The sequence below is a fragment of the Lissotriton helveticus genome, chromosome 10 (assembly GCF_964261635.1).
Source record: "Lissotriton helveticus chromosome 10, aLisHel1.1, whole genome shotgun sequence".
NCBI lineage: Eukaryota > Metazoa > Chordata > Amphibia > Caudata > Salamandridae > Lissotriton > Lissotriton helveticus.
Window position 1 is genome coordinate 133122928 of NC_136071.1, and position 144179 is coordinate 133267106.

A 144179-nucleotide genomic window follows, 5' to 3' on the forward strand; every position below is an offset into this window, starting at 1 on the left:
TGATGGCAATATTTAATTTCATAGGAACCTGAAACTGAGGCTGGACACTCCAGAGGTATTCGCAGCTGATTAGGTCAAAAGCGTTTTTGGCAACAAGAAGTATAGCTTCCTAAGAACGTCAATATGTGACGGTCACGTTGACACAGGGTAATAAATGCCAAATGACGGTCTAGCAAGAATTCCTGGTAGTCTTGAATAAAGCCATTAAGTACAATTTGTAAATGGGTGCTATTCATCTGGATTGTGTCTGAGGGCCTTATTATGACTTTGGAGGTCTCAGAGTGGGTCTGCCACGCTGCCACCCCACTCCAATACTTCCAAAGCAATTAAAGACCACCCGCCACAGTATTATTTTTACTCTGGCGGGTGATTCTTTGGCAGTCCCACTGCAGTGCATTTGAAAAAGGCATCACAATGGCAGTCCATACCCTGCAGGAACTGGGGGTGCATACACACAGGGGGGCACAACATGTAACCCCCTGCATGCACCCCATGTGCAGAGGCAACAGGGGGTCCCTCAACTCCACACTTTTCATGTCGGTCCTATCTCCATGAAAAGTGTGTGGCAGTGAAGAAACTCCTAATATGCTTGGGGGACCTGCAGCAGCACCGCCAGCATATTAGGGGTCTCAGAGCGCTACGCGATGCGGCAGCATCGGTCCCATGGTGGTGCAACTGCAACAGGCCTAATTCCGCGGGTGGACCACCAATTTGTCAGTCCGTAGACCATCACCATGGGTTTGGCGTCTTTTGCAGTGATATTGGCTTGTAGGATGTTAGCAGTAATGGATCTCTACCTGGTTTACAAAATATCTCAGTTCAGCCATTCTTGTCAGGGGCCTGCAAATGGACCTAAACCAGGAACGTCCTACAATGTGAGAGGAATGGTCCTGAAATTTGTTTTTCAGAAATTTCTAAAATTAGCCAGGGAAGCTATCAAGGCCTGGATCCTCCTCATTTTTCATATCATGTTGAACTTTATAAATTCCAGTTTGGTGATTTCAGATAGTGAGTCCTTTTGTTCATCGCTTTCCAGCCGCAGGAATGGTAAAATGGCTTCAAGTCTTTCTCACACCATCACCTCCCTGAGTCAAAATAATTTGTAGTTAATTTTTTTGTTCTTGATTTGTGTCTGCCATGCAAGTAATTTATTCCATCTATGACTGAGGTATGCACAGTATCATTTTCATGCCAGAATTTATATTGCACTGGAAGGTTCTGCCCCTGTTGTCATGACAAAAGCAACACTGATTGTTTCTCAACTGGATCATTGACAGTCCAGTCACATCTAGACTTCTTTACCAGTCAATATTTTATTTGTACCTCAATATTGTGTCCCATCGATATCTCAGGAATGCTTTCAGTGTACAGACTTGTCAATGAACATGTGTCCTGCTGTGTTTAAAATAAATTGTTAATGTGGAATGGGAAGCCACTATTTGTTCTATACCTCTTCATTCTGAGTTGTCAATATTCAGAAAAGTAGTCTGCCCAGATTTCTGCTGCTACCACATGGCATTATTGGTTTTCACAGTTTCTGGGAACTAGGAAAATAATATACTCTAACCTTACAATTTTCTACTCTTTTAAAATATACTGCTTCCTTGATATCAGAGAAGTATTCTACAATTTAAAAGGCCTATTCAATAGTGCAGAATATATAAAGAGAAATATATTAAAGCCTGGCTCCATTCCAAATCTGTGTGAATCACATATCTGAGTGAATTAGGTTAATCAGCATGTCTTTGTACAGTAATTGAAGAGACATGGAAATTTACAGATACAGTTCTTTTACAGTTCCAGTGTGACTGGATGAAATTATATGCTCAGATGTTTTACACATTACATTGGTCTCTTATTTTAAAAATCACTTTGATATAACCTATATTTTGTGCCATACTAAAAAAAATCCACGTTCAAATGTTCGGAATGTGCTCAAATGAAGCAGTAGCTCTATAGGAAGAGATTTAAACTTTTCAGTGATTTATAAAGAATGGCAAACTACTTAATAAAAACAGGTAAAACACTTATGACCCCATGCTCAACATATGTCAACAAGAAAATGGCTGTACTTTAAATGACATTGATGTTTTCATTATTGCGGTGGAATTGTTGCTGTACAGATCCCTTTCATAGAAACCTCTACCTAAAAAATAAAATAACCCCATTGAAATCTTTGAACAAAACTACCATCAATTAGACATCCGCGCCAGCACAAATAAAATACCATTGAGGGAAATGATACAATGTTGTCTCCAATTGTGTGCGGATTTCTACAATTGAAAAGAGGAGTACGTCTCCCATGAATAATTAAGATGAGCTACATCCCTCCACCACCATTTGAAATAAATGCTAGGTCTAACAAGCATTGGTAAAGCCAAAAGGTCTGAGGAGTTCTAAACCAATGGTTTTTCCAATGCTTGTTCGTAAAGCAATGTACTTGCTAAACAGAGAGTGGCCATGAAATGACGTCAAGGCCCAGCAAAGAACAGCAAAGTCTGTGCTCTGTGATGTGCATACTGCAATGAACAACTGAGGCACTATTGAACCCCATGCCTTTGCCTTCACCCCCAGGAGACCTCTGGGAACCTGTGGTGTAATATCTCTTACAAGCCTGGGCTGACATGGGGACTGTTGAATCAGTAAAGAAGAGTTAGGGACACACTTTCCAAATCCCACTTTACTTTTCACATGACTCTGAATTGAAACCCTCCTCCAGCCTCTCCCCAGAGCCATAAATGCCGCCTTTGTATGCCAAGGCCTAGGATTTGTAGCAACATATGGAACACAGGAGATACATCAAAAATATACCTGTTGCTGTGCTGCAAGAGGAGTGGGGAATAATACTAAAAGTGCAGGAGTGGAGATATGTTGGGGGGAGAAGCAGACAAGCAGCACTAGGGGGGCAGAGATGGAAACAAAACACATGTACTCCCATGGAGTGCTCAAAGTAAAAGGAAAAAGTAGTTCCCTGATGTGAGCTGTGGAAGGATATAAGTCATCCAATCATAAGGATGGTAAAGAAGCTATGCTCCTTAGGTGGGACAAGAGCAGAAAGGGAAGCCATTGTATAATAAGCAAGCACAAAAGGCTACCTGGAAGCCAACCAATGGGAAGCACTGGGCTTCCCCAAAGCCCTGTGTAAGTATTGGTATTGTCACAATAGATCTTTAACAGCAGAGAGCTGAAATCAGTCTGTAGATGTGACCTAAATAGAGAGTTTATGTGTTGGATGGTACCGACCGCAAGGCACTATCACCCAGTGAAAATGGTTCTACAATCATCAGAGATGACAGCAGTCCTAATGAATTCTCCTCATTTCAGAATGGAAATGTACTGCACATTGACCTTATAAATCAGATCCTGGCTTCCAGAATGATAAGTCTCAGTTACTGATTTCTTTCTGCCCATAAATAAGATACTCAGATATTGATCCCCCAGGCCCGAGAGAGTTTGGGTAATAGTTTTATGCAACCTTGAAGTATGCTAGGTGGGAGAGGAGCTACACCAAAACATGAAGGGGGTGGTTACTATTTATGGTAACCTGACCTCTTAATGAGATAGCACTCAGAAGTTGAATCTGACTGGCACTAATATGGCATTGTCAAATGCAAAGCACAATGATATTGAATTCTCCCAGACCCTTTCCCTGGATTAGATTGGCTGGCAATTAAAACAAAGTACAGCTCGCTTCTGTGCAGTAGGGTCAGGTGTTAGATTAGACAGTGTTGGAGAAGAAATTATGAAAATAATGTCATGGAATATAGTGAGTATAGGTTAATACGTCGGGTGATTCTGACTGGTGGAAACATGTCCAAATGTGTTATATAATATTCCTTAAAGGGACTTGGTTTGACATGGCTCCATCTCTTTGGTATAGGCTGGATTCTCTCTACCCGCAGAAACAACCACTCATGGTACAACATCTGGAGTTTATTGGCTTGGAGCAAACCAGGAAGTTTTTTTTAAATTGTGTCCAAATAGATAACATAGGTATTCAAATTTTGAATATAAAAGATTATATTAGGTCAAAAGCTCATTCCTATTAATGTATGAAATATTCCAGGTCCCACTAATGAGGAATCCAAGATATTCAAATACCTGGGTGATGTGGGGCTAGCCACTGAGTATTGGATCATGCTGATGAGGTACCTTACATCAAGTCCAAATTAATCAATCACTTTGATTACATCCATAGATAATTGAGGCCGATAATCTGTGTTTTTTCCTTCTTTTATTTTAAAAAAAGAATATAAATTAAGACTTAAGGCCTGATTTAGATGTTGGCGGAAAGTGTATTCCATTGCAGTGGTGACGGAGTACCCTTCCCGTCAACCTGAAGGTCTGTCCGCCTGATTTACAATGGGAAAACATTTAGGCAGGTTTTATTTTACAACTGCCACCTACAATGTAAAAACTTGTCAATGGACCTCACACTATGGTAGAACACTTCCACAGTGGGCGGGCCATTGCCTTTTTTATTTTCAAAAACAAAATCCCACCTTGGGCGCGAACATGTTAACATAGTAGCATGCTGTGATGGCGGTTTCTGTAAATGCAACAGATGTCAACAGTAACAGTGAACATTTCTAAATGTGGCAGGCAGAGTACCTCTGCCATGGCAGGAGTAAAATACTCCTCCATAGTGATGGTGCTAATATCTTCCTCTGACCTTTAAAATCATTCCCTTAGTTATCAAGTACTGAATGCAATGATTTTTGTAGGGCTATGGCTGGCAAAAATTGTATAATTGTCTGACATTTTAGCAGCACTCATATTTAAAAGAGTTAGAACTTCTTGCTGAGGGTAGTCTATTGGCCAAGAGTGTGTCAATTCAATGTAGATGCCCACTTGAAACTGATTATGATCTTCTATTTCTATCTTTAAGTAGTATGAATTACTAGCAGCCCGTCCCGACGTTGTCCGGGTATGAATTGCTGCGGCCAGTAGTATATTGTTTTGTAGGATTTCGTTTTGATAGAATTTCTTATCTGTGACAGGCCTGAGAAACGCTCCAATTCACAGTGCACTGCTGATGCACTTAAGAGTGCGCGTACAGTAGTGTGTGAACTCGAGTTTCCCGATTTATTTTCCCTTGCAATATTATATATCGCGAACTCGACAACATGGCATGAGCACAATTTACATTACAGAAGAACACATACATTTGTGGTAGCCACAGGGAGACAAAGCGATTTGCCTGGAATCACAGGATGTTGAGCTGATGCCGAGATTCAAACGTAGCTCCCCAGCTCTAAAGTTCGCAATTTTAGAACTTGTGGCGGGAGGTGTGTCTAAAAGTGTATGTCGGTGCTGGCCATCAATGAGAGAGACCTGTGCATTTTTCAAATGGGTGGTGAAAAAATATGAGTATGTTGCTGGAGATGTGGGCCGCCGTGCCACCAATGTACTTACCGGGGAGGGTAAACACCCATTATTCCGCAACTTTCTTTCCGCATACCATCACTCCGCATACTTTCATTACGAAAGTACCATGACTCCGCAATACCATTATAACGCATGGCATTACATTTTATATGCTTTTACCACGCATACATTTACAACTAAATTCGTTGTAAATGCATGAATGGTAAAAGCATGTTTTTTTTTAATGTTTGGATAAGGTAAGTATGGGTATAGGGGTATATGTTTTGGGGTACTGAGGTATATGTTTTGGGGTGTTTGGGTATTTTAAGGGTTCAGATATAGTTTTGGGTTATGGGGTACAGGGGTAGTTTTAGGGTTTAGGGATAGGTATGGGTTTTGGAGTACAGGGGTATTTTTAGGGTTCAGGGCTAGGTTTGGGTTTTGGGGTATAGGGGTATTTTTAGGGTTCAGGGCTAGGTTTGGGTTTTGGGGTACAGGGGTATTTTAGGGTTCAGGGGTAGGTTTGTGTTTTGGGGTACAGGGTTATTTTTAGGGTTCAGGGCTAGGTTTGGGTTTTGGGGTACAAGGGTATTTTTAGGGTTCAGGGGTAGCTTTGGGTTTTGGGGTACAGGGGTATTTTAAGGGTTCAGGGCTAGGTTTGGGTTTTGGGGTACAGGTGTATTTTAGGGCTCAGGGGTGGTTTTGGGATTCAGTGGTATTTTTAGGGCTAGGTTTGGGTTTTGGGGTACAGGGGTATTTTTAGGGTTCAGGGGTAGGTTTGGGTTTTGAGGTACAGGGGTATTTATAGGATTCAGGGCTATGTTTGGGTTTTGGGGTACAGGGGTATTTTTAGGGTTTAGGGATAGGTTTGGGTTTTGGGGTACAGGGTATATTTATAGGGTTAAGATGGGTTAGTGTTTAAGGGTGTTGGGGTATTTTAAGGAGTAAGGGTGGGTTATGATTATGGGGTGCAGGGGTATTTAAGGGGAGCAGGGTGGGAGAAGCACACGATATGAGACATGGCATGAAGGGCGGAACGTACCACACGCCCCCAGCACACGCCCACAGCACAACGCAGACACGCCCACAAGGGACTACTTTGCTGGCACGGTTCTTTTACCTTTTAAATGTATATGGTGGGCGTCTGCATAGCCTATGTCCTTCTGCTGCAACTGCCCTTTCCAACGCTGTATTGGGTGTTGTGATTGGTGCTGTGGTTCCTGAGATTACCCGCCTCAAAGGTTTGGGTTCTCTCTTTATTATATTAGTATAGATAGGGCCTGATTTAAATGTTTGAGGTCCTTTAATTGGCAATAGTTCTCAAACATTACCACTAGATTATAGATTGCATTTTCCATCCTTATCTATCAAATACAATCAACAAGTATTGACTTTCCATCCACCATCAGGGAATCTGCACTGGATCTCACAAGAAAATCATGTAAAACATTTATAAAACTATTAAACAATAATAGGGGCTAGAGGCAACCATGTCTGACCACTTTGGTCCCAGGAAATTCATCTGTTCTCTTTCCAATGGAAACACAATTTATTGAGGTTTCATTGTTGACACATAGTAAGAAATATGGTATCAGTCAGTTTTGTTACGATCTGACTTTGTTTAAATACCCTTCCCAACAAAGGCCTGTAAACATTGTCAAAAACTGCCCTAGGATCAAGGAAGGACAAAAGCCTTTGTCAGGTTCTGGCAATGGAATCCAGAATGATACAAGAAATCTGAAGGCCCGTCTCAACCATTTCCAGAGAGTGTCTAATCCTAGCCTGACAGCCATTTCAGTAGATCTGGAAAAATGATGGCAGTTTCAAGAGTTTGATTACTTGGGTATATGCTGTTGTCGGATGGGGCTTTCCTTATGACAAAGAGTGCAGCAATACTATGGCCGAGTGGCAGCAATTTTGAATATGATAATAGTAGGTGGCCCACTGTCCTCCCTACTAGAAGTACATGAGGTGAAGACTGAGGAAAAGGCTACTTATAGGGCGGAGTTGTAGGGTTACCTGAATGATGAGCCTTTACCTTAATACCAAGATGCGTTTTTATGTAGCACAAGAATGCAAATACACACATATGTCAGTGTACATATGTTCTATCTCCTTATCCCTATCGCTAAAATCTTATAAGAGCAATAACAAATTAATAATTTCCAAGTTCACATAGGAAGGGTAGTGATTGGGTACATTATTCATAACAACATTCATTTTATTCTAATAAAGGCTCTTAAACCTACTTTGTTTACGGCATTTTGATGTTCAATCGTAAATGACCAGATTTACCCAGGAAAGGTATGGTACGATTGTGTACATTAATCACGAAGACAATCATGTTATTACATCTTTAAAAAAAGCCTTTAAAGTTAATTTCATTAGGGTTATTTCCATTTCAAATGATGACGTGTTAAATTATTTCCACCATTCAGAAAAAATAGGTGCTTGTTCATCTTTCCACTGTTTCACTATTAATAATTTACCATTTTCTAAAGCCAAGAAAGTTACTTTGATAGCCTGTAAAATAGTGCTTGGCTCACAATTTAGTTTAGTTGATAAGATATTACCTAATAGTAAAATCATAGAGATCCAAAATTCATTTAGTTTTGGGCAGGGTAAAAAAAAGAGCATTGTGAGCACAGTTTCGTTTTTTTAATATCATTTGGTTATTTTGGCTGGGATATATTAAAGTTGCACATTGTTTGATACATTTAAAATGTAATCTTAGTTGGAGTAATGATCTTGTAATTCTTAGACAATATGTCAGAAATTTGATTTTCTGTTATGGTTATTGAGAGCCAGTTAGACCACTTTTCTGTTCACTGTGATAGATCACAAACATAACTTTATTAACACCTTGACTGCTAAGGCAATTCCCGCTGGGTGCTGACATTTTTGAAATCCCATTGATCATGACGAGTTTACCTTGTCATGAGCACAGCTCCAGTGTGCCTCATGACAAGGTGAGCTCGTCATGAGCATGGAACAGGTTAAGCAGGCATACGAATGGAATATAGATGGTGGCGCTTCAATAAATATCAATTTAGTGAAATTATCCAGATTGAGTGGTTTAGTATTATTAATTCCCAAATCAGAAAAAAAATTCTAATTTGGATACATTTGACTAATCATTACGATGTGGATAAAATTCCTTTTGTAGGTTGAAAAACAATTTCAGTGTAGCTTCACTAAATAGGTTTCATAACTTTGTAATCCCTGCTTAGTACCAATTCCAGAATTTATGATCATTGAAAATGTAGGAAGTTTAGGGTAATACATTAAAGGTATTTGCGGTGAAAATCTGGAATTTTAACATACTGTTTAATATTGTGACAAATCTTTCTTAGAGCATACGTAATATTAAACCTGACTTTTTTTGAAGAATTTTGGATCCCCATATTTTTTGTTAAATACATATTTAATCTGGTACTCAGAAAATGATTGGTTAGATATACGATTGAAATCATTTACCCATACATACCCAATTAAATAAAATCAAATACACTTGTACCAAGAGCTCCATATACTAAGCAGCATGAGCAGCTTGGTTGATCTACGGGCTACTTTACAATGCCACATAAATCTGGAAAGGATGAAGTATACATTTGTTAAATATATGTCATGTTATGTTATGTTATGTTATGCAGATTTGCTCTTCACATTTTTGAGGAAGTGAGCATTACTTGTGATTAGTGTTTAGTTGATATTCTTTGGCACTCCTCTCCAGTTGTAAATTCTTTTTCTCAGTTTCTTTATTCACTTTCATGAAGGTGGTTAGTTAATCCTGTACAGTGTTCCAGATGAGTGAATTGCTGGTTCTACTTGACTTTTTTTGATTGAGTGAATTTCTTTAAGAATCATCCTAAACATTGATTTAGTGAATGAGACTGATGATTGACCTGACATCCTTGGAGCGGTACTCCTCCAAACCTTTCCCTTAACCCCCTTATTTTGCTGTACTCATTTTTGTTGGTATTAGGAGTCTGTGCTCTTATCCATGCTAAACAGTTGTAAAGTGCTTGTGCTCTTTCCCTTAAATATGGTAAAACGGACAAACAATTGGAACATTAAATTTACTTAGAAGTCCTGCTAAATGGTACTAAATTTACCCAGGGCCTGTAAATTAAGTGCTAATATTGGGCAGCACTCATTGTGCCACCCAGTAAAGTAGTCCTTTAAAACATATCTCAGGCCTACAACTGATATTTGTAGTGCTGTTTCAACTACCATTTCAAGCTGGCAAAACAAGCTTTTTGCCTTATAAGTCACCCCTAGGGTAGGCCCTAACAACAGGGTGCACGGAATTTAAAAAAAATAGGGCACTGGTTTTCACGGTTTACATCTCCTGACTGAAAAGCTCCTAAAGATGTTTTTCAGTATTGTAAGGCTATCTCTCCCTTAGACTAACCCTGGTTATTTTATTACACTTAATACCTAATACCTACAGTTTGGAAACAGATAGAGAAATGCTTATTCCCCTCATATGAATTGTAATGTAAAAACCCTCTTTAATGGTAAAGTTGAATTTTGAGTTACTATGCTGAAAATGCCCCTTTTAAAAAGTTGCCATTTTTGTGCCTAAACCAAATGTTCCCTTCGGCTAGTGTCCAGGACCAGGGTCACATGCCTGTGAATGGCTCTCCTGTGATGCTTGTGTATTACTTCCAAACATGCAGACAAAAGCTCCTTGGATATGAGACAGGGTGCCACTCTCCTGAGCAGGATGTCCTCATGTGCCCTTCCTGAGTTTTAAGGGGTGGATTCAGGGTTTGTCCATCCCCTTCCTGACTCCTGAGTGCTACCTACCTATCCTGCCTCTGACAAATGCAGCTCAGACCTAGGCCTGCCTGCACTTTGTTGCCCTAGACAGTTTGGAGCCAAGACCAGGAGAGGGAGAAGGTTTGACAAAAGGGGTTTCCCATCCAAAGGCTGGCACTGGGGATAACAGTGGCACCTTCAGAACCTCTCATGGGAATACTCCTGGACTTGTGGAAGATTCAGATGAAGAACTGACTTGCTAGTTAAATAAGGAAGACTGGGCCTGCTTGCCTGGAACCCAGGCTCCCCAGATGTGACTTAAAGTGCCAGTTGGCTAGACTCCTGTTTGAGCTACAGGTCACAATAAACTTCCAGCGGCCTTCCTGCAGCTGCCCAGCTAACCAGCTCCAACTGGACATGCCTGGACCTGCCTGATCCCTACCGCCGGACTCTGAAGGAGTGAATCCTGATCCCCAAGAGGTGACTCTCCAGATACTTGACCTTTGGCTTGCATCAGAGTCTACCCCCATGCCTCTAAACCACAAGTCTTGACATCCAGGTGAAGATCTAGACATTTTTGGGCTCTTTGTGAATGCGAACGGCTCCTCACTTCACTATAAGACAATCCGCAATGCCTGCTGATGCTAATCTCCACTGACGATCTGCTCTTTGTGTCCACTCTGAGAACCAGCACCAATGGTGACAGTCCACGTCAATTGCCTATGCAAAGCTCCATGGAGGATGACTCTTTGCACCAAATGACAACTGTCCGTGATGCCCTACTTACTCCTAGCTTCAACAATGGTTTCCTTGCATTGACACAAATGCAAAGATCCACTCCATCTCCCAGCATGAACTTAGAATCAGAGGTGAAATCTTCAGCAGGACACACCTGGTCCCTGTATCCGACCCGTGCTTCATTGTGCTGAATTTTGGATCTCTATATTTTTAATATTAGATAATCACAATTACTTTGTGCTTCCTTCATGCTATTTTCACTATACATTTTAAAAATTCAGAACTCAATTCTACTTATTGTTTTCGTGTTGTTTCAGTGCCATTTTCTTAACTAAAATTAACTTCACAATTCTGAACTGGCTTGGGGTATTATTTGTGTTGTGTTTCCACTTTATTACAGTGTGAGTGTTGCATAAACACTTCACACATTGCTTCTAGCTACGAGAAGGTTACGTTCAGATTTATTTAGTGACTTTTGAGGTTCACTCTGGCAAGGATTGTATTTATTACTTAACTGTATCTTCCACCCCTCTCAACCTGTTATGTGCAATGTAGATACTATCTCATTAGGTCTGGACAGAGTAGTGAAAAGCTCTTCAGTTTCACCTGCTAGGACTTTATTGCGTAGTTGGATGGAACTTTTTTAATTCTTTGATGCTCCTACCAGACAGCTTATAGTACAAGCTACGATTCTGTCTAGGTTGGATTACGCGACCTCTCTTTTGCTTGGAGCTAACCAGGCTGAACTTTCTAGACTTCAGCGCGTTCAGAACGCTGCCGCCAGGGCTCTGGTAGGCTTACCAAGATTCTGTTCGGCCAAAAAAACTATTCATAAGCTCCATTGGCTTCCTGTTGCTCAGAGAATTAAGTTTAAGTCTCTTTGCCTCTCGTTTAAAATCCTGAAACACTCTTCCCCTCAGATTCTGGAGCATCGCATCTCTCCATATGCGCCCACACGGTCTCTGAGGTCCTCAGGATTACATCTGGCTACAGTTCCGCGCTTCAAGAGGTCTAGGACCGGCGGCCGCTCCTTTAGAGTGCTTGCTGCTAGGCTATGGAATTCTCTTCCCGTCCATATCCGTGCGATTGACGGACTCTTGGCCTTCAGGAAGGCTGCTAAAACTTTCCTCTTTCCTTTGGATTTCTAGTGTTGTTGTGTTTATGTCCCTGGTATTGCTTCTGTCCAGTTTTCTGTCCTATTAGCGCCAGGACGCCCCTTTGCTGGGGCATCTGTGCGCTCTACAAATCCGGATAACATAACATAACATAACATAACTTAAACGTTGAACTCCATTATAGTTATGACCCGTAGAATCAAAATAAACTTTGTGTACTATACAGGATGCATCTCTGGTTTGTATGTGGGCAAAGGTATAGCCAAACAAGGAGGCAAAGCTGTGCCAAGATACAATGGCTTACCTCCTGAACTCTGAGGGAGCTTTTTGAATTCCCTGAGTGGGAGCAGTAATGACTACTGTTGGATTGAAATGAAATGAAATGAAAGAAAATTTATAACGCGCAGACTAAGCCCCAAAGGGCATCAAGGCGCCTAGCTCAATATTGATTGATTATCCATCCCAAGAGCTGATTACTGGTAGGCTTTCTTAAAACACCATGTTTTCAGGGCCTTTTTGAAGAGGGGAAGTGAAGATAGAGACTTAAGTTCCAGAGGGAGTGCATTCCAGAGACGGGGGCGACTGTAGAAAAAGCTCTACCTCCCCATCTGGTCTTCTTGGTCCTAGGGATAACCAGAAGATTTTGTTGCCGTGAGCGCAGACATCTGCTGGGGACATAGCTGGATAGAAGTGCACCCAGCCCAACTGATGTTTCAGTTTTAAGAGCACTATGTACCAGACAGATGATTTTGAAGGAGATACGATGCTCTATAGGAAGCCAGTGTAAATTCTTTCTGGCTAGTGTTGCCGAGGAGGATAGGGGAATGTCCAGGACGAATCTTGCAGCCGCATTTTGTACAGTTTGCAGTCGCTGTATTAGTCCCTTGTTAATCCCTGCATACAGTGAGTTGCAGTAGTCCAATCTTGAACCAACAAGTGCAACCACTGTCTGTTTCCTAGCTTGCGGGGAGAGATAATGTACTATTCGGCGGAGAATTTTAAGAATTCCCCAGCAAGTAGCCACTGTTCTATTAACCTGAAGGGTCATTGCCAGCGAGGTGTCAAACATAACCCCTAGGTTCCTAGCTGAGTGGGAGGGGACCGGGCAGGTTCCCAGGGATTGCGGCCACCAATCACTTGACCACACATCCTGGTCCTTTCCAAAGATCAGCACCTCGGTTTTATCGCCGTTCAGCTTCAGGGAGTTGACTATCATCCAGTCAGAGACTGTTTGCATGCAACTCCTGAAGCTGGAGGCGGAGGTACTGACCTGTTGGGCTAGTGACACCATGATCTGAGTGTCATCTGCGTATGACGTTACTTCCATTCCCTGGGCTTTTACCAATCTCGCTAGGGGGGCCACATAAATGTTAAATAGGGTCGGGCTTAAAGCCGACCCTTGTGGTACCCCACATTGCAGAGATGTAGCAGGGGAGAGGTATTCTCCTAATTTAGTCCTCTGTTCTCTAAGATCTAAAAAAGAGGACAGAAGGTCCAGGGCTGACCCCTCCACTCCCATCTCCCTCAGACGAGATGTTAAAATTGAGGGAGATAGGGTGTCAAATGCTGCGGTCAGGTCGAGTAAGACCAGCAGTGTTGTCTGACCCTGATCTACCTTCATTCTGATGTTATCAGTAACCATAGTGAGTGCGGATTCTGTACTATGGAGTTTCCTGAACCCATGCTGGGTATGATCTAAAAACCCAGTGGAGTCCAGGAACGCAGACAGATGCAGATTCAGGTGAGACTCAAGCAATTTGGCGGGGCAGGAAGTAAAGATATGGGCCTGAAGTTTTTCAGGATTGTGGGGTCAAGTGAAGATTTTTTGAGTAATGGCCTAACAATGGCTTTCTTCCAGACTGACGGGAAGATCCCATGTGACAGGGCACTATTCATTACTTCCAGCAGAGGAGGAAGTAGTGTGTTCCTACACTCCTTCAACACATTAAGAGGACATGGATCCAAAGGAGAGCAGGATTTAGTCCTATTCAGCAATGAATTGAGATTATCGAGTGTGAGTAATGGGAAATTGGAGAGGGTCTTGGAAGGGTCTTTATGCCAGGCCTCTAGAATTGTTAATGCCTGGATAGTATTGGTCTCAAGGGATTTTTTCTGCGCTTCTAAGTTAATAGCTATCTCATCGATTTTGTTGTAGAAAAAAGTTGAGATCTTATCACAGAGCTTCTGGGAGCCCTTCACAGGGTCTGGAACTTGTAGTGTACAAAGGGAGTCCACTATCTTGAATAACTCCTTCGATGAGGTAAGAGATGTAGTGAGTTCAGAGAAGTATTCTTGCTTGGTTTTAATGACTGCGGCTTTATATTCACCCAACAATTGCTTATGGGCCTCTCTATCAGTAAGGTCCCATGATTTCCTCCATTTTCTCTCCTGTCTCCTGCAACCTTGTCTCAGTAACCTAAGAGGTTCCGTGAACCAGGGAGCCGAAGGCCTACATCTCGCTGAGTAGCGTCGTATGCCAGGGGCTAGTGAATCTAATGCAGCAGAGATAGAATTGGCGAGATTTTGTGCTGCCTTCTCAGGGTCTGGTGGCAAATAGACAGAGCCAATGATGGGGGCCAGAGAATCATTTGTGATATTTTTATAATTCCTTTTACCCTTTCCCTGAATTAGTTCCTTACTAGGGGGGGCTGAGTGGGGGAAGGTCAGGACTAACGGTACTGCCAAATGGTCTGTCCAGACCAGAGGTTCCGGGGTCCCAGTATTAACTCTAGGATCATTGGAGAAGACTCCATCAAGAGTGTGTCCTGCTCGATGTGTTGGTCCTTTAACCAATTGAAGAAAGCCACACTCCTTAAGGGGATCAACCAAGGAATATGTGTCTTTAGAGAAGTGATCATCTAAATGAAAGTTTAAGTCTCCTAGGATAGTAAAATGGGGCTTGCCAACATATGGCTCCAGAATTTTAAACAGGTCACTGCAAAAATTGGATCTAGGTCCTGGGGGCCTGTAAACAAGAAGGCCCACAAAGGATGTTGAAGGAGATGAGGAAATAACAAAATGCAGGACCTGGAGAGGCTCAGATGGTGACGTCAGGGCATTAATACGGCAAGACAGATGCGACAGATAAATAATTGCTAATCCTCCACTTGATCGAGGTTTGGACAAACCCTGCTTCATGAATTAAATCTACCATTTCACAAATGTAAAAAATATCTTGGGAGAGAGTGAGGTGTGACACAATTTACTGTATATATGGTATCTCGATCAGCCTGGTTTGTCAGCAAAATAAAATATTTCCTGCTTGGACTTCTTTTGGATTAGGTTTGTCAACAGGCAGGACTACAATGTATATACATTTCCATTTGGGGTCTCTATCTTTGAGGAGTTTTATGGTGGGATGAGGCATGCCCTAACAGGATTTGCCATTATTCCCCAGTGTTGGAGTATTGGGGCTTGTGATATTCACTTTTATTCTTTAGTTCCTATGGTTAATCACAGAAGAAACGCATTAAGCCTCTGTTAGTGGTGTTAGGATATTGCAACAGATGGGTCATTGTAAGGTCATGTCAAATCACTGAGATCTTGAAGGTGCAATACTGTATGGCAATGTACATTTCAAATGCTTAGGATGTATGGAAGTGTAGCAGTAAAACTTTATTTCAGCCACAAGGCCATAAAAGTACAAACAGAAAATAACACACAACACAGCTTGACAGCAGTAGCACATCATTCAATATCTCGTTGCCGGGGTTCCCAACTTACAGATATAAAGATACATTAAAAAACAAGGCAAATCACCCACAAAGAAGTACATTTGGCAAAACGCCATATGGCAGTAAAGTGCTTAATGACATGTAGTCATCTTACAATAAAATACACCAAGGGTTGATGGGAGGCATATTATGTCCCAAAAATAAGCAATAATGCAAATAAGGTAAAATGAATGAAGATGCTGTCTCAGTTTTGCATACTTAGGACCAAAACATCAGAATCGATTGATGATCATGTTCAAGCGGAGCTCAGGAATAGCATAAGTGGGCAAAAGCCTCTTTACAAGGTCTGCTATGTGCTTATACCAGTATTTTGATTGATCTAAATGTCTGAGCTACACTTGAAAAAGCTGTGTGGGCAAATAGATATGAGGTATTATGCAGATGATATCTAAGATATGCCAACTTTACGAGTGACATGGTATATTGCTGCGACAAATACCTTAAAGTTTCTGGGCAGACATTACAATTAAAAGATGCAGTATAAGGATTATATTTCAGTCATACACTGCAAGCATTAAAATTCCACATGGAGATCACCAATATTGTGTCTGTTGGCTAGTCCAAGAGCAATTCCCACCTTTCCCTAGATTTGTTATATATATTTAATAGATGGTGGACGATTTTAATCGCTATACTCTTGTATAGTTTCACTGGTAGGCCATTGGGGCCATCCGCCTTTCCTGACTGTAGGTCGGTGAGAGCGCTCACTATCTCTTTCACTGTGAAGTCTTGTCTAGTACCTTTCCATCTTCTGCTGATAGTGTGAGGAGATTGATTTATTGTAGTAGTTTGGCACAATCCACTGTGGAGCGCTTCAAGGAAGGGGTGTAGAGTGTTTCATAGTATTGAGCGAAAGGTACTTCCCCCCAAATGATTTATTTCCAGAACCCAGCATCTGTCCCTGTCCCTTCGCTCCAACTAGGCAATCATTTTGTTGGCCTTATCGCCTACATCATGTAGTTTTCTCTGGATTGCTAGTGCTTGTGCTCTCGCCTTTCGCTCCTCCAAGTCTATAAGTTCCTGCCTCTTAAGCCGAAGCCAGAGCATTATAGACTTGTCTGAGTCCCTTCTTTCCCAAGTCTCTCTTTCCAGTTGGCTTATCTCTCTTTCAAGCTCTAATGGCTCTCTGGTCTGTTCTTTCTTTTGAATACCTATTTGTGGCTACACGTACCCTCTAATCACTGTCTTATATACCTCCCATAGGTTGGAGACCGACTCCACCGATCCCTCATTATCTTGAAAGTATTGTTTGGTACATGCCTGTACCTTTTGCACAAATTGTTTGTTCTCAAAGTGCCATGGATCTAGTCTTGTGGGGAAAAATTACGCTTCTTGCTAGTCCCTGTAACTGTACCTCGACATGGGAGTGGTCCGAAATAATTTGTGCCTTGTGGGAGGTGCCCGGAATTGACCCGCCGGCATCTTAAATGTAAAAGAGTAGTCTAACCAGGAATGAGTATTGTGTGTATCTGAGGTATGTGTATATTGCAACCATTCGGGTTGTGGGCGTACCACAAGTCAATCGTACCCAAGCCCTCCAGTGGCTCTTTCTGTTTGCCCCTATGGCCCCTGACAGTCAATCTTTTTGTGGGTCCATGACTGCTTTCATGTCGCCCCCTAGGATGAGCATGCCTAGGGGCATTTCAAGTAGGGTATTTCCCACTGCCGATGTCACTATGCAGCTTTGGAGGAGCTTACATGGAGCATGCGCCAGTCAGCGCTACATACCTTTCAAAATTATCATACGGCACCTGCCCATGATAAATGGAATGGATAACTTAATTAGTCTCCCCACTCCCCTAGAACCCGATGTATATCCTGCAGGTGCTTAGAGTTTGTATCTATACCTATAGAGATCTTTACAGTGATTACCCCTCAAATGGGTCTCTTGGTGCAGTGCCACATCTGGGGCGTATCGACGTAGGTATTGTAGTACCAATGTGTGTTTCACCTTACTGTCCAATCCATTGACGTTTCATGTTAAGATTTTCAGTGTCATAGTTGAGTAATATTCATGGTGTGGTGGCGAGGATAAGTCATTTGTGTGGTCAGCGCCCCCTTGTGTCCACCTGTCTACGGCTTACTCTGCTAATTAGGAGGAACCTTTCCTCTTCCTGTTGGTTCCTGTCACTGTGCACTCATCTAGGTCTGTGTCGAAAGTATCTGAGCATATAAGTAACAACAACAATGTAAACCCACCCCACATGGCTAGTTCTGTTCTCTGAACATGTACCCCCACCTTGCTTCCCTGCTTGGCAGATCTAAAACCACTAGCCACCCACATTTGCAGAAAGCTTGGCGCCCCATATAAACCTGCTTCACGCTAGGGTAGGCTGGAGTCCCCTGTTGGCCTCCAATCTCGATAGTGCAGCCAGCCCCTCCTTATTCATTAGTATAATTCCCTTGCACGGAGTCTGTGGTCATGGGTATTACCTCCCCTACTACCTCCCCCACCCTGGATCTTCTTCAATCTCCCCCGGGTCCCTCTTACCAGTTCAACAGAGACAGAGTCAATACATCGGGGTCTGTCCACATCTGGACCCGGTTCACCTCCTTGGAGGGATTATCATCTCCACCTGTGAAATCCGGTTCCTCATGTCGTTCTTTTTCCCCCGAAGCCTGAGCTCCCATTTTCTCTTGGATTATCGCATTTTTAAGACCCCCAATCTGTATTTTCAAAACTTTATTCGTGTGATGGGGTGTTCCTTTTTGAGTGGTGGAATTTCCTGCAGAATTATCGTCCCATCATCATCAGCTGGGACCTCCCTAGCTGGTGGGGTTCCTGTTAGATCAGATAATGACATAAAGTGATTACTGCATGCAGATCTGGAGCCTGGTAGTGCTTGCTAGAGACACCGGGATTCTCTAAATTGCTAATAATGGTGTCAGATGCATGTGCGTGTTTAGTCTTGGGGTTAGGCCTAGGAGGTACCTTCCTGGCAGCTTGTTATTTGTAAAGGTCAGGGAGTGTTTGGGTGAGTTTTTTCACTTTTCCAACATGGGCCCACTTATGCGTGTGTGGGCTATTTGAGCCTATGATCGATTCGACCTCCTCAATCAATTGCTCAATCTCCCTTAAGGTGCAATTATTGGACTTCTTTTGTGCCTTCCTGGGCTTGGGGACTCCCTGTACTAGTTCCATCACCTTGCACTTGCTCACACTTTAATAAGAACTGCAATAGGTGGGAAATTAGGGAGGCTTACCCCAGTAAGAATGGTGAAGTCAGTGCGTCAATCAGTCACAGTTGTAGCAGGCCAAAAAGGAGTTGCTGCGATGGAGCTTCCACTGAGTAAGCAGGTAGTCAACCTCACAACCAAGGAGGGTGGCCCTGCCAAGCTCCTCCTGGTGCTAGTGGGTGCAGGACGGCCCTCACTCAGCCTGGGGGGGGCCTGTGCGCACCCCGCATCGCAGGCATCCACAATGCGCTATATAGCGCTGGTGGCAGGAATCAGGTGGGGGCTATGGGGGGTCTCCTTCTTGGCTTTGTGAGCATCTGGGACCTGTAGTCCTCTGCCGTGATCAAGTACGTCCCCAATCGTAGTGTATAGTTTAAGTGTTTTTAGGATAGCCCTATCCTTTCAATATCCCTGAAGAAAAGATTTAGAATGCACTTTATGAGGTTACTATTTGTGTTTTCAAAAAGGTGAATGATTATAACATTTGACAAATGTTGGATTATTGATTGTACTGATGTATTAATACCTTGTATTCTTAAGGATGTTTTGAATCCACAAATGATGATTGCAGCAAATTTGCCTTTTTCTGTATGGTCACTCAACATTTGTAATCTTTTTTGGGAGTCTATTTTTGCTGGCTTTAGAATGCTGTACAGTGTACCACTGCAAAACAGCATACAGTACCTGTGCATCCCTTCTAAATCATGAATTGTACATTGACACTCCCTATTTGATATATTAAACTTGCCTATATGTCCCTACTATGTGGTGTAGGAAATGCACCCAGGATCTGGAAATTAAATGCCTCCTGTGTATATCAGCATCTATTGTGCTATCCAAAGAGTTAACCTGTAAAAGATGGCTTCTGGCCTACCCTGCATAGCCTTACTCCAGCAGTTTCGAAACCTGGTGTCATACCTGTCAAAATATTCCTTTTCGACAGATGGGAAAACCTGCTTTTAAATTTTAATTTGTCACCACTAAGTACACCATGTTGCCCACAAGTTAGGGTGCCTAATATTTAAAAGTGGAACATTTGCAAATAAAGTTGTAATGCTCCTCCAGTGACTATCCCTAAAAGCAATTTCTAGTGGCAGGACAATAGCTGGATCTTGGAAAATGTCAAAGTACTGATTATAAAGGTAAACTGTAACTTTTGACACAAAATAGCAATAATAATCTTCCAGGGTCTATTATTTTTTAATATATATTGCAAAAACAATTCTTTTAATCCACACAAATGAAGTTAGGTTTCTAATAAATATTTAGGAAAACAAACTTTTAGAAAGTTACTTTTCGCTGCATGTTTACTTCTAGATATTAATTTGAATTAGCCTACCAGCAGTTGCCCAGCCAGTGCTTCACCTTATTAAGATCACAAGATTGGTCCCAGTACAGAACAATACCTTAGGTCTGGTAATAGGATAGGCTGACTTTGTGGCATGTGATCCATATAAGCTCACCAAGAACAGCTTGAGAAGCTTCAGGAACTTGAAAGGGACAGCAGTAAAGTTTGTCCATTCATAATTAAGTTTAAGGACAGGGAGGGGAAAACCTTTGTATACTCTACTCACATTAGCGAGACTGGTTTTGAATCTAGTGGGAGGGAAGCTAACCCCAGAATCAGTTTGGAAAGCTTGGCCAAAGGGAAGGGAACTGCTAATTTGCTTGGCCTCACCTCTGTGTGGACACAAAGGCTCTGCACAAGGGAAGAAAGGCTTCCCCAGTACGGTGCACTATGGCGTAGTTTGCAGTAGGGTAAACAGGAACTCCTGACAAACTAGAGTTCACCCAGTAACGTTTATGTTTACCCCATTGGTTCGGTAGTGATCAGAATTTAACCCGCTCACTGTCAATCACCGGTTATTTCAGACATGTCTGGATCCAAGAGACCTTGGGCTAGATGTAGGTAATCTGATTTTACCGAATCTTAAATACCGAATTTTACCGATTCGGTATTCAAAAATCGGTAAATGAGATGTAGGGAAAAAATGTTTTTACCGAATCAGTAAAATTCGGTATCGGACAATCGGAAATTACCGAATCGGTATTTACCGAATCGGTATTTACCGAATCGGTATTCCCAATGCATTCCTATGGGCCTTTTGGCCCATAGGAATGCATTGGAAATACCGATTCGGTAAATACCGAATCGGACAGCAAGCCACAGTGAAACTTAACACAACAGCCAATCAGGTGCACCCACCCTCCCCCTTCCTACCAGGAAGTGGCTACACAGGCAGCTGCAAGTAATTAGAAGGTTCTGGAGAGGCAGTTGGAGCAGAGAGACTGCGAGCAGCAGCAGACAGAGTTTGTGCTCTTTTCAAATTAAAACATGGCAAGCAGCAAGGACACAGAGCAGGCTGAAAGGAAAAGAAAGCTCAAATTCAGCAGCATGGAGCTATAGGTCCTTGTTGAGGAGGTGGTTAAGGTTCACCACAGACTTTTTGGGAAGCAGTCCCTTACTGTTCCAGAATCAGCAAAAAGGAAGATTTGGCTGGAAATCCTGGAGAAAGTAAATGCAGTGGGAGTGACCACCAGAGTCACTGAAGATTTAAAAAAGAGGTTCTATGACCTAAGGAGCCTCACAAAAAAGAAATTGGCTGACCACCACAAACAGGCCTCCCAAAGAGGTGGTGGAAAGAACACTGCACACCCCCCCTCACCGACCTGGAGGAGATGGTAGCCACAACCCTGGAGCCTGAAAGTGTCCATGGACTGGGAGAAGTGGACAGTTCGGCAAAAGCTGCATCAAAAAAAAGTAAGATGCATGCACAGCAACCCCCCTCTCACCCTCATCCATCCCTCACCCCTTGAAGCTAAGTTACCCCAGTCCCAGGGTGTCTGTGCCAAACTGTAGCAATGCATCATGGTACACGTAGTCAGTTAATGAAAGAGCATGTCACACAGCACTGTAACCACCAAGTTATTCAACTGAATGCATACATAATGAAGGGCAGGCAGCATGTACTAAGTGCAATTACATATGTTTAATTGTAGTGGCTGTGAGACATTTGCACCTAGCTGATATGTGCTCATATGTCCACAGGTCACACATCCAGAAGGCAGTCTGAGGAGGCAGAAGGCACGGCACTCGAGAGGGATGACAGTCATGAGCCAGGTCCCAGTGCATCACAGGCCACAGGTGTTCCGAGTGGGCAGGCACCTTCCCAAGAACCTCACGTCAGTGAGGAAATGCAGGCCTCCCCAATACCAACACAGTCTCCACTATTGCTTTCATCACCTGAAATGCCAGCATCCCTGGAGGTAGAAACACCTGCTGCACACCCTAGCAGGAGGCATGTTGTTTCCCCACTGCTGGAAATGGAGACAGCTGCTGGTGAAATGGTGGGTGAAGACTCACACAACTTAGCTGAAGCTGCCATCTCTGTCACACTGCAGCCCAGCAAAGAGCCTGTACCAAGTACCACTAGACGGTGCACAGTACAAGGAAAGAGTGTAGGTGCACGTGGGGAGGGGTCCAGTGTCTTCCAAGGCCTGGAGGGATCCATGGTCAGGATTCAGAGGATGCAGGGAAAGGGCATCATGGCCTGTCAAAGACAAATGCGAAACCTCAACATCAACATGCAGGAAATTGGCAAGGGCATCAGGGAGCTGGTGGAAGTGAACAAGAGCATGGCAACAGGCATACAGGAACTGTGCACAAAACTGGACTCTGAAATTACTTCAAGGCGCAGGGAGAAGCAGTGTGCAGAGAGAACTGAGAAATCTATACACCGCCTGTCAACAGCCACATCCCTGCTATGCAGACGTAGCATGAATAGTCAGGAAGTCCTGACTAACAACAGCAATCAGCTCACAAGGGGCATAGCCGGAATGACCGGTGCACTGGAGGCTCTACTCAATGCCCAGAGTGCACAAACTGCTGCCATTGACGTGCCGGACACTGAAGGTAGCACCAGTAGGAGCAGCACGGCAAGCCCCCATGTCGTAGAGACAAGGAGGAGCAGCAGGCGACAGGGTGAGGCTACAGGCCAAACGCCCAGTGAACAGGTTGAGCCACAAACACCTGCTAGTGCAAAGCTTGGCTGTAAATGAACAGTTGATAATATGGCCTACTGCCATTGGACATTCTAATCATAGTTTAAAAAGTTAAAGTTGCACATTTGTGCCATTTAAACCTGCCTAGTGACAATATACAACTATAGTGGGTGGATTCAACACCTGTGTGTGTGTGTGTTTGCTCAGTGTGAGCATTGCTGTGAAATGCTTACTGTTGCACTTTTGTTCTTTAACATACCTGGAAATATACTAAATTAAACAAAAGCTTGTGCTTTCAATATAAGTTTCAGTGTCATCACTCACTCAGAAATAGTTGCGTGTTATTTCCTCACGTCTGTATCTGCCATCACTAGGTGTTGACACTCCAGCAGGTTGTGTTTCAGGCACAGCAATGTCGTCGTCATGATCCTCATAGTCTGACAACTCCACCTCAGTCCCCCTCTTTACAAGATTGTGCAACATGGCACAGGCAGCAATGATCTTACAGCAGGTGATGGGGGTATACTGCCTTGCACCTCCGCTCTTGTGCAAGCATCTGAACCTGCTTTTCCAGATGCCAAATGTTCTCTCAACAACATTGCGTGTGCTCTTGTGTACCCGATTATATCTCCTTTGGCTGGGTGTTGAGGGGTTGAGGTAGGGGGGTGAGTATGAAGGAGCGGAGGGCATATGCACTGTCTCCTAAAAGAAAATGGGTATGATTTAATCACATGCATACTTGTACTGCTTACTGAAATAGGTGTTATAGGGGTCGCACACTGTGTCTTACCTAGGAGGTATCCTTCACCAAATTCACCTGCAGTCAGCCGTGCATAGATGCCACTGTTTTGAAATATATAGGAGTCATGGGTACTCCCAGGGAATTTTGCAACAAGGTCAGTAATGGCGAACTTTGCATTGCAGATCACCTGCACATTGATGGTGTGGGTGGACTTCCTATTCCTGTAGATGTATTCTGTGGCAGCAGGGGGACAAATGGGAATGTGCGTGCCATCAATGCAGCCAATGATATTGGGGAAACGTGCCATCTGGTAGAAGTCTGATTTTGTTTGGACCAGTTCAGCATGGGTTGCAGGAAATGATATGTAATGCTCCATCCTCTGTAACATTGCGTCAAGGAATTTGTGGAAAAACCTTGACAGGCTTCTCTGGGTCGCCCCACCTACCGCAGCAACCACACTCTGGTAGCTCCCAGAGGCAAGCAGGTGTAGGCTGCACAGCATCTGCACATGGGGAGGAATAGCGTGTGCCCTTGGGGTAGTGTGCTCCAACAGTGGGTGGAGGTCCCTGATGAGGTCAGTGATGGTGTCTGGGGCCAACCTGTACCTCTGGAGTATCTCTGCCTCTGTGAGCATGAACAGGGTTATCCTCTGTCTGTAGACCTGCTCCTCTCTCTGCCATTCCCTCTCCCCTTCCTCCTGTAGCCTTAGCCGTCTTGCAATCACATAAAATGCCGCCATTGTGCAAGAAGATTTGCATTTTGGGTCCTTTTTTATAGGTTGCACCTGTTTACCACCTGATTCCAATCCATGGTAAATACCGACTCTTAAATACCGAATTTCAAGCACATTCGGTATTTCAGAGCTTCCCTACATCTCAATATCCATTTTTACCACTTCTTATTTACCGATTCGGTATTTTACCGATTCGGTAAATATTACCGATTCGGTAAATTTACCGATTCAGTAATATTTCCGATTCGGTATTTTACTGATTCGGTAACTTTACCGAATCGGTAAATATACCGATTCGGATGATTTTCGGTCTCCTACATGCCGAAAGCTAAATACTGGTCGGTAACGGCCGAAAATACAGATTTTCGGCCGTTACCGACGGTAAAGGCCTTCCTACATCTGGCCCCTTGACTCCAAAGAAAGAGCGATCCCTTCCCATAGCCACCCTGCCGATGTTGATCGACTCCTATGAGTGGATGCCTTTGGAAAGAAACCACTTCTGGTGGAGGAAAAATTAATAGAATCAATAATCCCCATAGTAGAACTCCAGAAGGGAAGGAATCAGTTGAGGACTAGAGAAATCCTGAAAGAAATACAGGGGAAATACTAATTAGACTAGAACAGGGTAAAACTAAACAAAGAGCGTGTATAGAATCAAGAAGCAATTCAACTGCAACATTCATGTAATCCTCCTACCCTTATATACCCTAATTAGACTGTTAGAATTCAGTTTAGAGGGCCACAGTAGGCAGGGTTACAGAGCCTAGCCATGGGGCTTGAGACCTTTTATTCCTAATGTCCTTGGCCCAACCTACTATGGATCCTGAGCAACTGGGTCAAGTACCACTTTAGCACTTGACTCTCAGGAAGAGTGTGGGCCGAACAGTCCAAGGCTAGCTCAGGGGAGGTGGATACACGGGGAACACAGGCTCACATCAAAATATTCGTAGTAGCAGCAATACATTATTGTTCGGCCAAATACTCACTTTTATGAAAAAATAAGTATTTTATTTTACCTCTATCAGCACAAAGGAAAATATGGCATTCACTAACAACTACATAATCCCCCTGAGGTTAGGCCTCTAGTGTTTCTTAGGCAGTTCCCTGTGTCCTATTCTCTCCTTGCTCTAGCAATAGTGGTCATTCCCATTCACTATAGACAACATCCAGTTTAAGCCCCACTAGTAGTCTGAGTCTCGAGTCCACTTCGACTCTGTATTAAAGTCAAAAGTGCTCCAGCAAAAGTGCGGACAAGCAAGTTGCCCCGGGACCCACTGGCCTGAAATCAGTTTTACCCTCAGCTGCAGGATCAGAGCAATCGGATTTCATGAGTGCACCCCCTAGTTGGGCGCTGGAGTGGCAGTGGCTCTTTCAGGATGAGTTCAGTCCAGGTGGACTGCCCTCAACGGTCCTTGAATTTCTCAGTCATGTTCATGAAACTGGAGGTTCTTTGTGGCTCCTCCAAGCAAGTTAAGTTTGTTGGTCCATTTCACAGTGAGTGGGGGGGGGGGCAGTAGGACAAAGGTCCTGATGCTGATTCTCCGTCTTGGTGTAGGTGCGTAGAGGTCCCTATTGTGGGATCAATCCTGCGGTGATGATCATCCAGGTCACACTTCATGTTGGTCCCATTGACCTGCTCTGGCCAACGTGGTCAACATCTCTCTATGGCACATGGGCTCCAACTGATTGGCACCATAGTTTCCTTCATGGTGGGTACTCCTCGGCATACAGGTTCATCTGCTCTGCACAGCACAGGGGCTATGGCCCACTCTGTGCAGCAATCTGTCCCCAACAGTCCCTCCTTTCATATGGTATCACAGGTTAATCACGGCACATGATCTTTGACCTGATCTGCACATCAAGATCACATTTCACTTTGCTGTGCCCTTCCTGGCATTAGGGGCTATGGCCCATGCCACAAGGCAATCTTTCGACAGCTGCCCCTACTGGCATATGGAGTCACTGGTCTATCACTGCACATGGACATCGGCCGGATCAGCCCATGAATGATGACAGTTCACTTCGCTGCAGCCTTTCCTTTAATTTGGGGTCACCTGTCCCTCACTGCAGCAGTGCAATGAGCCATTCAGCACAACAACGTCTAGAACTCACTTCACAGCTGCCCTCCTCTGGCATGCGATGATCACCAACTTTTTCCTGCACATGTGAAATTCCCTGATCGGGGCAGAAGCTGTCTTCGTCCACTCAACAGGATTCCACACTGGACCTTGCTCCCTCCAGGCCTCTCTTCTTCCTCACAGGATCACTATTCTTGGCAAGCAGGCAGGGCCTGGTGGTCCAGGCACCAGGGAAGGTGGTCTTGGAAGTACCTTCACACAGATGAGAGGCTAGCAGGCCTTGCCTCCCAGTCCTGGGCACAAACATGCTCTTGCAGAGCTTCCGATTATTGCACAGCCCAACTGTTTGCTTGACAGTTGCCAATTTTTGGAGTCTCACGCTCACCTTCTTATAGCCCATTTCCAGACCCCAAATGTGATTTAGAGCCTGAGTTTTTGAAGTTTATGTTGGGGTCTGTTTCCTTTTGAAGTGCCTTCTCTTTCTCTTGAAAGCAGTATGTCACAACAGGAGCGACTCCAAATCTGATAACCCCACAACACAGGCCATGGGAGTGACTGAATGTGAACCCCAGTGATATGTGTATCAAGTCACTAGCCCGGGGTCTTTGTCCTTCTATTTATTGTCGTCTTTCAGTCCCATCTCCTTCCTTAGATGTGCCCAGGGCACTTCCTTGTGAACTCTCTCAATCAAAGAGCACCCTTTGAAATGTACAGTGGGGGCCTGGCTCTTCCTTATATAGTGTGTCCCATCCAGCTTAAAGGAATGCAGCAATAAACAAATCTGTCTGCGGGAGTTCCTTTACCTCCTCTCCTCATGTTTCACCATGCAGCCCAGGGCATCCAAAAATGGAACACAGAATCCTTCATGTATTTTACTATTTACATGCACAAATACACCCAGCACATGCATTTAACATACATCCACTGACCTGCACTGTATCCTTCATGTACTGTACTACTCACAGGCACATACCCACACAGCACAGGCATTTCACATTAACACACTGCACAGTAATGCATTATCCCTGTATAGTACGCTTCCCAGGCACACAGACACCCAGCACATGCACTTAACATGAACGCACTGCACAGCAGGACGTCCTTCATGTACTGTACCACTCAGAGGCCCACATACACCAAGCACATGGATTTAACATGCATCTCCTGTACAGTATGGCATTATCCCTCTTTTGTACTCTTCGAATGCAAACACACACCCAGCACAGGCACAACACTCATGCACTACACATCACTTTACAGCAAACTCATATAGGCCAAGGGTGTGTTAAGCACAGAGCAACAGAACTTTAAATGAGTTATGTAGGCCTCACTCCAATGACACAGCCTAATAATAATGACCTTTTCACATCACTAACAGGTATCCTGCCACCACGGCGCTTGTGCCGATTAATTTCTGGTCAAGGTAGTAGCCTTTCACCACTATACGGGTAGAGCTTTGAACATCCCTTCCGGTCCAACAAGACCGCAATCCATGAGACATGCATTTGTCATGGCCCACACGCATGATCCATGTTTGCCTATGATAACAAAAAGCAGCATTAGGGATCCAGACAACAGTACAGTTGGGGTCCTCAGGGCATGGGTGCATACCCATTACCATGCAGAGGAGTTTTCTTTCACATCATAGGCCTGAAAGGAAAAGATGGCTATACAAATGTATTAGTGCTATGATGGTTTGGTCAGATAAGGTAAGACCATATTGGCTGGCCGCCATGTTGGATTGGACATTGTTAGACCTTCCAAGTTGTCACACGCCAGCTCAGGATCCCATGGAAGTTTGCGGTAGCAAGAGGGATTTATGCGGTGTCCAACCACCTACACCCCAAATGGAATCAGCAGCCTGAAATGCCACCTAGAAGACCTGTCACCCTCCGCCCGGTAGGCACCACGCGAGCTCCACGTCCAACCCACTACAAAGAGGAGAACATGAAGTAGCAGCAAATGTGAGGTGCATGGCTCCCAACACTCACTGACTAGTGCTAACCAAACATTTGCCACCCCTAGAAACTGTCCTCAGCACACTTACTCGACTCATGGATGATCGGAAGAAGATTGATGCCTCCTTGTTTTAATCTGAGAGTAGCCCTGAAGTACTGGACTTGCTCCCTCCTATACCCAGGACAAGGAAGTGTACTACAAGGGTCAGTTGACTGACCACCTCTGGGGCTACAGGGACACAACAAGCTGCAAGATGCATTTTTCCTGAACTGACCGGTTGACCAGTACCAATTGGACATGGACTGGACCCTCCCGTCAGGGTGGACTCTGATGGGCTGAATCCTGGCCCCTCAGTGCTGTCCCTGAGGTCCTCTGAGTCAGAGGAACTGCTCTGGAACCTCTGAAAAGTTGGGACTTTGAAAACCTCTGGACAACCATGACCTCAATAGCGTCAGTGGGCCCTCACAGCAATGGTGTCTAATTTTGATGTCTCTTCAATGTAACTTCATCATATACAGCATCAGCCTTGCCCCTCTAGAGGTTTTTGAGCTCCCTAAAAAATGACTACATCAGAAGTTAAAATGTAAGTCCTTGTTTACAGCTATATAGAGATATAGAATATCAACGGCACTTAGAGATTTTTGGCACCATTTTTACTTCAAATCTAAAAAAATCATATCTCTGGTTCCCTTTATTGGAATATTGCCATTTTAGTGTCATTCTTTTTATTAAAGTATACTTTATTCATTTAATTGGGTTTGGATTTGTATTGTTTGTTGTTTTGAATATATTACTGTTTTGGCACAAGATAAATACTTTACACATTGCCCTAAATTATTCCTCTGTGCCATAGCTACTAAATGGGTTGGGCAGGGTAGTGTGAATGCTAAGAGTGAGGGAAGTGGGTGGCAGGAATCCATGTATTATTTTTTATATTTGTATGGGGGAAAGGGGAACAATTGGAGAGAGTAAATTATGGGAGGATGGCTGGACACCAGGCTTCCTTTCTTTCTTTCTAATTTAGTTGAGGGGGATATTGATGTGGGTGGTGTAGCAGGAAAGCAGGATGAAGGGTATTCTGAATGACAGCATAGAACTCTCAAGCGTCTCTGTAATTGGTTATGTGATGTCACCCACAACACCTTAATAACATTTTCTAAATAATTAATATTCTTTTGAAGAGATAAAGTGGTGCATCGGCACAGAATTATCAATGCTGAACAACTGTTGCAAATGTATGGTTTTCCGATGACTTATTACAATTTGTAAACCATGAGCAAACAGATGTGCATCAGGCAAAAAAATTTAAAAAATTAACCCGGCTAAAATATTTAGTTTTAAACGGCCAAATGTAGTTGTTATGGTGTGTTCAAGCAATATTGTAATCTTACAGATTATCACATTAAGTGGTCGAGTTTAGGTTTGTCAACCAGTTGATGATTACTAGCATGGCGGTGGAACCGTTACAGGACAAATGTAGTCACTTATGGACATCAGGATAAGGTTGTTCCATAAAAAATGGAATGGTGCATGGCAGAGATAGAAATAAAACAAGTCAAGATATCTTTGTACCACCCCAGTAGTAATTGGTTGGTTGAAAGCATCAACAGTATTATAAAGGATATATGCAATTCCCATTGGTGTACAGATTTTTGGAAGGAGACCTTGAGGGAGGACCTTGTGAGCATTTCACAGAGCACCCCTTGCTGAATAAGAGTTACCATTTTCAAATGGAGGTATGAAGAAGGCGTGAACGAAATAAGTGAAAGGGGACCCAAAGAAGACAGAACGTGCAAGAAAGAGTGAAAATAGTGCTCAAATATTACGGTGGAAGTGATGAGAGTAGAGGGAGATTATCAATGTTAAGTGACGTGGTACCGAGCTATGTGGAAGGTTTATTAAACAAGGCTCATTGACAATTTTTAAGGACAATGGTTATGGTTGTAATCTCACTTGGTTCCTTCCGTTTCCCCCTCCCCTAGCTCGCTGTTGGTATTGTCCACTCAAGAATGCATGAACATTCCACAGCTGCCTTCAGCTGACTGGAACGTGATGCTGTTAAGATGTAATAAAGAAGACTGCTATTCAACTTCAGTGTACATCGTTATTTTATTACACTGGCGACGGAAGACTGCGTGGGGGCAGTTCACCATCACCCCCAAGTGATACTCCAGCACAGCAAGTAATTAAGTGATGAATTAAAAGCTTACCTGCGGAGAGAGGGGATGTTTCCTCGTGAACCTTCTTTGCCTTGTAAGGAGAGGGCAGAGCATTGAGGCGTCCGCTCCGATATCCTCGCTACGCTGCTGCTGTCTTCGTGCTGAGGTGAAGTGTGGGGATCCTTCCGGTGCGATCATCAGCTGTGTCATCCAGCAAGTTTTCCATGGCTTGACGATTAAGTATTGTCAGGTGTGGTAACTTTGGGCAATAGTCATTTTTAGCCTCGAGTGTCGCCTGAAAGAGTTAGTGCCTCATCTCCGTGGTGTGAAGCTTGTGCAACTAAGATTTTTGTCACGGTTGCTGAGAACACCGGTTGTACGGCAGGGGCTGTTGGTGGTGTTTTGCCTGATCAGTTTGTGGAGTATTGTGGTACAAGCTCTCTCCTTGGGCGTTGTGGGGTGGTCCCCTCAAGGAACGCAGCTCCTGTCACGCAGGGGAGCTGTGGAGAGAGCACCGCATCTGCGCACTTCGATTTCCCTCACATAGCTTGAGTCGGGGAGTTGTGTGAACAGCACCGCACCTGCGTGGTCAGTTTCCCTCATAAGCACCTGAGCCGGGGAGCTGTGAAAAGTACACCGCATCTGCGCAGTGAGTGTCGGGGAGTTTGTGGAAAGAGCTCTGCACCTGCGTGGTTGTTTTTCCTCACAGTGGTGTCTCCTGTTACGTTGAGCTTAAGCGGTGCCCCCTCCCGAGCATTAATGGGAGTTTTGAGGGTGCGTTAACCCCTTCGTGCCACTCTGTCGTTGCCTGCTTTCTTCGCTGACAGGCACAGCTGATTCCAATTGCACTGTTTCTCTCAAGCTAATTTTTCTGCGTGAGTGCCGGAGTTGGGGAGAGGGTACAACGCCGGTGTTGCCTGCTCCTTCGAAGGGGTGTCGGACGACAGTGGTAGCTGTGTTCTACAGGTACTTTCTATTCACTACTTGCATCTTCGCTGACAGGCACAGCTGGACAGTTCTCTCTTCTCAGTATGTTCAAAGAGTTGCCTGTCTATCTTTCGCTGATGGGCACAGCTGTGTAGAGGTGGTTGTACTTTTCAGGCTGTTGAACAAGAACCCTCCATGCAAACGTACTGTCATCTTCTATTTTTTTTACTCTATTTGTACCTTTGAAACGTTTAGAGCATTATTGGTTGAGTGTTCCTGGCAAGGTTTAGGGGCAAGGGAGCAACCATTTCTTGGAGGTGTATCATTTGTTTAAATATTGAGTAAAGGCATTGTTTTATTTTTCCTACAGCATGGCGGGCACAAGTATGTCTCAGCCACCACCATTTTTGAACGAGGTGGGGGAGCCACAGTTACCTTGGAAACAATGGTTGGGACTCCTAGAGTCTTATCTGATAGCCATTGGGGGAGAGAAATTTTCTGCTTTAAGAAAACTGCACACCTTACTTCATAATTTAGGTGTGGAAGGGCGTAAGACTTATGATAACATTTCTGCAGAGGAAGAGGAGGACAGTGATGACGATGAAAATGTTTATTTAGCAGCAGTTAACAGGCTGGAAAAACATTTTGGGAAAACTATTAACGTAGTTTTGGAGAGGCATACATTTTTCTCTAGAGTGCAAGGTAAAGGGGAAAAGGTGAAAACTTATATTGCAGCACTCAAAGGGTTAGCAAACACATTTGAGTTTGATAATTTACAAGATTCCCTTATTAGAGATCAACTAGTTAGATGCACTAATAACAACAAAATTCAAGAGAGACTGTTGGTTGCTAATCCTGATCTCAAACAGGCTGTGGATATTGCTGTAGGAATCGAACACACGGCAGATTGCATGGCAGCCATGAAGGGAGAGGGGCAGAAGAACACAGAGGTTAATGCCATAAACAAACAAGAAACTAACAAGGAAATTAAAGGGAAAAGTCAAGGGCTGGTTCCTCCTGGAACTAAACTTAAGTGTTTCAGATGCGGGAGCCCTAATCACTTGGCCAATCATTCAAGTTGCCCGGGTAGATCAGTCACGTGTCACAAGTGTGGCAAAAGGGGACACCTAGCTAGACTGTGTAGAGATTTTCAACCTAAATCAGTCCACTCTATTGAACAGGAGACTGACCATGAGGTCAAAATGGTGTTCACAGTTGATGATGAAGATGAAGCTGAGAAGTTTCCGTCTTGTACTATTACTTTGGACCAAAGGGAGGTTACCGTTTTCGCTGATTCATGTTCACCATATACATTAGTTGAAGAGGAGACATTTTCTAAAGTGTTTCCAACAAGACAGCATGACTTACAACCTGCAGACATACACCCAGGGGGGTACAATAAGGACCCTATACCCTTGGTGGGAATGACAACGATGAGGATTGGGTTCAAAGGTAGATGCACTGTGGGTAAAATTTATATCACAAAGAAGGGCTCTTGTCTGTTGGGATGGAGACACCAACGAGAGTTAGGCATCAAACTTGACCCCAACAGTCCAGACCAAGTACTCCTGGTGGATCAGTCTGTAGGGGGCGAGAATGTGTGTGAGGAGTTTCCCCAGGTGTTTACGGATAAATTGGGATTACTAAAGGGCTACCAGCATTCTATTAAACTTAAAGGGAAGGCTAAGCCTGTGGCTCATAGGGTAAGGCCCATTCCCCATTTGATGCAGGCTCCGCTACAAGCAGAGATAGACAGACTTTTAGCTCAAGGAGTTATTGAGCCCATAGAGAGCTCACAGTGTTTGGCCCCAATTGTCCTCCCAACGAAGTCAACAGGAAAGGACATTAGGCTATGTGTGGACCTTAGAGACCTAAACAACAGCATTTGGGTAGACAGGCATCCCTTGCCATGCATACACGAGGTCCTCACTTTGATCAAAGGGGCTAGTTGTTTCAGTGTCCTTGATCTTTCATCTGCCTACCACCAGGTAGAGTTACACCCCAATTCACGGCATTTAACCTCTTTCATCACCCCATTAGGGGCCTTCCAGTACATCCGCATGCCTTTTGGGTTAGCCTCGGCTGCTGCTGCACTCCAGAGGATCATGCAACATGTGCTGGGGGGCCTTCCTAAAACGTTGTGCTTCCTAGATGACATCCTCATCTATGGTAAGGACGTTGAGGAGCATGATTCCATTTTGAGGGGGGTGTTGACTAAACTAGAGGCTGCGGGATTAACCCTAAAGAGAGAGAAGTGTCGCATTGGGGTGGGGTCAGTGGAATACCTGGGCTACACAATTTCAGAAGATGGTATTAAGCCCAAGTTAAACTTGGTTGAAGCTATTCAAGGTACTAAACCACCTACAAATGTTGATGAGTTAAAGTCATTTCTTGGGCTTTCAGAATACTATGCCAAATTCGTGAGAAATTATGCCAGTATTGTTGAACCACTAAGAATGTTGGTGAAAGCAAGAACTCCGTTTATTTGGAATGAAAATTGTCAAATGGCATTCACCACAGTGAAAGACAGCATTGCCTCAGCCCCATCTTTGGGGAGATTTGACCCGACCAAAGCCACCATTCTATTTCCCGATGCAAGTAACAAGGGAGTGGGGGATAGCCTCGTACAGATGGATAAGAACAAAGAACAAGTAGTGGCTTTCGCGTCACGTGCTCTTAAAGGAGCGGAGGTTAACTACTCCGTAGTAGAAAAAGAGGCATTAGCATGTACGTGGGCTATTAAGCGCTTCCGTTTCTTCCTATGGGGCATCCCTTTCACTGTGCGGACCGACCGCAAACCCCTCATGTATGCTTTCACTACAAAAGGATCGGAGAAAACCACACCACGTATTTCAAGGTGGATTTTAGGGTTGGAGGGATACAATTTCAGTGTAAAGTACATGCCAGGCTCACAAAATGTGGTTGCATATTTCCTGTCCCGCTCACCTAACAGTGTTGATGAGAACGAAGAGGTAACAGAGGATGAGGAACGTGTGTTGAAACTCACTTGTTTGGGCAAAGAGGAGTGGGAACAAGGTTTGAACCAAGACAGATACTTGCAAGCACTCAAAGGCTATATAGTAAATGGATGGCCGGGTGAAAAGAACAATATGGTACCTGAATTGAGTGGATTCTGGGAGGTGAGGTTGGAACTTAACATTCATGATGGTGTGGTATTCAGAGGAGAAAAGGTGGTCCCACCTGATTCCTTAAGACAGAAAATTGTTGACCTGGCACATGTGGGACACCTGGGCCGTAGCTTAACTAAAAGTAAGATCAGGATGGACTACTGGTGGCCGGGGATGGATGCCATGGCAGAACTCGTTGTAAGAGATTGCATTGAATGCTGCAAAGCTGATACAACCCATCAAACCAGGAAACCTCCCCTGTCCCCGGTGTCTATACCAGGAAGGCCTTGGTCCAAACTAGCCCTGGACATAATTGGCCCGCTAAATTCGAAAACCTTGCGGGAACGTTTCATGTTTGTTTTGGTGGACTACCACTCAAAGTGGGTGATTTACAAATGTGTCCATCAAATCGACACCAAAGCACACGTAAACTTCCTCAATGAAACTTTCTTCGATGAAGGCATCCCTGATATTCTAATTACTGATAACGGGGTGCAATTTACATCAGAGGAAATGAAAGAGTTTCTTTCAGACATGGGTATCATTCACCAAAAAACTGCTTTGTATTGTCCCCGTGCCAACGGGTTGGTGGAGCGCATGAACCGATTGGTAAAAGAGTGCATACAGCGTGCAGAAGTTTTAAACACACCAGCTGCACAGGCCCTTCAAGAAATGATTTGGGCTCACCGCACTACCCCAAACTTAATCACAGGAGTGTCTCCATTCACTTCTTTGAAGGGGAGAGTTCCTAAAACCAGACTTTCTCCCCCTATTAAAAGACAGGCCAATTGTCTGGTAAACAGAGATGCGGTTGGAGAATGCTTTAAAAGCCACCAAGAAAAGTATGAAGCAAGGTACAATGCTGATAAACATGTAAAAACTAGTCAAGTGAAAGAAGGGTATTTGGTTCGCATTGATCTTCCCAAGTCTAGACGAAGGGGTGCAACCAGATTCTCGGATCCCCTGCGGGTGACTAAAGTGGGTAAGAATGTGGTACAGTTAGCCAATGGTCAAACCTGGAGCATGGATAGAATTGTTCTTCACAAGGAATTCAATGTTCCCCAGTTGCAAGCTTTACCTCACAGTATGAGTCAAGTGACCCCTAGAAAGTCGTCTAGACCCACAGTTGCACCCCGGTGGAACAAAGATTACTGTACTACATGATTATTTCTTCCGGCACTGGTTACTGTGTTGGGGTGCTATTGCTTCTTTTCTGGTTACCTTATTAATTGGTAATTGTTTCCATGCAATGTATTTTTATTCTTTTCTTTCCTTCCCCCCATAAGGAGATGTGTTGTAATCTCACTTGGTTCCTTCCGTTTCCCCCTCCCCTAGCTCCCTGTTGGTATTGTCCACTCAGGAATGCATGAACATTCCACAGCTGCCTTCAGCTGACTGGAACCCGTGATGGTGTTAAGATGTAATAAAGAAGACTCCTATTCAACTTTAGTGTACATCGTTATTTATTACAGACTTGGGATGCGTTGGTGCAGTTAGATGATGGGAAAGAGTGGGAGACAAATAAACTTTCTTGAGATCCAGAAAGAGTGAGATAAGCGGTATACAGTTATTTGTGTGGAAGACAAGTTGATGAGACAGTGAATGCGGGAATATTTGCATTTGATGAATCAAACTGTTTCTGAATAAGGAGATAGCAGCCCAAAAACTTGAACTATTATGTTATGACCATGCCTGATTAGAAATGATTTGTGTGTAGAATGTTGTGTTTGTACAATGGGGTGGAGGTTGGTATGGAAAGGGCTGGAAGGGAGGTGGAATGTGTCTGGGAACATGTGCTGTCATTGGCTTATTTGAGTTACTTGGAATGTTGGGTTTGGGTTCTATTATGTTGTTTGACAGAGGGGATGGTCTAGAGTTTTGTTAGGAATACCGTATATCTGCAGGGGTCAAATCAAAATGGCAGGAGAGAGCGTAGAATAAGTAACTTTACGTTATTCAGTTGCTGCCACACACTAAATTTTTCTTGAATACTTCTAGACAATGGCAGCCTGCATTGTATCTCTCAATACTCTGAAAGTAATATTTATATATTTAACTGCTTTTGTATTTTCAAAATTTAAATATTTTAGCAGTGTAAATATTTCTTTTGCACTCTTGCAAAAAAAATGCACACTGTCCATTTTCCTGTCCTCACACAAACATTTCCCTCAAATGTATGCAATTTTAAAATTTTCTGGGCAAACAACTAAAAGCAGCAAATGTTGGGTAAAATCTTTGAATGAAAAGAAAATAAACACTCCCTTGATGTCAGTGCTAAACATTTCTGATGTGAGAATTTGCAAATATTAATTTCCGAAAATATTTTTTAAGATTTAAAAAGTCTTATGGTATGGTATAAGAATATTGTGTAAAATAAATGTGTCCAAAATATTTTTTGCCAAAACATTTCCCATGTGGGTTCATGGTAGAGCATCTAATGTAAATGATATTTCAGATGAGATAATTAGCACTTGGGGCCTCATTTATGAGGTTCTGACCAAAGCAGCGAAGCAAGGAGTCTTGCTGAGCTGCCTTACATCAAAACAAAAGAGCAGGAATGCGCTGTATCTATGTGATATGTCCTGTCCTTCTTTCCAGTGCCATTGTACAATGGGCCGCCATTGCTGGACTGATAGATTTTGTGCAGGTAGGTGTCCTTTCCTTTACAAAATCAATCACAAGAGGCGATTTCCTTTTTCTATGTGTGCTGCAGAATGAAGCATACATAGAAAAAGGAAAGTACAAAGAAAAATTAAAACATTTTAGTTGGACCTCCCTAACGCCACCCTTGGTGTGGCGTTAGGTTCTGATGTATTCGCAGGTTTACGATTTCTCATAAGTCTAGGAATGTGTCAGGTTCCATGGGTGTTGCATGGAAACCCCCACAGCAACACCCATGGAATGCACCTCTCACGCAGTTTTCTGCGGACAGGGGCACATATTTATAAGGCCATGAAAATCCACATAAAATAGCTTTACGTGGCCTTTTTAATATGCGGTGGCACATTGCGCCCCTGAAAGATCAAAAAAGTGACGTTCCGGTGGCTCATACTTATGTCTGTTGTTATTTTTGTAAACGACATTCTGACACACAATGCTTCTTATACTAGTGAAGTAAATGTCTTTCACGTTCCAATTAATATATGATCATGGGTTGGTTTATACACATGTAGAAAATAATGCAATCGTTTAATTTATTGAGAGGTTCTTGTAAGGGGAGCATACGTTTTGTTTGTAGTTTGCAGATGATTGAAAGTGTAAAATAGTCCTGCTGGTGTGACATGGTTTAGATGCTTAATGAAGAAACCAAATGTTTCATACAAAACCAAAGCTAAGGGGATTAATGCCGTCCTTGCATTCGGATTCAAAGTCACTTTTGCAATATAACTATGTCACTGTTTCACTCACCTGGAACATCATGAACCCTGGAAACGACTAGTGGGAAAAAGAATTGCAAATTCTACTGCGCTGAAGAAATCATGTAAATTGACTGCATAAATTGGGCCTCATTCTCAAAGCCATTTGCACATATTAGTCTGATTCACATGCACTAATAGTTTTTTTATATAAATGCAAAATTACTTTTGTAATTCACAGACGTCAGTTTCACACTCTCAAAAGAAAAGAATTTACTCAGAGACTTAGGCACACGGCGGAATTAATCCCCCAACTTGTAATCAGGGCCTCAGCCTTCCTACAGTTATGATTTCATTGAATAAACCGAAGTACAATATATCAGTTAGGTTTTAATGAAATTCTACTCACACATTTTAACTGGATGGACAACCAGTTTAACTTGGAGCCCTTGCTTTCCAAATGATTCTGTTAAAAAAGCCTTTAAAGACAATTAAGACCCAAAATACTGAGTAAATATAGGGAAATATAGATTTTGGTGTGGAAAACACAAAAATGTACATGCTGTGCCCAGTTTTTAGGGACCATCTTGTAAAAGGTGCTATTTATCATGCCTGATAAATTCCATTGCCTGTGATGCTGGGCTTCATTACCCGCAGCAACAATTCTGCAGCGGTGCGGCAGTTTAGGGGAGTGGATGAGGCCGCGTCATCCAACGGACGTGCAGAGCACTACGGAGGTAGTGCTCGCGATGGCCGTTGGCCCACAAATGCACGGAAGGGGTTATTACACCTTCCTCTGGAGCACAATAAATCAAGGGGTAGATTTACCAATATTTTACGCAATACAACACAGCAGGACAACTTGCTGCTCTTTGCTGCATTGCGTGAAAGGGAGAGAGCAGAAATGCACCATAGGTACTAAGATTTGGAGAATTTCTTCTGTCTTCTAGTACTGGCGCTCTTGTGGCTGCTGAGTGTCAACGCAGGCATCCGTGCCCCATAGTGAAAAAGTCTCTGCGTTGTGAACAGGATTGGTTTGTGCAGGCAGGGGCACATCCTTAGGGGCTTTTCCCTCTTTCTATGTGAGCATCATAATGCAGCAGGCATACAAAGAGGAAGTAACGAGAAAAAATAATTACATTTCTCCTTGTTGTGCTGAGGTCAGGGAGGCACACCATTTTGGCGCATGCCCGGGTTTGCTGACCTTTGTAAATCTGGGACTGTGTTAAAAACCATGGGTGGATGCTCCCACACTTCACCCATGGAACGCCTCCCTGTCGCAAGCTAATGCTAGGCAGAGAAATGCGCTGCCTTGCATTACTTTGGATTTACGAAACCATGCAGAACCACACAAGGTGGCTTTGCGTGGCTTAGTAAATCCCAGTTAAGGGCTTGTGTCACCTTGCATGACGCAAGGACAATGCAAGGCCTTAGTAAATCTATCCCAAAAGCTTTAGAAAACCAAATGAACATTTCTCGCTTTCCATGTGTTTTCATCAGGGTCCAATGACTATATTTTTTACTAAAATGCACAGAATTGCTGGACTTATGAATACCTTATCAAAACCTGCTAATAACGGGCCCATTACAAGAAATGTGTGAAATATATTTTAATTGATAATTTAAAAAAACCTACACATTTTTCAATTTGGAACAAATTTTATGGAAGGAGAAAATGTTTGTGAAAAACATTTTTTCTTGTCAGAACAGTACAAAAGAGAGGACCAAACCTTCTGATCCTTCAAAGGCTTCTCTATAGGCAACCAAATTGGTCACTTCAATAATTTTTTAAACGCTATGTGAATATCCAAGCCCTAATTACAACAAGCAAGTGAAATCCTAAGCTTTCAGCACTCTTGTATTTAAAGATCTTGCCCACAATAATGGAAAATGGAAGAAAATCAGAACTCCAGAGGACCTGATTGGTAATGAAGTCCCTCTGTGCATCACACAGAAACCTTATCACAACTGCCAAAGCAAAGTTTTATAACAACACCATCAATTAAGCCACCACTAGAAGCAGAACGAAGTTCAAGACAACCAAGCAATGCATCAAACCCCTGCCACGCCCATATATTCCTAACTCCACAGAAAAGTGCAATGTCTCTTCTTCAGTGAAAAATACAAATACATAACAACCAACAACACTTTGACAACACCAAGCCTGCTTCAATTATTACATTCACCCCTTCCAGTAGACTCCTGCAATGGTCAGCCTTCAAAAAACTGTACTCTGATGAATTTGACAACTACAGACCCATAACTTACCTACCATTCATCAGCAAGATCATTGAAAAATCAATCTACATTATACTCCAAGATCACATCAATGCTAACTATCTCCTGCATGATATTCAGTCTGATGACTGATCACGCTGTAGGATGTTTCCACTACCTTACACATCGAAGCCCTCTTATCCACAAGTGAAGTTGACCATTGCCTCCTGATATTGCTGGACCTCTCAGCTGCTTTTGACACAGTTGACAATCACACCATCATATGCACCCTCTAGTCTCAAATGGGATTCACCAGCAAAGTCCTTCGCTGGTTCTCCACCTACCATTCCAACTGACACCAATTGGTTCACAAGGGCACCTTCAGGTCACAAAAGATATCTATCACCTGTGCAGTCCCCCAGGGTTCCATAGTGTTTCCTGTCATCTTTAACCAATACCTGGAGTCGCTTGGTGCTCTACGCTTGTATTCAGTATGTTTACAATTCATGTTGCATCTCTTGCATCATTGCAGCACACCTTGAGTCAGGGAGGAGGGACAGTGGTTGTGGCAGAAGTAGAACTTGATGCTATGGAAATCTGTTTATTTGTGGACCAGAGGTTTGGCACGACTAACATTCACTAGTTATACTGCTCTGTGTGAGCATGAGGTATGTGTGTTGGAGCTCTCTGAGTTTAACCAAGAATTACGTTTTGTTTACTCCAATCACATAGTCAAAAGATGAGGAGACACTTGTGAGTACTTGACATGTGTAACTTCATTAGTATACTTTTAAGTAACTTTACTACTTTTGATTATTCATAAATCAGAATGTAAACGTGTTCAAAACAGTAAAGTTACCAATTTCCACCCCCTTAAAAGGAGGGTGTACCAAATTAATGAGTGTAAACTACTTTAAAAAAACACTGCTATGTCCAGCATCACACATGTCCAACTACTGGCACTACAACCCTCTCTCATAGACAATAATGGAGTCAGGGACTAAAATGTAAACCCAATAGGAAGTAATATTAATTTATATTAAATTAAATAATATATAATAAAACATAATTAAAAATATAAATCAATATAAAATAATGTACTTCAAAAATAAAAATAGTACATGTGAGAAGGTGGGTTCTGCCCATCTAATCTGCCCAATTCTTTGCTTATGAATCACCTGGGTTTTGACCTTTTCCTGTGGGGAATTGTCATAAGGCACAGCAAATTCATGGTAAATGGACTGCACATATTTACTGCCTGTGTCTGCCTTTTAAGATATGCCACTGCGATGCAGCAAGGGTAAGAGGCACATGTGGACACGTATGAGGGCTGTGTGTTGGAAACACCTGTTGTGCGCAGCCCAGAAACTGTGCACAGGTAGCCTGGCAAATAAGGGACTCTGCAGGATTGAGTAGTGACCTGGGTTAGGTCTCATAACGTTAGTGTACACTCATAGGGAAAGTCAGTGTGGTTTGCTGTGCTGTCTGCAGTGACACTTCATTATACATCTAGGGGGATGGCTGCCTTAGAGTACAGCTTCGCTTCACCTTGTCCTACAGACACCAGAAACATTAAGATTGAGGGTGTGACCTGTAATGGAAAATCAATTCTGCAAGTTGCACATGTATATCTTTACAGCTTATTGCGTCATCCAGGAATGTCATATTTCCCTGGCTCAGCTCAGGATCAGAGTCCAGGCCTTTTGTCACCCTGCTGTGCTAAGTCGATTACATTTCTGTCCAGCAGCAGGAACAAAGGCCCCCCAACACAAGGGGAACAATGAAAGGTGCTTCCCTCAGCTCCTGAGGAGGAAAGGGGTGGGGCGGAATGTTCTGCATCAATCAACCAGGTGTGACATTGTGTTAGGGATGGGCCTGCCCAAGCCCACTAAGCAAAGGAGGTAGCCCCGACCTCCAGAGCCAACCTAGGGGTAGGCTGCCTTTGAAGATTTGCTGGGAAAGGCCCTGGCACTGATATCAGCAAGGGGTGGAGAGGAGTCCCCCAGAGCAGATGTGGCAAGTGGTGATGCCATTTTGAAATGCCCAGTAGGCTGTGCAGAAAGGTTGGGACAGGGGCGGAGAGGTTATGTGGCACCCTAGGATAAATCAGAGGTGCCCCACTGTGAGAACCATCTGCCCTCACTTAAAAGGTCTTCTCAAGGGTGAGAGCTCTTTCCTGTTTGTGTTTTTCTGCTGGACACTGGGACTGGAGGCAGCCACCATGGACAACTGGAAGGAAGAACCCCGTGATGCCATCTGGACTAAGGACTCTGATTTCAGTTGGCCCCTGGACCAGTGGGGCGCTCCCCAGGACCAGGAAAGCTGGTCACCTTACACCTCCTGAGGACCATTTGGGGAAAACCCCTGGATTTTTATGCCCAAAACCCAAGTCTAGGAGAAAGGCTGGCACAGGGAGCTAAGAAAACCATTTTTTTGATGATTACACAACTTTAGAGGGAAGGAAGTCTGCAGCATCTAGAGCTTGCCACCAGGAGCAAAATGAGCCTGAGATTGTCAGAATTAGCTCAACGGGCCCCAGTTATGGAAGTTTGAAATTTGGCGACCTTTGACCCTTACTGGCTATGAAGTGCATGGAGCTCCACCACTGTTTCATGTTCCCCATGGAGGAGGAGTGAATGGGCTCCCCTCCCTAGACTCTCTCCTGGCCCAGGGACCCCATCCCCCGGGCCGTTCTTATTACAAAAGTGGACCGGGTCCCTGGCCCCGGTCCTTGAGGCTAAGGAGATCAGGGGGAGCACTGTTGCATCCACCTCTCCAGTAGCAGTGGTCCTGCCCTGCTCCCCATGTCTGGGGCACTGCTGGCTCCTGCAGGCAGCAGATGAGATGTTGCCCTTGCGGAAGGTAGCAGGAGCAGTCAGGGATGTGCTGCATGGGCTGCCTCCATCAGAGGAGGCATGGACCGAGCACCCCAAAGAAGAACCAAAATCAAGGCAGCATCTCTCTCTGAGGCAGAGGGAGAGTCGCTAATACAATATTCACTGTTCTCAGAGGAGCGCCCCATGGTGCCCTGCTGACTGCACCCGACAAACACCTTTCTACTGCATGTTGAGGTCTCTGGACGGTGGGGCCGCCACATAGAACCTAAAAATGAGCATGGGGAAGCTGCAGAGACGCTCCCGCTGCTTCCCAAGGGCCCAAGCAAGTGTCTTTAAAAGTACTGACATTAAGTGATGGGTCTAGGAAAGCATGACATCCCCAGGATTTCTTTCAAGTTTTGAACATTCCTCAGGCTGGAGCATGTGTTTTATAGCTGGGAGTGCTATGCCCCCTAGAGTCCAAGTCTATGACTGCAGTTATTGTGGCTTAAAGGTAGTGAAAGAAATGTGCATGTTGTGTAGCACACTCAGGGGCAAAGTGTATGGTTAAATGTGTTTGTAATCAAAATGTGATGCCCTATAGATGCTATTTTTACCAATGCGTTTTCAATGCTGCAAGTACTTAAAAAACACACAGGCACATGTGAAGTCCATTTGGGTAAATGCTTTATTGATTAAAATAATGATGTTGACAGCCACCCGTGATCAAAGTACATAAGCTTTATGATGCCAGTATTAAGTGCTCTCATTCATGGTTATATTTACTTTTTGCATTTACTCCTGAGGTGGTGATTTTAACCTGTGGTTTGGTGTACCCCGACTCATTTAGGGGGTCAGAGATAATTATGCAAAAAGTGTCCTAAGAAAGTATATACACTAGTCTTATGTATATTTGTAAATTATTGCATAGTAGTGTTAATGGTGATTACTAGCCCACACCACCTACCTTGAGTAGTCCTTCGACTGCTCTGCTTTGCTACCCTGAAAGAGTCAAGCACTACAGTGGGATGTTTGTACAAATGGGGACCCATTACTTGTGTAGACCACACAGGTAATTGCCAGTGTTCTTACAGTATATACTTTTAATTTAATTATAAAATGTTTGAATACACTTTTGTACATCTAAAAATAATGTAACAATAATTAATTTAATTAGGTAAAAATTAATTCATTTAAATTAATTGTAAACACCACATGTAATAATTATTGATGAGTATTGTTTTTCTTTATGTGGGAATTTATTTTTTCAAGTTAAAGTTTATCAAAACAATTTGAATGCAATTTAATATAATTTAAATAGCTTAATTTGTAAATTTAGTTAAAAGTGTGATAACATTTTTTCTTTAGTTTTGCATTTGAAATACATATATTTTATACATGTTTAAAATCAATACCAAATTGCCAGTATTTGGCAGACAATTTATTGGCATTCTTCCCAGCTTTACATGCAGTGCATATGGGAGTTGACTGTCCATGAATTAGGAAAACAGTTAGGGTGACCATAGATGCCCATGATTAAAGCCATTGTCTATATCAACCATAGTGTAATACTGACTCAGTTGATCATTTTAGTTGAACAGTGTTCTCCCTATGTATTGAAAATCAGGTGCATCAATGTTTTGTTTATATTCCGCCCTCATAGTTTAATTTACAGATGTTTTATCAACCTTATCAAAGGCCATAGGTAATTCACAAATCAGTTTTAAAAAATTGCTTTTGTGAATAAGAATTGAAAGACCAATTATATTGCCTAACATTGAACAGTTGTGCAGAGATTTGAGCAGAGATCCTATATGTGTAAGATGATTTTTTTTATCACAGACCCAATTCTTCATTCTTCACAACAATGTCCTTACAAATAGTTTACTTTCAGAATGGTAACTCATTGTTTGAAGATGGTAAAATATTCATCTGCCAATATAAATCTATAACTTGCAGATAACGATCACTCTCAGTTCAGACAATTATATAACAATATAGACATATTACAAGTACATAATCTAGGAAGTAATAGCCTGCTGAAACCGTCTAATGAGGGCATTCATCCGCAGTCCCTTTAAAGATCATACATATGCCTTTGCCTACTGCCTTACCTCTGAGATTGGCTCATCTGTTAATGGGTAAAAAGGCACATGTCCCCTTCAGAATTTGCATGTTGTGTTTGCACCTGAGTAGAACGGTATTAACATCTCCAATATAAACAGTGAAATCCTTTCCTGAACTCTCAAATACACATGCCAATTACTCCAGCATTTACCCAGCTTGTCTTAAGAGTACACTAGTTTTGATGAAAAATAGATTCATTTCAAGACCAACTTCCTAGTAGTTGTGCGATCTACTTAATATCAGCTATACTGCAATATTAGCACTGATTTCTTACTAACATATTTGAGCTCTGACATGCAAATGAATGGGTGGCATTCCAAGTGGGTGCCCAACCTGTAACATGTGCGTTGAGTCTGAACTCCATGTGTTCTTTTTCTGCCTGGGTTATCGCACAATTAGAACAAGATGGTTGGTACAGCTATGTAAAAACCTAGGAAGAACCCATTGCAAGAAAGCATTCAGAATTTCAAAATATAATACTGATTCCCATATAGTCTATGTAGTCTCACCTGTTTTAAATTCCACGTTGTGGGCCAGGAGGAACTTCCTCAATGTGCAAAACCAAGGACTGGATTATGATTGACTCTGCTACCATCTTCTTATTCGAAACGAAATTCCTAGATGAATTGTTTTATCGCTTTTTAACTTTTTTTACTGTTTTAATTTGTTTGTACATGTCTATGATTGCTCTTTTATGGTGAAAAACCCTTAAATATCTTCTCCCTTTTTGTACGAATTAAAAAGTTTACAGTCTTTGCAAATTTGTATTACAGGCCCAAAAATGTTATCGGCATCTCTGCTTTTAATGAGTTTCTGTTTTTCAAGCATTTTCAGAGTGGCTACATCATTTATAGTTTTACATAACAGCAACACTTTAGCACTGCAATTCCAATTCATGCTTTGTCTATGTTTAGTGAATCACAAATATAGAGGCCTCACTGCCTCTTTCTTGGAGTTCAAAATGGACTACTGCTTTGAACCATTTTTGGGTGAGGTGGTTGGAAACCTCCTATGCCAGGACCCCGTACTTGAAGTTTCATCTAACGATCCTCCCAATTCGAGCCTTTACCACTGCATGGAGGTCTGGGAATACGTGCCAAATCATGCCTTTTCTGACCTGGGGTGATCAAAGTGGTTGAACATGTAATTCTATCTTGCCCAGCCTATCATGCTCCAAGGAAAAAGTGGATTATGCCACTTTGCTCTAATTTGGGTCTGAGGAATTACAGCATCGCCCTTAGAATACTCAGAAGTAACACAATCCTTTGCATTATTCACATTGTCTTCGCAGTTTCAAGATAGCTGATGTTTATGTGGCGGTTAAGACAGAAAAAGGTGTCATTCTAATGCTGCGGTGCACTAAGCTTGGTTTTATATAATCTATATTTATGTATTTATCTTGCTCTTTTATGGCCTTGTAGACTGAAATAAAGATATTATTGATTGATTGATTGATGGAGGCCTATTCACAAACTGCACTTTGTAGTACATTTAGCAGCACTACAATATTACATCTAATATACTATAAAATGCTATCCACAGGTCTCTGCCTTTGCCTATGCTCTTGTCTTTGTGGAGCTCTCTGCCCCAATGCTGAGATTTCCGCACATGTGTGTATATGTTTTACTAGTAAATATGGGAAGGATGGATAGAGTATCTGGAAAATGGGGATTCTTACTAATGAAGGGGGCTAAGGAAGCAGTAAAGAGTAGAGGTGGGCGGACATCTCCGTTCCGCCCACGGAATGTGCGGAGATTTGCCCCTTCCGCTTTTCGCAATGAAGGCGGAGAGACTAGGCAAATCTCCGCACACTCTGGGGCGTAACGGAAGTTGGCCGTCCGCCTCCCGCCCGCAGTATTAAATTACATTAAAAAGCCTAAAATAACATTTAAATAAAACTTACCTTATCACAGGCGCAACCTTGTCCATCGCGCCTTCTTCTGGGAACTGCGCATGCGCAGGAGCCTGCGCATGCGCATTCTTGGTGAGAAATGCGCATGCGCGAGCTCCCGCGCATGGGCAGCTCCCAGAAGAAGGCGCAATGGACAAGGATGCGCCGGCGATAAGGTACATTTTATTTAAATGTTATTTTAGGCTTTTTAATGTAATTTAATACTGTGAGCGGCGGGAGGCGGGCGGCAGGCAGGCGGGAGGCGGGCGGCGGGCGGGAGTCACATAACAGAACTATATGGAGAGGCACGGAGATTGGTTCAATCTCCGTGAATCTCCGCGTAAGTCCCTTATGCGACTTCCGCCCACCCCTAGTAAAGAGTGGTTAAGGGAGAATCAAGTAGGATTTTAGGAAGGGACATGAAGCAACCCGCAAAAGAGTAAGTCTATTGCTAATCACAAACTGCCCTTCTAAGTTGCTACAGCCATATAAGAACCAAAACTGTTGTGAATGTACTCCAGTTCAGAGATGTAGTAAGTCCAGCACCACCCATGGTCAGTCACAGAAACTACAACGTCCCCCACCCCCCCATAGTAAACAATGAAGGTAGGGACTTAAAATTAATCCCCACAATAACTCAATTTAATATAAATGAATATATCTGAACTGTTTAAATATGTTATTAAATTGTAAAACGAAAACATTATTATGATTATTTAAATATGTTATTACCTTTTTAATATAACATTTAATGCAATATTGAATGTATTAAAACTATTAAATTACTGTAAATACATTTTATAGATCATTTTTAATAATTTTAAATACACATTAAAAATATAATATATAATTGTTTTACTTTATATTTGATGATTTAATTATGCTTCAGAAAAACTATGTATCGTACACAGAATAATTACATGTTAAGTTATTTATGCTGCACATTTTTATATTATTCTACATTTAACTTGAGTATATCAAATTAATTAACCATAATATTTAGCCCCAATTGTTTCGTAATTGTATTTTTTACTACACTAAACATTTCTCAATACTTTGCCATATGGAGATTGCCACCCTGGTGTCAGAGATCTCTGCTTACCTGTGAAAAGTTACAAGTAGTCACTTCATACTCGTAAACTAGGCTCCATCCATAAAAGTAACATTTACCTTTTGAGTAATTTTACACTTGTAAATGATAATTAGTCTAAAGTATTAAAGTTACTCAAAAGTGTAAGAGTAAATCTATATGTACAGATTTACTCACATGTAAATTTATATTTGTGGCTAGGCCTCTAAGGGCCTGATGTACTAGAATTCTATTTGCAAAGAGTGGTCACAATTAGCGTACAGATTTTTTGTGAAGGGAATATTAGTTTAAGAACTGACCTATATACGGAAACATTGTTTAAAAATAAAAATTCACCTTAGCACGTTGGGCACCTTGAATTTCTAAATCAATATCACCCTTACTTTGACTTATGATAGCTATCTGGAATGCACATGTGGTTTGATGAACAAGAGTTGATGGCATATTGGTGCAGTAAGTATGCATGTACTGGCAGATATATCTAAGTGTATATTGTTTGCATATTAAGTTACAGTGGCCATTTTCTGTTTTTTTACTTTGTCAAAGTTGCAAAGATGTGTGTTTTATAATGTCTATTGTGTGTGGTTGACATGGAAGAATTAATCTAGATTGATATGTGCTATGTGAATGTAAAACATTTAAGTCACTCGTTTATATAAATAGGTCCATATGACAGTGGTGAACTAAAAATACAAAAATCAAATTGCAGTGTGTCACAGAAAAACTTGACTAACTGATATTCATTAGGGAGTTTGTGATTTGTAACACCCTGTGACTGACTGTGATCACAGGAATGGTGGCTTGCAAGGGACAGCTTACCACCATCCCCGTGATTGCACAGTGGGTGTTTCTTTAAGAAATTGATGCTACTTTTTATTTTAGTTTTCTATTTGATAAAACTTCAAGTGCAGCAGGCAGTGGAACACTAACTACTCGCCCAAGGATGCAAACACCAATTCAAAAGGGAAAAGAGTTTGAGGGGAACATCTTCCCCTTTGCAAATCAATTATCATCGGAACTTGTGGATCAGTAACTCATCAATGATTTGTGATCGCATTTAGAGTCATAATCACTGAATTGGAGACACTCTTTTCATGTTCTTTCCTATTTACGGTTCGGAAGGGATCACAAAAGTGCAACTGTGTGACTGAAAACATTTTCTGACTCCCTAAATGGCTTTTGTAGATAAAGAAAGCCCTTTCTTAGTTGCAAATCCTGTGATTTTGAGAACTATAAAGTTTGTGATCGCAAAAAGGCTTTGTACAACTGGTCCATACCTTAAAGGGTTAAAATTGCATTTGTGACTGTTAGCAAATCTTAATCTGCCCGCATTTGTGGGTGCAAATAAGTATACATCTTTGCGCCTTCTTTGTTTACATAGATTAACTGTGAATTTTAATAAAATGGCTTTGCAAGTGCTTATATGTTTCTTTTTTGCAGTGAAGTGAAAAGTGTGCATATCACTAGTTTTGTACACCTGGATTTAATTAACACTTTCCTTTGCAAGACCTTAATAAAATTCAGGTGTTTCGGTCCCAGCCTACCTAAATAGGCACTGCTTATAAAGTAGAATGCAATTGCCATTTTCATTTTATATAAATTAATATAACTTCTTTGTGAAAGTAAAGTATGCCATGTTGGAAGTTTGCACCTTTTTAAAGCACTCTGTCTGCGATCTTTTGCTTTGCTGAGCAGATAATTACACTGCGAGCACCTATATCCTTTTAATAAACTGCTCGAAATTTTTTGCTCTGTTTTATTATTATTATTTTTATGTTAGTAGTAATAGCAGCAGTAGTAATAATAATAGTGATAATAAAAGATAATAGATATTTAATCAAAATCTCCAGAAAACAGTTACAAAATAAAAAAAGTTCTGAAATAAATGATCATTCTTGACTTCAGACTAAGGATTCACTGACCTCAATATTATTTTAGAAAAGTACATGGAATGTGAAATCATAAATAGGGCTCCCGGTTTTATGGTATTTCTTTTTGGGCAATTTCCATCTGTATTTATCTATATTTATTTTTGGGGCAATTTATCTGTATTTATCCATATTTATTTTGTGATTTGCATATAAATATAGTTGTAACACTGTACATTTCCATATCTATTTAACTGATAGATGCGCTCTCATATCTTGATGTCTGTCGTGTTTTAGCTATTTAAGCTGTCAAATATTACACAACAGTACATCCACTGGTAAATACTAGCATGATACAATAAATGTATTTTGACATATGCCATTATTTAAAGAAATTTCATCCTGTCTTTTAATTTGCCATGCTGTCTATCTGCTCAGCTACTGGCCTATAATTCATGAAAGACAGTACGGAGAGTCACTTAATAGAATCGAAATTTGCCTAGGTTAGTGACGGTAAGTTTCAATTCTATTAAGGACACGGAGGCGAGGATTATGCTTTTCTCTCTTCGCTGTTTATTAACACAAAAACACATAGCAGCCAGAAAAGCATCAAACTTGGAAACATTTCTCTTATATCCCCAACACAGGGATATTCAGCAAAAAACGAGATAACAACATCCTCTTAGAACTACAATATCCATCAGTCCAACATGCGGTAGTCCTTCTATAGTGTCCATAATCCTAGGTAGGGCGTCCATCTTGTGAACTCCTCCTCTTTCTTCGCGCGAGTCACGCCAAAGTCTTAACGGTCCTGCTTTGCACCATCGTTACCTGGCGGGAAAAATACAACAGTGTGAGCGTTGCCAGACCCGCCAAAGTCCGAAGGCAAAGCATAAACTGAACTATCAACAATCATTGAAATGCAAGCAACAGAGAACAGTTCCTCAACAGACTCAAATCCAGTAAAAAAGGTTACTTACGTCAGTACGGGGGGGATCTCCGCAGGAGGTATGGGTGGGATAATCCTCGCCTCCGTGTCCTTAATAGAATTGAAACTTACCGTCACTAACCTAGGCAAATTTCGATTCTATGTCAGGACCGGAGGCTTCGGATTATGCTTGTTCAAAGCTTATTCACCACCAAACTTGCAATATCCACCACCGGTTTGAAATAAAACCTTTTGAAGGTGGAATCTGAGGACCAATCCGCAGCTCGCATCAGGTCCTCTAAACGGGCCCCCAGGGCAAATGCTTTTGAGGCCATGGCCCCTCTAGCTGAATGAGCTCCGAATTTTTTAGTATCGATACCAGCTTCCTGTAAGACCCACCGCACCCAACGGGCTATAGTGGGGGAAGATACAGCCTTGTGCGGCTTCCTTAGCGCAATTAGGAGCTGTCGTTCGCCCGGCGGGCGAAGTTCCATCGTAACATCCTCATACATCCTTAGACACTGCACTACACACAACTTGGGGACGTCTGCAAAGGCCGGATAAGAGATAGTCCTTGTAGCGGACTTTGTGCGGCGGCCTACGGTAAAGGTAACCCCATCAGGGGAAAACACTCTCGCCGAGACATCTAAAGCGCGCACATCAGAGACCCTGCGGCACGACACCAAACAGAGGAGCATAGCCAGTTTGGCCGATAATTCTTTTAAAGAAAGGTACTTGTTATGTTGCCATGAAAGAAAAAGGTTCAGCACCACATTGACGTCCCAAACGACAGAATACCGCGGCTCCGGGGGTAGAGAAAGCCGCACTCCCCTAAGGAGTCTACAGACAAGTGGATGCTCACCGACCGCAGCTCCATCCAACTTTTCATGAGCCGCTGAGATCGCCGACCGTATCGTGTTGATTGTCCGGTAGGCTAAACCGGCCGTCGCCAATTCTGCCAGGAAATTCAGGATGGGAACGACGCCTGCGACCATGGGATCCAAGTCCCGTCGAAGACACCAACGAACCCACCTGGTCCAAGCCGATCTATACCTCTTTGCGGTACTCCCTGCCCAGGCCTTGGACAACAGGTGTTCAGCCGACTCCGAAAGGCCTGGGAGCGACCAACGTCTCCGGAAAGCCTCCATGCCATGAGGCGGAGAGAACCCTGCAGGAGGAGGTGATGAGGGTTCCCGTCCGGATTGAGGAGAAGACGAGGGAGCAGGGGGAGTAGGATTGGAGAATCCCAAGAAAGTTCCAGAAGAACTGGAAACCAAACTTGCGATCTCCACACGGGCGTCACCATCACCACTTCCGCCATCTGCCGGCGAAGTTGGGCCGCCGCCCGCACTACCATGGAAAAAGGCGGAAAGGCATACGGCCGTTCCTGACTCCAATCTTGGAGGAACGCATCCGTTGCTTCCGCCAGAGGGTCCGGCCTCCAGCTGAAAAATCTCGGTAGCTGGAAGTCCAGTCGGGACGCAAACAGGTCCACTTAAAAAGGACCCCATCTCTTTGTCAGCCATTGAAACACCTGAATATCCAGCTTCCACAGGCTGGAGTCTCGCAGGTGACGCGAGTGCCAATCCGCTACCTGGTTGGCCTGTCCCGGAAGGTACTCCGCCGTTACCGAGATCTGATGGGCCAGACAATAGTCCCAAAACTCCTTCGCCAGATCTGCTAGCGCTCGAGACCGCGGGCCTCCTAAGTGGTTCACATACCGAACCGCTGAGACGTTGTCCATTCTCAGGAGAACACAAGACTTCGCGGAATCCCTGGTCCAGCAACGGACGGCAAAGGATCCTGCCAGAAGTTCCAGGCAGTTGATGTGAAGTCTTTGTTCGTCGGACGACCAAGCGCCGCCTGTGGAGAAATCCCCACAGCGGGCGCCCCAGCCGGACCTGCTGGCGTCGGATTCTATCACCAAGTCCGGTATAGACCCGAAGATAGCTCGACCGTTCCACGCTTCCATATGGGTGAGCCACCAACCCATTTCTTCTTTCACCTCAACTGACAGAGGAACCCGGCTGTCGTAGGACAGCCCTTTGCGCAGGTGATGCGCCTTGAGACGTTGAAGGGCCCGATAATGAAGAGGGCCCGGGAAGATCGCCTGAATGGAAGACGAGAGAAGTCCCACCACTCTGGCAATCTGCCGAAGCGAGGTGTGCGACTTGGAGACCGTCTGCCGCAATTCGTGTTTGATCTTGGCCATCTTCCTGGATGGAAGACTGAGCGACGCTTGCAGAGAATCCACGACAAACCCTAAGAACACCACGCTCTGGGCGGGAGTGAAGACAGACTTGTCCTTGTTGATAATGAACCCCAGACCCTGTAACAGGGAGATTGTCTGGGAGAGTTGAAGTACTAACTTGGTCGGGTTCTGGGCCATCAGTAGAATGTCGTCCAGATACACGATCAACCGAATCCCCTGGCTCCGCAGGACTTCCACTGCTGGATGTAGCAACTTGGTGAAGCACCAAGGGGCCGAGGAAAGCCCGAATGGAAGGGCAGTGAACTCGAAAACCGTGTCTTTCCAGAGAAACTGGAGGAAACGGCGGTGAGGTGGATGGATGGGAACCACCAAATACGCATCCTTGAGGTCCAACCGGACCATCCAGTCGTTCTGGAGCAGTATGTCCCTCAGAAGATGGATGCCCTCCATCTTGAAATGATTGTAGACCAACCAGCCGTTGAAGTCTTTGAGGTTGATGACTGGTCGTTTGCCCCCGTCTACCTTCTCCACGAGAAAAATATTGCTGAGGAATCCGCGGGGATGTCGCGTTGTTCGACAAATAGCCCCTTTGCGCAGCAGCGCTGAGACTTCTTCGTCGATCAACTGCGCGTCTGGCTGAGAGAAGACTATGGGGCGAGGTGGCTGTAGCTGGCGCGGTTGATCGTAGAATTCTATATGGAACCCACGCACGGTCTGGAGCACCCACGCGTCCGCCGTAATAGCCGCCCAAGCTTCTGGAAAACATGCCAACCTTCCCCCAATGAGAACCCGATCCGCTGGAATCACACTTACCGTGGGAATTGTTGCTTCCGGCGTCATTCCTAAAGCCTCCACGTCTTTGGAAGCGCTGACCCCTGGTCGGGTAGAAGTTGGTGTAGTTTGCCGAGGTATTGTACTGACCTCTGCCGGAGCCCTGACCCTTGTTGGGGTGATTCTGACCGCCACGGCCGGTCGTGAGGCCCCTGCCACGACCAGCCCCTCGGGAAAAACGCTGGTGGAAAACCCGTTTTATAGTGGACTGGGCCCTGTCTAAAGAGGTGAAAGTAGACACAAACTTCCCCAGTTCCTTGATAAAGGGCTCCCCAAAGAGACCACCTTGCGCCACAGCGCCCGCCTCCGAAGAGGCCAAATCCCCCAACTTGGGATCTAATTTGATCAACAAGGAACGCCGTCGTTCCGTCGAAAGGGCGCAGTTTGCGTTTCCTAGAAATATGACCGCCCTCTGCGCCCAATTCGACAACACCTCCGGGGATATGGGGGTGCCCGACACCTTGGCCTCCTCTGCCATATCTAAGATCTTCGTGATCGGGCCTATGGCGTCCAACAACTTGTCCTGACATGATCGCCAGGAGCGGTCAATCCCCTTACGGGGGTCATTGACAAACTTGGCCATGAACGTAGCCATTTTCCCGTCCAATTCCGGGGTCATAGCGACCTTACCCTCCAACGTTGGACGAGGACACTCCCCTCTAAGGCAACTGCGCGCCTCCTTCTCTAAGGGTTTGCGGAGGCGGCCCGCCACAAACTGCGCAACTTTGTCCCCAGGTGCCCAAGCGGCCGACCGCGGATGAATTATTTCATCCGGGTCGAGCATGCCAGAAGTGTCCTTGGGTAACTCCGCCGCGGAGGTGGACGGGCGCCAAGAACGCACCGAATCCTCATCATCCTCATCAGTGTCCGCGGGGGAGATCCCTCCCGGGGAGCAAGGGGCAGTCCCAGCTGGTGATGAAGGACCCTGAGGCGGGAGTGACGCAGGGGCAGGCACGGTCGCCTTAGCCAAGAAAGCGTCCCGTAGGCGCTCAAAGGCGTCCTTATCTACACCCTGCGCACCCCCGAGGCCTCCATCCCTACAAACCTTCTTAGGCGCCGGTGGCTGCCCAGGATCAGACACGGGCGTCCCTACAGGCCCTGGCGCCAACTTAGCGCACTCCTCAACTATGCGGGCGGAGAGCCTGTCTTCCATAGGTCCCACTATATCTTGCACACATCTATATATAGACTGGTCCACAGCCGCATAAAACTCATCGTCCTGGAGGTATTGGTGAGATTCCTCTTCCTCCACATAATACCCCTCAGCCATAATGACAGGTATAAATGAATGTAGAAAAAGGGGGAAAGAACTGAGGGTATGGTGGCGCTCACTGGGCCAAATATGGGCTAACCGGAGGCTAGCAACGTTTAAAGCCGGTGGAACCTGGCAGTCACAGAGGCAGCACCAACCTCCTCAGCGCGCTGACCCTCTCACAGAGACCGGGTACACGCCGCCTCCCAGCGCGCTGGAAAGTAAACAAACACAGAAGCAGCCGATGCTTCAACCAGCCCGCAGGCGTCAACGCGGTGTAAACCGCTAATACAGACCCCAGCGGGGCGTCTAAAATACGGGGCAATACAACCCAGCAAGGGCGGCAGGGTTAGGCGGCAGGCAGGGCTCCGGCGCGGCTCCTTCTCCCCAGCGCGGCTCCTGTCAGCGAGACGGAACCGCGCTTGGGCGAACGAGATGCTACGGCGCCCTCTAGCGGCAGAATACACACCGCAGTACAAACGGGGACATCGCGTAAGGGGCGAAAGCGTCCCCGCGATGAGGGGCTCTGTGGAAAAAACCTACACGGTTACAAGAGCCAAAAACACGCACAGAGCCCGCTAAAAGCACAGTTTAGCTAAATACTATGTCAGTCAAAACGGAATACATCAAAACCATCCCCCAAACACAATTCAGTGAGAGAGAGGAAAAAGAGCACTTAACTGGCTGCGAAGCAGCGAAGAAAGAGGAGGAGTTCACAAGATGGACGCCCTACCTAGGATTATGGACACTATAGAAGGACTACCGCATGTTGGACTGATGGATATTGTAGTTCTAAGAGGATGTTGTTATCTCGTTTTTTGCTGAATATCCCTGTGTTGGGGATATAAGAGAAATTTTTCCAAGTTTGATGCTTTTCTGGCTGCTATGTGTTTTTGTGTTAATAAACAGTGAAGAGAGAAAAGCATAATCCGAAGCCTCCGGTCCTGACATAGAATCACAATTTTCTGTATTTATCCACTTTTAAATAAATGCAGACAGAAAACACATTGTTTTCTGTCTGCATTTATCTGTAAAAATCTGTAAAAATGGAAAACAGGGAGCCTTAATAATAAAAGGCAATACATTCACTACAGGTCTTCAGTAAAAGTATTTAGTTTGAGCATAATATTTTGTACAGCAATCCCAGTTGAAAGCTATACAAAAGGTACAGACTACCAAGCTGGACTAGTAAATCCTCTTGAGACGCCTTTTCTTTTGAGAATTTATACAAAACTAGAAAGCTCCTGAATAAAATAAACACAGACAGTCATGTATCATAGACAAGTTTGTAGGTGAGTCGCGGAGGCAGGCTTAAAAATAGCAACATGCCCAAAGTACAGACTTCCACTTGGTCTTTTATGCCTCAAAACCACAAATTGATCCAATGAGGATATAGTTAAAAGGACATTTCTTTATTATTATGAACAAATACACTGTGCGCTGTTGATCAGACAGGACAAAATTACACATTCATTAAGCATATAACCAACCAGAGAAGAGCAACGTGCTACAATATGGCGGGTGTTGTGGTTTCTGCATGCCAACCGCATGTGCGTCAGCAGACAGTATTTGCACAATACCTGTCTAGCCATATGCAGACACTTGGTTTAAGCATCAATGTGTCCATTAGTTTGGGCAGCTGCTGCTGGGCTAAAGAGAAAATGCGTGGAACATTAGGTGATCTTGAGCAAGGCTTAAAGCTATTTAGGTTAACAGGGTGCATTCTTTTATATTAGGTAATCCTACTTCTGCACATATTATTCAGGCCTTGTCATCATTGAATATCACAAAATGTGAACAAGACATGATGGATTCCACATAAAATAAAACACATTTCCACTGCAGCTTCGGGGGGAGACTCCTTTCCTCCCTGTGAATTTAGGTGATAGTTCAGGAAAACTTTCATCTCTCAAAGAAGTTTTTCCAAATTATAAAAGTTTTTTTAACCCCTTCGGTGCTCATGACGGCCCCCTGTCGGGGGCTGTGCGAACATGCCCAAGAATGGAATGTCCAGCACAGCGGCCGCATTTGCGCCGAAGCCAGGGTGTTAAGTATTCTGTTTTAATTATGTTAAGACAGACTTTGTCGTCTGCTGTACCCTTGCAGGCCACCATCCCAGTCTTTACAGACAAGTCAGAAGATGTGACCTGCATAATGAATATTTATTAGGGCAGGCGCTCTGCAACCTACCTAACGTGTTGCAATAAATATTATCTGAGTATTTCCAAGAGTCCTGTGTGGTTCCTGCTCAGTTTTTCACTTGTGAAAATCTTAACATGTTGCTTAAACCTTCAGCATGTCCAAATCATTTGTAGGGGAAAAAATGGTTTGAAGATGAAGAAGGCAGAGATTAGAACTACGGGAGACAGAAAATATATGTTTGCCTGTCAAAGAGAAGTGCGAAAACAAACTAACCCCACTCGACGAGTGAGCTGAAGGCTACCGAAAAGGTTGAATGACACTTTTCGTCTTGTTGGTTCAAGGCATTTACAGTGAAGTCACCAGTGTTGGAATGCATTGTCATGTGCATTTCACTGGTGAGTCTTTGTAACTTTGAGTTGTTCGAAGAAGGACATTGAGAAAAAATAAAAACAGGGCATATTTATGACCAGGTTTGCTTTGCTCTTGCACCACGCAACTTGGTGCAAGAGCGACGCAAACCTAAGACATATTTTTGAAGCCACACAAAGCACTTTGCGTAGCTTCAAAATATATGGCGTGACACATTGCAAATCGCTGCATTGCATTAATCTGTCCTGGGTAGGCATTCCATGGGCGATGCATGGGGGGTCCCATGCAACTTGCATGGTTTTTGAAGCATTCCCATATTTACAAGTCCTTGTAAACCTGGGAATGTGCGTACAAAAAACACCTCCTCAGGTGAGGCATAACGAGAAGAAATAGGTTTGTTTCACCTCATTTTTTCTCTGTCTATGTGTGCTGCATTCTGGCTGGGTCTAAACTGGAATGAAGTTCCATGCATAAAAAGGATGGATTTAACCCAGATCTGTGGCTGGGGGTGAGTGTTTGATTGGTTCAGCATTCCGTCCATCATCTGTTCCTTTAGCATTCTGCACTGCAAACACGTCCTACCACACCTCAAGGAACTCTACTGGTTTCAAATGGGCACATTTCAAATTCCTCACTCATACCTACAAAGCACTACAAAACACTGCCCCTGCCTACCTCAATAGGAGGTTGATATTGATTCTGGCTCCTGCATTCTGAATGGTTTGCATTTGTCTGGTGAATTGCTTGCTGAGTCTGGTGTATAGGGTGTTCCCATAGTGCAACTTGATTTTTACGGAATGTCAATTATTTTGCAGGTGTTGCTCAGGGGACATTTAAGTATTTTACTCAGCTTCCTCGGGGTATGGAGGAGGCTGTCACAGGGTTGATTTGGGTGGTCATGTCAACTTTGCTATATATGATGATTCTAGAATTCGAGGTGCAGGTGGTGGTGGAGGAGGGTCCTAGTTCAGCTAGCCAACAGGTGGAATCCCATGGTAAGCTTTTTTGCCAAATGTCATGACTTCTGTTTTCTCAGTGTGTAATTTGAGGTGGTTGGCCTTCATTCAATCTGCAATTTCATTCATGCAGGCTGTGAACTTGCTTTGTGTTTTAGGTGTTTTCTGTGACAGGGAGAGTATGAGCTAGGCGGCAATGGAGTAAGAGAAGAATTCCATGTCATGGGAGAGGATGATGCTTGCAAGTGGGATCGTGTACCTGTTAAAGAGAGCCTGGCGAGGAAAGGAACCTTACAGTACTCCACAGATGAGGTTGTGTGTGTCTTAAGAGAAGAGAGCACAGCTGGCTGACTGTATGCTAACAGTCAGGCAAGAGCAAATCCAATGTCGTGCTAGTCCTTGGGTTCCACACTCCTGCAGCCCTCGGATGAGGATTTGGTGAGATACTATGGTGAATGTTGTGCAGAGGTCCAGGGCGATGAGGGATGCCCTGACTCCTAAGTCCAGGATCATGGGGCTGTCATCTATGCTGGTGTAGACAGCTCTTTCTGTGCTGTGGTTAGCTCTGAAGTCAGAATGGGTGACATCTATGAGTTAGTGGTCAGTGAGATGGGTGGAGAACCATTTGTTGATGAGGTTCCTAGGACTTTGGCTGGGTAGGGTAGCAGGGTGATAGGTCTGTAGCTGGCGAGCATTGATAGGTTCGTGGAGGGCTTCTTGAGCAGGGGCATACAGGGCATGTTTCCGTGTGTTCAGGAAGGTGTCTGCTAAGATGGAGGTGTTCAGAATGGTTGTGAGTGGTGTGCGGCTGGGCTGAAGCCCTCTGGTGAAGATGTGGAGGAGGCTGAGGATGGACTGAATGGGGGTGGTCGTTTCGTCCACATTGATGGTGGTTCAAATTGTTATGGCCTTTCCTTGGCTGAGATGAGAAGACATGTTGCAAGGTCTGTCAGGTCCATTTGGTGGTCGAAGTTGCTGTATATGGAGGTTATCTGGCTGCAGATGAATTGTGAGAGCTTGTTACAGAAGTCCTGTGAGGGGTCATGTTATGTTATGTTAATTTTTATTTATCAAGCGCATTATCACCAACAGGTCTCTAGCGGGGTGATGATGTTGGAGGTGGACGCATGTAAGAGAAAATCTTTCACAGTGGTGAGTATCTCTGTTGCTGGTGCCAATACCTTCTGCTAGTGTGGTGTGTTTAAAGGCCCTGATATGATGGTGGTAAGGTCTCAAGGTGTATTTGAAGGTGTCTTTGTCAGAGTTGTCATGGCTCATTCTCCATCTGTGCTCTGGTGTTTTGCCATCTGAAGTTCCTCCCCATACCAATTGACTTAAGGTTTGGATTTTCCAGTTTTGCTATGCTTGGGGGGGGGGCTCAGAGTGACTGTGCAGGTGGAGATCCAGTTGTTGAACTTGTTTATGTCTTCCAGTACGTTGCTGCTGTGTTTGGGCCAGCATGCTGTCAGTGCAGTAGTCCACTTTTTCTCTGGGATGTTGTTCCAGTTTGGTGAACTGGTCTGGCCATGGTAGGGTTGTGCTGGTGTGGGTGGGGAATGCTGAACCTGATGAGGATGTGGCCCTGTCCAGATGCCAGGTCTGTGTTTGTCGACAGAGATGTTGTTGAGGATGGTGAAGATAGGGTCTAGGAGTTGTCCAGCAGACTGTGTTGGCCCTTTTACATGATGGGTGAGGCTGAGCATTTTTAGGTTTGCCACTGTTCACTTCAGGGCAGACTTCCAGGTAGAAGTTCAGGTCTCCAAGGAGGATGAAGGTGCTGGAATCGAGTATGATGAGACTGAAGAAGTCCCAAATGATGTCAGCGAAGTTGATGCAGTGGCCTGATGGTCTGTAGATGAGGCTGCCGCTCAAGGTAAAATTGGCTGTGATGTGGAGTGTAAACGACAGGCGTTCTATGTTGCTGGTGGGTGGGTCTGTGGCAGTGGTGCAACTAATGGTGTACTTGAGGGTGATGGTGATTCCACCCCAGGCTAATGCTGTCTTGTAGATCTTGTAGCTGGGAGGGATGACTGTGGCTATGCCGGGTGCTTAAGTTGAGTTTAGACAGGTTTCCGTGAGGAACAGGCAGGTCCTTTGTGTGTAAGTATGCAGGTTGTCCCATATCTCTGTGGTGTCCATGAATGTAATTTCCCGACCAGACTTCCAGTTCTAAAAGAAGGTTAATTTAACTGATGGCTGTGGCTGAAGTGTTGCCATAAACCTTAACTGACCATTTCCAAGAGTCCTGTAACATTTGGACGATGATCTGTCTTCTGAGTTACTGAAGGCTGCCAATTAATCAACGTTGCAACTAATGTATATTGATGGTAAACGTTAGGAAAAAAAATACATTTTTGATATTTTGCAATGGAAGTTGCACATGGGTTGTACAATTATTTATTTATTTCTGTTTTCACAGCCACAAAACAAGTTATTTTTAATAACATAGCAAGTCCACTGTTTCGCTTACAGCACACAACAGGTTTTCTTTCAACCAGTTATCTAAGATATCTAAGTGGGCTTTGCCGGGAATCATGGGAATCTGATGTATTTCCCTATTTGTATTGGGGATGAATGTTGAACTCCCAGTACCTTTCTGCAGGCTCGAGCAAACAAACACTACCGATTGGTCTGCCTTCCATTGTGAATCCTGACCCATTAAACATTTAAACATGATGCAAGACTTCTTCAGTGGAAAACATGAATTCTGTACACAATACATTTATGAGGAAACTAATGTGCTAAATAATAATTTAATACTCTTTAGAGATGTAAAATAGTCACTTGTTCATTGGAATGCAAGCCCGCCATTGGAGGTGGAAGGATTCACAAAACAGCCAATAGAATAAGATGAAAGGGAAATACTGGGAGAAGCCAAAGCCTAGGCTACCACATTAATGGGCACATTACGATGGAGGATTTTCCGCATCCTCCGGGCTGGCGGAAGCCACCGCCGGCCAGGCGGATGCGGAAAATCCTCTGCGGACCCACCAAAGACCCACCGCCACATTAGGATGGCTGGTGGGTCCTGGTTTCAGTCCGCTGCTTTTCCGCCATGGTTGGCTTATAACCGCGGCGGAAAAGGCCTAATATGGTGGCAGTGTCTCTCAGACACCGCCAGCCATATTAGGATGTCTGGAGTTCTATGCCTTTACACGGCGGCATTTCCGCCGTGCAAAGGCATACGGATTTTTGTTTGGGGGCCCGTTGCGGGCCCCCAGGGGTGAAGGGGGGGTGGGGGGTGCACATGGGGGTACCTATGGTACCCCCTGCATTTTCGTGCACAGAGCGGCAGGCACCACGCGGTGCCTGCCGCTTTGTGCATGCAAATGCACAGCTTTCATTTTTTTTTTTTTTTTTTTAAAACCTTTATTGAACAATGAAAGCTCACAAATACTGGCCTACAACCCCACGGGCTGGCCAGAACAGAATGGTCGAATAACCAGCATACAAAAAGAAGATCTGCACAGGATATAACATCAGGAGCACTGGTGAAGCAATAAAAACCATCGAGCGTTCAGCAAGAGCAGGATAATAAAGGTTAATTTTCTAGCACGGGGAGGGGACGAAAGGAATAACGGGCCGTCTATGAGAATACAAGGGAGGGACCGCGGCAAGCCGCCAATTTATAAACACAACGTAAGAAAATGACTCCATATAATCAAATCTAGCAAAGGACAGGAACAGAATCAGACCATCAAATAGCGACAGTGGCAACAGTCAATCGCGCTCACTCACCTCCGCCCCTACCCGAACAAAGAAGACGTGATCAAAAAGCCCCATCACAAAGACTATGCAATACGCACCCCAACGGAAAAGGGGGACCTCCATAAAGGAGGAAGGGAAAGAGGGAGAAAAAGACAACAAAAGGAACATCCGCCAGACCATGCACCCCCAGGGGGAAAAACAGGACAATAAAACCGGCATGCGATGTAACAGAAACACGATACCAGAATAGGCAGCGAACCACAATCAGCCACACACCGGAAGAAGGACAGAAAACCCCCGGGGGAGACACGAGGTGACAGAGTCCCGAAAAAGTGAATACACAAGAGCCATAGAACAAAAAAAGGGGAAAATAAGGGGGGAAAAAGACCCCCCGACACAAACAGACCCCCCCCACCCCCCCCTAAGCCCACCCTGCACCCCTGCAGAAGGCTACGGCCTACCCCCCCCGCAGCGTGCCTGTCGCCCTAAATAGAACCCGAAATATAGTGGAGCAAGAAAAGTTGGAATTAAAAGACAAAAAAAGGGGGGGGGGAAGGAAGGGAAGGAAAGAAGGGAGTAAAGACATACAAACATACACACGGGGGAGGGCCAAAGACAGGAGTAAACGCACCCATCCACCCGCCCGGGTTAAAGGTCCAAGTCCTCGGGAAGCCAAAGAGTATCAGGCCAAAGTCCAGGAACACTAACCAATTACACAGAACCATATCAGGACACAGAGATCTTCCAAACCGTTCATGAGCTACCGCATATAAGAGTCAGTTTTCATCAGCCCTGACCCTTTTTATCCAAAGCAGTAAGGGTCCGATCCAACGAGGACCCTGCCAGAAAGAACAGAAGGCAGGCAGCAGGAGAGTCCAACGGGAGTCCAAAAAAGTCACAGGAAGAAAAGCACGGAAGATCCAGGAAAAGCACAGAATGTAGCAAACGATGCAGGCACAGTTCCAAGGATATATCCATAAAAACCGACCCATCCGGGCCGGCACAGGAGACGTCATCGGGCAGTGGTGATTGAGAGGGACCAGGAGAATCATGAAAGTCCGGCAAAACAAAATCCAGCTCCCGGGCCAAGGGCAGAGGAGGCAGCACAGGAGGAGAAGGCGCCATCAGGTTGTGCACCTCCGGGGCGGCAGCCGGGGCCGAGTCCGCCAGGAGAGTACCAGCCACACCCCGCGATATCAATGCCTCATCCGGTCGTGGGGGCCCGGGAGGCCCGCAGTGAGGAACCGTCTCCAGAGCCAGGAGTGGCGCGGCCACCGAGAGCCGCCAGGATAGCAGGATGTTTAAGATCCCCTTAAGTGCAGGAAAACCTTCACAGTATCCGACACCCGGGCCTTGCGGCGAGCCCCCAGTGCTCGTCCGGGCCCGGCCCAAACAAATGGGGTTGGTCGCCATTTTGAGAGCCCGAACAGGCCGCACGGCCAACAACCTCCGCCGGGGCGGCAGTCAAGCAGATGAAGTCCCGCCGACAGGCAGAAGAACACCCCGGACAGGAAGGGGGGCCACCAGAAGAAGGGGATTCACCGGCCCCCCAATGTCGCCAGTCCCGTTTTCCGAGTCCGGCGGCAAAGAACAAAATGGCCGGACCGGAGAACAAAGGGGGAGGAAGCTGAACACACGAGGAACCCCAATAATGAAGGGCAGCGTCACCATCCAAGGCTGCCGCCACACAGGAGTCTCTCAGCCAGGAACCTCCGGCTCACACGAACAGCGGCCCTCTAATCACCTCCAGCGCGCCCCGAAGGGCAAGCCCGCAGGCTGCATCCGGCCCAGGAGCCGGGACGAAGAACCAGGCCAGACCGCTCTCGAGTCCCGGGAATGGTCGGGGGCACTGCACCGGACCCACAGCAGCCAGGACAACCGGAACAAGTGGTAAGTGCCTTTAGTGCGTCGTAGTAGTACCGCACAGCAAGGAGGGCTTCCCGGGGCAGGATAAATGCAGGATAAATGTGAAAAACACAGGCGGGCGAACGGAGCCGAGCTAAAGCGCGGCCATCTCGGTCGCGAGCTAGGCTCCTCCCCCCCCACAGCTTTCATTTTTAACATTGCGGCGGGTGCTGCTTCAAGCAGCACCCGCCGCAATGTTAAAAATAGAGGATGTGACCGCCAGGGTGGCGGTCACATCCTAATTGCACATGAGGGAATGCCGCAGCACATGCGGACGTTCCCTCCTACTCAGGGCTCGCGAACGGACGCAAGTCCGTCCGCGATCGTAATGGGCCCCATATTGTGCAGAATGTGTTACAGTCATTCACACAACTGCGCCGTCAAGCCAGCTCTTATAACGTATTTGTTATAGGGAGGCACTCACTTATCCTTTTAGGTTTGTGGCTTTGCTTTCCCTTCTCTTATCCAAAAAATTAGCAAGTTGACCAAGAATTATTCTTGAATGTCATTTGTACGGGTGCTTTAGAGACTACCTATACCACTGAAAAGAGGCATAACTAGAATGCTTTTTTAATGTCACAGTAACTGAAAGCAATGACGTATTTATGTGTACGCAGCAAGTATGGGGGAATGTTAAATGTCAGGAATTGATGTAGGGACCTTGGAAATACCACTTAATCTGCTCTTGAATGAACACAGTGTTCTGATATTCACCAAGAGGCCTTTATGTCTTTAGAAATACATTGCGCATACCAGACTTCTTGACTCCATCTCAGCACGAAAGCAACATCAAATAATTATTTTCAGAACACAGGGCTTAGAGTGCTTTGTTTTCAATAACATTTTATTTGCCATATAGAATTACGAAAATAATTGGAAGTGATAGAATTTGCAGTGGCATATTAATCAATAAATATTTTTCTTTATTATACAAATATTTAAGCAAAGAAAAGGCATAGAAATCAGGTATTTTAACACTTGCTCTAGAAATATGTCCCCTCGTTATATGACTCAATGTGTCGGTATTAAAGGGGCTCCAACATGAAAGATTATGTCATTCTCATGTCTCAAAGAAAGAAATATGGAAAAGTCCATCTACTATTATAGGAAGGACTTCATTCAGGGTTTGGTGGAGCAGGACGTGTGCCGTAAAGAGTGCTTAATTTGAGCTGGCGGTTTCCACTTCTCCGCACCAGCACTTAATTGTCAACACTGGCATTTATAACAGCCTGCCACATGGTGACAATGGTTGGCTAACTTCGAGATGAGCACCAGTTGCTTATTAGTCAATATACAGTAGAAATGGCTAATGATGACCTCCCGCCAAAGCCGCTGTAACAGCATTTGGGAGAATACAATAGTCTGAATTATCACACTTGTCGGGTGTGATGTATAGTAGTTGTGCTGGTGCTATCCTTGGCAGCGCTGGCAGGGGCAATGGGTGATGCAAGCTACAGTGGCCTCCTGATCAGTAAGCACAGAGGACGATGGCGCAGTGTCACTACGCAGAGTTCCACGGAGTTGGGAAGAAACTCTGTTATGTTATGTTATATTATGTTATGTTATATTAAGTTTATATAGCGCACGGCTACTGTAAAAGAGTGTCCCGGCGCTTTCCACAGGCAGCTCTATGTAGAATAACACAACAAAGAATAACAGATAAAAACGCAAAGAAAAAGACCCACCAGAAAAAGCCTAGAGATTAAAAAGCCAAGTCTTCAGGCTCTTCCTGAACTGAAGCAAATTGGAGGTGCTGCGAAGCGTCAGCGGAAGCGAGTTCCACAGCTGGGGGGCCTTGAAGCTGAAGGAGCGCCCCCCAGTGCGGGCCTTCCTCACACGCGGAACCACAGCATTAAAGAGAGATTCAGACCGCAGTGAGCGGGCTGGGCGATAGAAGGCCAATCTTCGCCGCAGGTATCCAGCACCTGAACCAAACAATGCTTTGTGCATCAGCGTCAGGGATTTAAACATGATCCGCTTCCGGATAGGCAACCAGTGTAGCCTGTGCAACAACCCAGAAGCTCGTGCTCGCCTGTGCAGGCCAAAAATGGCGCGGGCAGCAGAGTTTTGTGCCACCTGCAGGCGCTGGACCAAATAATCCGGAAGGCCAAGGAAAAGGGCGTTGGCATAATCCAACCTGGATCCAATGAGCGCCTGCACAGTAATCCGCCTATGCTCCACAGACAGCAGTGGTAGGAACTTGCGAAGCATCTTCAAAATACCGAAACAGGTGCCAGCCAGCCCCAGGACATGAGCTCTGAGTGAGAGCCTGTTATCCAGCTTGATACCAAGATTTTTGGCAACCTGTGATGACTGTGCAGGAGGACACATATCAGATGGCCACCATTGCCGCCAATCAGGGTCAGTGGCACAACCAAAGAATAAGACCTCCGACTTGCTGGAGTTGGCCTTTAAACTATTCCGCTGGAACCAGTCGAAGACCATTCCCAGACAGCCCCGAATACTCTCTCCATCAAATGCCTGGTCTTTACCGCAAGTGAAGAGGAGTTGCGTATCATCGGCGTAGGACACGATCTGGGCCCCACAGGCCTCCACCGCCGCCGCCAAAGGGGACATGAAGATGTTAAACAATGACGGGCTCAACACCGAGCCCTGTGGAACCCCGACTCCCAGTGGCGGCATCTCGGCGGAGCTCTGGGAGACCCAGATCGTCTGGCGGCGGCCTTCAAGAAAGGATGTAAACCATTTGAACACCGTCCCCCTAATGCCGATGTCATAGAGCCTGGCGAGAAGCGCCTCATGGGGGACGGTGTCAAAGGCCGCCGACAGGTCCAACATGACTAACATGGCCTTGCCGCCCACATCCAAAGTCTCCCTGATGATCTCCGAGACCTCCAACAACGCCGTTTCCGTGCTGAAATTAGGGCGGAATCCGGATTGGGATGGATGGAGCAGATTGTTGGCTTCTAAAAAGCTCGACAAGACGCCATGGACATGTTTCTCTGTGATCTTGGCCAGAGCCGGGAGAAGTGAAATTGGCCTATAATTGGCCAGAACCGTAGCATCAATACCAGGCTTTTTCAGGAGGGGGATTACCATCGCCCTTTTCCAGGTGCGAGGGACACTCCCCTCCCTCAGGGAGGCATTGAGGATGGGGTTAACCAGGGGGTTCACCACCGCCGCCATGCCGGCCAAAAATTTGGCAGGGCATGGGTCTAGTGGCAAAAATTTGGCAGGGCATGGGTCTAGTGGCGAGCCAGATTTAAGACTGGCCAACAGCACCCGGGACGCATCGCTGGAAACAGCTGGAAAGTCTGACAACACAGCGACTGGTATGGACGGTGGAACTCCATAGACATTTAGCTGCCAGACTGGTGAAGGTAATGACCTCCACCCCGGGTGGAGACCAGCGGACCATCTGCCAGGCTCTAAATGAACCCCCATAAGTATCTTTCAATAAAGTTGAACAAAATGCATTCTTAGGTTTCCCATTGGATCTGGTGGAGTCAGAAGAACTGCCCTGGCTCATGTTCTTCTTCTGGCTGAACCAGGTAAAGTTATCGTTCTTCTGTGTCTATTTTGATATCTCTCACTGATGCCCCACTATCTGCTCTCAATAGTACTATTTGCTATGTACAAGGCATCTCTGGCGAACATCTTCACAAGGTTCAACCTTGACTCTAATAAAAAAATACAACATGTTCAAGGATCCTCAGCAAGTCAAGGAATGCTTCACTCATCTGCAAAAAAATGGATGTAGCTAATATGAATATAGTTTCCATTTGTATTCTATGTGTTTGTTTGGAATAGTACTCAATACAAAACATTTAAATAAATGACATGAGCATTGGACATGTCATGCTTTAATGAACTAAATAAGTGGGTTGAGGCTCAAGATCAGGTCTGTCTGAGTCGTAAATGACTTTTTGAGTTCCAGGTTAAGACCTCATGGGTTTATTAAAAAATATAATCATTACATAAAGAAAAAAGGTAATTTGTTAATTATTTAGTTATCACCCTAATCAAATTTGTAAAATTATTATTTTGCAAGAGGGCTAACATAAGGTCAGCCTCTGAAGAAAGTCTGTGAAAGAATTTAGGGGCATATGTAGGTAGGCGTTTGCGATTCGCAAACGCCGGAATTCTCAGAATTTCGGCGTTTGCGAATCGCAAACGGCCTTTTGGTATGTAGGTGCCACATATCAAAATAAGGAATCGCAAAAATTGCGATTCCTTATTTTGCTCAAGCATTTAAGGAATCACAATTTTGCGATTCCTTAAATGTTATGTAGGAGTGCCTTTGACATTGTGAATATGTCTTAAGAATTCGTAAAATACCACCTACTCCAAGTAGATGGTATTTTGCGATTTCCTTTCAAAATTATTATTTTTTTTAAATTCAAAGTGCCATGTGGCGTACAGACATGCCGTTAGGGCATGTATGTGCGCCACATGTACTTACAGGCGCATTCCAGAGGTGTAACAGGTGTCCTTTGGACACCCTGGCACCCTTGGAATTGCGATTCTCAAATTGCGATTTTCTCATAGAAAATCGCAGTTTGAGAATGTATCCCCATCCATAGGAATGAATGGGACAATCATTCCTTAATTGCGATTCGCAATTTGCTAATCGCAATTAAGGAATTTTAGAGATTCACAATAAAATTGCGAATTATTATCTACATTCCATTTTGCAATTCTCAAATAGCGATTCCTTAAAAATTGCTATTTGAGAATCGCAAAATGTGATTTACCTACATATGCCCCTAAGTACAAATCAGTAAACAGAGTAGCGCAGAATATGTTGTTATAAAGTCTAAAACCTACTGACTCAGCTCTAAAATAATGTAGCTTTTACAATACTTCAGGGTACAGAAGCCACATGCGTTCCATGGTATGATATGGCATAATAGCATTGCAAACACATAAACCAACCAATATTCTGGTAACTAAGAAACTTCTAGAGACAAATACTTCCTAATACTTATCATTGGTTAGGCTATTCATAACTAATTAAGGAAATAAATTGGCATTTTTGTAACATAGCATGAAAATGGTTGATTTTGCTAATAAATGTGTGTAGGTGTCAGCAAAGGGTGTTTCGGGGTGTGACCTAAGGAGGTTGTGTTTAAAAAGCCGCTAAGCGCTTTAAACACAACCTCCTTAGGTCACACCCCGAAACACCCTTTGCTGACACCTACTTCTCTCCGGTCAATGGATCCCTGAACACTGATATCATCTTCCACACCACACGCAGAGCTCAATGGAGAAAAGTGTTCCACACCTTACTCACCGTCTCTTCCACCAAGAAATCCTCTCACAGCCTAACTCTCTCCATCACGCCATCCCAACTCTTTCCAGGCAGAGCCACCATCACTATTTACAATAACGGGATTGTACTATCTCAATCCACAGACAGGAACCTGGAACTACTAGACAATTTGTTCCCCACTTTCAGAGAGCACCTCTCCAACGCGCGGATCAACATCTCAATCAGGGACACACCTATTACCCCGGACCCCCCATCTCCCACCCGCAACTCTTCTATCCCAGCTCAGCACCTGGCAGATGCCACACGCACCTCCAACACAGACACAGATCACTCCCCCTCAGACACCACCCACCCCCCCACCCCTTCTACCAACTCACGGGCATCCACACTTTTCATCAACACTCCTCTCACACCTACAGATGGCTTTAACTCTCCGCTCACCCCCGACAGCACAGTTCCCTCCCACAACACACCTAACCTAGTTCAACACCAGAACAACACGCCTATCGATAAATCCCCCCCATTATCCCCTCCCATACTCAGCCCCCATTACCCTCTAACTAACTACGCAGATCACACCTTAGCATCCCCCTCTCTCCCACCTCCTATTATCAGCCCCCACTACCCTCCTGTCTCCCCCACTGTCTTCAGCCTTCACTCACTCTTCCACTCACCGACACCGTCTCCCACTGACGTCACTACCTATGCCTCCCACCTACCGCCCACTTCACCTACTTCACCCACACCCCACGCCCACAAAAAGGCCCCCACTTTGAATGCCATTCCACTCTTTAGCACCGCAGAACCCTCCAACAACGCTAGTATATCCACCCCCTCGATACCCTGCCCGCTTTGCAGCTCACTACTCAATGATTCACCAATGGCTCTCACCACAAACCCCATCCCCATTCCACCTCCTGACCAGACTTTATCCACCCTCCAGCAAGTCAAAGAGGATATTCTACAAATCAAAAAAGATGTCCACGCAATCAAAGGGCTTCTCTCCTCACAGCCCAGTCTACCTCCCACCATCCCTCTACCCTACAAACGACGCACCCTCCCTACATACCCTCGCCTCCAACGACACCCGCGTTGGCCGACTATCCCCGTTCGCATTAACGCCCACCGCCCCCGGCGTGTCCTCAACCCTTTGTCGGACCGTGACTTATGCTCTCTACTACGCTCTTATGGCCCAGGTCCGGTAAAACACATACCCAACCCACACATCCCCATACCCACAATTCCTACAAACCCTCTGAGGCTCCCAACACTCAACAACAGAGGTTCCGACCCTAACAACCTCAGAAAAGTTCCCCTCACATTAGAAAGCTCAACCACCCTTCACTCTCCCAAACTCAAATGCATCTTACTCAATTGCAGATCGGCCCAGAGACACTCCTCCGACATCGCTGATCTCGTCTCAGCTAGGGATCTGGACCTGGCCATTCTAACGGAAACGTGGCTTACTGAAGCCTCTACCCCGATTACGGACATACTAGTCCCCCCCAATTATCACATCATTAGGTTGGACAGGCCTCCTGGCAAGACGGGCGGGGGAATTGCATGCATTTTTAGGAGCAACCTCTCCGTTACTAAAATCACCCCCCCTCCTTCTCCTCCAGTGAACTCCTCTGCCTCGACATCACCAGCGACGGCAAACAAGCTTGTGCTTTACATCTCATCTATCACCCACCTGGTGACAATCTCATATTCACCCAACAACTCATGGACATGATCACTTCCAATGCCGGTCGGCAGACAACCCAAGTCTACCTGGGGGACTTCAATCTCCACTGGAACGATCAGAAAGACACAGTGGTGAATAGTCTCAAAACTTTCCTTAATGCGCTTGACCTCACCCAAATATGCGATAGACCAACACACGACAAAGGCTCGATACTCGATGTCATCATTGCCAAAGAGAACTCAACACAACTGGAGGCGATTCAACCCTGCGACTGGTCTGATCACCACATTATCACCTTCTTTATCAATGAAAAAGTTAAACCTATCCCAGTTCAACCAATCAAAACCAAAACATGGAAAAGGGACTTGAAGAACCTTAACCCCTCTACCCTGCCTCCCCACATTGGCAATCTCCTCCTTCCCCCTTCAGGTACCTCGGATGTTCAATCACTGATGGACCACTACCTTGACTCTATGAACACAGTAGTCAATGAAGTCGCCCCACTGCAACTGAAGAGAGTCTCCACCAAAACTTCTAACCCTTGGTATGATGATAGACTCAATGACGACAGGCGTTCTATGCGAATGGCAGAACGCACCTGGAGATCGGACCCTTCAGCACTACACCTCAAAAGGCTTAAGAACAAGAGAAACGCCTACTTCAGGAAAATAAAGCGCACAAAGGCGGACTTCTTTAGCCGCCAGCTGGACCAAGCAAAAAACAGGCCAAGAAAGCTGTTCGAACTAATCAAGACCCAAACAAAGACTCAACCACTACAATCAAACAGCACAACAAGCGACATCCCACACTGTGAAGCCTTCTCTGCTTTCTTTAAGCTAAAGACTGACAACATAAGAAATGACCTCATCATGGATGTAAGTCGATTCCCCAACGCCACCAGAATGTCTTACACTCAACCTAAAAACAAGGCATCTTGGCTGCATTTCGATACCTACTCGGAAGAAGCAATACGCAAACTGCTCTGCACCTTGAAGCTCTCTAATCACCTCACGGACCCTCTACCTGCTAATGCTGTAAAAGACTTCATCCCCTTGCTCCTCCCTCTCTGCACCAAAATCATCAACAGCTCCCTGCAACAAGGCCTCATTCCGGACTCCCTCAAGGTGGGGCAAGTCACGCCTATACTCAAGAAATCTACAGCTGATCCGTCTGACCTAAACAATTACCGGCCCATCACCAATATCCCCACCCTGGCCAAACTGCTGGAAAAATGTGTCCAACTACAACTAACTAAACACATTGACCAATTTGACCTCCTCAACCCTCATCAATCAGGCTTCCGAGCGAAACATAGCACGGAAACAGCTATGACACACATAATTGATGACGCCCTCCAAATTCTTGATCGTAATGAGTCCTGCCTCCTCATCCTTCTTGACCTCTCGTCAGCATTTGACACGGTCAAACATGAGAACTTGCTGGAGCTGCTAAGCACTAGAATGGGACTATCGGGAACTGTTCTCAAATGGTTTTCGTCCTTCCTTCACAACCGGTCACAGAAGTTCAAGATCGACAATGTGCTATCCACACCTGTGCCTGCAGATCTAGGTGTTCCACAAGGATCCTCCCTCTCCCCCACACTGTTCAACCTCGTCATGGAACCGCTCGCCACCTTGCTCCAAGCTTCCAATGTCCAATTCCATATGTACGCCGACGACACACAACTCTACCTAAAGCTACAATCCCCGGAAGATATCAAACATCTGAACTCCACGCTTATTAACACTCAATCTTGGCTGGCAGATAATCACCTCAAACTAAATGCTCTGAAAACCGAGTTCCTACTCATCTCACCTCCGACGAAAATTTCCATCACCCAAACATGGCTCAATAACCTAACAGCACTCAATGTCCAACCTACCATCGTGGACTCGGCGAAATCCCTAGGCATCACACTCGACGCCAAGCTCAACATGCAGCAGCACGTTAGCAAAGCCACAAAAGCAGCTAATTTCCAAATCAACACATTGAGGAAAATTAAACCTTTCCTCCCTGCCGAAGACTTCCAAACTGCTGTACAATCTCTAGTCATCCCGCGAATAGACTACGGAATTGTGGCCCTCAGCGGACTCCCGCTATCCACAACTGCACCCTTAAGAGCCTCCCTGAACGCTGCAGCAAGACTCATTACTGGCTCAAGAAAACATTCGCATATATCCCCAGACTTAAAGTCTCTAAAATGGCTGCCTTTTGAAGCCAGAATACAGCTAAAAATTGCAGTTATGACACACGCGGCCGTGCACCACAATGCACCCAACTACCTCGCTCAAAAGTTGTCTATCTCAGGAGGTTCGAGGTCCAATAGAAGTACAAAAAACCTACTCCTGAAACCGCGTAGATTCCGGAAAGAGAAAACATACAAGCGCTCCTTCTCTGGAATGGCACCCAGGATTTGGAACGCGCTCCCGCCTGAAACTAGGCTGATCTCCTCCACTGCACTCTTCAAGAAAGAGGTGAAAACCATCCTTCTTGCCAAGATCTCCTGAACATGAGTGGTACTGTATCAGAGACTCTGCATTGCTTTGTATCACTGTTCACCTTGTCCTCTGGCACTTTACCTCTAACTTGATGTTGTCACTACCAATATATGACACACGCTGATTCACTCTCCAGATGCCCCCACTCAGTGTTCTCGCTTCACTAAGACTTTGGTATAAGCCATCCACACACCCAAGGTGCACCTCTATAGTGGGATCAATGACTTGTACCGTCTTATATTACTTGTTTACCTGATTGTATATTGATATGTTTTATGTATGTTACTATTATCCCACCATGTTATTGACTACCATACTACTCCCATTATCTCTGTTCACTCCTACTGCCCCTACCCTGTCTTTGTGAAGCGCTCTGATATCTGTAAGGATCTTGTTCGCGCTATATAAAACTTTGAATAAATAAATAAATAAATAAATAAATAAATAAATAAATGGCATACACAGGGCTTCGAAAGACGACCTTGAAAAGTTACAAAATAAAGAACATCCTGAACTTACACAAATATTACATTTTGTACTTCTAAAGACACAGCTAAGCCTTCATTTTCAATGAGTTTCCTGAAATGGAAAAACACAGCAGCAAAGAGAGAGAAATGCCTGCTCACGTAAAATAAACATGCACTATTACTCTGCAAATATGAATACCTGTGAATACAAGCTGTCTGTGCCTAGACATTTTATCTGATGCATGTGTAGATTAAGCCTTATTTTTCCTTAATAAAAACTCACCTACAAGGTCTTGCTGTAAGGCTGGACAGTTCTTTGACCTTCAGTTCAGTGGCCCACACCAACTGCCTTTTTGTCACTCAATGCTGAAATGCCACTTTGAAACATACTACATCATGGTTACCAGAAAACATCTTCTATAATTGATATATTTTCAATGCTATCTTAACATTGTTTGTTTGCAACTGAACAGATTGCTGTTGTTTTTGCAGTGGTTCTCCTGCATCCACTACTGGATCAGTATTTACAGCTTCCCTCAAGTTAAGAAGATGGCCAAGCACTATTGAGCCCAGAGCCACATGCCCAAATCTTCCTCAGTCTTTACTGATAAAGACACCAGGTTAAGTAGGCTTGAATGCAGCTTGGGCCTCTGTCCACTTCCAGACACTACCTGCCCATTTGTCTCACTCTTGTGAGTTCCTGCTTTCCCCTTTATGATGGTTTTAGGTCTTCCCCTTCCTTACAACTAATGGGGGCAGGGATTTAGGTAGGGTTATAGTGGGGTTAAAAGTCAAGGGAAGTTAGGGAGTGACTTAGGAAGGACATGGACCCACTTGAAAAAGAGTAATCCGATTGATATTCACAAATTGACCTTCACAGTGATACAGCCAAAAAGGGCCCAAAACTATGCCAGCTCAGAGCTCGAGTAAGTCCCGCACCACCCGTGGATACTCAACAGGTACTGCCACACACTCCCATAGAAGATAATGGAAGGAGGGACTTAGAAAGAAAACCCATTGGAAATAATGTTAAAATCAATTCATGGATTTAAACTTTAAAAACAAATATATAGGAATGTATTTTAATGTAAAACATAAATAAAATGTATTGAAAAATATAATCTTTACAATTTAAAAAGAAACATAACTTTTTCTTACAAAAAAATGAATTAATTAAAAAAATCTATATATAGCAAGTATAAACATTTAGTACAAAATAAATACATTTTAACATTTTGCTTTACCTGGGTGTTATTTTTAAAAATAATCTTTCAAAAACAAATTTTAATATAATTTAATTAAATGTATTAAGCTTTACCTAATGCTTTATTGACCCAACCCCCTGATTCAGGGGGTAGGGACATGTAAGTTTACACTTGGAGTAACTTGAAACTTGTAAATAGTGAATAGCCAAAAGTATTAAAGTTACTCAAAATTGTAAGGCTAAACGTGCAGTTGCATGTTAACTCACATGTAAGAAAACATTTGTGAATAGGTTTCATTGCATGCAGAATCAGTCAAGCACCAAGAGATTTAATTGACATATTTCAAGAAGTAACTGAACCTGACATGATATAGAATGCCCTTGTTGTCATTGATCATCCTTCTTATAGCGCATGATACTAAAAGGTTAGGAGATAGAAAAGAAAGCTGGATAACTACTCAGTTGATACCCCCCAAATCTAAGTTTCTATTCTCATCTTTCACATCATCACCATATACTTAAACAAGGATTTACACAAATATCGATATTTTATTATCGACTAAAAAAATATCGTTTTAAATTATATCGACTACATAAATATCGACTAAACAATTATCGAAAATTCTTAAATTAATATTAAACACACCATAAATATCGACACCACTATTATCGACTTACATACAGCCTATTTACGAATACAAAAAATATCGACATTTTTCTTTAACATTAAATACACAATCCTCTCAACAAAATAACAATTTAATTATTATTACCTTTTAAATAAATACTTAATAAACATATATAAATATACAATATACTTGAAATATGTATAAATTATTTATTAAGACACTAATACATATAAACATACTTAATAATTCAAATATACTCAATTAATATTTTTTAAAACACATTACACATATAAACATTTTTACAATTATAAACAATAAATATAAAACACATACAAAACATCTTTAATTATATACTACTACTAAATAACAAATAAAACAGCCTCATTAAAAAATAACGGATACCAAATTCAAACTAAACTTCTCAACCAATGGATTTAAAATAAATGTCGTCAAACCAATCAAAATGCAGAAATACTTAACTAACTACTATAAAAACAATTACATAAATTTACCATTTTTAGAACAAACTCGAAGAAAAACGGTTACTTTGCTGAAGAGAAACGAATACTCACCTAGAACAACTACTACAACAGATTATACTACAACACAAGTAAGTAAACTCCCATTTTATATATATTAAAGCCTCAAGAAACTTAGCTAAACTCCCTAAACTAAATAAATGCTCTTTTTTTTATTTAAACAAAAAATTCCTACCAACAACAGCCACAATAAATAAATGTACTAAAAAATGAGCAGCCTTATCAATGCCTACATAGAAATGTAACGAATAAATAAAGATATAGCAAACTAAAGTTTAAAATGAAATTAAATTGTCTGAGCTATAAATAAGTACAAATATAATATACAACTAATACAAATACTTATTTTTTCACCTTCAACAAACTTCATCTACCAAACTACATCTACGCAAACAACAGCTTCTACAAAATTAAGTAAGTATACTCACAGTCTAAATAAATTATAACAAAAGAGAAACAACTAAGTATGAAACAATATTATTAATTACAACTGTTCTCTACCACAACTACAGGAATTACAACAGTGAAACTCCAATAAAAAGAAATAAAGACATCAGAAAAACAGAAAAAACAACATTGTAACTATAATTTTAAAATTACTAATTAAACCTAGACATTGAAATAAATGTATTTCATATTTACTAAAAACACATATATATGTCTTCACAGATCTACCCTAGAAATGGCAGAAGGAGCTACTTTTATAACATCTCAAAAAGGAAAAATAATGCTCAGCTACATGGGTTATACCTACACCCAAGAAAAAGTCAAAGATAACAAAACACATTGGAAATGTAGCAAATACTATTCAACTGCATGCCATGGTAGAGCTACGACTGTAGATAACAATATTGTAAATGTACAAGAGCATGACCACCCACCCAATGTGACCAAAGTAGAAGTAAGGGAAGCATTAGAAACACTTAGAGAAGCAAGTACAGGCTCCCAACAAACAAGCACTACAATTTTGAAAAATTTATTGACCAAAGTCCCAGAACACGTAACAGGACAGTTACCCTCAATCCCCAACCTGAAACGATTAATAGCTAAAACTAAAAGAGCATCTGATCCAACTCCACCTCAAACATTTCAAGAAGTTAAAATATATCCTGAATATACTATTACCCATAAAGAAGACAAATTCTTGATGTATGATAACCAAAGCCATGATAAAAGAATTCTACTTTTTGCAACAAATAACAACTTGCAAAAACTAAAAAATTGTGAAACATGGATGATGGACGGAACTTTTAAAGTGTGTCCAAAACCTTTTTATCAACTTTATACCATCCACGGTGAATACCAGGAAACATATATCCCCTTAATTTATACATTGCTGCCAAATAAAACAAATGCAACCTACATAGAAATCTTAACAACAATCAAAGATTTAACAGATAATTACTATCCACAAAGAATCCTAATAGACTTTGAAATAGCTATGATACAAGCTATACTAAAAATATACCCACACACTGCAATACAAGGGTGTTATTATCACTACAATCAAAGTATATGGAGACACTTACAAAAATCTACCTTAAGTATAGAATACTCTACAAACAGCAACTTTGCTTACCAGATCAAAAAATTTATAGCACTAGCATATGTCCCAACAACAGAAGTGGCAAATTACTACAATTTATTAATTGACAGTCCTTTCTACCGCAGTAATGAAAAAAAATTAACTCCCTTCTTAGACTATTTCGAAGACACCTGGGTAGGATGATTACATCGTTCAGGTCACCGCAGACAACCTAAATTCCAAATTCCCTGGTGGAATGTCTACGCTAGCACTATAACGCAAAAAGCCAAAACAAACAACGCGGTAGAAGGATGGCATAATGCCTTCCAAGCCACAATAGGAAGAGCACAACCAACACTTCACGAACTAATCCAATGCATCAAAAAAGAACAAAGCTACCAAGAGCTAAGAATTGAACAATCTCTAACAAAAATAGGACCAAAACTAAGCAAACAAACAATAAATATGTACGAATACCTCCAACAAAAAACAAGAATGTACCCAAGTATCCAAGGTCTAGAATACATAGATCTAATAGCAAAATCTATCCTTTAATAAAATACAAATAGCAAACCATAAAAACATATATAACACAGACCATTTTTTTAAATATTAGTTAAATTATGTCACGTAATGTAAAATAGAAATTAATATCACAAGACATAATATAACTAATTAAAATACAAACTCACCAATAAACATAATCCACCCCAAAAAATAAATAAATAATTACTTACGGTTCTGCAGCTGTAGAATATTTCCGAAATAGATGCTTTAAAAACCAATCCAAGCAAAAAACACTCCACATAGTGAAAACAAACCCCGAAAAATGAAAAAATACAACTGTATAAAAAGTTTCCAACGTAGCAATCCTCTCGACAACGGAACCATAAAAACCCGAAAATAATTCAAGATAAAAAAAGCACCAAAATCCAGGGAAAAAAATGAAATGTATATAAACTAGTAAAAAACACTAGTAACAAAAATTTCCTTTATTTAAAAAAACAAAAAAACAAGAGCAATTCCATCCGTTCACGAAAACCGGCACCTGTAAATAAAGTACATACAGAACCCACCCAAAACAAATAATAAACCCACAAAGCGAATAAACAACATATAAAACGTATTAAAATACATAAAGTAATACTTAAATGCAAAAAATTAACATTACATTCATATTAGATAGTAAACAAAGTACGCTTTCACTAACATGCTTAAATAACACGTACATTTTACATAAACAGTTAAATAACACACATAGCAACACATATACACTACCACTAACTAAAAAATGCCTTAAAAGTAACTTAAAAGTAATTAAAAATAAACTTACATTAACAAACACGAAGCAGCTCCCAACCATCTTCACAAATGACCCAAACAACGATGTAGATATTCTAAAAAGTGAACTAAAGAAAACAAAATGGCAGCATAATTAAAACAAAAATAGGACTTAATACCCATAAAAATTAATAAAAACAAATCAAAAATTATTTACATTTTTGTTTAAAAATTGTTATGATTTTTAAAATGTTTCAAATAAACATGAATATTGTAAAATATACATTACTTATTTTATGTTAAAATATATATCATAAAAATAATAATGTTTATTAAATATGTGTTTATAAAATTAACTCTTTATTTAGTTATAATAGACAAATGTTAACCATTTAATGTATATACTTTTGTAAATGCAAAATAATTGTAAATTAATTAACATATTACATTTTATTAAAATAAAATAAAATTTAATATGCTAATTAATAAAACATTATATTTAAAAATGTACAATGTATATATTACAAATACTGCAATGTTATACATCACTAAATACAAATGTTTTTTTTTAAATGCATAAATGTTTCCATCTACAAACAGAACTAACACAATAAAGACTGTTTATTGTAGAAGTAATTATTACTATGGTACTTTATAATTTTACATACATGTGATATAAATATTAAGATGTTAAAAAAGTGTCAATCATTTTTATACATATGTTATTAAATACAATCTTAAATACTCAAAATACATTACAGAATATTAACAAAATAAAATTAATCAAAAAAAATAATATTTATTTTTAATATTGTATAAAAAAAAATAAACCCAAAAAAATTTCAATATTATAATTCCAAATACTATTAAAGTAAATAAAACACTATATAGTAATTAAAAAAAAATACTAATCTAATTCCAAACTCTATATAAATCACTAAGAATGCTGGACAGTAAACCATAATAATTTACTATTCTAACTCCAAATATAACATAACTCAAGTAAAGTGCTGGACAGTAAACCATAATAATTTACTATTCTAACTCCAAATCTAACATAACTCAGGGAAAGTGCTGGACAGTAAACCATAATAATTTACTATTCTAACTCCAAATCTAACATAACTCAGGGAAAGTGCTGGACAGTAAACCATAATAATTTACTATTCTAACTCCAAATACAACATAACTCCGGGAAAGTGCTGGACAGTAAACCATAATAATGTACGTTTCTAACTCCAAATCCAACATAACTCAGAAAAAGTTCTGGACAGTAAACCATAATAATTTACTATTTTAACTCCAAATCTAACATAACTCAGGGAAAGTGCTGGACAGTAAACCATAATAATTTACTATTCTAACTCCAAATCTAACATAACTCAGGGAAAGTGCTGGACAGTAAACCATAATAATTTACTTTTCTAACTCCAAATCCAACATAACTCAGAACAAGTTCTGGACAGTAAACCATAATAATTTACTATTTTAACTCCAAATCTAACATAACTCAGGGAAAGTGCTGGACAGTAAACCATAATAATTTACTATTCTAACTCCAAATCTAACATAACTCAGGGAAAGTGCTGGACAGTAAACCATAATAATTTACTATTCTAACTCCAAATCCAACATAACTCAGGGAAAGTGCTGGACAGTAAACCATTATGATTTACTTTTCTAACTCCAAATGTAACATAACTCAGGGAAAGTGATGGACAGTAAACCATAATAATTTACTAATCTAACTCCAAATCTAACATAACTCAGGGAAAGTGCTGGACAGTAAACCATAATATTTTACTATTCTAACTCCAAATCTAACATAAGTCAGGGAAGGTGCTGGACAGTAAACCATAATAATTTACTATTCTAAATCCAAATCTAACATAACTCAGGGAAAGTGCTGGACAGTAAACCATAATTTACTATTCTAACTCCAAATCCAACATAACTCGGGGAAAGTGCTGGACGGTAAACCATAATAATTTACTATTCTAACTCCAAATCTAACATAACTCAGAGAAAGTGCTGGACAGTAAACCATAATAAATTACTATTCTAACTCCAATTCTAACATAACTCAGGGAAAGTGCTGAACAGTAAACCATAATAATTTACTATTCTACCTCCAAATCCAAAATAACTCAGGGAAAGTGCTGGACAGTAAAACATAAAAATGTACTATTCTAACTCCAAATATAACATAACTCAGGGAAAGTGCTGGATAGTAAACCATACAAAATTACCAATCTAACTCCAAGACCAACATAATTCAAATAAAATACTGGACAGTACAAATATTACTTTTTGAAATTTTTAAATTTAAAAATAAAATTTTGAAATTTAATAATTTATTGCCTTCAAATTTTTTTAAATGTAAAAATGTCAACGCACATTTTGGGTATTACTAACAACTCTTATCCCCTGTAATCCCAAAAATCAATACCTAAAATATTTACACATTTTATAATATATAATTATTTAAATTTGTAAAAAATACCTATGTTCACATTTTAAATTTTAAATTACAAATTTATTGCCATAAAATTTAAAATTTTTAATAAAATTTCTAACACATTTAATAAATTAATACCCACCCTTATCCCCTATAAACCCAACAACCCACTCCTACAATAATTACAAATTTTAGAAAATATGAAATTGACAAATATATTACATCATTACTAATTTCAAATTTCAAATTTCAAATTTAAATATGATTTTCCTTCAAAATTGTAAAATTTATAAAATGTTCACACACATTTTACAATGTATTAATTGACAGTCCTTTCTACTGCAGTAATGAAAAAAAATTAACTCCCTTCTTAGACTATTTCGAAGACACCTGGGTAGGAAGATTACATTGTTCAGGTCACCGCAGACAACCTAAATTCCAAATTCCCTGGTGGAATGTCTACGCTAGCACTATAACACAAAAAGCCAAAACAAACAACGCGGTAGAAGGATGGCATAATGCCTTCCAAGCCACAATAGGGAGAGCACAACCAACACTTCACAAACTAATCCAATGCATCAAAAAAGAACAAAGCTACCAAGAGCTAAGAATTGAACAATCTCTAACAAAAATAGGACCAAAACTAAGCAAACAAACAATAAATATGTACGAATACCTCCAACAAAAAACAAGAATGTACCCAAGTATCCAAGGTCTAGAATACATAGATCTAATAGCAAAATCTATCCTTTAATAAAATACAAATAGCAAACCATAAAAACATATATAACCCAGACCATTTTTTTTAATATTAGTTAAATTATGTCATGTAATGTAAAATAGAAATTAATATCACAAAACATAATACAACTAATTAAAATACAAACTCATCAATAAACATAACCCACCCCAAAAAATAAATAAATAATTACTTACGGTTCTTTAGCTGTAGAATATTTCCGAAATAGATGCTTTAAAAACCAATCCAAGCAAAAAACAATCCACATAGGGAAAACAAACCCCAAAAAATGAAAAAATACAACTGTATAAAAAGATTCTAACGTAGCAATCCTCACGATAACGGAACCATAAAAACCCGAAAATAATTCACGATAAAAAACGCACCAAAATCCCGGAAAAAAAGGAAATGTATATAAACTAGTAAAAAACACTAGTAACAACAATTTCCTTTATTTAAAAAAACCAAAAACGAGAGCAATTCCATCCGTTCACGAAAACCGGCGCCTGTAAATAAAGTACATACAGAACCCACCCAAAACAAAAAATAAACCCACAAAGCGAATAAACAACATATAAAACGTATTAAAATACATAATGTAATACTTAAATGCAAAACATTAACATTACGTTCATATTAGATAGTAAACAAAGTACACTATCACTAACGTGCTTAAATAACACGTACATTTTACATAAACAGTTAAATAACACACATAGCAACACATATACACTACTACTAACTAAAAAATGCCTTAAAAGTAACTTAAAAGTAATTAAAAATAAACTTACATTAACAAACAAGAAGCAGCTCCCAACCACGAGGTTCCGTCTTCACAAATGACGCAAACAACGATGTAGATAGTCTAAAAAGTGAACTAAAGAAAACAAAATGGCAGCATAATTAAAACAAAAATAGGACTTAATCCCCATAAAAATGAATAAAAACAAATCAAAAATTATTTACAATTTTGTTTACAAATTGTTATGATTTTTTAAATGTTTAAAATAAACATGAATATTGTAAAATATACATTACTTATTTTATGTTAAAATATATATCATAAAAATAATCATGTTTATTAAATATGTGTTTATAAAATTAACTCTTTATTTAGTTATAATAGACAAATGTTAACCATTTAATGTATATACTTTTGTAAATGCAAAATAATTGTAAATTAACATATTACATTTTATTAAAATAAAATAACATTTAATATGCTAACTAATAAAACATTATATTTAAAAATGTACAATGTATATATTACAAATACTGCAATGTTATACATCACTAAATACAAATGTCTTTTTTTTAAATGTATAAATGTTTCCATCTACAAACAGAACTAACACAATAAAGACTGTTTGTTGTAGAAGAAATTATTACTATGGTACTTTATAATTTTACATACATGTGATATAAATAATAAAATGTTAAAAAAATGTGTCAATCATTTTTATACATATGTTACTAAATATAATGTTAAATACTTCAAAATACATTACAGAATATTTTAAACAAATAATAAAAAAAATGCATTTTTAATATTGTATAAAAAAATAAACCAAACATTTTTCTATATTATAATTCCAAATACTATTAAAGGAAATAAAGCACTATAAAGTAATAAAAAAACATACTAATCTAATTCCAAACTCTATATAAATCACTAAGAATGCTGGACAGTATATAAATCACTAAGAATGCTGGACAGTAAACCATAATAATGTACTATTCTAACTCCAAATATAACATAACTCAGGGAAAGTGCTGGACAGTAAACCATAATAATGTACTATTCTAACTCCAAATCCAACATAACTCAGGGAAAGTGCTGGACAGTAAACCAAAACCATTATAATTTATTATTCTAACTCCAAATCTAACATAACTCAGGGAAAGTGCTGGACAGTAAACCATAATAATTTACTATTCTAACTCAAAATACAACATAACTCTGGGAAAGTGCTGGACAGTAAACCATAATCATTTACTTTTCTAACTCCAAATCTAACATAACTCAGAAAAAGTTCTGGACAGTAAACCATAATAATTTAAGATTCTAACTCCAAATCTAACATAACTCAGGGAAAGTGCTGGACAGTAAACCATCATAATTTACTATTCTAACTCCAAATCAAACATAACTCAGGGAAAGTGCTGGACAGTAAAACATTATAATTTACTTTTCTAACTCCAAATCCAACATAACTCAGAAAAAGTTCTGGACAGTAAACCATAATAATTTACTATTCTAACTCCAAATCTAACATAACTCAGGGAAAGTTCTGGACAGTAAACCATAATGATGTACTATTCTAACTCCAAATCTAACATAACTCCGGGAAAGTGCTGGACAGTAAACCATAATAATTTACTATTCTAACTCCAAATCTAACATAACTCGGGGAAAGTGCTGGACAGTAAACCATAATAATTTACTATTCTAACTCCAAATCTAACATAACTCAGGGAAAGTGCTGGACAGTAAACCATAATATTTTACTATTCTAACTCCAAATCTAACATAAGTCAGGGAAGGTGCTGGACAGTAAATCATAATAATTTACTATTCTAAATCCAAATCTAACATAACTCAGGGAAAGTGCTGGCCAGTAAACCATAATAATTTACTATTCTAACTCCAAATCCAACATAACTCGGGGAAAGTGCTGGACAGTAAACCATAATAATTTACTATTCTAACTCCAAATCTAACATAACTCAGGGAAAGTGCTGGACAGTAAACCATAATAATGTAAGATTCTAACTCCAAATATAACAAAACTCAGGGAAAGTGCTGGACAGTGAACCATAATTATTTACTATTCTAACTGCAAATCTAACATAACTCAGAGAAAGTGCTGGACAGTAAACCATAATAAATTACTATTCTAACTCCAATTCTAACATAACTCAGGGAAAGTGCTGGACAGTAAACCATAATAATTTACTATTCTAACTCCAAATCCAACATAAGTCAGGGAAAGTGCTGGACAGTAAAACATAAAAATTTACTATTCTAACTCCAAATATAACATAACTCAGGGAAAGTGCTGGATAGTAAACCATAAAAAATTACTAATCTAACTCCAAGACCAACATAATTCAAATAAAAATGCTGGACAGTACAAATAATAATTTTTGAAATTTTTAAAATTTAAAAATAAAATTTTGAAATGTAATAATTTATTGCCTTCAAATTTTTACAAATTTAAAAATTTCAACGCACATTTTGGGTATTACTAACAACTCTTATCCCCTGTAATCCCAAAAATCAACACCTAAAGTATTTACACATTTTATAATATATAATTATTTAAATTTGTAAAAAATACCTAAGTTCACATTTTAAATTTTAAATTACAAATGTATTGCCATACATTTTTTAATTTTTAATAAAATTTCTAACACATTTAATAAATTAATACCCACCCTTATCCCCTATAAACCCAACAACCCACTCCTAGAATATTTGAAATGAAATTTACAAATATATTACATAATTTCTAATTTAAAATTTAAAATTTCGAATGTAAATATTAATTTCCTTAAAAATTGTAACATTTATAAAATGTTCACACACATTTTACAATTACTACCCACCCTTATCCCCTATAAAACCAACAACCCGCTCCTAAAATATTTACACATTTTATAACACATAAAAAATACTAATATATTGATTTAATTCTAATTTCGAATTTCGAAATTTGAAATTTTTAAAAAACTATTTCTAAAATGTTTTCAAAATTGTAACACAAATTTTTTTATTTACTACCGACCCTTATCCCCTATATAACAAACAACCCGCTCCTAAAATATTCACACATTGTATTAAATATAAAAATTTAAATATATTAATTAATTTCGACTTGTAATTTTTTTTTCATTTAAATTGTAAATGTAAAATTTAACACGCAATTTTTAAATTACTACCCACCCTTCTCCCCTATAAAACCAAGAACCCGCTCCTAAAATATTTACTTAAAAATAACAAAAATGATTATAAATTTACATTTATTACTCACATAAAAACATTAAAATTAAAAAATAATTAACAGAACTATTAAAAAATAAACAAATTATAACACTAAAAACATAATATCGATATTATTTACATCGATATTTATATCAACTATATTTACTACAACGATATTTAACAATGTCGATATTTCTGCTAGTCTAAACAAACGATATTTACTACATCGATATTTAATTCATAGATATTTACCACAGTCGATAATCTTACCTCGATATTTCTGCTTGTCGATATTTCCACATCGATATTCCTGCTGTATACCCATGCACCACCACCTAGCAGAGTGGTGGTGGTGCGGTGATCGACGTACCACGTTTGTGGTTGTGGGTCCCAGGGCTGTCAATCTTATAGCGAGCAAAAGCGCTACCAATGACGGCCCTGGGCATAATGTTTGGCCAGCCCTCACAATGGAAAGTAACACAGCAGTGACGTGTCACACACTCAACCTCCACACGTTCTCGTGACGTGAGGAGTCGAGTCTGGGGTAGTGGCAATGGCAGTGCTGGGCGATTTGCTGCAGGCTGAAGCAGAACCAACCACCCCTACAGTAGAGACCCTGGAATACTCGAGCCTGAGGATGGTAAGAGCTACGAGGGGTGAAAAGGATCTTTGGTGAGTGGCAGGGAAGTGGGCACAAGTCAAGTCCTATAAAAAGAAGTGGGAGGACTAACCAAGTTAGGCAGTCAGCAAATGACATCATGACACGTGCCATCCATAGTTGAACGTTTCAGATTGCTATGTGTGACATGCTCATAATTTTAGTGTGGTTATGAGTGACATTTTACACTTTCTTGCAAGCAAAAATCAAGCAGTGAAGATGAAGAAACATAAATATCAGAAAATAGACCCATTTGAGCAGCGAGAAACTTTTAGAAGATCTAAAATTGCTGCAAACGCCTGCTGCAGCTGACTATAATTAAAATGACAGCTATGGACACCGCTAAGAATTAACACCAAACAGAACAAGGACCTGCGGTTAGGCTGTAGAACCACTGGAGCGAAGCTGTGAACTAAGAGCCACTGACACTACAAGACAACAGTTTAGTAGAGAACACAGATCTTTACTGGACCCCACCAATGTAGAAGGTGTATTGCTGGGTGCATATGAGTGATTCAGAGTTGTAATGGCATGAGCATCACCAGAGCCTGCCCTGATGTCCTGGCATAAATATCTTTAGTGTCACACAGCGAGTGACAAGTTACACACCAAAGTGCACCAGCTGATACTTCAGGCAAAAAATTTTTTTTTTATAATGTCTAGCTAAGGCACAGAAGCATCTTGATCTTCAGTCGGGTATTAAGTATTCAGCCTGTGAGACACACATAGCGTTCACAGTCATGCAGGCTGACAAATATGTTTAAAGTATTTTTAAACATCACACCAGCATAATTAAGCGAATGGCCGTGGGGTGCTGTGTGCAGCCCTCTACAACTGCAAGTTCAGATAGTCAACATTTACTTGCACTAGTTAACAGACCAATGTAAAACTAGCATTCCAATAATAAATGTGAGAAATATTTGTGCCCGAAATTTGACAGTGAGGTGAGATTTAAAATTCGAGTCCGAGACTTAACCTCACACACTCACAGGACTGTGGATGCCACGGGCAGCAATCTGAGGGATGGCCCAGGGCGCCACAAGCTCTAGCTACGCCTCTGATTCCTGGACAGTCCTCTACCAGGTCCTCACATTGCTTTGAGCGGTTCACCTTTATGTAAAGTGGTCTATATATAAAGGAAATGCTCATAGACAATTATTTCTCTTCTATGTCCTCAAAAGTCTTATCTTTTCAATGCATAAAGACAATGCTCATAGGCAACTCTTTCTCGGCCATGCCTTCAAATGCACACCTGCTTCTCCTGCCCATAGTCCATGATAAGTTTCTGCAGTAGTTGAGTGAGACTTTCCTGGTAAGATTTTTCTTGGCCGCTGTGCAGACATGAAGCTTAACTTGCTTCAGAATTAATGGCCCTTCCTTGAATTTTATGTTTAACAGGTAAATTGTCCTCATGATGCTCTTTTAGAATGAATGAAAAAAGACCGAAAAGCCAACACTCTTACATTGACCATCTCTTGAATGTAAATAAAATGATACCTCCTGTACTTTATCACTCTTTCTGTATCACAACATGCAGGTATTTTAGTCAGGTTCAGGTTTTAATGTCTTTATTTCGATATTAAAATCATAAAAGACAGATTTTCAACAGTCATTTAAAACAATTTCATCATCCCTACATAAAAGAGAAAATATTATAAAGTAGTTGCTTCTATATAACATCAACAATCTAAACTCTATTTAAAAACCATAATTTTTAAAAAGTTATTAAACCTTGTTGGAAATAAGCAAGACATTACATTTTGACAATTCTTAAAAATTAATTTTATCAATTCTTAAAAAATATATTTGACAATTATTGGAAGGTATTAAACAATTTGCACACTATTATTTAATCATGTGGCGGATGAATTCGATCTTGCCCTGATTACCCATGCCCATCCTAAGTATTTGGCCAAACATATCACAGTGAAATCAGATGTATTTGTTTTTAGGGCCCATATTGCATCCGAGGATTTTTTACATTTCGTACGTTTAAAAATGGGTTTTAGCCATTTTAGACGGGGTTCTCTATATTGGGGGCAGGCGAACAAGAAATGACCCTCTGTTTCTTTACACCCGGGGCAATAAATACAACAATTGTTAGTATTATTGCACCAGGATGAAGTAAAGGAATTAAGAGGTAAAGAACCCACCCGAAATTGGTGGAACAATTTTCTGTCCAATGGTCTGGAGATAAGATCCCAATATGTCTCACGTACCGGATCCAATTTGAATCTTAAGAAACGCCCCGTTAAATCATCAAAGCTTGATGCACGTGCCAACGAGTGACGAGTTGAGGCCCAAAATAAACTCTTAAATTCCTTTTTTGAGGGGAAATTGTGAGTACTTGGCGAGACCCATAGGTGACTAAGACCCATATCACAAAGGCTCTTTTTCACCGATTGAAGCCAGGGTATTCGCTCTGAGCGCCCAGTTGCCTTCACCTCAGTTAGCTCCCTCGCAAAGAGTGCCAACTCCTCCGTAGTCCACAAACGCCTCCAGGTGGACACTACTCTAAACCTTGCCATGTCCGATATCGGCAGGCAACCCATGTCATGACAAAGAGGGGTCAGTGGAGTTGATTGGGGGAGCCCCACTAAGTTGCGAAGAAACCTACACTGGGTTTTATACAAGCTCGAGAGATCCATAAAACCCCATAACTCAGCCCCATAGAGTGTTGCAGCATTAATTTTAACATCATAAATTTGTAATGCGGGGGCGACCCTTTTGGTAATAGATTTCTTTTGCTCTCGCAGGAGACAACCGGTCAGTTGGGCCAATTTTAGCTGCTGGGTCTCTATTTGTGGCTTCCAAGACAAACGGTAGTCCAGGGTGACCCCCAGATACGTCATCGTGTCAACCTGATCCAGGTTAACCCCGTTAAGTTGGACACTACTACGTATTGGTTTTTTCCTGGAGAAAACCATGAATTTAGTTTTCCCTACATTTATTTGGAGGTCATTTTCGTGGCAGAATTCCTCAAAGTGGTTTAGAGCTCTCTGCAGACCCCCCCTCGTCCTCGATAAGAGGAGGGTGTCGTCCGCGAAGATCAACATTGGGAATTTAGTCCCCGCCAGGGACGGTGCATCTGTATTGAAAGTCCCGAAGAATTTCACTACCTGATCTATGAAGAGTAAGAATAGGGTGGGTGCGAGAACGCACCCCTGGCGGACTCCTCGTGATACTCGAAATGAGTCCGTAACTTGCCCTTGTGTCCCCCATCTAACCCTAGCGAAATTGTCTTCGTGTAGTCTAGTAATAATTTCCACTAGTTCCCCCGGCATTCCTAGGTCCCTTAACACCCGCCATAGTTTTTCCCTCGGCACCAAATCAAAAGCCGATTTCAGGTCGATAAAAGCGGCAAAAAGGGTACCACCGCCAAGTGTGACAGTCTTCCAAAAAATCATACAAAACCTCAAGACCTGGTCAATGGTACTTATACCAGATCTGAAGCCCGCCTGTAATGGGGACAATATTCCTTCAAGCTCCATCCACCCCAGAACCCTCACCAGAATCATTCGAGCAAACACTTTTTGAAAACAGTCAATTAGACTGATTGGGCGGTAATTCCCAGGGTTTGATCTATCACCCTTTTTATGTATGGGGATGATCTCCACCCCTTTCCAGGTATTGGGGATGCTAGCACCTCCTGCTATGGTATTGGCTATATTAGTTAGATAGGGTACCCAAAGGCCTATGTTTACTTTGAAAAGGTCTACCGGGATTTGGTCCAACCCAGGTGCCTTTCCCCTCTTTGTTAACCCTAGCGCATACTCCACTTCAGCTTCGGTAAAAGACAGGGTCGTAGTACTTGGGATTATTACCGTCAGCATAGAAGGTCTGGGTAAGGGGTCTACGGCTACTGGGCAAAATTGGGTAGAGTAATATTTAATCCAGTCTTCCGGGGATACATGGTTAGACGGAGTGCGAAACTCACCATCCTTTCCACATTTAACTATATCCCAGAATTTAGTCTGGTCATTTGATTTACTGGCATCTAGTAGATCTGACCAGAACTCATCTTCCCAATCCTTTTTTGCCACCCATTGCACCCTTTTATACCTTTTCCTGGCCTCTTTAACTGCACCAGAATCTCTAGATTTAACTTGCTCAATGAGATGTCTATGGGCCTCTCTACATTCTCTATTGTACCATTTTGCTCTTTGGGGATTCGAGTGACCGCTGTTTAACTTACATGGCTTTGATAAAATCATTTTAAGTTTAGAAAAACATTCATCGTGTAGGCCCATCATCGTATTTAATTCACCCTTACCCCGCTCAGCTGCAACGGACCTCATATTCTTTATGGTGTTAGTAACAACATTTTCAATGTCGGCCTGTATCATTGCATCGTTAGAAATTAGTGACCACTTCACTCTCCTCCGATCATTTGCCAAGGTTACAACCCCAGGCCCCCTTTGAACAGGTTCTCCTAGGCCTATCTGACCGGACATTTTAAATTTCAAAGACAAGGGATTATGGTCACTTTCTGAACGTACTATAATTTCCATGTCATCAACTATACTCCAATATTCCATTTTTATAAAGATGTAATCAATCCGACTTTTCCTTGCACCATTGTCAAAAGTGGGTTTAGCTTCAATGTCCGATTTGGTGCGTCCATTCACTGCCCGAAGTCCCCATGTAAGACAAAAAGCTGTCCAGTTCAGGGCTGCATCCGTGGCTTTGACTGGAATTTTGTTGGAAAGTTCGGGGATCATCCATGTGGCGTCTTCCTCAAACCCCCAATTGTCCTCCGGCAGATACAGTGGCTCAATCGTACAATTGATATCCCCTGCTATAATGATTAGTGAGGCTTTGTTCCAGCCCATTAGTAGCGTATCTAGAGCACCAATCAACCTGGGGCTTCGGCCACCCGGGAGACCTCTGGAATATATATTAATAATGAGCATGTCCTGCCCCCCTGCTATGCTCACCCTAATAGCCAGAATGTCAGGATTATCTATATACAATTCAGCAGCTGAGAAACACCAGGACTGTTTTACCCATGTGGTTAATCCCCCAGATGCCCGCCCCTTTGTACCTTTTATAGCAGGTTTAGAGAAGTTTAAATAACCAGCCAGATAAAATGGAGATGTAGCCCACGTCTCCTGCAACAACACAACCTCATAATTGCCTATAAACCCCAACCAATCCTCCGATTCCAAGCGCGACTTGGCTCCAGCAACATTCCAAGACACCATATGTGAGTTTAGTGAATCTATCTCTGCATGATTGTTACTAACAGGGATAGAAGAATGGGGGCTCAGTGAATCAGTGCCAATTGGACCATTGACTTCTATATTAGAGGTGGTGATGTTAGTCCCCCCATGCTCCCTCTGCGTCCTAGGATTATGGAGCGTAAGCAGTTGCTCCTTTGCTAGTTGTTGGATATGGGTGGGAGGGGTATACACTTCTTCAACTTCCATAGATCCTGAACTCGGTAGCTGGGTCGTTGCACATAGTCAGTCCACCCATTCTAGGTCTGACAGTGCCTCAAATTGGTTGTGGAGTGGAGGATAATATTGGGGGTGGTGTGTTGCAGGCTCTCGGGGTCTTCCCCCTTTAACTTTCCATGGGTTGTGACCCATGTAATTAGTTTGGTGTGTATAGGGATAGAAGTAGCCAAGGTTTAAGGTCTGAACGTCACCCAAACGGGCGAATCTTGGTTTCCTCTGGATTCTGTCTACTACCCAGTAATCTCTAAACGAAACCAAAATACAGTCCCCTTCCAGATCTTTTTCACCCTTTCCCACCCATTCTACTCTCCTTACATAAAGGATTTCTGTAGGGGAGGAAGGGGGAAGTGGGCGATGTTTATTCAGCCAAAATGTGACCTTATTTCGCAGATCCATTTGGGATTCTTTGGAACCCTCTCTAAGGGGGGCCACACCTGTTAGTACAATAGTATATTGTGACGCTTCTGGGGGCAGATTAACTCTCAATGGGTTTCGTGTGGATCTATTATTAGTCCTCTTATTCCTGTCGGTATATGGGGTTTTATTATCCCTTCCCAATGCAGGGGTGTAAACCGGGGTGTTTTCCCCCTGATTTGATGCACCATTCCCTCGTTCTTTTTTCCCCTGAACAGTATTAACTGCCAAAGGATGTTTGGCCTTCGGTGTTTCTTTGACCGGGACTCTACTAACAGGTGGTATTTTTATCCCCGTTTGTTGTTTCTTGTTTGTATTAGTAGTTGGTGTCACCACTGGATTGATCTTTGTTATCCCCGTATTTACAGTTGTTCCCCCATTTGGGTTTGGGCCCCTCAGCTTTATACCAGTGGGTATTAAATTTTGTAAAAGGTCCATATTAATATTAATAGCTGCTTCTAAAACATCTATTTTAGCGGACATTATCCTAGTATTCTCAATAACTGGAAGCAATAAGGAATTAACCATTGCTTCCATTTTTGCCAACAGGGCATCGTCACTGCTAAAACAGGTTGGACAAGTGTTTGACGACCCAGAGTGAGCCAGTGATGGGCAGTACACTACTGGGGGTCCTTGAATAGAGTGGAAGTGGGAGGAGCTATTTGCATGATCTAGTTTGATTTGTTTCTGCTCCATGACCCCCTGTGGGCTTGAAACGTGTTTTCTTTTTCGTGAAGCCTGCTTAGGAGTTACAGGTAACGGGACAGGAGTACTGGGTAGGGTAAGGATATGTACTTGCGGGTTTCCTGGCGAAGTACACTTATCATTCTCACTAAGTACGCTATCCCCTTCTATACTAGTCGAACTATAGTCAGGGTTCAAATCCATATTTTCTTGTGGCTTATGTGTTAAAGCTTCAACCCCGTCCTCATGGACTATTATGTCAGTGTTTGATATAGAGATACAGTTAAACGCTGCATTGGTTAATGGACTTTTAGCACAGGCCAGAGCACCTAGTGAGGAGCGTTTCCCAGTGACTAAGTCCAGGGACAATCTATGCTCGACCTGTTGAATTTCTTTTTCTAATATTCCAGTAGCTCTGGTAATGAAAGCATCTAGGGGGCCTGAAACAACACCCTGTGTAGTTTGAATATGGACCAATCGTTGTTTACCTGATCTCAGGGCCATATTTATATGTAAGTGTTAGAGCCTCTGGGTACAATTAGACAAAAGTATCTAAATATAGTATAAGAAAATAAATGGACCAGGACTTTTGGCCCAACCCAACCTCGTCCGGCCCCGGACGGCCACAGACGGTCCCGCCCTTGTCCCGGGCTTCTCCCGGCGCTACCGCGCGCTACCGCGCAGCGGAAATGGCGGTGACAATTTATATGCAACTGAAGGGGAGGGGGAGGAGCAGGCAGGGAGAGCGGCCCAGGTGATCTCTATTCGGGCAAGCAAGCGCTCCTGGGAGCTGTGGTCCTGCTCCAGCGCCTGCTTTCACTCGCAGCCCCGCCTGACTCACTCCTTCGCCAGACACCGACGTGAAGATCAAGGGTCCAGAATCCACCCCAGGCGCAGCGGGACCCGCGGAGCGGGTACCGCAAGAAGTAGGTTTTTCGTGCAGGGATTAATACACCGTCCTCGCGCTAGCAGCCAAAAGCACAAAATAAGGGCGTCCCGGTGCAGGTCCAGAGCACAGGAGTTTTAAAGTCCAGAGGAGGGGGAGGAGCAGGCAGGGAGAGCGGCCCAGGTGATCTCTATTCGGGCAAGCAAGCGCTCCTGGGAGCTGTGGTCCTGCTCCAGCGCCTGCTTTCACTCGCAGCCCCGCCTGACTCACTCCTTCGCCAGACACCGACGTGAAGATCAAGGGTCCAGAATCCACCCCAGGCGCAGCGGGACCCGCGGAGCGGGTACCGCAAGAAGTAGGTTTTTCGTGCAGGGATTAATACACCGTCCTCGCGCTAGCAGCCAAAAGCACAAAATAAGGGCGTCCCGGTGCAGGTCCAGAGCACAGGAGTTTTAAAGTCCAGAGGAGGGGGAGGAGCAGGCAGGGAGAGCGGCCCAGGTGATCTCTATTCGGGCAAGCAAGCGCTCCTGGGAGCTGTGGTCCTGCTCCAGCGCCTGCTTTCACTCGCAGCCCCGCCTGACTCACTCCTTCGCCAGACACCGACGTGAAGATCAAGGGTCCAGAATCCACCCCAGGCGCAGCGGGACCCGCGGAGCGGGTACCGCAAGAAGTAGGTTTTTCGTGCAGGGATTAATACACCGTCCTCGCGCTAGCAGCCAAAAGCACAAAATAAGGGCGTATTTTAGTCACTCCACTGCTGTACTATTTGTTTAACCGAAAGTAAACCTAAGATAAGCTATGAACATTGAAAAAAATTGACTTAGGGCCTGATTACCATCTTGACGGATGGAATACTCCGTCACAAACGACACGAATATCCTGTACGCCATTTTACAATTCCATTATATCCTATGGAACTCGCAATACGGTGGATGGAATATCTGTTTCATTGCCAAACTCGTAATCAGTCCCAAATTAATTATTACCATTTGTGCTCCAAGTGTTCTTTGGCACCAACAAATAAGCTAAATTGCTTTTTGTTTTGGATACCTAATAAAACCACGAAAGTTTTCCAATTGTAAATAATGCAAAGGTTAAAAACTTTGGAATATATTGTTAGTTGTTGTTGTGTGATCCTATGTTCCACGGGGGAAGAGTAATTTTGAGGCTCATTGTCAGCAAAGGTTGTTATTTTTTATTTTATTTTTTTAAATAAACCCACTCACGAGCTCTACCACAGGCGAGTTTTTCACTTTCATAGAGATGTATTTTCTCTCTTTCAAATAGTGTATCTCGTTTGAGAATGGAAACTACAGCGTGGATGGGCGGTGCCCCTCCCAGCAGCGAACCCAATGTTGAAGCATGCGGCACATAGGGAGTGAAGGTTTGTCATCATATAATCTTGCTGCAAGGATCCAATGTAAAGTTATCTCAATAACAGAAATTCCAAGTTATGTACTAATTCAGCGGGAGCCAGTGAGGAGAGGCCCATGTCTTTGCTGTAGTCATATCAGTGAGATTCCACTGAAAAATGAGGAATGACAGGGTTTTCAGTTGGCGCCAAATTTCACTGCACCAATTTTGCACTATGTAATTGTGCCCGGGTAGTCCTCCAACTGAGCTGAACACGTATTTCAACGCTTTCTTTCTTGCTAACACAATGGAACACAGAGAAAACAAGGCTGCTTCAATTATTTTTTGAAGTAGGTCTCCTTATAAACTACGTTTTGAGAAATATGGATTCTTAGAACGATTTCTTGAAAGCCCCTGTTTTTGTTACTATGGAAATCGTTTTATTTTTCCGAATTCCGTGCTTATGTTTGGTGGAGCTGAAAGGAGCACGCGCTCTTGTGGCAGGTGCATCCTTCAGTCACTTTAGCAGTGAATAGCTGTCGCTTTTAACCACTGTGTTCTTACCTGGGTCATGTGTGGGAGGGAAGCGCTGGGCCTCGCGCGGCAATTGCTACTTCGGGCCGGTGGTGGCATTATGCTATTACCAGCAGTCCTGCTGCTGTGTGGGAAGGCAGCCCTCATGCAGGTACTTAGTAATTTTCTATCAGCTGCCGTCTCTCAAACCCTTTCAGCCGTCTGCAGGAAGATCAGGTGGATTGAAGCACTGCCTTTGATTTTTTTAGTGTTTCTGTTTTTTACCAACCACGCAGATGTTTTGCGTTTGGACAAATTCATAAAGGAGGGGGTTTATAGTTTTGAGTCTGTTAAGTCTGTTACAACCCGCAGATACCAATAGTGCAGCAAATGCAATGGCACCAGGGGCAAGGCATGTGAGGGTCCCACTGTATCCAAATGAATGCTCTGTTTTACTACAAAATAAGGACCGATGGGGCTAGGGTTACGACAGACAGACAGACAGACAGACAGACAGTCAGACAGACAGACAGACAGACAGACGTCACAGCCGGCATGACTCGTGGGTGGGGGGGACAGAGGTCGTGCGGGAGAGGGGGAGGGTCATTTTAAAATTTTAAAAACATACCTTCGGCATTCGGTTCTCGCGTCGTGTTGTGTTGTCCTGGCAGGGAGTAGCCTCAGGCAGCCTCCCTCCCCTCCCCTAAACCAATCACAATGCTACAATGCCAGCGTTGTGATTGGCTGGGACGCCGACCACACAGGCGTCTATGGGGAGGCTGTTTTCTCCATGCAGGCTGCATGCAGCCTACATGGAAAAAACGGGAGAGTGTGCATGACTGGTTTGGTGGGCCCTGAGGCCAACCAAACAGTCATTGCCCACAACATTGGGCTAGCTACTCCTACCCGACCCGCCCACTCGCCCACCCCCAACCAAACCCTTCTTCTGTTTTCTCGCAGTGCCAGAGGCAGAAACATAAAATGGTATTTATACCATTTTATATTATGCTTCTCGCACTGCAAGAAAGTAGTGGGGCGATGCTCCTCTGCCCACATGGAGGAGCCGCGATAGATAGATAGATAGATAGATAGATAGATAGATAGATAGATAGATAGATAGATAGATAGATAGATAGATAGATAGATAGATAGATAGATAGATAGATAGATAGATAGATAGATAGATGGATAGATAGATAGATAGATAGATAGATCGGTGGATGGATTGATGGATGGATGGATGAATGGTCAGAAAGGAAAAGGACACTGTGTTTCTGGGTGTTGTGTGCATGAATAGCAGGGCATAAGTAATGATGCAAGATTAAATTTAAAAAACATGAACAAGATCACCCTCTCCTTTTTAGCCTACTCCCTAGGATAAAATTGCTCACAATAAGTAGATATCGATTTAATTAGGCGTTTATTCGGGCACTTCATTCTTGGAAGTAAACTCATTCCTTCTAGATCCTTGCAGAAGCCTAACCATCTCAGCTGTACAGCAGCGCAGCGAAACCCTGCAGTTCAAATATCACCTTTACTGGTTGATAATGGCCTCCTCACTTTCAACTCCGCCAAACTAAATCTACAATAAAGTTACCCCCTAAACTGAAGTCACTCGGCAGGAAAAGTGCTCGTGTGAGTAAAAAAAATAGAGGACCAGGAATGGCTGCTATTTTGGAGACCTTGAAATATATTGCTTCCAGGAAGAGGGTCCCGAAGCCACCCATGAGGTATACCTCATACTTCATCTACTTCATCATTCGCAGAATTCCGGCGTTTGTGAATCGCAAACGGCCTTTGGTATGTAGGTGCCACATATCAAAATAAGGAATCGCAAAAATTGCGATTCCTTATTTTGCTCAAGCATTTAAGGAATCGCAATTTTGCGATTCCTTAAATGCTATGTAGGGGTGCCTTAGACATTGCGATTTTGGCCTAAGGAATCGCAAAATACCACCTACTCCAAGTAGATGGTATTTTGCGATTTCCTGTCACAATGCATTTTTTTAAAAAAATCAAAGTGCCATGTGGCGCACAGACATGCCCTTAGGGCATGTATGTGCGCCACATGTACTTACAGGCACATTCCAGGGGTGCAACAGGTGTCCTTTGGGCACCCTGGCACCCTTGGAATTGCGATTCTCCAATTGCGATTTTCTCATAGAAAATCGCAATTTGAGAATGTATCCCCATTCATTCCTATGGGCCTCTTGGCCCATAGGAATGAATGGGACACTCATTCCTTAATTGTGATTTGCAATTTGCTAATCGCAATTAAGAAATTTTAGAGATTCGCAAAAAAATTGCGATTTTTTACCTACATTCCATTTTGCAATTCTCAAATAGCGATTCCTTAAAAATCGCTCTTTTGAGAATTGCAAAATGTGAATTACCTACATATGCCCCTGATTCAGTTAAGGAATTTCTCCTCCGAGTATATGTGCACAGAGAACCAATTTTGATTGTCATGCCGATACTTTTAGTAAAAACATGTCTAAATTCCGACGATTGATTCTGATGCAGGGTTTTCCTCTTCATACACTGGAATTCATGATTTATATTAAGAAAACAATATTGTTCGGATTCAGATGCGAGTGGGCTGACTCTCTTTAGCTGTCTCAGTTTCTAGGAAATTATCCAACCATTCTGCTTAGTGGGAGTTATTTTTTATCAGTTTTTCAGCTTGATGAGCTAGTAAAATATCGTCGGACTTTACAAGCTTAATTGGACAGCTCTGTAATATTCAGATATAGCCTGATCTTGTATACTTTAATGAGAAAATTGGATTTATCATAATGTAGCATGGAGTAGAATTCGCTAGCAGAATAAGGTTGCAGGCTTTATCAGATGATGAGTTCCATGAGTCTCGATACCACATTGCTCAGAAAGCATTGAAACTGATTTGCTGCTGCTTGGAAGCTACAAGCAGGAGAAACCTGTTTCTTAAGCCTAGCGAGGTTGCACTCGCCCATATTGGCCTTGGGTGGTTGGTCCTGGTCTTCCCGAGGTCTGGATGGCCAAAAAGTCCCAACTTTCTAGAGAGTTGGGACACAATGAGAGTTGTATAGACAGAATGTACGTGTCCTCGGAACTCAGGAACAGTAATTATGGATCAAGACTCACTGCAGTAAAGGCCACAACCAGAGTACAGTCCAGGTCCACTTGCTACGGGCTAGTTAGAATCTTTAGGAAAAATGGCTCTTGCAGCTTGTCATACCCTTGTAGCCACACAGAAGGTCAGCCAACTGACCCTTGGAGACCACTTCTTTGTCCTATGTACAAGTGGGGGCAGGTCCAGCTCTTCAAGCATCCTCACAGGTAACGAATGTAAGTGTAGTCCTTCTGTTCTTCCACTGGTATTTGCTGGACAGCTGCTGGCTGGCGAACTAATGAAAAGTAGCCTCCAGGGGATTAAGGGGGGGGGAAAGTTAACGTAATGAAAGTTACTTTTACTTTTAAAAAAAAGAAAATCCAATATTACCTTGATTTGAGTTTTTAATAAATATTAAAAAGAGTGGGTGATTTTTTTTTTTTAGCTGGTCCTAAACCTAAGATCAGAATTTGTTTCTGTACTTTATATTTCTCGCAGGATGGCCAGGGCCTTCCACAGTGAAAATAGGTTTAGGGAGCTTGTCACTGCAGGAATATGGTAATACTAAATTTCCCACTTTTGAGTGCCATGCACCCTACATTGTGGGCTGAAATGCCTACATTAGGGTGACTTATTAATATTTAAAAGGGAGTTTTTCTCTGTCAAAAATTGTTATTTTGTTATGTGGGACTGCAGGTTTAAACCACAAAATTTCCCCTGCAATAGTAGACCTGAAGCCATTTTTTCCTTGTCACAATAGTAGGTGACAAAAAGTAGCTGCAACCCATAGCTGGAATGGAACTTTCTGTGCCATAGATATATACTGCACCTTATATATGCCTTATAATTAGGTCTAAAGGAAATGAGGATCACCACACAAAAAAGGACATGTAGTGCCTTCGCTCACCTATCTCACTTGCTCCTCTGTCAGTGTTCCATCTTCTTAATCTCTCTGTCCTGCTATCTCCTACCATCTCACATTTCAGATGGAATGGCAAAAATCCTGGAAGAGTGCTTTGATTTTCAATGGTGCAGTGAGACAGCCACATGTGAAAGAGTATTTGTTTGTGATTACGTATATTTGGCAAATAATGCTCTAATTTTTAGCATTCTGTGCATTTGCCTTACTTCAATATGGGTCCATCAGACATTCCCCAAGTCACCATTATGTTGTCTTCCCTACAGTGGGCGGAACAGGTTGGTTAGTTGCTGATTTGCATGTAAATCAAGAAAACAATGTAAATATAAGCACAAATAAATTGCTTTATTCAAGATTGTTTCGACTTTCTTTTGCTACTATGTATGCTAGCAGACACTGGACAGCTTGATCTTCTATGTGTTTTTGCATGCCCCCTGTATGAATGTTTATATATTTCATTTAACATCCTTTTGCATCATTAGGGCTTAAAAGCTGAAAATATATTTCAAGATGTTCTGAACAGGTGGCCCCAAAATAAGCCTTGCACGTGGTCCCAAACATACTTAAAATGGATCTGAATAAAATAAAATATTATACTGATTTGACTCAATGTAGCATTGACAATGTTTGTATAATGTGTTGTTAATATGTTACATGATATACAATGCTGCTACATGGCTTTTTCAGTCTAAACTAATTGCTAACAATTTTGTGTATGTGTGCGTACGGATGTATGCTCGAGTTTGTGTTTGTGTGTAACCTCTGTGACTTATGTAAAGGTGGGGTGCAAGATCTGGAACATGTGCTCTTTGCCTGTCCAAATCCGACTATTGTCGCTGCCAGGAACAGATACATAACTCCGATCAAAATCAAATGTAATATAAATTCTGTTCAGAATTTGATTACCCTTTGCAACGCTCCACCCAATGAATTTGTGTGTATCAAACTGTATAACTTTTTTTAATCATTTTTAAAATTGTATTAGATAGATCATTTTAAAACCAAAATTGTAATTTTATTGCTAAAAATGTGTTGTTCTCGCAAGAGAACTGAATCAAATAAACTAAACTAAACTTGAAAACTTGTGTGTGTGTGTGTGTGCTTTTTTGTCAGTTTGGGTATGTAAAATTCCTGAGTAAAATCCGACAGATACCTCACCATACCCGACTGATAGCACTTGTACCCAATTATTTACAACAGAATCGCTTTTTTAGAGGGGCGGGGGGTGTAACAACAACCCCCTCCCCACCTACCTGCCCGGAAGCTACGCCTCTGGGTACACCACTGCCCATCGACCCAATTTGTGCTATACGAATAACACATCCTTTTACACTCTCTCTAGCATCCTCCATTTCGTCCAAGATTCTGCCTCAGTGACGTGTCCTGCTCAATGCAAAACCATGTACAGTATTACTATTCGAAATGCTCATTACTACAATAAATACAAAAACAAATACAAATCCTGGGGCTGGGACTGGGAGAGGTCCTTTATTTGACAGGTTTTTGACTTGGATGTGTCAGCCGGGTTCATAGGATGTCAGCCGCAGCATCCTTTAAGAATGTGGGCCAATCAAGTGCTTCCGGTCCTTGAGAGCATGACATGAGGATGATAAAAACCGATGATGATCAGATTCCTGCAATGTTTCGTCTCCCCCCGGGGGCAGTTCTTATACTACAAGGCCAAGAAAACGGATGGCTTATCAAAGCAATGCGAAGCATACAGAAAACACACATCTTTTTGCTTGTCATTTTTGCACACAGTCACATGAGGGCCTGCAAAGGTCCGTCCCAGTTGTAGTTTTTTTTTACCAATTCCTTTGAAGCAAAAACTGTCCTTTCCTTGGTTTCAAGTCTTTTTTTATAGTATTTTGCAATCATTATTTCTTGCATCTTGTTCCCGCCAAAAGTCAGCAGCAGCCTTCATGCTCTGTTCACCGCTGCTTAGCAACCAAATTAGGCACCTGCGTAGCTAACTTAAGAAGTCAAACTGTTAACTTGTGCAGACACGCCAGTCAGTGCAGTCGAACTGGCGGGAAACTAAATGGGGCCAGCCCACTTTTGGCCCTCAAGGGGACGCTGCGTCAGCGTGAACTGGCATGCGAGCAGCGAGGCCTTCTCTCCAGCACCATTTAAATGGAGACTGGGTCAAGGGGGTCCGAAGACATTAGCACTGTGCGACCATTTAGCGAAATAGATTAAATTACTCTGACAGTCCCAGGCCAGCTTTCTTTGAAAACCACTAATAAACCCTCAAAATTGGCTCTAATGAGCAGTAATTAGCATTTTAGATGGCAAAGAAGACACGGTTTAAAAGGGCATTAAACTTTACTGCTGCCAATTTATTCCCCCCCCCCCCCCCCCCCCCGTCAGTCAATGGAGAAAACTCTGGCGCTGTTGGAGAGGGTGAAAAGCTTGAAGCGGTTGGGTGAGGGAATAGGAGTTTACTGAATTTTGCTTTTCTCACCCCAGTCTGCCCAACCAAAGTAGAGGAGTCAACTATTGAAGAAACGCCTCTTTAAAAGGCACTACATCACCACGCAAAAGTAATCCACTTCCGCTCTCGGTACCCAGCCACACCTCCAATCGCTCATTGGCTACATATTTGTCATTGGCCGTGTGCAGTGTTCTGCTGCTTTTTTGCTAGATTCAGGGCTTTAAGTGGGATGAAAATAACTGGAGGGTCTCTCAAAGGAACGTGGCCAATGTAATTAAGGGCGTAGCTTAAAAACGCATAAGTTAAAAATCTGTGCTTAGCATAGTGTGCCACCCGACTTATATTTTGCTGTTTCAGTCATTGCAGCCAGATATATGATACAACAAGTAACATCCCTACAAGTCCGGACTATTGGCTTTGTCAAGAGTTGTTAGTTGCATAAGATAAATAGCCAACTATGACTTGTATATAATATTGAAAAAGCTTCCACTTAAAGCCCTGGTGACACCACGACAATGCTGCTGCGCCTGAGTTTCAAAAAGAGAAGGGATATCCAGCGAGAAAATGACTCTCATTAAAGGATTTCCCTTCCCCTACAATGCTCACCTAGCATGGCATCATGGGGGAACTTCTCCACTAGTGAGAAGTGAGCAGTGTGAGCATGCGCACATCCATGTGCCTGCTGTCACTGCAGTCCAGGAAAAAAGAGACCGCCTGTGCGAGGGCACAAAACAGAGCCTGCTAGAGACCCGTTTCGAGGCCCCCTTAAAAAAACTGGCGGTGCTCAGCACCGGTGAGACCCGGCCCAACTTAAAACCCTGGCTAGATTCACACAGTACAGATTCCACACAGAAAGGGGTTGACATGGCTATAAAGTGCAGGCACTCATGGCCCGGAGGACCTGTGTGCTACAGAGAAGCGCCAGTACTCTCCCGAGTCAAGGCACTCAGTGACTGTGAGTACCTGCCCATTTAAAGCACTGCACATAGATATATTATATACATGCATTATTCAAAAAACAGCCCTGTCACTTGTATGCCAATGACATGGTAAAATCCCTGACTGAGGTCTGCACTTAGGAACATTTAAAGAACAGGTTTACCACCTCTACTAAATTAAAGGTCCATTAAGGCTGCTGGAATTGTGTGATTCTCTGGCTGCAGCGTATTCCATAATTATAGATTTGAAGCACTTGTCACATAAACCATCATTTCCTGAATAATATGCAAATGTTAACAATATGAAATTGTTTCCATCTCAAAAGTTAACTAAGAACGCGGCCACATGTGTTGCCACGCAGTTTCAGGCATTTTGGTGTATAGAGGCAGGTCACCTTTCAGTGGCTGATAGCTGTATTTAGGTGTTAAACTGACAGTAATGGGTGAAACATTTGCCCTTTCAATGTTTACATGTGTAAAAATGACAAGATATTCCAGCATTACTGCTTCAAAATGTGACACATTTGCTTTTTCTTCAAATTTAAAGAACCCTACCACATAATTTGGCACTCCCCTGCTGCATAATTCCCGAACTGTGATTTGTTGCATTATGGCTGCACAGAAGATGATCTTCAGTCTATATTGTGCTTTGCAATTGCCTCCTTAAAATAATATCTTGGGACATGGGCTTCTAGATTCCAAATTTCTTCCAAACAACTCCCAGTCAAGGAACGATCATTCATTTTGAGTAGAATCTTTGCGTTTTATTTCAGAAACATTATGCATCAAAATACCAGCACAATACAATTGTTTTCCTTTAAGATAACCAAAGGAAAACAATTGCCAAAAAATCAAACACTGTGTTCCAAATACACAGCACTAAGGTTCAGTCCTATACCTTCATTCAATTCATTCACTCAAGCAAAACCGTCCACATGTTCAGGAGTTGGGGATGATCCTGGGACACTGTCCAATTGAGCGTGAGTCCCAGACCTGCCTTCTCCTAAACCCAAAGCTGAGGGTTTCTAAGCCCAGAAATGAGATTGGGCACCAAAGCCCCATTCCCCACACAGCTACACGGTGTCTTTGTCCTTAGCCATGAAGACCTTGGGCCCACCTAAACATTTAGCTCCAGACCGATGGTCTTGGTAGCAGTTTGAGAGGTAAAAGGGAGAAAATATTCACAGTTAAGTCTCAATGCAGTGGAACCAATTTGGTCACACACTAATCCACTCGACAACTAAATCTAAGTTTAGTAGGATTTCATTATGAATTTAGAAACAAATCAATGTAGACCAGCCTCTATATTATTGTATAAAAGTACCGGGTGAACAAAATGAGTCCATATCTTCTGAAGAAATGTACCCTATATAATACAAAGCAGACAACTAACTCTATAATGGTGATGCACATAATCAGGAAAAAGAATTGAGTATTTAACTGCATCAAATGATTCTCCAAAGTAAGCATGAGCAAACCATCTCTCCCTACGCTGCCTTAAAAGGGGACAACTCTAGTCTAAAAAGCATTTAGTAAAGGTGAAATTAGAAAGGTGTCAGCTGTTGGAGTCTTCAGTAGAAGGCACTCCAACTAAGGGTCAAGTAGCATAAAGCCACATAAGCAAATACATAGATATGCTCCCTGTGAAGTCCTAAGATGTCTCTCCTGTCCCTCTCTTAGTTACATCATAAAATATCAATTGTATTCAAGGTAGACAATCCCACTTGACTTTCAATAGTACTTTTTAAATGGCTCCGGAAAACGGAATCATTGCACCACCTTTCCCACATCTATAAATTGCACCTTTATTCGTACTTGGCCATTCTTCTCCTCCTCCATGAGACCTGGCCTCCTTGCCCGTTACTGCGTCTCTCCTTGCCAAACTTCATCTTCTCATACCTTGCTATCTAACAAAACAAACCCTTCTATGCTAACTAATGAGGCTTTGTCCACACCTGAAGTGGAAACACAAATACAGGTAAATACATTCTATGTTAAAGGTTAAATACAAATTGCATATTAAACATTAAATATGGGCTGCAAATGAGCGGTTTCTCGAGGCCCACTCTTGTCAGGTTAGCAGTGCATAGGGTTACAGAATGCGTGCACATTTCTACACAATAATAAATACAGCTTTTTCACACATGCACACATTGTAATGGATTAAGAAGATATCATTCTAAAAGCACTTGCATGGAAATTGTTCTTGATACACGTATACATGTTCAAACATTAGTTTACACATACACATTCTATCTTGATAACCTCACAGAGGTACACATTTTATGTTAAATTCTCCTGTCACATTAAAATATAAATGTTACAAAGACCTTCATCAGTCCTGTTCAATACCCATAAATCGTCATGTGGTTTTCTTTAAATATGCAATACTCCATTTCCTTAGTAACATTGATCACACAGAATACATTTGACTGCTGACTACACCTGATTATGAAGCACTCCTATGGTATCTCAGGTGGGATCAAAATTAAACGACTCCAGCCCCTTGCCCCTGGGCAAAGATTTCTCACAGAAAGGAAAATGCTGAATGAAATCTTCAGTGCCATAATACCTTGGTTACCTGAAATACTTGCTCATAGGATTGTTTCCCACCACAAGGGCAACCAAGACTACCTAGTCACTCACCCTACACCCCCTTTTAGTTTTCCCTTACAACCCAGCAACAGCACGATCAACATAGTCATCTTCAAGACCTACTTTCTTGGCCACTGTCTCTCACCTGGCACTCATCTTTCGTATCGGATGGAGCACTCTTGGTATGGGGTGCTCCCAGAGCCTGGTTGTAGACTGGTAGCTATCATGCTGATATTGGCTTAATTAGCAAGCCTGAATAGAAGGGATGGGATTCTCCGGCCTACCTGGTCAGGCCCTCTCTCTCCATGTACGGTCTTTGGCATCGGTTCTAAGTTTATGTTTCAACACTTTAAAAAGAAGATGAAGAGGAGAAGATGCACGAACATCTCAATAACTAGTAAAATTAATACTGAATCAAATCTTTGCACAGATAGCCAGAGCAAGTAGTGTTGCGGAGAGTTGCTGGAAAGAACAAAAGTAGGGCCCTCAGTTAGCACAGTTTCAATTTTTGCTGACCAACCTTGGCGACAAGGAAGAGTGTGTGGACTTAGACTCATGCTCAGATACTGAGAATAAGTATCACGTCGCTCGGGTGTTACCCAAAAGGCAGCCTTTCCCCTGGTCAAGATAAGACCGTGGGAATAGGTATGGGGAGCAAAAGAAATGCCACAGGACAGTAGGCAATGAGGAATTAGGCTGTTAGCCATGGCTTCCATAGGAAGCCTCTTTTTTTTGCACCAGATTCTAAATCTGGAAACTCACTATATTGTTCAGCAACAGTTTTTAACAAAACTTGTTTCTAACTGTTGCCACATCCTAAAGGCTGTAAAGGCTGTCAGGGCTCTCTGAGAGATGTCAGTGCAGCAGTGCTTGCCGGTTTTGACTGAAAACATAAATAACATCTGCAAAAGGAACAGAGAAGGTTGTGAGGGTTGGTTATTGATCGCAGAGAATATATTTATTTTTATGTTTGAGTGAGATAAGAAAGCCCGTTATGTATGGCTCCCCCATTATTCCTCTGCCCCTGCACAGCAGTTGAAAGCAGGGTCAGATGATTCTGAAAGCCTTACATAACATTAAATTATAGATGGGTAAAAAGTATTATATGGGGATTTTTTACACCCATGTGTTCAGAGTGACATAATAAACAACTTGAACTTCACTGTTGTTGCCCATTTGATATCGCTAGAATCCCTTGGTGAAAAACATCCCCTAAGCATCCTTGGATCAGTTTCGGGATTTAACTCCTCATCATCCAGGCTAGCTTAAATCCAGTGGCACAGTGAGCAAGAGACCCACGTCTGGCCATACCCGTGGCCACTTAGGGCGAACATAGAAAACACAACAAAATGAGTGACAGAGTGCTGAAACTATTGCACCACTCACCCCAGTCACAGATCAGGCTTTAATCCATCGTTCTTTTGCTCACCTTGCCACCCCAGTTCTTTTGATGCAGTGCAGCGCCCAAAGAGTCCTTGCTGCACTGCCCTGCGCCAAAACATTCATTAAAAAGGGCCATGGAGTCCTATGTTGGTGATTTATGGGATAAAGTACCCCTTATGTTCTAATTATAAAGATATTGCAAGTCATCAAGGAGTTCCATTAACATGTAGAGGAGCAAGGCTGAAAGCTGAGTTCCTTTATGAGGTTGTGGAACTCCAAGGTACTTTATCCTTTGTAACACATGGTCACGACATCCCCTTTCTCACAAACCACTTGAATCCTTGGTACGTAGCTGTTTCATATAAAAGAGACAGCTTCTTTGTAAACATGAAGAATTAAAAATAGAATATATAGTGCAAACTTAAACACATCAAAAAAGCTGTGAGATATTTGTTGCAAGAGGATATTTGAATCAATACAAGTCAGGTTTTAAAAAATAAAAAAAGGTCCAGAAACTCAGAATATGTAGAAACATGCAGAAAGATTCTAAAATGTCTATAATTACTTAAGAAGTGCAAAATATAAACACGTTGCCATAGATATCTCCTTTTTGGTTGTGACTGTACAGATATAAAAAAGAGCAGAATAAAAAAAAGTTATTTTTTATTTTGGTTATTGAATTATTCTGTGTCACCTGATCTGCCTTTCCCCTGGCTGCTGGTTCTCGCAGTAGGCATTGTGATGTCAGAACTCAACTGTAATAAGTAATAATTATTACGGCCGCGTTCTGACGTAATCTCCTTATAATCAGTGGCTGCATGTGTCAGAAGACGCCGATTATAAAGAAATTAGAAATGGAATTATACAGGGATTCTGTACATAGTTCTGTGCTTGTTAGACATAGGTGGAATTCCCTTCCAGTCTAGAGCTCATTGTGCAAAGGCCTGTCTGAAACCAGCATAAAAGACGTTGCATTCAGTAAAACTCTTTTTGTGTTTACTAAACGTGAGTTCTAGGTTTGGCCATAATGCAATTAGTTTGAATGAAGTCCTAATTATGGGAATTTTACTTCTTACACTAATTTTCACGATTTAGGGCCAGATGTGGGAACCCTAATACCGGTCGGTAACGGCCGAAATTACCGAATTTCGGCCGTTACCGACCGGTATTAGGCATTTGGGATTTAAGTGGCTACATTTCAGATTCGGTAATTTACCGAATCGGCATTTAAGAATTCGGTAAATTACCGAATCTGAAATGTACGAAGCACTCAAGTGAGTGCTTTTCACCTGTAAGGATTCGTTATTTACTACCAACTATAAGTTGGTAGTAAATAACGAATACCTTTGAAAATGCAAATTCTTGCAGTTTCAACTGTGCCTGTATGTGTGCCACATCTGCACACAAGCACGATTCAGGGGTGTAACAGGGTGTCAAAGTGACACCCTGGCACCCTTGATTGATTCCCCCATTTTACCGAATCGGTATTTACCGATTTGGTAATTGCCATTTATTCCTATGGGCCTCCAGGCCCAAAGGAATGAATGGCAATTACCGAATCGGTAAATACCGATTCGGTAAATACCAAATCTTACAGATTCGGTAATTTTTACAGAAAATGTTTCTACATCCCATTTACCTATTCTTAAATACCGAATCGGTAAAATTCTGTATTTAAGAATAGGTAAATTGGGATTACCTACATCTGGCCCTTAGTTCCCAATGTCAGGCTTTATCTCAAATCCTTGTAGTTGTAAGGACAATGTAGCAATATCAAAAGTGTGCACAGGCCCCACGTCTGGGCCATGAGTAATTACCACTGGCTTAGATTAATTCAAGCATTCAATCCATCACTTTTTTTTATAGTTTAGTTTGGGCCCCTAAGTGAGAATCGTATGCAAGAGACCTGCGTCCTGTGCATACTGTGTCACTGGATCCAGGCGATGCCTGGCTGATGAGGGCGGCCTAGGGAGAAATTGGTCCTAGGTTGCTTGTCTTCCAGTTCAGTTCAGACCTGGCCTGGTAGTTCGGCCTGAACTGTTCCCATTGGAGTAGGGTAAAGACTAATTTGCATATAGTTGCGTCCTGATGTGTGTGGCATGGTGTGCAGCCATGACTAATTGCCTGTGGCTGAGATTAATCCAACACATTTTTGTATACTTTAATGCGTCCTCCTAAATAGGATGGGTATGCCCAGAAGTGGGTTCCGTGCACACCTTGTCACTGGACCCAGCCTATACTTGGCTGATGAGCCCTAACTAAGTGAAATCGGTTCTAGGTTGCCTAGGTTCCGGCTCAGGGGGACCTGGCCTGGCAGTTCAGGCTGGACTGTTCCCATTGGAGCAGGGTCAAGACTGATTTGCATATGGCTGGGTCCAAACTGAGGCGGCATGGTGTGCAAAATAACGATGGACTAGGATGTGGCCCAGAGTAATTACCAGTGGGTGAGATTAACTCAGCATTCTATCAGCAGTGGCCAGCATGGCTCGCTGGTGGTGAGCAGGTGGGGGGGTCGGGAGAGGGGTGTCACGGGGGCCAGGTCTTGCGTCATCTCTGCTCCGTCATCTCTGCTCCTGCTCTCCTGCCTCAGACTCAGACAGGAACAGGAAGCAGGCAGCCAGGCTCCCTCCCCTAAGCCAATCACACGGCTGCAATGCAGTGTTGTGATTGGTCTGAGCACCGTGACACGGTGCTCAGCCAGGGGCTGGAGGGTTGGGCATGTTCTCCATGCAGCCTGCATGGAGAACGGGGAAAGTGTACATGGCTGATGTGGGCGGCCCGAGAAGGCCAACCAAACTGTCATTGCGCGCTTAGGAGTGGGCAAACCACTCTTACACTGCTCCGAGAGCAGCACAGCGCGCCCACCCACCCACCCGCCCGCTGCAAAGCAGCAGGACACAAAGCATAAAATGATAATACCTATAAGCTATTAACATTTTATGTTTCTCACTGCTTAAAAGCCGTTGGACTACGCTCCTCCACCACAGGGGAGGAGCTGCCTCTGCATTATATCCATCACTTTTTTGTATACTTTAGTCAAATCTACTCCAGCCAAACCTTGGAGTAAGTCACACACCACACATTGCCATTTGCCTATACTGGAAGGAAATCATTTGTATATCAATGAAGACAGAGATTTACTCTGCCAACACAGAAACCAATGAGTAAAAAAAGAAAAATAAATTATAGAAAAAAATACTGTATTATTACTTTAGACATTACAGAAAATACAGCTCATTTAAACAATTGTTATAAAAATGTCTACACTGCACACACCCATATACATAGCATTGCACAAATATTTATAAAATATATAATCATATAAAATATAAAAAAATCATTTCAATTCAAACATTGCAGACAGCTCTACAAATAACCGTATGCAAATAGTTAAAAATAAGCAAATCAAATAGCTGTAAACATTGCAAGCACCAAAAAAAAAAAAAGAATATAAAAATATATATATAGAACTGTGTGGCCATCTAGCAGTCTTACGGTTCATTTTCGTAGAAAAACCGTATCTATTATAAACTAACAATGTTATCCAGTGACACGCTACGAAGTAGGGACACAGCGGCAGAGGCGCTGTTTGATAACCTACCAGCGGTGAATGAACAACCGCAAGCAGCTGCAGTCATCAGCACAAACAATGACGTGAAACACTTGCTGAAAACTTTGGAAAAACTTCTCCGCAATGAACTGTCCAAGTGGTGGGAGAAAAAATCTTTGGAGAAGTATGTTGAAGTCAATCGTGTCCCAAGGGGCTTGCGTGTGCTTATTGTACCCACTTATGAAAAACCTGATCCTAATATGCTGCAAGCTTGGGCGGACAACAATCTGCAGTGTTCGAGGAATATGCTTCTTATCCTCATCCACTATGCTCAATCGGACAGAGAAACTATATTATCTGAAATTGACAAAATTAATAAACTTCCGGATGCTTCGGGGGAATTTGACTTAATTGCCAAATCGAAGAAAGAAATTGAAATGAGACTAGCAAAATATGAGGAGGCAATTAAGGAACGCAAACAGCACAAGTTTGCTAGAGATAAACAGGATTACGCTACAGGGCGTATTTTTACTTTTGCTAAAAAATACGACAATTACAAACGTAAGGCTTTGATAGAGCAAAATAAAACAACAGAAGCACCGGTTGCTACACAGGGTGCAACTGCGGCCCCCAATAATCCTGACTCAGACTCAATATCGCTCACCTCTGATAGCCTCTCAGATGACACTAGTTCTGTTAACTCGGTTGATGCTATAGAATCCACTAACTTTACTGTTGTGGATGAACTGAATTTTGTAAACGAGGACCGGAGATATTTACTGCGCCCCTGCAATCCTCAGCAACAAGCGAGCAGCGTCCAAGTAGGGCAAGGCGCGCCAGGAGGTGCAAATGCAAAGAAAGGTACAACACAAAATTATGCAAGGAGAAACTGAAGACGATGACTTCCTCTACTGAGAACACTGTGGTGAATTTAACTGATGAAATTGTATCCAAGGCTGAAGAACAACTTTTGTCTCTAGGTTTAACATTTTGCCCTAAGAATAATTTCTCTTACTATCAAACACGCATTGATGTGTTTAAATTTATTCGCAAGATCAAGCTAATCAAACATTTTAAGTTACATCCTATGCCTCCAGCTCCAACACAAAGTCAGCCGGTTCTAGGCAATGACATCATAGGATTACAAGTCCGTCATTTGGGGGGACTACAAACGATGCTTGATATTGCCCATGAGGAATCTTCGCAGGACACTCCTACTGTCAGCCAAATCACCACAGTGGATAAATCTACTCCTACACCCTTTCGGGCTAAATCTATGTTTTTTCCACTCATGCCTAAAGATGCCATTGATGTATTTAGTGACAGGGTGATAACGGAATTGAAGATCTTAAATAAAGATACTTTGGGATGTAAGAGACAGTTGGATTACAATAATCAACAATATCATAAATTGATTAAAAAACTGCAATCGAAGCCCAATATTATCGTGAAAAACTCCGATAAGGGTGGAAACACTGTTTTGTGGGCCAAGGATGCCTATGTGCAAGAAGCAGAAAAACAACTTTTTAATCAATCATGTTATTTGAAATCTACCAAATTTGAAATGTGTAAAAGGGCATATTTTAGATCAGATCTGGTCTTTAGATTGCCCGGTACAATCCCTAACCATCTCACCCTGCACTTGGTCTGATCACTATTTAATTTCTTTTTCCCTTCTCAATAACTCCACCACCGGGAACCCACTCCCTAAAAATGTGTGGGTCCGATCTTGGAGCCGAGTGGACCTTGAGAAATTATCCACTTCTTTAATTTCTTCCTACCCCACTGTACATGGTTTGTCCTCTCACTCCCAGGCCTCTGCCATTGAACACTGGCTATCCTCAAACTGTGACTCCCTTGCCCCTCTAAAGAGGGTAACTTCTAAACGGGAGAAGGATGCCAACATGTGGTTTAATGAAGATCTCAAAGCCTCGAAATTAGCGGTGCGCCGAGCTGAGCGCACCTGGAGGAGGAATTACTGCCCCCTACTTAGAGCTGAATTTACTAATACTCTGGCCCAATACAAAAAAGCTATCTTGGCTGCCAAAACTGCTTATTTCTCCTCTAAGATCCTAGCAGCGGAGAACAAATCAAGGGAAATCTTCTCGATTGTCCACAACCTGGCCTTCTCTGATAGGACATCCCTAAAACCCACTCCCTCCCTAGACCTTTGTCACTCCTTAAACACTTTTTTCATAGAGAAGATTGCCATCATCAAAGCAAATATTCCTCCCCCCTCTCCCTCCTTTGTCGACCCCCAAAGCCCTATCCCCAAGGGACAACTTAATGCCCTTCCCCCCCTGACTAAGGAATCCCTGCTTTCAATAATCCCTCTTGTAAAATCTGGCTCCCCACTAGACACTTGTCCTGCCCACATCCTCCGCCATATTTTCACTTTGTGTCCTATCCCAGCTCTCCACCTCATTAATAGCTCTCTTACTCAAGGGGTTGTCCCCAGCTCCCTGAAGACAGCAGTCATCGTCCCCATCCAGAAGAAACCTGGCGCAGACCCTTCGGTCCCCTCCAACTACCGTCCCATCTCCCTCTTGCCATTCTTGGCCAAAGTGCTCGAACGCCACGTCACCAGTGTCCTGAGCACTTTTGTAGAGGAGTATGGAATCTTAGCCCCCCGCCAGGCTGGCTTCCGCCCCGCACACTCTACTGAAACCGTGGTACTGTCGGTCCTTGACACCCTTAGGGAGGGAAGGGATACCAACCAGACTCAGGCTTTGATCCTCCTTGACCTCTCAGCCGCCTTTGACACGGTTGACCACACCATCTTGCTTTCCCGTGTCAAGGCGGCAGGGATCGGAGGGATCGCCCTGGTATGGCTGTCCTCCTTCCTAAGGGACCGCACCCAGGCAGTCCGCCTAGGTGACTTCTCTGCGGACCTTCAGAGAGTCCAATGCGGGGTTCCCCAAGGTTCCTCTTTGTCACCCCTTTTGTTTAACCTTTATATTTCTCCCCTGATTTTTGCACTACAGGGAATGGATGTCGACGTATATAACTATGCGGACGACCTCCAACTTGTGTTTAACCTTTCCCCTTCCTCTGCTTCCATTCTAAATTTTCAGTCTATTATGATTTTTATCCGGGACTGGATGAGCCACAATCATTTGAAACTGAACCCGGACAAGACCGAGCTGGTGCTGACGGGTGGTTCATCCATTCCCTGGTCCTCACTTTATTGGCCCCCGTCCCTTGGTTCCCCCCCTGTCCCTTCTTCCTCAGTCAAGACACTAGGCGTCAAACTTAACTCTGACCTTACCCTTCATTCTCAGGTTAGCGCCGTGGTGTCCTCTTCCTTTTTGTCACTCCGTACCATACGCAAGGTATCCCGTTTTTTCTCTGTGGATGCCCTGAAATCTATCATCTTGGCAATGGTCATCTCCCGCCTGGATTACTGCAACGCCCTATACGCTGGCTTACCTGCATATAGTCTAAGGCGTCTGCAGTTGATACAGAACCAGGCGGCACGGCTGGTACTCAACCTCCCCAAGTTTCACCATGTAACTCCCATCCTCAAATCCCTTCACTGGCTCCCTGTTCGGGAACTTGTCCAGTTTAAGCTTGCGTCCATCATCTGCCAAGTACGACTGGGCACGGCTCCGGCCTTCATTACCTCAGAGATAGTTCCCTATGTTCCTACTAGGGCACTACGCTCAGCCTCGCAAGCCCTTTTGACAGTTCCCCGCTTTCGAAGAAAAAAATGGGGAGGCTCAAAGTTTTCCACCCTCGCACCAACTTTATGGAATTCCCTGCCTTTTGAGTTGAGGTCCACTCTTCTCTACCCCCTATTCCGAAAAAAACTTAAAACCCACTTATTCATCAAAGCCTTTAGCTAGATCATTCGTCATTCCGTTCCCCTTCATTTTTCCCCTCCCGTTCCTACCCCTTGAGGTTGTTTGTTAGCGCCATGAAACCGCTGGTGAAAGTGCGCTCTATAAATAATTTTAAAGTAAAGTAAAGTAAAAGTGAAGAAAAGACCAGGAAATCCATCCATCTTTGCCAAAGAAATGGGCTCATTTCTAGAGAAGAAGAAACATTTCTCAGTGTGGAATTTCCTATTACACCTTTGTTTTATCTTCTCCCGAAGATTCACAAATGTATTATTCCAGTACCTGGTCGCCCTATCATCTCTGCTCAAGGCAGCATGAATGAGAACATTTCTAAAAATGTTGACTTTTTCCTTCAACCCCATATGAACACATTGCCAACGCATTTAAAAGATACAACAGACTTTTTGCTGAAAGTTGAACAAATTAAATAGTGTTCCAATTACTGTTTTATTGTGATGGATATGGAGTCACTATACACCAGTATACACCATCAACAAGGGATGGAAGCCACTAAATATTTTTTAGATCAAAGGGATGCTGTTTTTCGTGATCACAATAGTATGCTCCTCCAGATGATTGAGATTTGTTTATATAACAACTCTTTCCAGTTCCAAAATGTAATCTACCATCAGCAGCGAGGCGTGGCAATGGGTTTGTGCTTCTGCCCCAGCTATTCATGTTTACATGTTGGCTGGTGGGAGGAGCGCGAGCTCAGAACCACGCACGCACAATGGGCTCAATACTTGATACATTACTGGAGGTTTATTGACGATGTTTTTATTGTTTGGAGTGGTTCGCAGGAACAGGCTTTAACTTTTGTCAATGATGTAAATCAAAATGATCGTAATCTTAAATTTACAGCCACTGTCACTACTGATTCATCTGAATTTTTGGATGTCTCTCTTTTCATTAAGGAAGGGCAACTCCACACTAGATTACACCGTAAAATGACAGCCGGTAACTCCATATTACATGCCCGGAGTTCCCACCCTGCTCATACAATCCAAAGCATTCCTTATGTTGAATTCATTCGTATTAAACGTATTTGTAGTGACGCCACTTCTTTAGCTACCTGTTTCAATGAGTCTTATCTTAGATTCTTGTCACGGGGCTATAGTTGGCAAATCAAGATCAGAACTATTAAAACCTAAAGTGCCAATCACAATGGACTCCACCACAATTGGTCCCATACGTTTGATCACTACTTTTTGCAAACAAGAAAGAAAAATTAGACGCATTCTTTGTTCTGAATGGCCGATTATTCTCACTGACAACATCTTAGGACCTATTTTACCGAAATTGCCAAATATCACTTTCCGGCGTGCACCATCTATGAAAGATGCACTAGATAGATCTATGCCAGAAAATGTTTTGAAACCTCCTTGGTTGTTGAAGTTGGGCTTTTTTAAATGTACTTCGTGCCGGGCGTGCACATTCGCTAAAAATGGCACATATTATCAGTCGGCCTTTAGCGAAAAGAGAATACCAATCCGGGAGTATTTAACCTGTCGTTCTGAATTTGTGATCTATAAATTCAGATGCACAAGCAATCTGGAATACATTGGGAGTACGAAACACCCAGTCAATAAACGTATTCTACAGCACATACGTGCTATTGTAAATTCAGAGAATAACTACCCTGTGGCACGTCATTTTCGAGCAGTCCATAATAATCAGCTGAAAGATCTTGAGTACACAGTCCTAGGTTCTGTCCCTAATCCTACTAGGGGTGGGGATCGTGAGAAATTACTTAGGCAGAAAGAGACACAATTCATTTTATTGTTAGACACCAGAGTTCCTAATGGATTGAACATCAATGAAGGTCTCAGTAATTTCCTTTAGTCTGTTTTGAATTTGTTGGATGCTTCTGATGCGAATTTCTGTGATAATTACTGTGTAAGTTGGATTTAGCCTGAAGTTCGTAAGCATTTTCTAGAGCAGAATTGTTTACAATTCAGCGGCTGCTGTATTGTTTATGAATCAAGTAACATAAAAATGTTGTTTATTCTACGGAACAAAATATTTGGTTATCTACAGAGGGCCACTGCCAAACTGTTCAAGTGCCCTGTTTTAATAACCATTTAAAATAACCCTTTTTTGTGGTTGATTTTTTTGTTTTCATGTTGTCACATGCAGATGATCATTCAAGATCTATTGCTTTTGTTTACATCGTTCTGACTATATGATGTAGGTAGTCAGGGTGATGAAAAGAGGAAAAAAATAATCTTTTTTCCACTTGGAAAAAATTGACTTAAAATCCTGAAACTGGAACTTTGGACACACTTTAAGATCTGAATATCATGGTTTTCTTCCGTGTTTGTTGTGATTTACTGATTCATATTTAAGTCTTGATTTATTATTTGGAACTCATTAATCATAGATGAATTTTGGGCACTTGCCATAACTTCTTCCTTTCAATATGATTGATGCAATATCCTTAAAAATATATTATTTTATATGTTTTGGGTACACAACACCATTCTTATTGCCTTGTGTGTCAATGCTGTATTGCATAGATATCTGCATATGATTGACTTATGTATTATTTGCACTTTAAAAACTTAACCTTTCAGCCTATTTTTTAAGCTGATAGGCTTTTATTTTACATATAAGGCACAACCTACAGTGGCGCGTCATGTGATCAAGCTCTGCTTGTCAGAGCGAAACGCGTCAGGGAGGGCAGCTGCCCGTAATTGCATTGAATAAAGAACTATGACTGCTTGCACTCTACAGTGTTTGATGGCCTGTTACTGAGCGTCTTGCATTTTCTTGGGGAAGAGGTCGTTACCTGTTTCAGTGCCGCCTGGGATTCAGCGGCTCAGGATTTCTTTTGAATATATATATATATATATATATATATATATATATATATATATATATATATATATATATATATATATATATATATTGATTCACAGGTTAAAATTAGATTCATCATGAAATTCAATCAGCAAGAAGGTGCCGTACAAAAACTAATTAAGAAAAACTGGCACCTAATCAAACAAAACCCCATAATTGGCCCCATTGTTCCTCGACAACCCGCAATTACATACTGCCGGGGAAGATCCATGAAAGATGTTTTGGTCAAGAATGACCCATGTGGACCACCAGCCAAAAACATATGGTTATCTCAACGGGTAGGTTTCCACAGGTGTAAAACGTGTAAGGCCTGTCAACATGGTATATAATGGCTAAATACAAGACCCCATTCAGTGAAATTGAAATTCCTATAGACAAAGTACTGAACTTCAAAACCCATCATGTAATCTATGTAATGGAGTGCCCCTGTAAATTAAAATATGTAGGCAGTACAATCCTACAAGGCCATACAAGAGTGCTCCAGCACATACGAGCAATTAGAAATAATGATCCAGCATATCTAGTAGCTCGCCACTTCAATGAGAAAACATGATGGAAACCCCAAGGAGCTACAGTACTATCTAGTGGACTCCATTCCAATTTCCAAAAGGGGAGGAGATCGCGAAAAAGCACTCTGTAGGTTAGAGATGACTTACATCCTAAATCTCGACACCAAACACCCCCAGGGGTTTGAATGCCACTAAGGAATAACATGCCAGTCTATATGTATGAATCAGTTGGGTTCTTGCAATGTCAAACAATACTGTATATTGGTTCTATGAAACTTTTACATATTCGTATATATATATATATATATATATATATATATATATATATATATATATATATATCCCTTTTAGATTTTAAATAATTTATGTATTTTGGGTATATGTATATATAAAGATATGCATTAAGTGCACTGAATAGGACATCACAATATGTCTCGACTACGTTAATAATGTTGATTAGATGTGTATAGGTTTACATATATGAATATATTTATTGGTGTGTGTATTTATGCATTTATATATTTATGTATTTATACATCTACACACCCAGAAATTCTATGCACTGTATTTTATTCTATTCTATTCTATTTCGATCGACCCATTTCTTCTTCTTCTTCTTCTTCTTTGCTTTTCTTGTCTTTTCTTCCAGACCAATTTACAACACCAAAACAAGTATACAGCATAGCTGCCTAAAACTGCCTTGTATATAGAGATTTTTTCTTAATTGCATTCCCTTAGTTTTGTACAGTTGAAACACATATGACGAGGAGCACTATTTCACTTATATATATAATCCTTTTAGTTTTTTAAACATTGAAATAACAGGCAATAGGAAATAACATTTTGTGAGAAATTAATGGAAAAGTGTTGCAGCAACAGTAAATTAAATAGTTGCACACACCAAGAGTTTCTAATTGATTCAAAGAATGGGGACACCATAAACTGTCAGGTATTTAAACTAGGACCGAGCCAGCAACATATATAGATATATATGATGACTATAAAAAAAATTAATGCATCATGTAACACAGCGAATATATTTATGTGCATATTTATATATTTATATATTTATATATCTAATGCTTTTATGTATATTTATATTCACTGAAAAAACCATAGGTTATAGACCATATATAGTTAGGAATTAGCATTTACAAAACCTTGAAAATTCACTGAAAAAACCATAGGTTATAGACCATATATAGTTAGGAATTAGCATTTAAAAAACCTTATTTTACTCACACAAAACCATTGAAATTCCATATATAGTTAGTTGTACTAACTATATATCGCGCACCCGCAATCCACTGCTGATCATGTCACATATTACATCATTCATGACATGGTCAGTGACATCACTGATGACATCACTGATGACATCTCAAATGACATCACTGATGACATCAATGATGACATCTCAAATGACATCACTGATGACATCACTGATGACAACATCCAGTGACTGTATTTTTCTGTAAAGTTAAAATATGTCTTACATATTGAAGAATGAGTGGATGTATAAGTGTCTGGATGAAGGATTTAGTAGGGGCATGACTGACTGTATGAGTGAGTGATTAAATGTGTCTCACTGAGTGCATGGGTTAGTGACTAAACTGTCTTAATTTGTGCATCATTATGTCTGTTGTTCTGTAAACTGCTGCATGTGTTGATCAGTAGCTATATGAGTAACTATATGGGTTATTGATTGGTTGCCCAAGCATTTGTATGGGAGACTGAGTGTGTGTGTGGGTGGCTGGGAGGTGTATGACTCTGTGCATAGATGTGTGAGCAGTTGATTCACTAGATGTATGGGTTCAAAAGTGCATGTGGAAACAGCTGTATGGGCGGTTGACTGTGTGCATGAGTGTATTGGTGAGTGAATGGATATCTCAGTGCTACATGTCAAAGTAAGTACATATGTAAAACACAGTACATGTGAGAGTTGACATATATAAATAACTGTGCATAAGAGCCAGTGAATGTGTGAGTGGCTGTATGGATCATTGTGAACATGTATCCAGGATTGTATAAGTGAGTAAATATGTTTTAGTATATGTTTGAATAAGTAAGGTGTGTATAACTGTATAGTTGAGAAAATGGAGGTGCGATTGATTTTTGCATGACTGACTAGGTGTGTGTGTAACTTCATGGATGAGTGACAATCTGTGAGTCTTTGTTTACACTGAGTGTATCTAAGGTTATATTAGAGTCTGAAGAGGTTCATCGTATTATCACATGAATGATGTCATCAGTGATGTCATCAGTGATGTCATTTGAGATGTCATCAGTGATGTCATCAGTGATGTCATCAGTGATGTCATTTGAGATGTCATCAGTGATGTCATCAGTGATGTCATTTGAGATGTCATCAGTGATGTCATCAGTGATGTCATTTAAGATGTCATCAGTGATGTCATCAGTGATGTCACTGACCATGTCATGAATGATGTAATATGTGACATGATCAGCAGTGGATTGCGGGTGCGCGATATATAGTTAGTACAACTAACTATATATGGAATTTCAATGGTTTTGTGTGAGTAAAATAAGGCTTTGTAAATGCTAATTCCTAACTATATATGGTGTATAACCTATGGTTTTTTCAGTGAATTTCATAGGTTTTTTAATAGCAAATCTTTATAAAAATAATACATTTGAAATCGAATTTTATATTTTATAATTCTGTCATTTTTTTTTTTAATTCTTTTTGGTGCGCTCCCGGGGCGCGGACAGGTGAACGCACGGGTAAGCGCAATCTTGCGGCGCGCCCCGGGGCACGTACTGATGAGCGTCCCGATAGCGCTATTGCCGCGAACGAAAACAACATCGTGACGTATCGCGTAGCCGCCACGCCTTGCGTCATAAGACACGTATCGCGTAGCCGCGAGATGCGTCTTATGACGCACCGCGTAAGCGCACCCGGAAGCGCATACGATCGCGCAACGTAAGCGCCCCGATGTGCTTACGATACACGCCCCAGGACGCGCCCCGGGGCGCGTAGCGTAAGCGCGTCAAACCATGTGACTTTAAAATAACACTTTTCATTGGTTCAGAACTTTTTTTTTTCCAAATTGTGTGAAACCCACCCATTTCTCTCACTATTGCTTTGTACTTGGAGAGAGCAAGAGCTGTTCTGTGTACTGTGTTTATCTCCTACTTTTCTGATCTCCAGCAATGGCTGCAAGAGAGTCATCCAGCAGTGATTCAGAGGGATTTTTAGATGAGGACCCTCCTCAGCAGAAGAAAAAAACCCATTTCATCTGGAAATTTTATGACATCCCTGAAGGACAAAAAAAAGTCAACGCTCCCAAAGTAACCTGCAAAATATGTGGGAGTAGTTTATCCAGAGGCAATCCTCTGAAAAAATATAGTTTTGGAAATGCTAATTTAATCAGGCATGTGAAAAGAAGACACCCTAACAACTTTGCCAGGGAGAGTGTCAGAGAGCTGGCACGGAATTTACCCACAGATGGCGGCAGCACCTCCACTGGTGGAGCAACACCTTCGGGACCACCCCGTGGAAAAATGGTCCCTAACATTCAGCCGGTGTTTGCAGGCATCAAATTTCTGTGCACGGAGTGTGACGAACTGCTCTGCTATGGGAAGCAGAGTGTTGAACTCATTGCCCTAAAGAAACAGCAACACCGCTGCTCTGCCAGTCCCTAAATTTTCAAATGTTTTTGCTCCTGTTGAGCAGTTTTGGAATCCTTGTTTTTGTTTTTCCCTTGACAAAAATCCCAAAAAAATATAAAATTGTTTTAAAAAGTCTAAAAAAAATATAAAACAACAAAAACAAAAAAAATAATATATAAAACAACAAAATCAAAAAAAAGTTATTTTCAGAACTACCTCCAATTTATAAAAAGAAGCTTTTTTTTTTTTTTAAAAAGTCTGTCATTTTTTATCTCCTGGTACGCTCCCCCGTAAGCTCCCCGGTGCGCGTACCGGGCGCTCCCCCCCCGCGAAAATCGATTTTTTTAATTATTTTTTTTACCCGCGGGAGCCTTTTATGGCCCCCACATCAAAACTAGGGGGTCAGGGGGGTGTACCCTGCCCCCTTTTGCTCATTTCCCCCCTTTGATTTTTGCCACCTCTTGTGTCTCAATCCTACCGAGACACAAGATGGCGGCCGCTGCGGACTGTTTCGAATGTTTACAGACACCCGAGAACCAATCAGCTTGCCGTGCGCAAGTCGCGTGGCGCGCCCGAAGCGCTCCCCGGTACGTGTACCGGGCGCGGCTCTAGATATATATCTTTTTTTAAACCTAATTTACTCAAAATTCACAGGACCACATATCTTGAGACCTAGCAAAGGCACATCGGGCAAACAATATCTACAATTTTGCCAAGTTTCGTGGAAATCCATTCAGCCGTTCGAGCTAAAAGTGAGGCCAACCGCCCTATGGAAAATTGCATGGCAAAAACACGTTTTGGGACCCCCCTTTTTTCTCGGCCCCCCCTTGACGACCCCCCCCCAAATTTTCAGGGGCTGCTCAGAAACAAAATGTTCCATTTTCCTGAAAATTTCAGCCAATTCCGTCCACAAACGCCAAAGTTATTAGACATAGAATTTTCAAAAATCCCATAGAGAAAAAATCCTAACTATATATACCTACTGGCGACCGCCAGTAGGTAATACAGTTTTTTATATATTTATATTTATGTATTTATTTCGTTATCTACATATTTATTTATATATATCAAATATGCTTTCTCTATGAAAAATGCATTTATGCTGAAATTAATGCTGACCGATTAAGTAACAACTATTATTGTACCTGTTATTATTATGTTTAAGTTGCACTGTCAGTTGTTAAATCACATGGTGAAAAGCAAAAAAAAACCTAAGAAGTATTTAAACCAACTGTCAAGGTCTATAGCGCGTCATGTGATCAAGTCCCCTGTGAGGGACGAAACGCGTCATGGCTGCTGTACTATTCTGGGAGTTTGAATAAACTGCAGTTGACGAGCCACGGTGGTCCACGCTCTTTCTTTCTGCCTTGTGAGGACTGGATGATCGGGAAGGAGTCTATTGGGGAGAGAGGAGGCAGAATATTCTGCCTGATAAGGTGGACTGAGGAAAACTTTGTTACCTGTTGCTACACTACAGTGGCTGTGGAGCTCTGACCAACTCGAGTTGGAGACATCACCTGGTGTTCAGTGGGACCCTTCACTGTATGGGTAGCTGCGGCGAACTACGTTGTCCAGCATGCAGTGGAGGAGCAGGCACAGCACAAGGAGCATCACACCTGTGAGGCAGGGGAGGGGCGTGATCACGTGACTGGGAGTGGTCACAGCTGATATAACATCACAGCAAAGAACCCCTCACAAGGACACATCTGAAACAGGCACTGAGGAATCCATTTGAAGGATGAAACGCGTCTGCCGAGCGTTTCAGAGACCCCCTTTTTGTGCATTTTTATCAAATAAGCCGCTTTTTCAGTCCCCCGGAACATGGTCACACTCTTTTCCGATTTGGTGGGAGAGACTGGTGTGTGTATATATATATATATATATATAACTGAGTTAATCAACAAAACTAGAAAAGAAATAGATACTCGTTTGTTAAAACATGAAGAGTCCATCAAAGAACGCAAGATACACAAATTTGCGCGTGACCAACGCGACTATGCTACAGGTCGCATCTTCACTTTCGCAAGAAAGTATGATTCTTAGTATGATTCTTTAGTTTTTCTCCTTTTGGAAATGACTTTGAGTTGGACGATCCTTCAAATTTCTTGCTCATTTGTATGTAATGTTTGGAGCATTTCCCATCAGTTTTCCTACTGTGTTATCGAGCTGTAAGATCTTCCAATTTCTTGATTTGTTTTGAATCCTTGGAGAAAGTTGTTATGAATCTTATTGGTTCCAATTCCAAAGATTTTTGATTGATTGTTGATTTTGGCTTCAGTAGATCTAATCTCTTCATTTTGTTAGCTCTTTCCCAGCCTGTTTCAATTCTTTTCCTCGCATATCCTCTCTTTTTAAATCTTTTTGCTGTTTGCATGCTGTTTTTCATCCACTCACCCGGTTCTGATATATATATATATATATATATATATATATATATATATATATATATATATATATATATATATTGATTCACAGGTTAAAATTAGATTCATCATGAAATTCAATCAGCAAGAAGGTGCCGTACAAAAACTAATTAAGAAAAACTGGCACCTAATCAAACAAAACCCCATAATTGGCCCCATTGTTCCTCGACAACCCGCAATTACATACTGCCGGGGAAGATCCATGAAAGATGTTTTGGTCAAGAATGACCCATGTGGACCACCAGCCAAAAACATATGGTTATCTCAACGGGTAGGTTTCCACAGGTGTAAAACGTGTAAGGCCTGTCAACATGGTATATAATGACTAAATACAAGACCCCATTCAGTGAAATTGAAATTCCTATAGACAAAGTACTGAACTTCAAAACCCATCATGTAATCTATGTAATGGAGTGCCCCTGTAAATTAAAATATGTAGGCAGTACAATCCTACAAGGCCATACAAGAGTGCTCCAGCACATACGAGCAATTAGAAATAATGATCCAGCATATCTAGTAGCTCGCCACTTCAATGAGAAAACATGATGGAAACCCCAAGGAGCTACAGTACTATCTAGTGGACTCCATTCCAATTTCCAAAAGGGGAGGAGATCGCGAAAAAGCACTCTGTAGGTTAGAGATGACTTACATCCTAAATCTCGACACCAAACACCCCAGGGGTTTGAATGCCACTAAGGAATAACATGCCAGTCTATATGTATGAATCAGTTGGGTTCTTGCAATGTCAAACAATACTGTATATTGGTTCTATGAAACTTTTACATATTCGTATATATATATATATATATATATATATATATATATATATATCCCTTTTAGATTTTAAATAATTTATGTATTTTGGGTATATGTATATATAAAGATATGCATTAAGTGCACTGAATAGGACATCACAATATGTCTCGACTACGTTAATAATGTTGATTAGATGTGTATAGGTTTACATATATGAATATATTTATTGGTGTGTGTATTTATGCATTTATATATTTATGTATTTATACATCTACACACCCAGAAATTCTATGCACTGTATTTTATTCTATTCTATTCTATTTCGATCGACCCATTTCTTCTTCTTCTTCTTCTTCTTTGCTTTTCTTGTCTTTTCTTCCAGACCAATTTACAACACCAAAACAAGTATACAGCATAGCTGCCTAAAACTGCCTTGTATATAGAGATTTTTTCTTAATTGCATTCCCTTAGTTTTGTACAGTTGAAACACATATGACGAGGAGCACTATTTCACTTATATATATAATCCTTTTAGTTTTTTAAACATTGAAATAACAGGCAATAGGAAATAACATTTTGTGAGAAATTAATGGAAAAGTGTTGCAGCAACAGTAAATTAAATAGTTGCACACACCAAGAGTTTCTAATTGATTCAAAGAATGGGGACACCATAAACTGTCAGGTATTTAAACTAGGACCGAGCCAGCAACATATATAGATATATATGATGACTATAAAAAAAATTAATGCATCATGTAACACAGCGAATATATTTATGTGCATATTTATATATTTATATATTTATATATCTAATGCTTTTATGTATATTTATATTCACTGAAAAAACCATAGGTTATAGACCATATATAGTTAGGAATTAGCATTTACAAAACCTTGAAAATTCACTGAAAAAACCATAGGTTATAGACCATATATAGTTAGGAATTAGCATTTAAAAAACCTTATTTTACTCACACAAAACCATTGAAATTCCATATATAGTTAGTTGTACTAACTATATATCGCGCACCCGCAATCCACTGCTGATCATGTCACATATTACATCATTCATGACATGGTCAGTGACATCACTGATGACATCACTGATGACATCTCAAATGACATCACTGATGACATCACTGATGACATCTCAAATGACATCACTGATGACATCACTGATGACAACATCCAGTGACTGTATTTTTCTGTAAAGTTAAAATATGTCTTACATATTGAAGAATGAGTGGATGTATAAGTGTCTGGATGAAGGATTTAGTAGGGGCATGACTGACTGTATGAGTGAGTGATTAAATGTGTCTCACTGAGTGCATGGGTTAGTGACTAAACTGTCTTAATTTGTGCATCATTATGTCTGTTGTTCTGTAAACTGCTGCATGTGTTGATCAGTAGCTATATGAGTAACTATATGGGTTATTGATTGGTTGCCCAAGCATTTGTATGGGAGACTGAGTGTGTGTGTGGGTGGCTGGGAGGTGTATGACTCTGTGCATAGATGTGTGAGCAGTTGATTCACTAGATGTATGGGTTCAAAAGTGCATGTGGAAACAGCTGTATGGGCGGTTGACTGTGTGCATGAGTGTATTGGTGAGTGAATGGATATCTCAGTGCTACATGTCAAAGTAAGTACATATGTAAAACACAGTACATGTGAGAGTTGACATATATAAATAACTGTGCATAAGAGCCAGTGAATGTGTGAGTGGCTGTATGGATCATTGTGAACATGTATCCAGGATTGTATAAGTGAGTAAATATGTTTTAGTATATGTTTGAATAAGTAAGGTGTGTATAACTGTATAGTTGAGAAAATGGAGGTGCGATTGATTTTTGCATGACTGACTAGGTGTGTGTGTAACTTCATGGATGAGTGACAATCTGTGAGTCTTTGTTTACACTGAGTGTATCTAAGGTTATATTAGAGTCTGAAGAGGTTCATCGTATTATCACATGAATGATGTCATCAGTGATGTCATCAGTGATGTCATTTGAGATGTCATCAGTGATGTCATCAGTGATGTCATCAGTGATGTCATTTGAGATGTCATCAGTGATGTCATCAGTGATGTCATTTGAGATGTCATCAGTGATGTCATCAGTGATGTCATTTGAGATGTCATCAGTGATGTCATCAGTGATGTCACTGACCATGTCATGAATGATGTAATATGTGACATGATCAGCAGTGGATTGCGGGTGCGCGATATATAGTTAGTACAACTAACTATATATGGAATTTCAATGGTTTTGTGTGAGTAAAATAAGGCTTTGTAAATGCTAATTCCTAACTATATATGGTGTATAACCTATGGTTTTTTCAGTGAATTTCATAGGTTTTTTAATAGCAAATCTTTATAAAAATAATACATTTTAAATCGAATTTTATATTTTATAATTCTGTCATTTTTTTTTTTAATTCTTTTTGGTGCGCTCCCGGGGCGCGGACAGGTGAACGCACGGGTAATCGCAATCTTGCGGCGCGCCCCGGGGCACGTACTGATGAGCGTCCCGATAGCGCTATTGCCGCGAACGAAAACAACATCGTGACGTATCGCGTAGCCGCCACGCCTTGCGTCATAAGACACGTATCGCGTAGCCGCGAGATGCGTCTTATGACGCACCGCGTAAGCGCACCCGGAAGCGCATACGATCGCGCAACGTAAGCGCCCCGATGTGCTTACGATACACGCCCCAGGACGCGCCCCGGGGCGCGTAGCGTAAGCGCGTCAAACCATGTGACTTTAAAATAACACTTTTCATTGGTTCAGAACTTTTTTTTTTCCAAATTGTGTGAAACCCACCCATTTCTCTCACTATTGCTTTGTACTTGGAGAGAGCAAGAGCTGTTCTGTGTACTGTGTTTATCTCCTACTTTTCTGATCTCCAGCAATGGCTGCAAGAGAGTCATCCAGCAGTGATTCAGAGGGATTTTTAGATGAGGACCCTCCTCAGCAGAAGAAAAAAACCCATTTCATCTGGAAATTTTATGACATCCCTGAAGGACAAAAAAAAGTCAACGCTCCCAAAGTAACCTGCAAAATATGTGGGAGTAGTTTATCCAGAGGCAATCCTCTGAAAAAATATAGTTTTGGAAATGCTAATTTAATCAGGCATGTGAAAAGAAGACACCCTAACAACTTTGCCAGGGAGAGTGTCAGAGAGCTGGCACGGAATTTACCCACAGATGGCGGCAGCACCTCCACTGGTGGAGCAACACCTTCGGGACCACCCCGTGGAAAAATGGTCCCTAACATTCAGCCGGTGTTTGCAGGCATCAAATTTCTGTGCACGGAGTGTGACGAACTGCTCTGCTATGGGAAGCAGAGTGTTGAACTCATTGCCCTAAAGAAACAGCAACACCGCTGCTCTGCCAGTCCCTAAATTTTCAAATGTTTTTGCTCCTGTTGAGCAGTTTTGGAATCCTTGTTTTTGTTTTTCCCTTGACAAAAATCCCAAAAAAATATAAAATTGTTTTAAAAAGTCTAAAAAAAATATAAAACAACAAAAACAAAAAAAATAATATATAAAACAACAAAATAAAAAAAAAGTTATTTTCAGAACTACCTCCAATTTATAAAAAGAAGCTTTTTTTTTTTTTTAAAAAGTCTGTCATTTTTTATCTCCTGGTACGCTCCCCCGTAAGCTCCCCGGTGCGCGTACCGGGCGCTCCCCCCCGCGAAAATCGATTTTTTTAATTATTTTTTTTACCCGCGGGAGCCTTTTATGGCCCCCACATCAAAACTAGGGGGTCAGGGGGGTGTACCCTGCCCCCTTTTGCTCATTTCCCCCCTTTGATTTTTGCCACCTCTTGTGTCTCAATCCTACCGAGACACAAGATGGCGGCCGCTGCGGACTGTTTCGAATGTTTACAGACACCCGAGAACCAATCAGCTTGCCGTGCGCAAGTCGCGTGGCGCGCCCGAAGCGCTCCCCGGTACGTGTACCGGGCGCGGCTCTAGATATATATCTTTTTTTAAACCTAATTTACTCAAAATTCACAGGACCACATATCTTGAGACCTAGCAAAGGCACATCGGGCAAACAATATCTACAATTTTGCCAAGTTTCGTGGAAATCCATTCAGCCGTTCGAGCTAAAAGTGAGGCCAACCGCCCTATGGAAAATTGCATGGCAAAAACACGTTTTGGGACCCCCCTTTTTTCTCGGCCCCCCCTTGACGACCCCCCCCCAAATTTTCAGGGGCTGCTCAGAAACAAAATGTTCCATTTTCCTGAAAATTTCAGCCAATTCCGTCCACAAACGCCAAAGTTATTAGACATAGAATTTTCAAAAATCCCATAGAGAAAAAATCCTAACTATATATACCTACTGGCGACCGCCAGTAGGTAATACAGTTTTTTATATATTTATATTTATGTATTTATTTCGTTATCTACATATTTATTTATATATATCAAATATGCTTTCTCTATGAAAAATGCATTTATGCTGAAATTAATGCTGACCGATTAAGTAACAACTATTATTGTACCTGTTATTATTATGTTTAAGTTGCACTGTCAGTTGTTAAATCACATGGTGAAAAGCAAAAAAAAACCTAAGAAGTATTTAAACCAACTGTCAAGGTCTATAGCGCGTCATGTGATCAAGTCCCCTGTGAGGGACGAAACGCGTCATGGCTGCTGTACTATTCTGGGAGTTTGAATAAACTGCAGTTGACGAGCCACGGTGGTCCACGCTCTTTCTTTCTGCCTTGTGAGGACTGGATGATCGGGAAGGAGTCTATTGGGGAGAGAGGAGGCAGAATATTCTGCCTGATAAGGTGGACTGAGGAAAACTTTGTTACCTGTTGCTACACTACAGTGGCTGTGGAGCTCTGACCAACTCGAGTTGGAGACATCACCTGGTGTTCAGTGGGACCCTTCACTGTATGGGTAGCTGCGGCGAACTACGTTGTCCAGCATGCAGTGGAGGAGCAGGCACAGCACAAGGAGCATCACACCTGTGAGGCAGGGGAGGGGCGTGATCACGTGACTGGGAGTGGTCACAGCTGATATAACATCACAGCAAAGAACCCCTCACAAGGACACATCTGAAACAGGCACTGAGGAATCCATTTGAAGGATGAAACGCGTCTGCCGAGCGTTTCAGAGACCCCCTTTTTGTGCATTTTTATCAAATAAGCCGCTTTTTCAGTCCCCCGGAACATGGTCACACTCTTTTCCGATTTGGTGGGAGAGACTGGTGTGTGTATATATATATATATATATAACTGAGTTAATCAACAAAACTAGAAAAGAAATAGATACTCGTTTGTTAAAACATGAAGAGTCCATCAAAGAACGCAAGATACACAAATTTGCGCGTGACCAACGCGACTATGCTACAGGTCGCATCTTCACTTTCGCAAGAAAGTATGATTCTTAGTATGATTCTTTAGTTTTTCTCCTTTTGGAAATGACTTTGAGTTGGACGATCCTTCAAATTTCTTGATCATTTGTATGTAATGTTTGGAGCATTTCCCATCAGTTTTCCTACTGTGTTATCGAGCTGTAAGATCTTCCAATTTCTTGATTTGTTTTGAATCCTTGGAGAAAGTTGTTATGAATCTTATTGGTTCCAATTCCAAAGATTTTTGATTGATTGTTGATTTTGGCTTCAGTAGATCTAATCTCTTCATTTTGTTAGCTCTTTCCCAGCCTGTTTCAATTCTTTTCCTCGCATATCCTCTCTTTTTAAATCTTTTTGCTGTTTGCATGCTGTTTTTCATCCACTCACCCGGTTCTGATATATATATATATATATATATATATATATATATATATATATATATATATCACTGCTCCGTTCCGCGCTCAGGACAATTCCACTGCCCACACGGTAAAAAAGCACTCACGGGGGACAGTTTGGGTTAATTTATTAGAACTCCAAACAACACTGCTTAACAGACGCGTTTCGGTAATAAACCTTAATCCTTGTTTACCGAAGCGCCATCTTGGTCCAGCTTAAAACAGGGTATGTAGAAAGCAACATAGGACATGTGAAAATCAAATGAAAATCAGGTCCTGACACGAGCGCCATCTTTAAATGTCAAATTAATCACAATAGTGACAGCTCACTCGCAATAGCGCCCATGGATGGGCATATCTATATACAAAAATAATAGAAATAGATAATTTACAAACCAACATGGAATGAAACACAATCAGGCCCTGGATGGGCATACACAATATGATGCTTAGTAACCTGTGTCTAGCTGTGACCAATACAATAACAAAAACAAATGGAAGAGAGAGGAGGATGAAAAGGAAAAGAAAAGAAAGAAGGAGAGATCCAAGAGGAGAAAAACTCAGCAGTGTTGTTTGGAGTTCTAATAAATTAACCCAAACTGTCCCCCGTGAGTGCTTTTTTACCGTGTGGGCAGTGGAATTGTCCTGACGCACGGAACGGAGCAGTGATTTATTTAGTGGGTGCACCCCCACTACGAGGAGCACCCGCCTGTGAGTGCGAGTCACTGGTGTTACGCAGGAGCTTTGATATATATATATATATATATATATATATATATATATATATATATATATATATATATATATATTCCAAAACTCGCAGCTCCCAACTTCAGGAAGAACCAGTGGAGACCCCAGTTAGTGGCAGCAGATTTATTCAAGAGCGGTAGCCTGCCAGCAGGAACTCCCTTAAACAAGTTAAAACACCATGGATCCAGCCAAACGCGTTTCGAGAGTAGATTCTCTTCATCAGTGGCTACTGGAATGGCGAGGGGAAAGCAGCTTGTTGGCACCTCCTACTTAAACTTCTACCTGCCCATGTCGGGCCTTCTGGGTGATGTAGTCCGTGCCAGAAAATAAAACACAGTGGGTGCGCTTTCACCTTGTCAAATGTCCTCATAATTTCGGTGTAATTGTCTTAGTGTCCCCGCTCCGCCTCTCATGCCATCGCTCCTGCTGAAAGCGGAACACCTTACTGCATAGGTGCAGGCTCTGTCTCCCTCCGCTGTTGAGCTCACACCGCGGGCGGCTCTTCCACCGACCTGGGCAGGCCGTTTAACATTCCAAAACTCGCAGCTCCCATATATATATATCCGGAAACATCCCTTCACGAGGAAAAGATCAGAGGCCAACAGGGGAAAGCAGTGCAGGAAGCCTTTTATTTCATACACCCCAGCAGCGGCAGATGCATTTCGGCACACTCGCCTTCATCAGTGCCCTGTGCTGTTATGTATACAACCCCATAGCGCTCATCCTGTGTGAAATACTTGCTGGTGCTGTGTCCCCTCCCCCTAATGATGTCATCACACCAATAGGAGCACATGTCAAATTCAATGGACTCCAAGTCCCAGCAGGCACTGTCCTGGCGCTGCGAGGCTGGTGGCGTGGGGAAGTCGGGTAACTGTAGGTTAAATCCAGCTCCAGGTGAGGCGGGTCGAACGTAGGTCCATGAAACAGCGGGAACCACCCTGAATCCCCATAACCGCAGCAGCCCGTCCCTTCAGGTGAGTTCGTGTGTGAGGGCGGTCAAATGCGAGACTGTGTGCCCCCTTGAAGTAGAATACCTCTGTCCACACACGACGTCCTGTCGTTCTTGGCGGTCAACGGAATTACATATATATATATATATATATATATATATATATATATATATATATATAAAACAACTCACTGTGCGAATCTGAAGATAAGGAACAGCAACCACGGACTCAATACTTCCTAGGGAGTGATTTATTTCAGGAGAGGATCGGCACCTCGACACGTTGTTTTATTGTTGCAGGCTCGCCCCCTCACCATGGACCGCACTGTGAGAGGCAAGGTCATGGCGAACTCGGTGCAGGAGCACTGAGCATATTTTCTTTATATATATATATATATATATATATGATAGCTCCCCTGACCAGAGTCAGAAAACCAGCACTCGCAGTAAGTTAAACCACTTCGGTTTATTGCACACAACAGGAAAAACGCGTATCGGCTCTTGCCTTCGTCAGTTTCAAACTGGCGGCGGCGAGGCGGATGTAAATAGTGGCAAGTGAAAAACATAGAAATGGGACCAAAGTCCAAAATCATAAGCGCCATCTTGAAACGGTAAAATAAAACCTAATAATAATACAAATCAAATGATAATGATGTGTAGCACTGTTTTGATCAATTAATTGTTTGTGAGTGAGTTATGGTGCCCTAGGTGGGCAATTATAACATTTCAATTTGTGAATAATTAATTAAACAATAAAACATGACAGTTATTTACAAGTTTAATCAATTTACATTGCAAATGCTTGTTTATGCATTGGACCCACGACAAGTCTCTGTGCAGAGGGCTTAAATTCAGTTAAGCAGCACATTTTGCTGTAAAATAAACAAAACCAGTCAAGCCTTTATCTCTTATTGCCCAAGAGCTGAAATTCTATGGATTTCCCAGCATAAATGCATTCCATGCCTCAAATACGACCCCACAATAATCTTTATCTTTCAGAGCAGTACCACGGAGAGTACATTATTTTCTCTAAACCTTTAACACACTGTCTCTTGTTGGTTTGACTTTGGCAGGCAAACAAATCTTACAAAGACACCCAATTCAATGTCTTAATCCAGCATTCCTTCCTCAAGGCCTTGGTGATTATTTGAAAGAAAACATGTTAAGAAATAAGGATGGAGCTGCGGGTTCATGTGTCTAAGGTGCTCTGAACACAGATGTGCGCCTGCAGTGTGTTTGTTTGAAAAATGCATGAAAGTATGGCTTTATTTCTGCAGAGAATGGTGGTAACGATATGACACTATCAGGGCTTCGTAGATCAGTAATTTATTTCTAAGTAAAGGAATCTCATAAAGTAATAGTTCATCTGAATGAAGCAAACTACTGTTTTCATGTGATGTACAGCGTACCATAGCTTTGTCTGGACTCTAGTTTCAGATTAAAGAAACTTCCCTCCTTTAAGTGTTGCCCTACTCTAATGCCAGAAACATATGTTTCTTTCAATTTAGGAATTACTTATACAGTTCAGTGCAGATTTTGACATGACAGAGTTTGAGCTGTGTTTCTGTAGGAAGCTGGGTTAATAGTTGTGTGGCCTGTGCGAGTAATCGGTCCACAATTCTCCTTACTGGGAACCGAGCACCCCATTGCGGCATTTGCTCTCTCAGGGTAGGGAAGCAGAGCAGTTCAAGGCCGACTCGTGAGAGGTGGTGTGGGCTAGCAATCACTGTTTGCTGGCACACAATCATAACACTCAATAAATGATTGCTCAGTCAGTGCTTTATCCTTAGAAAAAGGAAAAGTAAATTTATTACAGACACTACTAAATATATGCAGTAATTTACAAATATGTACCTAGGCAGATGGAGAAGACCATAGATGACATTGCATAATCACCAGAGGCGTAGCTAGAGCTTGTGGCGCCTGGGGCTATCCCTCAGATTGCCGCCCCTGGGGGGTGGGGAGGTGCTGGGGAAAAAGGATGGCGAGCACTTGAAAGAGGTCCGAGAGACACGTAGTATCGCCGCTAATAGTTACCTCGATCATGCAAGTTACATGCACATACATGACACTGTCCAAGGCTACACAGTTGAATACACCTGTGACTGGCAGTACTAAAGAGAACACACAGATTGCATGATCTATGTGGGGACTCAGAAACATGGCATGTGACATCCATCAGAGAGCTCCGTGAACAATTACCTGGTAATCCTCTCAGCACAATGCAAACATGCACATACATGACACTGTTCAGGGATCTGTCATCTACAACTGACATTAAATGGACACTCATCATGGTCCCCCCATTAATGCAGTGCACTTTGTGATCTGCATGGGACATGTTCTTTGCAGCAGGCACATTAACCCTCTGTGCTACTTTTCCAGGAGTCAACCCTTCCATTAGACAAAACTCCGATCTCTCTCTAGGAAGAACATTAATCACCGAAGTTATCATGACATTTTTATTGTTTCTGAAAATTTCTGAAGGCCAGGAAGGAGGCAGCACGTTTTTTTAAACCATAATATACTTGCAAACACTACGCACCCACCCGAAATAGGTACCCAGTGCGGTCACACCGTTCGCACCGTCCTAACCTGCTCAAGGTTCATGTGACCTCAGTGACAGAGTCACAGTGACTGGATCACTGTTGCTCTAGGGTGTGCTGCTTCATAGGTCTGCCCGCAAGACCGGAGATGAACTTCAGTATGGATTGTGGTAGACAGGCCTTCAAGGTTAACCCACAATTGCCAACACTAGGCTACACATGCTTGTGCTAAGACTTCAAGCCTTCTAAGGTCTAGTGGGGCCTTCTAAGGTCTAGCATGGGAATATGCGCCCTCAGTAGAGTGGTCTGGTGGACTGGTCATGAAGGCTGAACCCGGTTCCCCAGTTCCAAATTCGACAGCTCTGGCCATAGTGCCACATCTTCACTCCCACTGAACACCATACTGCCCCACTGAGAGAAACTCACACTGCCTTCAGCTACAACCTAATTGTGCCCGCTATAAACACTTGGATTTGGCTCAATTCAAATTATGCACTTGAGTAATATGCTGCCTAAAAAAAAAGTAAAAGCAAACACTCATAGGGAATGCAAGATTAAGTAAAGCATGTGTAATGTAAGCAGAAACAACATGGTTACCTTAACGATCTCTGACTCACTATTCAGAAATCAGTGAGTGGTTTTACCTGAAAGTTAAGGACATGACTACAGGGCCCTGAAGGGAACCGTTTCAATGTCCATTGCTTATATCCTTACAAAACGTAAGCAGTATGGTTTAAAAAGACCACATCCATAAACACAGAGCCATGGTACACATTTTGTTTTCCAATACACCCATCAACCAGGTATTGCAGTACCTCCAGGAATGGTACACGTCCCCACCTGGAGCCGAGAAAACAAAAGTAGCGCAGCACTGGCAAACTCTGTAAAGTGAGGCTGATGTATTTGGATGTGAATGGCCACTTTGCAACCACTCTGTCTTGCTTTATGTAGGTATGTATTTATTTTTCATATTTAAAACTTTCTATTTCTCTCTATACCGCTGCACTTTGGAATAGAAAAATTTCAGAAAAAGGGCATTTCCCACAAGAATGTTTTTCTTTTTTGGATCTATTTCACAGGGAAGCAACTTAATGAAAGGAGGAAAGAGAGGTTGTGAACCGTTTATTCAAGTCACTGTTTTCAGTAAGTGAGGAGCAAGACAGAAAGAGAGGGAATAATGGGAAGGGGGGCAGCTGCCAGCACAAAAAAGAAGAGGACATTGTCCGAGTCCCATTCCTTCTCTGCCCATCCACGAAAGCAAGCCGAGCCTTATCTGAATGCCTTTGTCCGCCACCAAAATAGTGCCGCCTGGGGCAGACCGATAGCACCCCCAGCTAAGCCACTGATATTCACCCACAATCATATAAAGTAAATCTAATGCAGTGGCATTGCGAAACTATCACTTTTGCAACTTAAGCTGGCTGGTGTTGGCACTCACTGTTATTTATCAGCTTGTCCAGTCTGCAGCTCTGCACACATAAGCTCATAAAAATACAGAAGGTTGAAAACAAATGTCAAGCAAGGAAAGTTAATTACAACTAAGAAATGAAGAAGAAAATAGAGGGAATGAAAAAGAGTAAGTGGGAAAAAGAGAGAGAGCGAGGGCTGGAAGGAAGAGTGAAATGAAGGGCATATGACAATAAGGAAGTAACTGCAACAAGAAGCAGGGATAAAAAGGATTAAAGGATGAATGCATGGGCGAATGTACTGTTGAATGTAAGGAAAAAACAATATTTGCTTGAGTGAGAGATAGAAAGTGTATGCATTGGTGAATGGATGAATGGTCCCTGGATGGAAGTGTTGAAGGATGGATTGCTGGATTGAAAAAAATTAGGGTGAACTGGTGGATGGATGAAGAATGGATTGATGAATGGATGGATAAAAGGATGTGTGAATGTTTGGAAGTGAAAGCGGAAGGATGGATGGATAGAAAACTAATAACAGAAGGGTGGATTGATGGAATAGTGAAAGGATAAATGAAAGTATGAAAAGATGGATAGATGGATGTATACGTGAAAGGCTTAAAGAAGAACGAAAGAGATTAATAAGGGGCCTCATCTGGAATAAGTAGGGCTTACTCGCTTTGCTCACCCAATGGCATTCGACATATGGATCAAAGTGGGGGGGTATTTTAATTTGCTGGCTATTCCCTTAGTCTATTGTCTTGGTCAAAGGTTCTGTCAACAAACCACACCCTCATCTTGTTTGAAAAAGGCTCCCTTGAACCCATGAGCTGATGAGCTCTGGTTGATGCACCTGCACCCAGGGAGTGGTACAGAGACCTGAGAAGACTTTGGACAGCATTTCCAGCACCCCCACAAAGAATGTGTTGCTCTCTATGAAGAAGGACCACTATCCCACTATCCCACTATTCATCCTGGACTCCTCCCTCTCCATGACCAGACAAGTCAACGCCGTCTCCTCGTCATGCTTCAACATCCTGCGCATGCTACGTAAGATCTTCCGGTGGATCCCCACCGAGACGAGGAAGACGGTCACCCAAGCCCTCGTCACCAGCCGACTGGACTACGGCAACGCCCTCTACGCCGGAACCACGGCCAAACTCCAGAAGAGACTCCAGCGGATCCAGAACGCCTCGGCGAGACTCATCCTCGACATCCCCCGACGCAGCCACATCTCCGGACACCTGAGAGATCTGCACTGGCTCCCGGTCAACAAGAGAATCACCTTCCGGCTCCTCACCCACGCGCACAAAGCCCTACACGACCAAGGCCCGAGCTACCTCAACAACCGGATCAACTTCTACACTCCCAAGCGCCTCCTCAGATCAACCAACCACGCCCTCGCCGCCGTCCCCCGCATCCGAAGAGCGACAACAGGAGGAAGATCCTTTTCCTACCTGGCCGCCAAGACCTGGAACTCACTTCCGACCAATCTGCGCCTGACCCAAGACCACCTCTCCTTCAGGAGGAAGCTCAAGACCTGGCTGTTCGAGCAGTAGCGGCACCCCCCCCCCTCCCAGCGCCTTGAGACCCTACGGGTGAGTAGTGCGCTCTACAAATGACCTGATTGATTGATTGATTGATTGATTGATCCCGAAACATGTATCTAGAGATACACAGCACTGGCTGCACCAACTATGGTGAAATACTAAAGCCTGTCACCGAAGTAAGTGTTATCATGCACTGCATTTACTATGATGCATCGGGGCAAACTGAGTGCTGGGATGTGAGGCAGTGTGCGCCCACCCTCCTCTTGCAATAATAATTTTGTGTAAATGCAAATATTTATGTTAATAAACTGTATTCACATATATATGCACTCTGGGGCTGGTAGTTCTTTGCCACTTCTTGAACTACCACAGGTGTGCCGATTGCTTCAGGGGAGGGGCACCAGTGCTGACTTGTACTTACAAGCAGGAAGCAACACTCAGGTGATGGACTCGTTACAGCGCAGGGCGTTGAAGAAGGCACTACTGCCGAAATGCATTCGCCGCCACTGTAACCTGACGGAATAAAGCTGTTTGTTTGGCCCTGGAAACCCCTCTGGCCTCTGATTTCTTCCTACGAGGGAATGTTTTGCCATATATATATATATATATCTAAGTGTTATTACACAGTAACATCATTGCATTCATGCAGTTATACAACATTTATATGTTTCATTTGTGTATTTATACAGTAATCACCATGGTTTGTCAGCAATTATGACAAATTTGTCATCAAGCATTTTTCAAACAAATTGTTTTGTTCTTTGCTAATGCAACAACATATCAAAGACATAGCTATTTTATGTACTGCAACTTTAAACTGCTTGAATCTGGCAGCAGGTAGAACCATGTGACCCACGTGTGGTAGGTGTGGCCCAATTGGGTGGGTCAGAACTGCAGAGATAAAAGAAGTTTCCGATTTCAAATGTGGTGTGTGAACAAGAGTACGCTAATACTCGAAACGTTGCATTTTTGAAAGGCACTTGGAATAAATAACATCTTGCCCGGATAACGTGGGGTCTGTCTCTTCTTTCGCCGCTGCATGTGGAGGTTTGAAGATCGTGTAAATATATATATATATATATATATATATATATGTCCAACAGTTCTTTTTTGTCCACAATACCAGAAAATACGAAGTCCAGGCCACAATCCTTAGTTTCAGCGTGCTTTTATTTCAGCAGCAAACTCGATGCGTTTCAGAGAACAAGTCTCCTTTCTCACGAGTCGTTGTTCTTGTTCTCTGAAACGCGTCGAGTTTGCTGCTGAAATAAAAGCACGCTGAAACTAAGGATTGTGGCCTGGACTTCGTTTTTTCTGGTATTGTGGCAAAACGAGAACTGTTGGATTGTCGGGTGTTGCGAGCCTGTCCTGGCCCGCCGCTGCGAGTGGCTGAGTCATCATCGCTAAAATCGAGGTGGAATATATATATATATATATAAATATATATATATTATTCCGTTTGTCTCTTGGCAGAGACGTTTTTCCTCGTGCACTCCCGTGTGTTTAGAAATATACCACACCAATGTTTGGTCGATTCTCAGGTTTATTTCTCTTCAAAAACCAGCAACCAGCAACACCTTACGCGTTTCGGTCTCCACAGAGACCTTGCTCACAGGTTCACAAAATCGACATTTTTTTACATTTAAATAACGTGAAATAAAAGAGGATTTACTCTTTGAATTATGTCACTTCCTGTTTTACACACAGGATTTCTGGGACATGTAGTTTTTAAAGAAACATTATTGTTCATGTACTATTTTTCACTTGAAATATTCTTCATCCGAACAATGTGGATATAAGGTAATTGCTATTAAACTAAACTAAACTAAAATGTAGCCCTCCGGTGGGCTGTGTTTGTATTGCTCTGCCAACACTCTTCAACACATTTTTTACCAAGTACAGAGTCTCTCTTGCATTTATGTCACTGCATATCAGTGAAATTTCAAGACAAATAAATTTAATAAACCACATTGTGTTTCACAAACGGATTTGACCCTTATTATTGTGTAGATAGCAACTAAATTAAACAATAAACTTGTAATGAAAACTCATAAGTCTACTTGTCCTCTTTTCTAAGAAAAATTATGTTAGTGCAAGTTAAAATCAAATTTGACAGGGTAGGCATCATTATTGGTGGTTCGTTAGTTCATTTTGAAACAGTTTTAGAGGTGGCAGTGTAGTTCTTCATCCTGATTATGTCCATAAGGGCTCAGAGTTCGAAAGTTCATAATATGTTTCGATTCTTTTTGTCGCATCACTTTTTCACGATCACCACCTCTTCGGTTCGGTCCAACGGTTTCGATTCCATAGAAAATTAATTCTTTCCAATTTCCTTTGTGTTCTTTTTCCATGTGTTTTGCCATTGCGTTGCTGCGATCTGAATTAATAGTGGCTCGGACATGCTCCAAAATACGTAGTTTTAGTTCCTTTTTGGTGCTGCCGATATACTTCAAGGAGCACGGACATTCCAAAGCATATATGACAAATTGAGTTTTACAATTGATTAGTTGATCAATTTTCCAATTTTTTTTATTTGCCATCTCCAATTCTTTGGTTGTTTTGGCAATACAGCAGACTTTACATCCGGAGCATTTGTAAAATCCTCTTGGTTTATGCCATGCTTCAGGTTTTTTTTGTTCTTGAAAATGACTATGGATTAATTTGTCTTTCAAGTTTTTGGCTCTCCGATATGTCACATTGGGATGATCCCCCACTATTTCAGCAACTATAGGATCCATATGTAGTATGTGCCAGTTTTTCCTAAGGATTTTGATGATTGCTTTGTTGGCCGTTGAATAGGTAGTAATCAATCGAATTTTTTGATCCTCTGTATTTGGTGGTTGTTTTTCTCTGAGTAAATCAGTTCTTTTGATACTAGATGAGCGTTTCAAAGCTGTTTGGATACTTGTAGGGTTGTATTTGCGTTTCTCAAATCTTTTACTTGCTAAGTTTTTGTGAATCTGCCAATCTTCATCATTAGAACAAATTCTTTTTATACGAAGAAATTCTCCGTATGGAATGTTATGTATTAAGCTCGGTTGGTGAAAGCTTTGGGCATGTAAAACCGTATTTGTTGCGGTGCTCTTCCGATGTAATGTTGTTTGCAATACATTGTCTTTCACAAAAATTTCAGTGTCCAGAAATACTACCCTTGATTCGCTGATTGTGTACGTGAATTTAAGGCCATAGTCTGAATGATTGAGGATTTCAAAATAAGTTTCAAATTCTTGATTTGTTCCGTCCCAAATTAACAGCAAGTCATCTATATATCTCAGCCATGCCACGGTTTTAGATACCGTCCCGTCGTTTTCAGATCTCCATGCCCATGATTTCTCCCATTGTCCCATTGTAAGGCAAGCATATGAAGGACTAAAAGAAAAGCCCATCGCTGTGCCTTTAGATTGACGGTACAACTCTTGTCCAAATAGAAATATGTTTTGTTCCAGACACATTGAAATCATGTCCATAAGCATATTTGTATGGTCTGTCAATTGTATACTTCTGTCCATTAGGAAAGTTTTGCATGCCTCTAAGCCGATTTTATTTTGAATGTTGGAATATAACGATACGACGTCCATCGTAATCAACTTGTATGACGGTTGCCAAGGAGTATCTTGCAATCGTCTCAACATGTCCCCAGTGTCTTTTATATATGAAGTTAAACCTTTGACATACGGTAACAAAAATACATCTAAATAGTTGGCGATGGGTTCCAACAGGGCTCCTTTTGCAGAGATTATTGGTCTCCCTGGTGGTCTAGTGGGATGTTTGTGAATTTTAGGGAGAAAATATATTGTGGCCATTTTTGGATGTTTGGTTTGAAGATACTTATATTCGTCACTGTCAATTAGATTTTGTTTGAACCACTTCTCAAGCTTTTTATCTAAATCCTCTTTCATTTTTGGCAAAGGATTAGTTTTCAATTTTTCATAGTATTCCTTGTTCTGTAATTGAGAATAAGCTTCACGCATATATACCTCCTTATCAAGAACAATCACATTGCCACCTTTGTCTGCCATTTTAATTTCGATGGTGTCATCTTTCTGAAGCAGATTTAATGCTTGGCGTTCTTGTTTTGTCAGGTTATCTTTGTTGTGTGGAACTTTCAGTTGGTAAAGATCCTTTACAACGCATTCTTGGAAAAAATCTATTTTATTCCCAGGTGGGAGTTGTGGGTAGAATTTAGATTGAGGTTTCATTTTGGATATTCCTGCTCCCAATTGTACACAATGTGTTTGTACCTCTCCACCCCGCTGTTGTGGGGTCTGGCTCAGTTCCATAAGGTTTACAAAATGTTCAGCATCTTGTATTGGTATTTGAATTGTCGGTTGAGCGATGGTTCTTCTGTAGTTGGCCATGTCAGGTTTGTCGATAAATAATTTTGCTAGTTTTATCTTTCTTACGAATTTATAGAGATCTATCCGTGTCTCAGCCAGGTTCATTCCACTCATTGGGCAGAAGTTCATACCTCGTTTAAGAACCTTCTGTTCCAATTCACTCAGGTTTTTTGATGATAAATTGATCACTTGTAATTCATGGTCGTCCTGTATGATATTTTGGTCTTCCTGTAATAGTGCCATTTCATCTAATTCTTGATCCGTCAGTGTAGTCTCTTGATGTTTGTTTAGCGATTCCACTTCTTTCTCATGTTGCGTGTCATCGTTCCTACGCGGTCTGCGCCAGAAGTTTGTGCTGTATTTTCGTTTGCCTCTTCTGGTTTGTTTTGAGGCATATTTCCTCGTCCTCTTCCTCTCCCCCTCCCTCTTTGATTTTGACTTCTTGGAGGGCCCATTGTTTTTTCCCAAGTCTTTTGGTTGAATGCTAATTTCAGCTCGTCTAAAAAAGAATTCCTTGCTCTGGCTTCTCTTTGTTCCTCTTCCCCTCCACTGATGCTTGGTTCTGTTGATGCGAGGGAGGATACTGAGGACATACTGCCTAGGTTTCCGGGTTCATTTTGTCTGAATCTCTCATACTTTCTGGCATAAGTAAAAATGCGACCATCCTCGTAATCTTCTTTGTCCCGTTGGAACTTTGTTTGTTTTCTCATCCGTACATTTTCTTCATGTTTCTCAATATATTGTTCCAATTCATCCTTAAATTTTTTCATTTCCGGATTTAGATCTATTGTGGCCAGTTCTTTTTCCATTTCTCTAAGTTGTTTGGTAATTTTGTCCAACGCAATCTCTGTATGTTTGATTAGGATTTCCATTAGTCCCAAAGATGATTTTAGAATAAATTCTTCCCATTCAGTTAATAATTTGTTACTTGTGTCTTGATGGCTGGGCATTAGGCTAATGCGTAAACCACGCGGTACACGTTTCACATCCAAATATTTTTTATGGGCTGCAACTTCCCACCACTTGTTAATTTCTTTTTTTGATAATTTTTCCCAAATGCGTAATTTATTTTTAACATCCGATTTTCGAGCGCCACCGCTTTCTCTCGTGGCAGCTGTTTCCTCTTCAAAGCAAGTTTGAATCAAAGTGTTTCGTGATGCCTCCCTTTTATCCATGGTGTGCTGGTGTAATGTATTTACTCTGTTTTCAACACCTCTTGAAGGGTTAGATAATATAAACAGTGTTCACTTGTGATTTCTTTTTCCACACGGCTCTTTTATGTCACACTGAAACCGTGTCGGGTTTCTTATCAAACTTTAATTATTAAGGACACCAGTTCCTCGAGTCTTTTTCTCACTCGGAAATTTACAAAGTTGGGTGACATAAAATCAGAGACCAACCGACAATTTGCAATTGATGCTTATCTCTCTCTTAAAAGTCTTTG